This window comes from Sapajus apella, unplaced genomic scaffold (genome assembly GCF_009761245.1).
Source record: "Sapajus apella isolate SASKATOON/1434 unplaced genomic scaffold, GSC_monkey_1.0 scaffold2, whole genome shotgun sequence".
Lineage (NCBI taxonomy): Eukaryota > Metazoa > Chordata > Mammalia > Primates > Cebidae > Sapajus > Sapajus apella.
The window spans coordinates 1996271-2140449 of NW_022436942.1; the positions used below are offsets into that span (position 1 = coordinate 1996271).

The following is a 144179-nucleotide window of genomic DNA, read 5'->3' on the forward strand; positions in this document are numbered from 1 at the left end:
CATTAATGCATTAAATAATAAGAGCAAGACCTATAAGACCTAATTTTGTAGTAATGATACACATAAACAATATTTCGAGATATCTACAACTTAAATGGGGTAGAAAATATGTGTGATTCCTATTGAGGAAAAAGTCACAGATATTGCTAACATTCCTGTGGTTTGCTGCCTACATTCATGATGAAAGAAATGCTAATTTTCAGTTTGGGTTTAGTTAAAAAAAATTATATAAATATATAGTACTCTATATATTATATATATTAAAAACTACATATGTACATATATATATAGTTTTTTCATCAAAGTTCACAGACCCAGGTTAACAACCATTTGCCTAAGTAATAGATCATTTGCAGGAACTTCTAAATTCTTATCGCCAACTATCTGAGACAGAATCAAAGTTCAGGTAATAAACATACACTATAGCCACTGCTAACTTTATTAACCTACAGCTTAATATGAATTTGTATCCCCTTCCTCCACTTAGTCCCTCTTTTTTTTTTTTTTTTCTTGAGACAGAGTCTTGCTCTATTGCCAGGCTGGAGTGCAGTGGCACAATCTCGGCTCACAGCAACCTCCACCTCCTGGGTTCAAGTGATTCTTCCGCCTCAGCCTCCCGAGTAGCTGGGACTACAGGCGCATGCCACCACACCTGGCCAATTTTTGTATTTTTAGTAGAGATGGGGTTTCATCATGGCGAGAATGGTCTCGATCTCTTCACCTTGTGATCCGCCCGCCTCGGCCTCCCAAAGTGCTGGGATTACAGGCGTGAGCCACCGCGCCCGGCCACTTATTCCCTCTTAATCAAGGGTATGCTAAATGTAGATAGACAGGCTAAAATTGTAGGCCAGAAAGGATGAGAAAAATCATGATGAAAACCTTTTCAGCACTCAGTTTGTCTGATTTTTGTTTTTACTATGTGAAATTGTTAGCTCCTTAACCAGAAGAACTCTTTGGTATTACTTTTACTCTCTTAGGCCTACCACACAGTGAGTAAAGAATGAATGCCAAATGGCAGTAGTAAATAATAATAGAAGGAGAGCTATTGATAAAACCCTTCCACTAAGTTAATAAAGCAACTTTTCCATATATGCAATTTTGCAACTGTGGGATATGGCCAAAGCAGTATTTAGAGGGCTAATTTATTGTTTTAAATGCATTTCATGAAAAAGACAAAAATGAAAACAAATGAACCAAGCTTTTAACTCAGAAAACTGGAAAGAGAAAACAAAATAAATTCAAAGGAAGAAGAAGGATATAAAACTTAGAGCAGAAGCCCTCCGTGACCGTTATGTGTACCAAGAAATGTAAATCAAATATATTTTCCTATATATACCTCTTTTTCAAATGGATGTAAATTCTGTTATGATTAATAATTTCAAATATAATTCTAAAGATAAAGACAGAAATTAACGATTAGTTAATTTAGAAATTAATTTTTCTTTTGAAAAGAAGAAAGACTGAAGTTGACAATAACCAAAAACTAATTCTTTGGAAAAGTAAAGGAAATAGGAAAAAGTTTGACAAGATTAATCCAGGGAAAACAAAAAGACACAAACAGTAACAATGATAATGGAGATGCAACTACAGATATGGAGATTTTAAACAGCATAAAAGATTGTGATATGCAGTGTTATGCCAAGAGATTTAAAAAGGAGAGAGGACAGGTGCTTTTTAGTTCTCCTGGAAGTCTGCCCTGATGAAAACCCAGTAATTTTTTTTTTTTTACTATGGAAAAAAATGGAAAGTTTATAAGATTGTTTTAAAAACTGAATAGGCCTTTCCAGTTTGAGACTACGAGTGCTTGACTACTGGCTCCTCTTCTCATAGTCATGACTTTCAAAAGGACTCTAACCCAGATCAGACAACTGAGAGCAGTTGAGTATGTTTGAAAATGAAGACTCTATTCTACAAGCTGCATGGGACTTCCACTGGGCCATTTAATCATGGGGCTTCCACTGGGCCATTTATTCATGCACATGACAATCTATTCAGAGCTATTACCAGACTGTCTTCTGAAAATTACTTTATATACCTGGAAACAGTGACTTCTAATTGATCTCCCCTTTATTTTTTTAACTGATTTGACTAGACTGAAAAAAGGCTGACTCACATTAGAGATTTTTTAGTATAATCTTTCTTGATATGGATTGACATTCTTCAGTTCACATTTGACATAACATCACAATTATATAGAGAATCGCTCTTGAAAAAAATATGTTTCCAAGGATCATTCGCTATTTGTGGTTTTTTTTTTTATGCTAAACCATTACTTGCAACAGTTACCACTATGTTAAAACAGTTGAACTTCCTTTTCAGTTATCTCCTCCCACTAGAGAATGTGAACTTCAGGGCAAACTACTAGAAGTGACTCAAAGTCAATGCACACTTTACATTTCCAAGCCTGTTACCAAACTACCATCAGAGGTTCCACCAATTTTCATGGTACCAGCAGGCAGTAAAAGAAAAGTCCCTTTTCCCCACATGCTTGCTCACACTGGGTTTTGTTTCCATTTTTAATCTAGCCAGCAAAAGCAAGACTAAGACCTTGACAGGAAAGCCACTACAGAGACATGCAATCTATGTTCCTCTTCTTCCTTTCAGCTCTGAGGTTAAGGTTGGGGATAAGACTATGTAGGGAAATAAGTTACAAAACATTGGCTTGTTTAAATATAGAGAATTCTAGTAGAGTCTGAGGCAGGCAAGATCATCCTTGGTGTCAGCTGGTGCTGTGTTGATATTTTGGTTGAATGATTTTATAAGGCTAGAGAGATGGTTTGTGGGGAAGAAGTTATTGGGTGTGCTTCTCATTCATTCTGCTATGCTCTCCAGCCTCCCCAGGAATCAGGTGGTTGCTTTCAGTAGGTTAGCTTCATACATTTTATGCTGATTTGATTTCCTTGAGAAAATAACCCAAATAGGGCTTTCAAGGAATTGATTTTTTTTTTTTCTCTGATTAGACAACACAGGGCCTTAAGAAATTGTTGTTGTTGTTATAGAGACAAGATCTCACCGTATTACCCAGGCTGGAGTACTGTGACTGTTCACAGGTGTGATTATGGCATACTGCAGGCTCAAACTTCTGGGCTTAATTGATCCTCCTCCCTCAGCATCTTGAGTAGCTGAGACTCCAAGTATGTGCCACCATGCCCCGCTAAGATTTACCTTCATATAATAGCAATATAAGGCTGTTACATAACTTTGGGCAGAGGGGTTTTATTTACAAGTATTAAGTTGTATATTGCAAGCTGTCTGGGGCAAAAGTACCTTGGCAAGCAGAAATGAATATCTAGTCTACTTGTGATATGTCCCACCAGGGCTGAATGCTACAAAGGTTATTATATAAATTGGATAAATTTAAATCAGATAAATCAACCATTGTATCCATCAAGTCTCAAAAAGTGGAGCCTCATATTTCTAGCCTCTGGAATTGTGAGGAAATAAGTTTCTGTTGTGTCCACCCAGTATGTGTTACTTTGTTATGGAAGCCCTAGCAGATTAATGTACATTGTATTCCTAAAATAGGAATATATGCTTTGGAAAAGGAAAAATCAGAAAACAAATCCTATTCTTGGAATTTAAAAATACAACTGAAAAAAAATGTAAAATCTTGGAAAATAAGGAAATCTTGCAAAAGTGAAAAATAGGTGAGAAAGTTAAGAAATAAGGATCATTCACCTTAACAGGAGCCGAATTTACTCAACTCATAGGTATTTGAGGGTACAAACCCATGGCAGGGCTTGGCTCTAAAAAAGTCTTATCTAAGCTTCCTTCTATGGAACAGAGTTCCATCAAAGCCAATTTTAAAAGAGCTTATGTAAAAAATAATTATTCTTGCTGTACTTTGTACAAATAATCAGGCCAAGCATAACAAAGCAAATCAGTCCTACTATGATTTGCCTTTAGTAAAAATGGGAAACTGGAGAGAGAAATATTATGTTTCAAGAACTATAGTATACTTGTTATTAAATTCTAGTCTCATCAGTTGTTTTTAAGTTGTTTCTGCAATTTAGGCGAATGCTGCTTACTCCTGTGAACCAACCAGTGATCTCTGACTGCTGCTCAGAAGACAAAAGAGGAATGGGTAATGTAAACATTTGAATCAATATTCTAATTCTGGGCACATTGGAATCAACTAGTGACCCATATCTTCTTGGTTCCAACAGTGCCCAGTTCATGGAAAGCCTTCTAATTTAGTTTAATCGGGATAATTTTACTTATTTTGGTTTACTTTTGTGGAATATATTGATGTTATGCTCTTTGTGTGGGAATGTAGAATAAGCTTACTCAATGTTTTCTTAAACTGAATACTTACTAATTTTCCAGATATTACCTTTTGTCAGAACTCAAGCGTCATGAATGACCCTCACCACACCGATGCTTTCTGACTGAGTTCCACTCTACCTTGAATACCAGAGACCTTAATCGTTATGCAGAAATGTCATTGCCCCTATTCAGCCTGAAGTTACAGATGAATCTTTGTTCTTCTGCAACCCTTAGGATTAACAGTTCTCTTAGAAAAGGGAGGGGGGAGCTGGGTACGGTGGCTCACACCTGTAATCCCAGCACTTTGGGAGGCAGAGGCGGGTGGATCACCTGAGGCCAGGAGTTCAAGACCAGCCTGGCCAACATGGTGAAACCCCGTCTCCACTAAAAATACAAAAATTAGCCAGGTATGGTGGCAGGTACCTGTAATCCCAGCTACTCGAGAGGCTGAGGCGGGAGAATTGCTTGAACCTGGGAGGCAGAGGTTGCAGTAAGCTGAGATTGCGCTACTGCCCTCCAGCCTGGGGTCACGGAGTGAGACTCTGTCAAAAAAAGGAAGGAAGGAAGGAAGGAAGGAAGGAAGGGAGGGGGGGAAGGAGGGAGGGAGGGAGGGAGGGGGAGAGAGAGAGAGAAAGAAAGAAAGAAGAAAGAGAGAGAGAGAAAGAAAGAGAGAAAGAAAGAGAGAAAGAAAGAAAAAGAAAGAAAGAAAGAAAGAAAGAAAGAAAGAAAGAAAGAAAGAAAGAAAGAAAGAAAGAAAGAAAGAGAAAGAAAGAGAGAAAGAAAAAGAAAGAAAGAAGGAAGGAAAGAAAGAAAGAGGGAAAGAAAGAAAAGTGAAAGGGGAGAGGGAGGGAGGGGGAGAGAGAGAGAGAAAGAAAGAAGAAAGAGAGAGAGAGAGAAAGAGAGAGAGAAAGAAAAAGAAAGAAAGAAAGAAAGAGAAAGGAAAGAAAGAAGGAAGGAAAGAAAGAAAGAGGGAAAGAAAGAAAAGTGAAAGGGGAAATGTCAGAGGCATTTGAACCAGAGCAACTCCATCTTGAATAGTGGGTGGGTTCAATGAGGCTGAGACCTACTGGGCTGCATTTTCATATGGGTAAGGCATTCTAAGTCACAGGATGTGATAGGAGATCAGCACAAGATACAGGTCATAAAGACCTTGACGAGAAAACAAGTTGCAGTAAAGAAGACTGCTAAAACTCACCAAAACCAATATGGCCATCTCTGGTCATCCTCACTGTTACATCCCACCAGTGCCATGACAGTTTACAAATGCCATGGAAACCTTAGGAATTTACCCTATATGGTCTAAAAAGGCGAGGCATGAATAATAAACCCCTTATTTAGCATATCATCAAGAAATAACCATAAGAATGGGCAACCAGCAGCCCTTGGGGCTCCTCTGTCTATGGAGTAGCCATTCTTTTATTCCTTTACTTTCCTAATAAACTTGCATTGACTTAAAAAAAAAAAAAAAGAAAAAAGATCATTCCAGAAAGTCCAAAGTGGCTAAAGAGCATTTCACAAAGAAAGAATACCAATATAATAGAAAAGTTAAATTAGAGAACAAACTGTCTTCCAGTTGAAAAAGCCCTTTGATTGCAGAGCAGGATGAGTGAAGTAAGAAAGGCAGAGAGAGAAGGAAAGAAAGGAGGAAAGGAAAGAAAGAAAAATCCTAGATATGTTACTGAGAATGCATAAAGATAACCCTAAAAGCTTCTTGAAAGCAAGTTCAAACACACACACACACACACACACACACACATCACCATCAAAGGAATGAAAGTAAGAGTAGTTGCCAAAATTCAAAGAGAAATGAGTTTCAACCCAGAAGCCTATGGCCAGACTAACTATCAATTAGGTTGAGGCAAAATACAGATGTCAAAAATGTAAGGATTTGGGAATTTTACTCCCAAGGAATCCTTCCTTAGAAAGTCATTTGAATATATTATTCAGCAAAATGGAGAAATGGAAGTCCATGTGTCCTATCAAGGAAAGCAATGAAGGAAAGTGTCAGGAAGGCATCTTTTTGGCAGGTTTAAGAGAGAAAGTCCTTCATTTATTCAGCAAATATTTATTGTGCACTGACAACATGCTAGGTACTCTTCTGGGTACTGAAGCTACAGCAGTGAACACGAGAGACACCATCATGCTTACATTCCAATGAGGGATAGAGAAAAGATATAAACAAATATGTGTGTGAGCTAATTGTAGGTAGTGACAAATGCCATGATGGAAGATAAAGCAGGGAAAGAAGTGTGCTAGTGTGGGTAGAGTCGACAAGGAAAGTTTCTCTGAGGGATGACACTTGGGTTGAGGCCTGAGTGAAATGAGGAACTGGCCATACGGAACTCTGGGAGAAATGTATTTCAGGAGGAGGAAACAGCAAGTACAAGGTCCAGCTGCAGAAATGAGCTTTGTGTGTTTCAAGAGTGAGAAGAAAGTAACCGTTGCAGGAACGGTGGGAGTGAAATAAGAGTGGTAGCAGATGATATCTGAGGAATAAGCAGGGCCCTTGTCTACTGTGTTGGCTGGGATGAGACGTCATTGGAGGGTTTTGAGCAAGAGAATGAAGTGAGCAGGATAATGGAGGAGCATAGGAAAAGGGGGCCTTAATGGGCTGGAAGTATGATTGAAATGATGGAAAATATTAAGGATCAGGGCAAAGGATAAAAGGAAAAAAATGGAAGGTCGTTTGAAACTATAGGGATAAAAGGTTGTACAAGAAAATCAATATAATCTTAGTACATTACATGGCTCTCCACTGAAAACAATAATGTAAGTTAATTTTCACTGACTTTTAACTTTTAAGATCAATCTATAATAAAAGCAAAATAGATTTCATTATGTTTGCATAAAAGGTAAGAAGAAGGATGAGGCACTAACAAAGTAGGGTTGTGGGACATCTATCCATAAGGTTAATGGACAAGAAATAGAGGCTTAATTATTTAAAATTTGAAAAGTAAGCAACCAAAGAGCTAAAAATATTGAGTTAAATATATTGGCAAGAGAGGAGAAAAGTGAGTACAATTTTGGAAGGGAACTAAATTCTCAATGATCATAGCGGGAAGATAAAGACATTATCAGTAGATAATGAAATTATCAGTTAAAGACATTATCAGTAGATAATGTCTGAAGTTCATCAGTCAATCAAAAACGTAAGCATAAGCATATTATTTAGAGAGGTGGAGGTAACCATCAGAATTATAAGTTCTGGACTCTGGAGAGAGGGCCAGAGAAGTAAAGTGAGGGGCAGAGAATTATTAATTGTTGTTATAAACCCTTGAGTCTTTAATGTTTTTTAATAACATATATATTAGTTTGACTTTAAAAACATTTTAGGCCTGGAACAGTGGCTCATACCTGCATTTCCCAACACTTAGGGATGCTGAGGTGGGTGGACCACACGAGGCTGGGAGTTCAAGACCAGTTTGGCCAACATGGTAAAATTCCATCTCTACTAAAAACACACAAAAAAATTAGCCAGGCGTGGTGGTGTGCACCTGTAATCCCAGCTACTTGGGAGGCTGAGGCATGAGAATCACTTGAACCCAGGAGGTGGAGGTTGCAGTGAACTGAGATTGCACCACTGCACTCTAGCCTGGGCAACACAGCTAGACTCTGTCTCAAACCAAAATTTAATTTTATGTATATCAATCAATCTAGATCCACCAGATCTACTATTTGTCTACATAAAGTCAAGATTTTCTTTTATGATCAAGCAATAGGTCCAAGTGAATAAAATGATCTCCTTCTAAAAGATCCACCCTGAAGTGTCCAGACATGAATGTAGGAGGATGAGAGTGAAGAAGCATTAAACAGAGCTAGCAGAATAGCACAGTAGTTAGGAGGATGGCCTCTGGAAGCAGACTCTGAATTTGAATCCCAGTTTTGCCTTTCACTAACTGTGTGACCTTGGGAAAGTTACTTAACCTCTCTGTTCTTTAGTTTCCTTACCTGTAAAATGGGTGTGATAAAAGTACCTACCTCCTATGGCTTTAAGGAGTAAATAAGTTAATCTTTGTAATGTATAGATAAAACAGCGTCAGCAGGGTGCATTGGCTCATACCTGTAATCCCAGCAATCTGGGAGGCCAAGGTGGGAGGATTGCTTGAATCCAGGAGTTCAAGACCAGCCTGGGCAACATGGCAAAACCCTATCTCTACAAAAAATTTGAAAATTAGCTGGGCATGGTGGCATGCAGCTATAGTCCCAGATACTAAGGAGGCTGAGGTAAGAGAATTGCTTGGACCTGGGAGGTGGAGGTTGCAGTCCACCCTGGATGACGGTGAGATCTTATCTCAGAAAAACCAAAAAAACAAACAAAAAAACACCACAAAACAATAGTGTCCACACATCGTTAGCATTAATTTCATATGTCTTTAAATTACAAAGCATGGTATGATTTGAGGACAATAGAAGAGTGTTTCATCCGAATTTCTCTCTCCTACAGGTATGAAAATCCATTATTACAGACTTTGTTAGAAGATTTATAATATTTTAGAATTCTCTATGAATAAAGAGTTCTCTTGAGAGGAATTACATCTTAAATTCTCATTTGCTCCAAACTTATTTGAGTTAATCAAACCCTTTCCAACATTGATCCTTATCTGAACATAAGGCATCCTTGTTAGGCAGCTGAGATAGGGTAGGGCCTGGTTTGCCGGGAGAGTAGAAAGCATCAAAAGGGAGGTGAGAAGATAGTTCCACAGGGAACTAACTAGGAGGACTCTAGGCAAACAACCTCACAGTTTGGCCAAGGACCAGACTTTAACAAATAGTCTTGGCTCCTGTTTCCCCATGGCCTGTCCTATTCCTGTCTGTCTCACACTGACACGTTTAAACCAGGAGAGACCAGGGAGTGTGTTCTGGGTTTGGCACAGGCTCAAGTTATTTATTACCAGACTGAAAAAACAAAACAAAACAAAACATGTTGTTTCTGGATCTGTTGTGGAGTGAAACCCCAAGGACTATGTTTTTCACATTTATTTTCATCAAGACTCACTGGCCACTGCAATAGACTAGAATCCCAAAGGGTGGTCCCTAAACTAGTTCAGTCTTGAGGGTTTGGGAGGGGCTGTTTGTTCAGGCAGGAAACAGCTCACAGAAACTTAACCCGCCTTTGGGAGTGGTTGCCTTGGGAGACCTTTCAATCCCCTCGGAATGGGGCCTCTGGCTGGCTGACCTCCTCTACTCTTTCCACAAGAACAGCGTCTGCATTTGAGTGGAAAGAACATGTGTACAAGTGAGGACTTGCCCCACTTCACGACGAGAATTTCTGATCCATAGACAGTCTTTTTGGAAGCTGATGAAATTTGAAGTGTGGCCTTTTATAGGAAGCTTTTTCAAGCTTTTAGGTTTCACTTTGTGAGCAACATGATATAGCAGTAAACTAGGCTGGACCAAAGAGTCACCATCTGTATTTACATTTAACATACAGGAATCATAACATTTTAAGACTGGAGAAGACTGGACCAGATGATAATCTGGTCCCTCTCCCTTCTTCCTATTTAACATATAAAAATTATAAACGTATAGAAATAATAAAATTTTAATACATACACATTATAAAATTTTAAGGCTGGAGAGGACTTGACCAGATTATCATCTGGTCCCTCTCCCTTCTTCCTATACATGAGGAAGATCTGAAGGAATAAAGTCATGAATAACCTCAGTCACATATTGAGTAACTGAGATTAAACTCAAGTGTACTGACATACAGGAAGTAATTCAGTTCATGTTACTCCATTTGTAACCTGAAAGGCATTTGGGAGAGACTACATGAGACTTGGAGAAAATATAGAGCTCAAGCCTGTAATCCCAGCACTTTGGGAGGCAAAGGCGGGTGCATCACCTGAGGTCAGGAGTTTGAGACCAGCCTGGCCAACATGGTGAAACCCTGTCTCTACTAAAAACACAAAAAATTAGTCTGGCATGGTGGTGGGTGCCTGTAATCCCAGCTACTCAGGAGGCTGAAGCAGGAGAATCACTTGAACCCAGGAGGCAGAGGCTGCAGTTAGCCCAGATAGTGCCATCTCACTCCAGCCTGGGCTACAAAGGCAAAACTCCATCTCAAAAAAAAAAAAAAAAAAAAAGAAAGAAAATATATTTTCTTTGTAAAATTACTACCTATAAAAATATAAAAATAACTTCAAATGCTATAAATGTTTTTTAAGCTTCTAAATGGTTTAACATTTGTTAAAGTCTTTAAAAATTTAAAGCCATGTTTGTCTCATAAACACCTGTAACCTATGACATGCTCACTGAGAAACCTTCCCAGAAACAACTCATGCTGGGAGTTGGTCTAGCCCTGTGAAGTGGAGTGCAACTGACAAGGAAAAGAAGTTCTAGATGTCTCTCTTGAACCCCTATTTCCACCAAAAGGGCCAGGCTTATATGTCTGGGAGTTGCTGATGGCAAAAGAAACTTGAAGGCTTGAGACTGGCAATGGCCAGGCCAGGGCAGTCTACCCCAGCATGTCCATTCTACTGTGGGTCCAAGGCAGGGATTCTAGACCCAAAGTCCCTGGGAGCTGGGGACAGAAAAAAAGGAAGGGAGGGAATAGGAAAGTTTGGGAGCAAGCACGTAGGAACCAGACAGGTAGAACTGTTCTCACCTAGGAATAAGCTCATCACTCTCTGACTATCTCAGCATGGATGGCCTATGATCTAGGCTATAAAGTATATCCATCCTAAAATATGGAAATACTAATATAAGATCAGACCTTGACAAAATAAACACATGGGTACTGCAGAGTGACTGAATGTTTAAAAGGGTAGAAGTAGGGACAAAGTGGAGAATGGAAGATGTCAGAGAAGAAAGCAAACTTTTCTTAATGGGGCAGTATTGAAAATGAGCCATTGCTGCTCAATGGTTTTATCTGCCACTCACTGACTCATCACTTATACCTTTTTTTTTTTTTAAGCCAATACATTTTTAATAGGGTTCATTTTTTAGAGCAGTTTTAGGTTCATAGCAAAATTGAACAGAAAGTACAGTGAGTTCCCAGATGCCCCTTACCTTGCCCCACACACACAGCCTCACCAACTACCAACATCTAGCACCAGAATGACACATTTGTCATAATAGGTGAGCCTACATTCACATGTCATGATCACTAAAAGTCCATAGTTTACACTAAGGTTTACTCTTGGTGCTGTCGATTTGACAGGTTTTGAAAAATATATGATGACATGTGTTCAGTACTATAGTATCATACAAAACAGTTTCACTGCCCTGAAAATACTGTGTATTTTGCCTAGTCATCCCTACCTCCCTGCTAACCCCTGGCAACACTGATTATTTTACTGTTGCCATCATTTTTGTATTTTTCCAGAATGTCATATAGTTGGAACCTCACAGTATGTAGCCTTTCAAATTGGCTTTTTTTTTTCACTCAGTGACATGTATTTAAGGTTTCTCTGTGTATTTTCATGGCTTAATAGCTCATTTCTTAATAGCATTGAATAATACTTTGTTTGGATGTACCACTGTTTACGTATCCATTTATCTACTGAAGGACATCTTTGTTGTTTCCAAGTTTTGGCATTTATAAATAAAGGTGCTGTAATGAGACATGTAGAGGCTTTTGTATGGACATGACTTTTCAGTTTATTTAGGTAAATACCAAGGAAGGCAACTGCTGGTAAGAGTGTATTTGATATTGTAAAACACTGCCACACTGTCTTCCAAAGTGGCCATACCACTTTGCATTACCACTAGCAATGAATGAACATTCCTATTACACTACATCCTCACCAGCATTTGATGTGGTCTGTGTTTGGAATTTTAGCCATTCTAATAGGTATGTAGTATATTTAGTAGTTTGCATTTTTCTAATGGCATATATTGAGCATCTTTTCATATACTTATTTGTCATCTCTGTATGTTCTTTGGTGAGGTCTCTGTTAAGGTTTCTTGCCTATTTTTTAATCAGGTTGTTCATTTTCTAATTGCTGAGTCTTAAGTGTTCTTTGTATATTTTAGATTACAGTCCTTTATCAGATATGCCATTTGTGAATATTTTCTTCAATCTGTGGCTTATCTTCTCATTCTCTTGCATAGCAGAAGTTTTAATTTTAATGAAGTCTAGCTTACCAACTTCTTATTTCATGGATCATGACTTTAGTGTTGTATTTTAAAAGTCATTGCCATAGCCAAGGTCATCTAGATTTTTTACAGTGTTATTATCTAGGTGATTTTAATAGTTTTACCTTTTACATGTAGGTCTATGATCCATTCTGAATTATTTTTTGTGAAGGGTGTAAAGTCTCTGTCTAGATTTAATTATTATTTTTTGGGAGGTATATGGATGTTCCATTGTTCCAGCACAATTTGTTGAAAAGTTTATCATTTTCTCTATTTTATTGCCTTTGCTACTTTGTCAAAGATCAGTTTATTATATTTATGTAAGTTATTTCTGGCTTCTCTATTCTGCTCCATTGATCTATTTTTCTATTTCACCACTATCACACTGCCTTTGTTACTGTATAGTGTTGGTCCTCTGACTTTGTTCTTCTTCTTCAATATCATGTTGGCTATTCTGGATCTTTTGCCCTCCCTATAAACTTTAAAATCAGTTGGTTCATGTTATGTTCACAAAATATATTGCTGGTATTTTGACTTAGAATGCATTACATCTATAGATCAAGTTGGGAAGAACTGACATCTTGACCATATAAGTCTTCCTGTCCATGAACATGGAATATCTTTCCACTTATTTAGATCTTTTAAAATTTCTCTTATCAGAGTTTTATACTTTTCACTATATAGAATTTCTGCATATATTATTAGATTTCTACCAATTTCACTTTGGGGAATGCTGATATAAATGGTATTGTGTGTGTTTTTCTTTTCTTTCTTTTTTTTTTTTTTTAAGACGGAGTTTCACTCATGTTACCCAGGCTGGAGTGCAATGGCATGATCTCGGCTCATCGCAACCTCCGCCTCCTGGGTTCAGGCAATTCTCCTGTCTCAGCCTCCTGAGTAGCTGGGATTACAGGCACACACCACCATGCCCAGCTAATTTTTTGTATTTTTAGTAGAGACGGGGTTTCACCATGTTGACCAGGATGGTCTCGATCTCTTGACCTCGTGATCCACCTGCCTCGGCCTCCCAAAGTGCTGGGATTATTATTTTCAATTTCATTTGTTCATTGGTGGTCTATAAGAAAGCAACTGATTTTTTTTTTTTTTTTTTTTTTTAAAAAACTCGATGTTTTTTTTCTATGAATCTTATATGTTGTTTAAGAGCCCACACAAGAACAGCTTAAGACCATTCAGTGGTTGCTCCTACCCATTCAGTGGCCTGAGCAGTGGGAGCTGCAGACCAGTCTTCTGTGGCAGGCTGGGCACTCCAGTCTTCAGTAGGGAACTGCTGCATGGGCACAGAGGGCGCCTGCATGCCTTCAGACCAGTCGGCAACCTCAGGCTGAGTGGCAGTGAACTCAGGGGCCAGGGCAGTCCATTCGCCCTGAAACTCCTCCTTGGTCACAGCCTTCTCAGCAGCAGCCTGCTCTTCTTTTTCAATCTCTTCAGGATCTCTGTAGAAGTAGAGATCAGGCATGACCTCCCACGGGTGTTCATGGGAAATGGTGCCACACATGCGCAAAACTTCCCGAGCCAGCATCCACCACATCAAACCCACTGAGTGAGCTCCCTTGTTGTTGCATGGGATGGCAATGTCCACATAGCGCAGAGGAGAATCTGTGTTACACAGCGCAGTGGTCGGTAGGTTAACATAAGACGCCTCCGTGAGAGGCTGGTGGTCAGCCCTTGGGTTAGTAACCACAAGCAGCCATGGCTCCCGGAAGGCTGCTTGGATCTGGTTGGTGAAAGTTCCAGGAGTAAAGCGGCCAGCAATTGGAGTGGCTCCAGTGGCAGCAGCAAACTTCAGTACGGCCCTCTGGCCAGTATTCCTGGAGGATATAACACTGACATCAGCAGGGTTTTCAATGGCAACAATGGCACGAGCTGCCAGGAGAAGCTTCTCCCAGGTCCTCTTCAGATTTATGATGTAGATGCCATCACCTTTCCTTTTATAGATATACTGTTCCATCTGGAAGTCAAGGTTGGTGCCACCTAAATGGGTTCCTGCTGCCAGGAACTTAAGGACATTCTCCTCCTTCATTTGCAGGACATCAAGAGCTCCGGACATTGTGAAAGTTTCCCTTTAAGTTACGACAGGAATCCAGAACAACACTGTTTGAAGCCCTCGGCAGGTAGCGCGGAAAAGCTTTATTTTTTTCTTTTTTTTTAAGACAGGGTCTTACTCTGTCACCCAGGCTGGAGCACAGTGGCATGGTAATGGCTCACTGCAGCCTTGACCTCCCAGGATCAAATGATCCTCCCACCTCAGCCTCCCAAGTAGCTGATACTACAGGCACATGCCAAAATGCCCAGCTTATTTTTCTGTTTTTTTTGTAGAGACAGGGTTTCACCATGTTGCCTAGGCTGGTCTCGAACTCCTGGACTTAAGCAGTCCACCACCTCAGCATCCTAAACTGCTGAGATTATAGGTGTGAGCCACTACATGTGGCTACAATAGACTTTTGGATGTTAACCATATCCTGCACTAGCTCCAGGAGTTTTACTTGTTGATTCTTTAAGATTTTCTAAATATATAAATTTTAAAGTTTTGTTACACCAATTTTTTCTTTCAGTTATTGTCACTGAAGCAGCAGAGGTAGGGGAAAGGGATTTATGGACAGAGACAATTTTTCCTCTGGTTCCCCAGGCTGAACTGAACAGAGTTGGAATTCAGATCACAAGATACCTGGAAGGGTGGCCAATGGAAAGGAGAGATAGTGGTGAATAAGATAATTATCCATTTTCCAGATTTTTTTGCCTGATTCTCAGCTATTGTTTCCCACCTTCCTTTCCCCGATGTTTTCTTTTCCCAAGCAGCCGTGGATGGTTGGAGATCTCTCATTCTCAGGGCTCTGGACAATGTCTTCAAAATTTCTAATGCAGAACTGGCTGGTCCTCAAGTTTGTTCTTTTGCAACGCTGGCTACCCATCTGGTTTCCAAAGTCTCTTCAGTTGAGCAATCTGGGGCTGGGGGGTGGGGAGATCTTTGCTGCTTTATCCACCCTTCACGTCCAACCATCCAGTAGGCCTGGGTCAAGTCAAGCAGTCCCTACAATCAATATCCTACAAATGTGTATTCAGCATTGATTTGGTCAGGATATGAAAAAATGTATTTTTTAATCAATAAAAACTCTAAGTAGAAACAGATTTTTAAATAATTCACTTCTAGCCAAAGAACAGGAAATGTTCTTAAAAAAAAGTTGAATGATCAGTTCCCATTTTTCTGAAACTCATCTTCTCTCTTCAGTTTTGTTTATTTGTAATTTTAAGAAAAAGAGCACATTTCAAGAAGTATATGAAAGGGTGAGTTAAACAAATCACTTGTACTCAGGAAACAGTACTAGGCCACCTACTGTTGACTCAGAAGTTTCAGCTGACCAGGTGCACAGGTGCATCTCAAAAATATCCATCTTAGATGCGCTGCTGCTAATAAAGAGTGTTGTTTTCATTTCCTTTGAGAACTGTTAAAAGACAAAATTATAACAAATTTAGTTAAGTGATCTAATTGACTTCATTTGTGATTCATGGATCAGGGTATTATTTAGAAAAATGTAGAAAAGGTGGCTGGGCACCATGGCTCAGCCCGGTAATCCCAACACTATGGGAGGCCGAGGAAGGAGGATCACTTGATCTTGGGAGTTTAAGACCAGCCTGGGTGACACAGAGAAACCCAGTCTCTACCAAAAATCAATCAATAAATAAAATAAAAAATTTAGAAAAGGTGATCTGATGAGCTAAGCAGAGGAGGTGGGCTTTAAAGGCAGAAAAGGGGCAAAAAAGAAAAAGCAGAAATAAAGAACAAAAGGTGAATCAGTCATTTCAAAGTTATATTCCTTATTGGGTTAAAGCAGGAGGGACTTCTTTATCATGCCAGCTAAAACTGGCCTGTTTGGGGGATTTGGCTATGTTGTCTTTCCCTCTTTCTGTCTTTCCCCCTTAGTTTCTTGGAAGGCAAATAACTTAGTCTCTGTTTGGTGACATGAACCTTTAGCATGAGTGACTTCATTTTGGTTTGATCTGTAGAGGCCCAGTCCAAATCAATAGTTTCCTACAAATTTTATATGAAAGAATAGTGTTGCTGGGCACGGTGGCTCATGCTTGTAATCCCACCACTTTTGGAGGCCAAGGCAGGTGGATCATTTGAGATCAGGAGTTTGAGACCAGCCTGGCCAATAAGCTGAAATCCCATCTCTACTAAACATACAAAAATTAGCCAGGCTTGGTGGTGTGTATCTGTAACCCCAGCTACTCAGGAGGCTGCGGCACGAGAACTGCTTCAACCTGGGAGGCAAAGGTTGCAGAGACTGCATCACTGCATTCCAGCCTGGGCAACAGAGCAACACTCTGTCTCCATAAAAAAGAAAAAAACAAAAGGATAGTGTCTACCTCAGTGAGACTGGAACCAATTTTCAGCTCTATAGCTACATAAGGAGTTGATAGAAAAACTGGAGTAATAGACACTGTTTGACAATTCATCTCACTGACGTACGGAATTGATTTGGTTTTGCCAGTGTTATTTAGCATCCTTTTAAAATCACCCCTCCCCGACTCATCTCCTCCTACAGCTGCCCACAGGCCTGGCTCAGAAATCTGTCTCAGAAACTGAGTCCCACCTGGTCTAGTCACATAGTTCATGAACTACTCTGCCTTGGCTCACTTTAAGTTGACAACTTACTCTTGAATAATTTAACTCCTTTCTTGGAACTGACTCCTTGAGACTTCTCTTAATTTTCACTTCTGCGTGTGGGAAGAAAGTAAAGGTATTAGAGATCCACTATGTAACTGGCTACAGGGTACATAGACTTTATTTCCCCCTCCCTGACAGCAAAGGCTTGTACTCAGCCTGATGTCTGGGCATAGTATAACTCTAGCTTGATCTCTATTCATCACAGTCTCCACATTTACTTACTTGAGTATGATGATTTGTTTGAGATGTTTTGCTTTAGTCAGGAGGGATGGAAATACATAAAAATAAAGAGATAGATTAACTCATACTATAATTCTACAATGATTCATTACAGCAATATTAACATTAATTCCATTTAAAACTCCACATTCCACAAGTGTGTTTGGCAATATAGTTCTGGGAGGTAATTTGGAAATATACACAAAACCTTAAGAATAGTTACATTAGTCAAGAGCCTTGATTGTCAAAGACAGAAAGCCAGCTCAGATTAGTTTAAGTAAAAAGGAAAATTTATTAGGTCAAATAATTGGACAGGTTTAGGGGAGCATCTTGCTTCAGTCATGGCTGAGGCCAGGAACTGAAATGATGGCAACAGGTTGAATGCAGAGGCTGACACCTGTAATCCCAGCATTTAGGAAGCCTGAGGCAGGAGGATCGCTTGAGGCCAGGAGTTCCAGATCATCCAGGGCAACATAGTGAGATCTCATCTCCACAAAAATAAAAATAAATTAGCCAGGTGTGGTCATGTGCACCTGTAGTCACAGCCACTGGGGAGTCTGAAGCAGGAGAACGGCTCGAACCTGAGTTTGAGGCTGCAGTGAACCCTGAGGCTGTCACTGCACTCCAGCCTGGGTGACAGAGACTTTGCCTCAAAAAAAGATGTCAATAGGAATCCCCCTTTGTTCTTCATTGTTCAGCTCTGCTTTCTTCCATGTTGGCACAAGAGGGTCCTCATCAATGCCAACCTTAAATGGTTTTGGTGCCATTTAAGAATTTCAGAAGGAAAGAGATATTTTCATCCAAGAGTTATTATCAGACCTGGAAAAATTCCCTCTTATTGGCCCTACTTAGATCATATGCTCACTCCTGGACCAGTCACTGTGTCTGGAGTGGTAGGAGACAGGGCACTCTGACCAGTCAAGCCATGTGATGAAACATTTCACCAATTGAGGGAGAGGCAGATACTAAAAGGCAATGAGAGAGTGAGGTGGGAGGTCAGTTGAAAATGGAAATAAAATATAATGGTATCAAAATATAATGTTCATCCTCTTCTATGAGTATTTGCTCTCAAGAAATAATCAGAAATGTGAGAGAGCTACACAGATATTCCTCACAGAAGTATGAATAATAAAAATCAGCTGAACATGGTGGCTCACACCTATAATCCCAGCATTTCAGGAGGCTGAGGTGGGTAGATCACTTGGGCCCAGGAATTCAGGACCAGCCAGACAACAACAAAAAGATGTATGTGTATGTGTGTGTGTGTCTACACACACACACACACACACATACACATATAGCTTTACACACACAGACATGCACATATAGCTTTTTATACACATTTTATGCATATTATATACATTTTATCTATTTAAAACATAACGTGTAAATGTTATGAAAGAATGAAATAATATACTTTATAATGTTGATTGCTTCTAGTTGTTGAAATTAGGGATGATTTTCATCATTCTGGTACTTTTCCCTATGTTCCACAGTAAATGTATCTTTTTAAAAATTAAAAACATTATTGAAAAGCCTTTAATTCCTCCGTGCCAATTTAAAACTGATCATGCTATTTCTGTCTGTGAGAAAAGGAGCTGAAATGGCGGGTCTAATTACTGGTAAATAGCAATCATCAGTATTTAGAAGAATAAATTATTCACCAGTATTTTAAGATGAGCTGAAACCCAAATGTATTCTCTACTATGTCTTATTTCTATATTTTGAGGTTTTATTTGTATGCACACCACTGACTTTTTCAGAATTAATCAACCAGCCAGCTCCATGAAGAAAGTACAGGCCCAGATATCAGCAGAGGGAGAGAGTCAGGGTATCTTTTCTAAACTTCATAATTACTCTTGACTGTATCTGTAGAAAGCTGAATGCATTTCCCTGATGCTAGAGACAGGGAACTTTTCTCAATAGCATTAGTAACATTCAGATTAGAGGAAACTACTTCAGCAAAATAGAGAACAATCGACATTCTAAATGACCAAACCTAAAGCTCCTAAATTGCTTACTCCACTCATTTCTGTTTTCCTTGGAGAATCCTGTTTTTGAATGAGCCTTTGCACCATCCAAACAGCCTCTGCATTATCCAACATCAGGAGAGAGGATTGAATAATTGGTCTCTCCCCAGTTTACCAACCAAATATCAATGAGGCAAATCTTTATATGCCCAAAGGGAAAAACCTTAATTATGCCAGTGACTTCAGAGATGTACAAAATTTAGGAGGAAGGACAAAAGGTGGCACTTCTGTTCACTTATTTCTACCACTGTCCATCACTGACTTGTGAGCTAGCCCCATTTCTTTTTGGATTACCCAACAAAAGAGGCAACTTGATTCCATGGGAAGGTGGACAACCAGGGTGCTGTTCTGTAATGAAGATGACTTATGTTTCTTGACATCCTTTCACCATGGAACACAACTGCTAATAGAAGCTTGTTCAACAAACAGTCCTTCTTCCTCTGGCAAAACTATTCTTGTCTCCAGAGTAGGAAGCTTAACAAAGGGTGTCAGATACAACAGTGGCCCACCTAAGACCTTTCTTCTTCCTTACTAACAGAACTCCAAGTTTCTGTGGGGCAGCAATGTGCCTAACTTAAAAATTCTATTTCCCAGGCTGGCATTTACAGAAATGCGCTTCTCAGATGTCCTTGCTTGGAGAAAGGACTTGGTACCTACCCACTGTGAGGAGCATGGTTAGCTGATGGTCTCCAGTTATTAACTCCTGACAGCTTTGAAGCTGAGGTCATGCTTTTCTTGGAGCATTTCCCAGCCAACAACTAAGCAAGATGGTGGTATGAAGGCCTGCCTATTTGTACATAACACAGGACTTCCTCAACAGGCAGCCTTTGCTTTGGAGCTGCACTTTGGGCTGGTAGAGTCTTTGTCAGGTCTCTATCAGGGAATGACGGATCCCCTGCCCAATCCTGCTTCCTTCTTCTTTCACAGGTGTTACCCACTATTAAATCTTTTGCACACCTAACTCCATCTCAAGCATCTGCTTCCTGGAAAACACAACTGGTGATACCCAGATTCTCCTGTGGCTTTTGCAGGCAGATGACACCATTTTGGCCAGTGAGATATAAGTGGAAGTTGTTGGATGGGATGCTAGGAAAGTTCTTTCATCGAAACCTTTCTCAGCTGACATATGCTGTTTTGCTCTTTGCCTTATCCCTTCTTTTTTACCTGGAACACAGATGCATTTTGAAGAGTAGAGCAGCCATCTTGTGACAATGAGGTAATAAGCGCAAGGTCTAAGACCACATGCTAGGACAGCAGAGTAGAAACCTGGAAGGAACCCGAGTCCTGGGAGGCACTGTGAAGGGATCATACCAGCCTTGATGCTTACCTCTGGATTTCTTATTTGTGCAACACATAACTCCTTTACTTGTTTAAGCTTTGATAGGTCAAGTTCACAGGGCATTTTCTTATGTTCTGTGAATTAGTTAGGAATGTAAACCTAACTAATTTTCAGGACATAAGAAAATGTTCATAATATGCTGTTAAGTAAATACAGCAGGTTACAGAGCAATGTATAGAGCAGGTTACCAGCTATTTATTAATATTTATGTGTGTGTGTATATATACACACATAATACACACATATACCTTTTATAAATATTTTTAACACATATTATACACATTTTATCTATATAAAGATAAAAGATGTGCTTAAGAGGAGGATGGTGATACCCACCTATGCAGCTGAATGGGCTAAATCAATCTCCTGCAGTGAAGGGATTGGGAGTGACATTCAGTTTACCTGTTTACTCCTTCTCCCATAATGGTTTGACTCATGAGAAATAAAAAAATCAGTATGTGAAAAAAAATGTTGTACAATACAAAAAGCAAATATTTATGAATTGTATAATATACATATTGATTTGTCCAGAAAACTGCAAAGCCCAATACTATATATAATTCAAGCTAAGATGTTCTTTTTCTACTAGAGTAGGAGAATTCCAAATTTCTACTTTGTTGTCATCTGATAGTTCCCAATGAGAAGGTGAGACACTCAACCTTTAAATTACTAAACAAGGAAAACCAGGCAGCTACTCATCCATGGAGTAGGAGAAAGGTTTTGAACTAGAAATTAGAAAATTTAAATTGTAGACAGTGCACTGAAAGCTTTACTCCTAATTCAAAACCAGGCAGCTACCCATGCATGGGGTAGTAGAAAGGGTTTTGAACTAGAAATGAGAAAATTTCCATTGTAGACAGTGTACTGAAAAACTTTATGTGTAAAGAGGGTAATATGACTTGTCTTACTTTCTTCACAGGATGTTGTAAAATCAAATATGATAATTACTGCAAAATGCTACACTAATGTAATTTTTTTTTTTTTTTTTTTGAGATGGAGTCTTGCTCTGTCACCCAGGCTGGAGGGCAGTGGTGTGATCTCAGCTCACTGCCACCCCTGCCTCCCAGGTTCAAGTAATTCTGCAGCCTCAGCCTCCCGAGTAGCTGGGACTACAGATGCGCACCACTGCATCTGGCTAATTTTGTATTTTTATTAGAGATGGGGTTTCACTATGTTGTCCAGGCTGGTCTCAAATTCCTGACCTCAGGTGATCTGCCCACCTTGGCCTCCCAAAGTGCTGGAATTACAGGTGTGAGCCATCACACCTGGCCCACAAATGTAAATTAATAACAACACAACAACCAGGCTTCTACATGCCAGGCATTTTGCTACATACTTTACAGATTTTCAGCTCATTCAATCCTCTCAGCTATCCAATGGGATTATGTGATGTGATTATGAGACCCAGAATACTGGGCCCCAAAATACTCTGAGGTCAGTTCTCCCTGATTTATGCATTTTGGAGGTGGCCATATTCATGTTTAACAAATATGGTTCATTGGTTTTTTCATACATTGATAAATAATAGGAAGTATGTTTAATTATGATGTAGTTAAACACTGAGCCACTTCTATTTCTTGTGATTCTAATTATTATCATTATGATTGTTGAGACAGAGTCTCACTCTGTCAAACAAGCGGGAGTGCAGTGACCTGATCATAGCTCACTGTAACCTCGAACTCCTGGGCTGAAGTGATCCTCCCACCTTGGCCTCCTGAGTAGCTAGGATTACAGGTCTGCACCACCACACCTGGCTGATTTTTTATTTTTTGTAGAGACAGGGTCTCACTATTTTGCTCAGCTGGTCTCAAATTCCTGGAATGAAGCAATCCTTCTGCCTCAGCCTCCCAAAGCACAGGGATTAGAGGTAGTACAAACCATTGTGCCTGGCCCTGCCTGATTATTTTTAAGAAAAGAAAAGGAGACTGTTGGTTGAAGAGAGAAGGCCAGATATGGTGGTTCATGCCTGTAATTCCAACACTTTGGGAGGCCAAGGTGGAAGGATACCTTGAGGCCAGGAGTTCAGCCTGGGCAACATAGTGAGAACTGCCTCTCTACAAGAAAAAAAAAGAGGAAACTTCTTTCCCCTTTTCCTCATGTGTTTGTCTTAGGCCAAAGAAGAAGAAACCTCTACTGCACTTCTGCCCTCTCTTAATTTAGCCCTTCTTTATTTCCTCCTCATAGGAGTGACTGAGATGATTATTTACGGTTGGGGACATTCATTGTACCACTTTCACTGGTGGACTAGACCAATACTGAAGGCTAAAGATCAGTGCTTGTGACTGTTTTGTCCTCTAATGAGAGGAATTCTGAGCCCAGGTCCAAAAACTCTATTTCACTTCCTGGAAGAGGAAGCACATGTGGATGGGGCCTGAAAACCACATTTTAGAAGGAGGCTTATGGCCCTTGCCTTTTTTCTCCTGTTTGGGTAACTAGAACCCGGGTCTGCTCTGAAGGCCCTACGTGTGTCTTCATAGTAGCATTCCTGAAGATGCAGGAACCAAGATCTCTGCCAGAAGGTTTGGCCTTTGAAGCTCTAAGCAGACAGGGCAGCTCCTCTCTGCAGCTGGTCCTCCTGTTCTTCCTCCTTTTCCATGCTCTGGCTAAACCCAGGGGTTTTATGGACCTCAGAGGGGAGGAAGTGCATGCCTATTCATCCATGGGCAGCCAAGGTCAGGCCACTCTGGTCCTCCGTACTGGCAGCCCAGCTCCCGCCTTCAGGCCTTCACTGGCCTAAAGAAGGAGCCTTAGTGGAGACCTGCTCCCTTCTGCCCAGGAATCTGTGTACCTCCCGCTGCCATTCATGGCCCCCACGGTCACAGGACTTTGCTCCAAGATCCCAGCAGGCAACCAAAGCAGAAAGAAGCCAGGCAGCAGGGGCAGGGACTTCTGAGCCTGTAAGAGCAGAGGGTCTTGGGGCCAAACTGAGGCACTTGGGGTTTTTTCCTTTTAATCAATAAGCAACAAATTCCTGTGGAATGTCAAAGACTTATCTTGGTATGTAGAAAATGGAAAGAAATGTGGAAAAAAAAAAAAAGAGGAGAGAACCAAAGAAAAAAAGAAATAAAAGAATCCTAAGAGTTGGAAGAAATCTTGGCATGTACTTTTTCTCTTTTTTTAAGTTAAAAAAAATTGGGTCTCTCCATGTTGCCCAAGCTGGTCTCAAACTCCTGGGCTCACGTCATTCTCCTGCCTTGGCCTCCTAAAGTGATGGGATTACAGGGCCATTGATTTATTTAGCCCCACCTCCTTCCCGGTACTAGAACCCTTTCTTCAAATCCAGTACTCAGAATTATATATCCCAGAGCTTGCTTAGAATTTTAATTTTAAGTTTTTATTTTGAGATAATTATAAATTCACTTGTATTGTGAAAGATTCTGTATATCCTTTATCCAATTTCCCCCAATGATGACATCTTACATAAGTATAGTACAAAATCAAGCCAGAAAATTAATTCTGATATAATCCATCAACTTTATTCAGATTTCATCAGTTTCATAGGTACTCGTGTGTGTGTGTGTGTGTGTGTGTGTGTGTGTGTGTGTGTGTGTATTTTGTTTTTTGCAGTTTTATCACAGGTATATATTTGTATGAGCTCCACCACAGTCAAGACCCAGAAATGTTCCATCACAGTGATCCCTCATGCTTCCTTATTATAGCCACAGATACCTTCCTCCCTGTGCCACCTGCCCTAAACCCTAGCAACTACTAATCTGTTCTCCATATCTATAATTTTCTAATTTTAGTAACGTTATTCCATTAGGTCATCCTTGCATTGCTGTAAAGGAATACCTGAGACTGAGTAATTTGTAAAGAAAAGAGCTTTAACTGGCTCACGGTTCTGCAGGCTGTACAAGCATGGTGCTGGTATCTGCTCAGCTTCTGGGGAGGCCTTGGGGAGCTTTTACTCATGGTGGAAGATGAAGCAGGAGCAGGTACATCACAGGGCCAGGCAGGAGCAAGAAAGAGAGTAGGAGGGTAAATGCCACACACTTTTTGAAAAATCAGATCTCAGGGGAACTCACTCACTATCACAAGGACAACACCAAGACATGAGGGAATCTGTCCCCATGAGCCAAACGCCTCCCACCAGGCCCCACCACAAACACTGGAGATTACATTTCTATATGAGATTGGGGCAACAAGTATCCAAATTGTATCCGTTATATAAATGGATTCATGCAGTATGTAACTTTTTGAGATCTGGCTTGTTTCACTCAACATAATCTGATAACCCATCCAAGTTGTTGCAAGTATTAATGTTTTACTGCTTTTTATGGCTTAATAGTATTCCATGGTACATGTGTATTACAGTTTATTGTGAATAAAGCTGCTATGCACGGAAGGGAAGAATAGGAAGAGATTTGTTAAAGGACACAAAATTACAGCTAGACAGGAGGAATAAGTTCTAATAGAGCTGTAAGATGACTACTTGTAACAAGAATATATTATAGTTTCAGATAGCTAGAAGGACGATGTTACATGTTCCCAACACAAAAAAATGATAAATGTTTGAGATGATGGATATATTTATTACCATGATCTGAGATCATCATAGGTTATATACACTGAAACATCACTATGTACCTCATGAATATATACAATTATTTGCCAATAATATAAAATAAAATATTTTATGAACATGTTTGCAGAGGGTTTTGTGTGAATATATGCCTTCATTTCTCTAGAGTAAATGCTCAGAAATGCAATGAGTCATATGGTAGTGGCATGTTTCAGTTTTTTGGGAACTGCCAGACAGCTTTAGAGAGTGGTTGTACCATTTTACAATCTCATCAGCAATATATGAATGACCCAGTTTCAATATATAGACATTTTATTTTGTTCTATTCAGCTATGGAAGGGATTTTATTTTATTTTAATTTTATTTCTATAGCTTTTGGGGAACTAGTGGTTTGTGGTTATATGGATGAATTGTATAGTGGTGAAGTCTGAGATTTTAGTGCACCTGTCACCTGAGTAGTATACATTGTACCCAATATGTAGTTTTTATGCTGCACTCTCTCCTACCCTCCCACTTCTGAGCCTCCATAGTCCATTATAACACTCTGTTTGCCTTTATGTACCCATAGGTTAGCTTTCATTGCTAAGTGAGAAGATATGGTATTTGGTTTTCTGTTACTGATTTACTTCACTTAGAATAATGGCCTCCAGCTCCATCCAAGTTGCTGAATAGCATTATTTTGTTCTTTGTTATAGCTGAGTAGTATTCCATGGTGTACATATACTCCGTTTTCTTTATCCACTCATTGGTCAATGGGTCCTTAGGATGGGTTCCATATTGTTGCAATAGGAAATTGTGCTGCAATAAACACACAAGGTATCTTTTTGATATAATGACTTCTTTTTGTGGGAGAGATAACCAGTTTTGGGAATGCTGGATATGCTGGTAGATCTCCTTTTAGTTCTTTAAGAAATCTCCATACTGGTTTCCATAGAGGTTTTCCTGATTTATCGTCCCATAAGCAGTGTATAAGCATTCCCTTTTCATTGTATCCTGACCAACAGCTATTATTTTTTGACATTTTAACAATGGCCATTCTAGCTGGGATAAGGTTATGCTATCTCATCGTGGTTTTAATTTGAATTTCCCTGATGATTAGTGATGGTGAGCATTTTTTAAATGTGCTTGTTGGCCATTTGTCTATCTTCTTTTGAGAATTGTCTATTCATGTCATTTGCCCCCTTTTTGATGGGATTACTTTTTTTTTACTAATTTGAGTTCCTTGTAGATTCTGGATATTAGTTTTTGTCAGATGCATAGTTTGCAAATATTTTCTCCTATTCTGTGGGTTGTCTGTTTACTCTGATAATTATTCATATACAGACTTTTAAAACAAACAAAAAGAGTTTTAAAAAATAAACAGTTTGGGTGCAGTGACTCATGCCTATAAGCCCAGCACTTTGGGAGGCCAATGCAGGGCAATTACTTGAGGCCAGGAGTTTGAGGCCAGCCTGGTCAAGGTAGCAAAATCTCATCTCTACAAAGATAAAAATAAAAAACTTAGCCAGGCATGGTGGTGCATGTCCGTAGTCCTAGCTTCTAGGGGCTAGCTTGGAGTACAGTCATGTACCATCATGGAGGGTTGCTTGAGCCCAGGAGGTTGAGGTTACAGTGAGCTATGATTGCACTGCTGTACTCCAGCTTGGGTGAGAGAGCAAGACCCTGTCCCAACAACAATAATAATAATAATAAGTGATGAAACAAAAAAAAATTAATTCAGATTTAGGCTTGCTTGTTGTCAACATCCCTGCCTTCCTCCTACATAATGGAAAAGAGGAGCCAACAATTATATTTCTTAGAATCCTTTTCACCATATAGTTCCAGAGTAGCATCTGCAAATGAGAGGCACCCAAACAAGCAGCAGAAGGTAGGCAACAAGGTGAAGTCATCACTCTCTAGAGGCCACTCTAGGCGGATATGTGGGCTGATTGTAGACCTGAAGTTCCCAGCAGTTTCTGGATGAACTAACCCCTGGGAATCCCCTATTTTGGAACAGTCAGCTGCATGCAGGCTGCGATGACTTGTGGGAGCTTTCCACAGGTTTTTGACTTTATTATTATTCATTTTAAATTATCTTGCTGTGTTATATGTTATGTATTATCTCAAAATGATTGATTCTGACAATGGTTCTGACCTTTTGCTAACGGCACATGAGTGTTTGGGTTAGGATTTGAGTTCAAATATGTAAGATAAAAAACCCAACTAACTAGCTTACATTAGTCATAAATTTGTTTTTTCTCATGTAAGATAAATCAGGGCTGTTGAGTTGTTCTGTGACATCGTCAGTGTTGGCCAGCCTCCTTCCTCTGTTTATAATCCTGTCCATAGTACTGGATTCCACCCTCCAGTTTGTCTCATGATCACTGGACAGCTGCTGCACATTAGCATCCCAGGCAGAAGGAAGGAGGAAGAGAAGAGGATACCTGCGTGCCTGCCATGTGAGTACTTTCCTAGATGCTCTACACAGTGACCTCTTCTGACATATCTTTGACTACCACTGTCTTCAAGGGAGGTTGGTAAATATAATTCTCAAATATGGTGGATAAAATATTGCATGGAACATGCTTATACTAAAAGCATTTATTGTTTATCTGAAATACAAATGTAACTGAGAGCCCTGCATTTTTATTGCTAAGTATAGTATGTGCAACCCTAATATATTTATCTGACCAAATTCATTGCCATACTTGACAACATGGGGGTTCTAACTGGAAGTTGGGCAGGCAATTGGTGGTCTCTGCCATGTTGAGCCTTCAGTCTATTGCTTGGTCTCCCACTTTTTCACCTAAGCCTCCTCTCTCTATCCCTAGAGTAATTAGCCAGTTTTAGTCTTCACTAGGGTTCCCTATCTACTGCCATATCACCTGATTTCTAATATTCAAATGCTTTTTTTTTTTTTTTTTTTTTTTTTTTTTAGCAGCACAGTAAACTCCATTGTGTGTGTGAAGTTTCCCCTGACAGGTGAACTAAGTGGGGGCATTTAGTTCAAACTGAATGTTAAAGACAACTGAATTTTTTTTTCTTTTTCTTTTTTAATAATTGTTCGTATAAATCTTTCTTAAATGTGTTTATAGCTCACATTTATTTATTTATTTATTTTTTGAGACAGTGTTTCATTCTTGTTGCCCAGGCTGGAATGCAATGGCGCAATCTCGGCTCACTGTAACCTCCGTCTCCTGGGTTCAAGCGATTCTTCTACCTCAGGCTTCCCAGTTGCTGGGATTACAGGCATGTGCCACCACGCCTGGCTAGTTTTGTATTTTTAGAAGAGACGGGGCTTCTCCATGTTTGTCAGGCTGGTCTCAAACTCCTGGCCTCAGGTGATTTGCCCACCTCGGCCTCCCAAAGTGCTGGGATTACAGGTGTTAGCCACCTCGCCCAGCCGACAACTGAATTTTAATATAATTTCTCACACTAACTTTATAGCCTAAATCTTCAGTTCCTCTTCCTTATGTAAAATGTCTATCTTACTGCTTTTGTAGCACTTAGCTCTTTGTTTTAATAATTAATTTTAAGGTCACCAGTATCAGAACAAAAATGGCGATGTAATTATATTAAAAGGACAGCAGAGGGGAAATTGGGAAAGGTGTGGGAAGCAAACTGTGTCATCATCCATTGCAGTAAGAAGTTGATACACCATGTTTAACATTGATAAGTAAGTCATAAACAGTTGACTATGCATATTATTTTTAAATGCTCATTTGGATTTTGGTGGAGTGGGGCAGGAAACTATTGCCTCTCAATATGAATAATTTTGTATTATTCAATTTTTTGAAACCCCATGATTGAATTATTTCACTGAAAATGAAAATGTAAAGGAGAAACTACTGACAATGCATGAGACAGCACAGCAGAAAGCAGTTATAATTAATCAGTAATAAGCACCAACAGAGTGGGCCCTAGTAGACAATTAACTACATAAAGGTTGTATTTGGGCTTCAGAACCTTCTCACCTGCAAGGATCAGAAAGCCATTTGCCCTGCTGTAGATTATCAATGAAACTTAAAATGCTACATTTTTTCCTGGATTTTTTTTTTTAATTTGAAAGGAAGTATTAAGGTCCAAAAACAAAACCGTGGGTAGAACTCTGGGTCTCAGTGGTGAGAGATGCTCTGGGGCAAGGCCACAAGCTTTCTAGTGCTCCTGAAATCCTGCTAAGGACATGGTTAGGTAAATTTTACTTGTTGGTAAGGCTGTCACACTAGGAATCATTTACTTCCTCTAGAACGTTGAGTGATATTATTATTATAAGAAATTATTTCTCCAACTTTACTTGACTTTAAAATTTAAAATAGCCCAAAACAGCTTTGAAAAAATAAAGCTCTAATTCATAGTCCTATTTTAAATCAAGCCATCATAATACGATTGTAGCTTTAACGGGGACTGCTTTGAAATAGATCACTTTGTGATAATTATAAGGTATATTACCTCCTCTACTTTCGAAAGAATTGCTACAACTTACAACACCGCACTACAGTATAGGCAGGATGTAATGTGATTTTTAAAGCTCTTCATATGGGAAGATTGGAAGAAATGTTTCATTCCTTTTCAATTTAATATATTTTAAAATTGGAGTAATTTTACTTTTTTCATTCTAAAATAAGACATGTTCATTGTAAAAATTAAAACATACGAAATTACATAAAATATACTGGAGCACAATGTATTTTCCAAAGAAGGTTGCACTGTTCTATATCCTCATCCCACATACTCTTTTTTTTTCTTTTTTGAGACAGAGTCTTGCTCTGTTGCCAGGCTGGAGTGCAGTGGCGCAATCTCGGCCCATTGCAACCTCTGACTCCCTAATTCAAGTGATTCTCCTGACTCAGTCTCCTGAGTAGCTGGAATTACAGGCACGTGCCATCATGCCCAGCTAATTTTTGTATTTTTAATAGAGACGGGGTTTCACCATGTTGGCCAGATGGTCTCCATCTCCTGTCCTCATGATCTGCTCTCCTTGGCCTCCCAAAGTGCTGGGATTACAAGTGTGAGCCACCACGCCTGGCCTGGCCCTTACTCTTCTTTTTTTTGAGACAGAGGCTTGCTCTGTCGCCAGGGGCCAGGCTGTGGTGCAGTGGACTGATCTCATCTCACTGCCACCTCCACCTCCCAGGTTCAAGCAATGCTCCTGCCTCAGCCTCCCGAGTAGCTGGGACTATAGGCACACACTATCACACTCAGCTAATTTTTGTATTTTTTCGTAGAGACGGGGTTTCACCATGTTGGCCAGGATGGTCTCCATCTCTTGACCTCATGATCCACCCACCTCGGCCTCTCAAAGTGCTGGGATTACAGGCATGAGCCACGGCGCCTGGCCAATTCTCTTCTTATGAGATGTTGACACTCCTCCATTGAGAGGTGGGGTCTGGATTCCCACTTTTTGGACCTGGGCAGACCTTTGAAACTGCCTTTGACCAATAGATTGTGACAAAAGTGACTTCCCAGGCTAGATCATAAAAGGCAATATGACTTCTACCTAGTTCTCACACTCTCTGCACTTGTGTCTTTGGAGCCCTAAGTTGTCAAGTAGGAAGTCTACTAAATTGAAACCTCCATGCTGAAGAGATCACATATTAAGAAACACCACAGAGGAGGCCAGGCGTAGTGGCTCACGCCTATAATCTCAACACTTTGGGAGGCTGAGGCAAGCGGATCACTCAAGGCCAGGACTTCAAGACCAGCCTGGCCAACATGGTAAAACCCCGTCTCTACTAAAAATATAAAAATTAGCCAGAGGTGGTGGTACATGCCTGTAGTCCCAGCTACTTGGAAGGCTGGGACTTGCCTGTACATGCCTCCTAGTAGTAGAATCCCAGTTACTCAGGAGGCAGGAGAAACTCTTGAACCCGGGAGGTGGAGGTTGCAGTGAGCAGAGATCGTGCCACTGCACTCCAGCCTGGGCGACACAGAGACACTCTGTCTCAAAAAAAAAAAAAAAAAAAAAGAAAAGATAAACAGAAGGATAAAGAGAGAGTCCCAGGAATAGTCCCAACTATTTAAGCCTTCCCAGCTCAGGCACCAGAAGTGTGAATGAACATGCCTTCGAGATAACCCCAACCCCAGCCACAGTCTTACTGTAATCTCATGGGAACCCCTGATGCAGAACCACCCAGTTAAGCAGTTTCCAAATTCCTGATTTACATAAACAGGGGGAGTTAATAAATCAATAGTGCTACCACATTTTAAGGTGAGTTGTTATGTAGCATTCCATAAGGACAGTCCCTCCTTTCCTCACCCAAGATATAACTACAGTTACTAGTTGGAAGTCTACCTGTAAAGACTTCTTTTTTTTTGAGATGGAGTCTTGCTCTGTCACAGTCTGGAGTGCAGTGGGGTGTGTGTGTGTGTGTGTGTGTGTGTGTGTGTGCGCGTGCATGTGCATGTGCACGCATGTGTGTTTTCTGTATTTTGTATAAACTTATACTATCCTACTATTCTGTAAACTACTTTAATATTTATTGTACTTCCATGCTATTAGATATTCTCTAAAATATTACTTTTATTACTGGAAGGACAGCTATCATTTGAATGTATCATTATTAATGTAAATGAGTCTATTGCTGGATATTTATGTTGTTCTCTATAAAAAATGCTGCAGTTATTACTATATTGGATACACTTGTCCAGTCATTCTTTAGAATATATTTCTAAAAATAAAAATGCTCAACCAAAGGTATTTTGTACAAACTACTAAGTGCATCTGTGTTCCAATTAATGCTTCCATCAAAAGAAAACAAGCATGTGTATTCCCTATCCATTTCTTAACTCTGATCATTTAAAAAATGTTTAATCTTTGCTGATCGCACTGGTTAAAATTATTTTATGTTTTATTCTCATTTACATTTATTTGACGAGTTTACAAGATAGAGCCAACCTGAGTTTTGGTACAGACTGCCCTGAGGAGATTATTGGAAAGGACCTCTCAAAACCACAGGGAGTCCTGCCTAAAGAATCCCAAGCCCTCCTGCCTCCTGGGCCATCATGTGAACTATAGCCTTGCTTAGAGATGACTAGGTTTCGCACACTTCATGCTTTAGCTTTACTAAGTATAAAGATACTTATTTGGGGCAAAGGGACTTGTGAGATATAAGTGACATTGGGAGAACCTCAATGCAGGGCCTTTTTACTCTGGTTACTCTAGGGCATTTTGGTCCATTTGGAATCAAAGTACAAACTGAGGGAGTCCAGTCTCATTATTTGAATTGGTCTTGCTAGACCATATTTCAAGATTATCTCAACTAACAAATGCCAGGGACCTTCTGCAGACTCACAGGAAGGGAATGTTCTTATGGTACTGGTTAAGGAGCTCAGGATTCAGGGAGAGGCAAAGGTGTGGGCCCATAACTCAGTAAGAAATTTTCCTTCTAACTATCCCTGTGCCCAGTTCTTCTTTCTAAAATCCCTCTTCCTTTCTCCAGTTGAACAGACCATATGCCTTCTGGCTTCTTTTTCTTTTTTCCTCTGAGACAGTCTCCTTTGTCACCCAGGCTTGGGTGTGATCTTGGCTCACTGCAACCTCTGCCTTCTGGGTTCAAGTGATTCTCGTGCCTCAGCTACCTGAATAGCTGGGATTACAGGAGCATGCCACCATACCCAGCTAATTTTTGTATTTTCAGTAGAGAAGGGGTTTCTCCATGTTTTGCTGGTCTTGAATTCCTGGCTTCATGTGATCTACCCACCTCGGACTTCCACAGTGCTGGGATTACTGGCATGAGTCACTGCGCCTGGCCCCTTCTGGCTTTTCTAAGTTAGAGGTATCTGTTCCTCACTTAAGGCACTTACTCCTTTTTGCCTCATATTGTGGTTATTTTCTTATTGATTTCCTGCACTATACTGGACTTTAGATTGTGTCTTTTTCACCGTTAGCTCTCGCTGCAATGCACAGGTGCTAGCAGGATCTTTTTATTAAATGTTCCTAACCCCTCTCTTTTAAGTCAGAGATCAGCAAACTATGGGCTTCAAACCAAATGAAGCTATCTGCCTGTTTTTTTAAATAAAGTTTTATTGGGACACAATTATGCTCATAATTTCTGTATTGCCTGTGGCTGCTTTTGATCTAAAACAGCATGGCTGAGTAGTTGGGACAAATCTTATAGCCTGCAAAACTGAAAATATTCACTATCTGGCCCTTTGTAGAAAAGGCTTACCAATCCTTGTTCATTTTTAGTAAGAAATTTGTCCTTGGACTATATCCATTAAACCACTCACTGCCTTTCTTTCTGCCTTATGACATCTGTAAGCATTGTAATTATGAAGTATTTTGAGAAAGATTCATCATAAAATGGAATCTCATGTGGGGAAGTGTCAGGTATCAGTTTAAAGGTGCTGCAGTAAGCTCATGTACAACCAAAGAAGTGTCTAGACCCTTGTCAAAAACAGTTGTCATTGAAAAATGATAACCTGGCATTGCAGATTTGTAGATAATTTCTCAGAGCTTGGTTAATGTGAATCTGCCACATGGAGAGCCAGTTATGTACCACCCCAGCTGGGATTAGTCTCTCCTTTCTTAATGCTCCCAGAATCCTGCATTCTCTGTCACAGCATTCATTTCAATTGGCCTTGTATTAATTTTTTAACAAGTGTGTCTCAAGATAGGGTTATAAACACCCCGTGGTAAGGAACTCTTTTGCTCAATTCTGTTGCTTCCATAGAGTTTTTGCAAACTGGATATCAATGAATGATCACTGAATAAATGTCATTAATGCAAGCATGAAAAATAGATTTATAATAAGAGTGTGAAAACATGGGCAAAATCTCAGCAGAGATTCTTCAAACTGAGCTTCATACATGTACATTTTGAATACTGCTTATTCTGCTTATGTCCCTATTTAACCTGCTCATATATATGTATAGAAAGGAAGTCATCTCAAGAATGCCTACTATACAATAGCACTTTGTTGTTTAAAAACAAAACAAAATAAAACAATTCTCAAGAAAAAGCAAATGCCTTGTTTCTAGAAAAAGAAAATTCCTTGTCTGAGATCAAGTGGTTTTCTCAGGAAATTAACATTATTGTGAACCAGAAAATCCCGCTGGACCCATTTCCTTAACTATTCCCTTTACAGTAAAACTTTAGCAGGTAATAAACCCTATTTAGCAATCCGAGTGACAGATGACCCAACAGACCTGTGGGTTTTACCTATGTGAAATAACCCTTATAATCAGGCCCAGTGGAGTCTAACTAGGAAAGCAAAACATCCCTATGGTACTTGATTTGCCTTTGTAGAAAGTGGAGCTCTTGGTTGCAAAGTGACAGAAACACAGTTTGAATTAGCCTAAAGAAATGGGATAGGGTGTGGGGGTTGCTGGTTCAGAAAAATCCAAGAAGGAGGTGAGTAACCAAATGATGGGGAAAGTTGGAATCCAACTGGGCCTCATGGAACTATGGGAACCAAGAACTGGACGGCTGCCAGAGCTCTCTTCTTCTCCATTTGGAATCTCTGCCTCTTTCTATGTGCTGCTCTCATTGTTGTTCAGTGTAGATCAACTTTCTCTACTAGCAAGGAAACCTAACCATACACAACTTCCTTTTTCTCCCTTTTTTTATCTTACATCTTTACTCTTTGAGAGGTAGAGTCACTCTTCATTTTAATCAGAAAAATCCCAGAGAAAAACTTTGAGTCCCAGTTGAGTCGAATCCAACAGGAGATGTGGTCATATAAGAAAATGACAGCCGTCTAACATAGATGTGGGTATAAAGAAGAGGGAGAAATGGAAGAGGAGTGACAGTTCCTAAGAGAAGGGGCTGGAAGGGTATTGAGTTGACAATTCTGTAGATGTTCTCTTCTTCTTTTTCAGGGTGTGGGCTATCCTATTTACAAACAAATTCTTAAGCTTTTGGAAAGACAAGAAAGAGGGCTAATGAAGAGCCACACAGGTGCCTCTCAGCCAAAGGGATGAAGAGGTAAATGTTCACACTTGTTTGAAGTACAGTCAGTGAATGGCCAAAGGCTTCCCATCAGAAAGGATTGAAAGAAACTCACAGGCACCTAAAATGTGAAACACCTAAAATGAACCTTCCCAGTAAATACTGTGACAGGGCTGGTCTATTTTCCTAAAGCAAAAGGCTAAAACTCTGGGCTGCCTTATGGTTCCTCCAAGTCCTGCCCCAGGACTGCTGCCAGCCCATACAGGAGCTTTGTGCAAATTAGAAAGTCATGCCCTCTTTGATGCCGAGACTCCTGTGTTGAGCACTGAATTTCAGCCTCTGTCTGTCCCTCAGACAGGCATCTTTGTGCAGGGCCCAAGCTGCACAAGCATCTGTGGCAGCCCTAGGCCTACCAAGAAGGAGGTAGGATAGGCAGGCTGCTCCTTCTCCAAAAGCAAGGACTTACAATATCAGTACACATGAGACTTGGTGGTAGGTTGGGCTTGGTGATTAAAGACAGTAGCAGGAACAGCAATAATGGCAGAATTCAAAGGACTCTAGGGATGGGTAACCTACCTCTGGGTACTGGAGCAATAGAGGTTCTGTGGGTGGAGAGACCAGCAGCAAACTCCACCGGCAGAGCACCAGCAGAAGCAGCACAAGTGTCACTGAGGTTCTTAGAATGATACGATGAACAATAGTGACAGTTAAGTCTCCCCAATTAAAAAAATTTTTTTTCTTGCTCAAGAATTTATGTAACAGAATGTCTTGGTAGAGATTAAATTTTTTGTTTCCTTTCATTTAACCTTTGAAACCTAAATATAACTCACTTTTGAAGGGTATGATTGAATAAGGATTTAAGGAAGCTGTCCCTAGAAAAAATGTGAGGATTTAGAAGTTTGTATTCAAACTTGCCGACTAGCCACTCTTAGAAGAGAAGCCACAGCCCCAATTTGTTTAAAGAGGGAAGAATCAGTGTATTTAGGGTGACTGCCCAAAGGAAAGGCAATGGCTCCTTAAACTAGTAACAGGGAGGGAAATGATCAAGATCAAGAGCAGGGTCGGGGTGGGAGGGACCCTAGAATCTGGGCGTCCCCTCTGATTCCAGCTGGAGATCAATGTTCACCCAGGCAGATCTTGAAGCTGTGAGCAGGGGACAGGTCTGCTGCAAGTGGAGATCATGGCAGCACCTAAAGCAATGGCCAGAATGGAGAAGCCCTCATCCCAGCGCTGCAGTCCAGGGAGTAAATGCCTAGGCAGTATGCCACTTTGCTTTTAAATACCCATTTATTTTTGTGCTTCGAAGGAGCCGCCCATGAATATTCTAGTCACTGTGTGAGTCAGTCTTGTTCCCCAAGTGCTGCTGCAATGCTGCAGCCATCCCACCCTCCCCCACTGCTTCCTGGGCCTCCCATATGGGAACCAAGAACTGGACGGCTGCCAGGGCTCTCTTCTTCTCCATTTGGAATCTCTGCCTCTTTCTATGTGCTACTCCCATTCTTGTTTATTGTAGATAATCTTCTCTACCCGAAAGGAAACCTAACCATAACACAACTTCCTTTTTCCTCCTTTTTTATCTTACGGCTTTACTCTTTGAGAGGGACAGTCACACTTTATTTTAATTAGAAAAATCCCAGGGAAAAACTTTGAGTCCCAGTTGAGTCAAACCCAACAGGAGATGTGGTCACATAAGAAAATGACAGCCTCTAACATAGATGTGGGTGTAAAGAGGAGGGAGATACCATATGAGACACTGCTCAATTCCCCTGGCTGCTGTTGAGCTAGGGACTGGGCTGGGGCTCACACTCTGACACTAGGTAGAGGCCCAGGATTGCACAGGGTGGGAGAATGGAAGAGACGTAGGCACTTGAGTATGTGACAAAAAGTGGCATTCACATCCCTGAAGAAAAGGAGGGAGCTTTCAAAAATATTGGGAAGATTGGATAGTAACTAGCAAGAAAATATTAAATGCTTATCTCATTGTACCAAATAAATTAGGCCAAAGATTTACATGTAAACACTTTTAAACACAAAAGTAAAATAATATAGGGGAAAAATAATGATAAATAATGTTGAGTACAATTGAAAACTTCTGTGTAGCAAAAAAAATTAAACACAAAGTTGAAAGACCAATGACAAACTGTGGAAAATATTAACAATACTGTCCAAAGGTAAAGGGCTAATATCCGCACAATAATAAAAGAGCTTATATAAACCAAGAAAAATTAAAAATCTAATAGAGAAAAATGGGTAGAAGTCACAAACAGATAAATCACAAATGGAAATGGTCAACAAACATATGGAAAAATGTTCAATTCACTAATATTCAGAAGGCAAATTAAAAAATAACAAAATGATTTTACCTATCAGACCAGCAAAGACCTCTAAAAATTGATCAAACTCACACATTGATATGCTTCAGAGAAATATACATTTTGTGCTTTTTCTGTGGGTATATAAAATGACACAACTTCTCAAAAGGGCTATCTGACAAAAAGTATCAAAACATAAGATGTACATACTCTTCACTGCAACAGTTCTTGTCAGACTTTACCCCAAAGAGATAATGCAAATTTGAAAAGATGTACTCACACTTTGTTTATACTTTTGAAAAACAGGAAACAACTTTAATGTTCTTCAGTAGGGGTTGGCTAAGTAAATTGTGGTCTAAGCATCCATGGAACACTGTGCAGCCCTTAAAAAGAGTGATACATATATATTAGATTGGTGCAAAAGTAACTGCAGGTTTTCAAAATCCAGTATATTGATGCAGAGAGATGGCTTCAATTATTGATTCTTTGCAGCCCATTTATTCAATCATGTCAACAGCTATCTTTTCTCATCAGCAGAGTTTCTGATCATTCTACCATTATTATTATTATTATTTGAGATGGGTCTCACTCTGTCACTGACTGGTGTGATCTCAGCTCACTGCAGCCTTGACCTCCTGGGCTCAATTTGTCCCACCACCTCATCCCCTCATACTGCCGCACCTAGCTTAATTTTATTTATTTCTTTGTACAGACAAGGTCTCATTATGTTGCCCAGTCTGGTCTCGAACTCCTGGCCTCAAGTGATCCTCCTGCCTTGACCTCCCAAAGTGCTGGGTTTACAGACATGAGCTACTGAGCCCAGCCTCTACCTTTATTAATTATAGAATTTGGCACCTGACATATAGTCTTTCAAACCACTATCATCCAAGGTGACTTAAATATCTGTGAAGACATGTCATCCTATTTCCAGTCCCAGGAAATTTTGAATGCCCCATTTTCAATAAAATACAGTAGTTTGATACTCTATAGTCACACGCTCTCATGGCCACAGTACACACAAACTGCCTCATCTCTAAAATTACTGAATCAGGTAGACCCCTCCCTAATCACATTCTCTTATCCTCTCAACTGGCGTGCCTAACTGTCATAATACATTTGTTCTCTTTTTACTTCAGGCCCTCTAATCCACACCCCCATTCATCTTAGACTTAATGATCCACCATTTCAAACTTTCTCCTGACAGTATCTTAAACACCTTTGCCTCATTATTCTCATTGCATCTGCAGCAAAAGCTCCTATCCTTTGTTTTTGTTTTTCATACCTAGGCTGCCAAGCACTGCTAGATGATCACATCTTGGTAGATAAGTATGATGATAGATTGATATTCACTAATTTCAACTGGGCCCTTTTCTTGGTGCAGTTCCCACAAAGGCAGAGCCTGGGACAAGGATCTGAATGTAAGTGGTTTATCTGGAGATAAACCCAAGTAAAAGAATTAAAAGGAGAAAGAGAAGACAGAGAGAGATGGCGAGGGAAATGGGACAGAGCGGGGGTAACCAACACAGGATATGTTGATGAGCAGATTACTACTGTGGGCTCAGTTCCATTGGAGACCTCCAAGACCCCACCTGTGAGTTGACCCCCATGTTTCTCTTTGTCATTGGTTGAGAACAGCTCTCAGTGGCCTAACTGCCTTTCATTCCAGGCTGCCTTGTGCACAAGTCACAAACTCCCAGCCAGAGAACACCCCCAGGCGACATTGTAGGTGTCTGCAATAGAAAGCTGTTAGCATGTTTGTATCAGAACCATCAGTGCCAAGGGGATTCAGTGGGGCAGCAGCAGCACATGCTGCAGCCCTCAATGTGTTCCAGTCTCTTTGATGTGTTACCCTAGTCACCTTCATCCCCCACCTTACAACAACTATTCCAAAATTCCTCCCATCACTGCAAATCTCTGATGCTCTTGTACCCTCACTCTCGGCAGATGACCTCACCTCCTAGTTCACAAGGAACACTGAAGATCTCAGAATGGAACTTGGCAAGATTCTGCCACCAATTCTAACATCCCACCCACATCCATACCCATCACTTCTCCCTCCACATCTCTGCAATAGAGGATGCATCTCTCCCCTATCTAAGGCCAAACTTCTCTGCCTGTTCTCAGTCCTGTCGCTTCCATCTGCTTGGCCACTGTCATCAGTTGATTGCCTCATCTCCCTCACTAGTCTTCAACGTCTGTCTCTCTGGCCTCCTCTTTCCCATCTTAAAACAAACAACTCTTGCCCAATCCGCATCCCATTCCATCTATTATCCTGTCTCTCCCCTCCTTTTCACACCAGAGTTTATTGAAAGAGTATCTTATATGTGTGGCCTTCAGTCTCTCTCCTCTCATTCATTTCCAGTCAGTCACAAATGACCTCCCTGTGGCAGAAGTCAGAGGATACCAGTCCTTATCCCTTTTGCCCTCTCAGCAGCATTTGACTCTGGAGATTCATTTCTCCCCTGGGCTCCCATTGGAGCAATTCTTTTGGTTTGTCTCCTTTCTTTGGCTCCTCCCATCTCAGTCTCTTTATTTACCTCCTCAAAGATGCTCTTCTCAGCTCTCCAGCCTTTCTTCACCAGTGGCCTTACCCACTTCCACACCATTAATTATCATGCCAAGGCTGATGATTCCCAGATCTACAGAAATAGTCCAGATTTCTCCCCTGACTTGACCTAAATATGCACTTGCTTAATGCACACACTCTGTTCTGTTATTTTAACCAAGTCATCAAACTTCCCTTAACCTATGTTCTTGGAAAAAACATGGAAATGAGAGCAACTACTTCTTACATCCTTTTGTAAATCTCTTCATTTTGAAATAATTGTAGTGTCACAGAAAGTTGCAGAGATAGTACAGAGAGGTCCCCTGTACCCTCACGTAGTTTCCCCTAATGGTTACATTTTATCTAACTATCATACAATATCAAACCCAGGAAACTGGCATTAAAACAATGCATGTAGTTCTATGAGTACAAATCAAACCCAGGACACTGACATTAAAACAATGTATGTTGTTCTCTGACGCGTTATCAACTATAGATTCATGAAACCACCACTGTAATCAGGACACAGAAGTATTCCATCACTACAAAGATCTTCCTTATTTGCTTCTTTTTAAAAATGTTTATTAAAAAAAAAAACATCAGATCCTTGAAAGAAGGGACATACATATTATTTTTCCATGTGTCTCAGTGTCTAACATGGTGCCTTGCTCTTAGAAGGCATTGCTAAGTGTTTGGGAAAACAAGAATGGAATAAAAGAAGGCAAATTCCGTGTGGGTCAAAGACATCAGCCTGGGAGCCAGGACAGACCATGAAACTTCTTAGCTCCACACCAGGAGCCAAGAGCCTGAGGACAGAGGCTTCCTCCCTAGATTTACATCCTGTTGAATGCGATGTTGGCAGACATAGGCTAGAAGTCAGAGTGGTGAGGCTTACCTCACATTCATTCCAACAATCACAGCCCCTGTCTGTAGCAGAGAGGAAGGACTTTCTCAGTCCAGGCCCTTTTTTGGGAATCTCTCACATCACACCATGTGGCCAGTTCCCCATTCCACCTATCTGATGTCTGCCCTGCTCTGCCTGACATCACCAGCACATTCCTGTGCTTTCTGGCAGCACCCAGGAGATCATCCAAACCTCAGCTTTTCTACTCAGCCAGCATGTGGGACATTTGTCTCACGGCTCAAGAAGAGTGTTTGGTCCTAGGGCATGATTGTAAAATTCTGCTTAATAGTAATTGCTCTTAATAGGTCATATTTGCTTGCTCAGAATTATCATAGTCAATAAGTGAACTCTGAAACTCAGGAGAGAGGCAAAACATAGAACAAAACAGCTAAAAAACTACAAAGACAGCTACACATATGTTCAGGTTATAAGCCCCCATATAGAACATGTGTGTGTGTACACCAACAAATTATAATTACTGTTGGAATGAGAAATAAAGGAGTATTTATCCAGCAGTGAGCTGTGTTATTATAATAGGTTTTAATTAGAGCAAAGGTCAAGTTTGTGTTCCCTTAATATCATGGTTAAAGTCTCTGAAATCAGAAAACTTAGCATAGAATCTTTGTGTCAGCAATGAGCAATTTGTGTTGTCTATTCCGTAAGTCTCAAAGAGCAATTATTTGATTTCCAAGCCTGAAACTCATTTATCAGTTGTAGTTTATAAACTTGGTGGAGCAATTTGTGAGCTGACATCAAGCTTACAGCAGGGTGGTTTGGAAACAGTCCACATGGGGATTCATTTCATTTCCTTTTTTTTTTTTTTTCCTTTTTTTAGACAGGGTCAATCTTTATCACCCAGGCTAAAATGTAATGATGCAATAACAACTCACTTCCACCTGGGAGGTCCAAGCTGAAGTGATCCTCCAGCCTCGGCCTCAAGTAACTGGGACTATAGGCATGCAGCACCACACCCAGCTAATTATTTTATTTTATTTTTTATGTTTATATAGACAGGGTCTGTCTATGTTGCCAAGGCTGGTCTCAAACAGTCCTCCCACCTCAACCTCCCAAAGTGTTGGGATTACTGATGTGAGCCACTGTGCCTGACTGGATTCATTTTCAGTGGTGGAAGTGAGAGGCATGGAAATAAGGCAAAACCTGGGCCCCTTGGTCTTAAGAAACTTGGAGATTTGGAAGTACAGTGTGTGTTGTATATTGAGTAGAGGGCCTGACTGATCTCACATCAGAGTCTCTCTGATTTTCAAGCCCTACATTCACAGACAGCACACACAGAATGGATGGGCATGTATGGAAGTTCAGGGATCTTTGTTTTGTTCACTGGCATTTCCTCAGTGCTCAAAATAGTGCATGGTGGGTTTCATGGCTTTTTTTTTTTTTTTTTTTTTTTTTTTACTAATTGTTCAATACGTAACAATGTGTGCAAAAGAGAAAGAACAAATCAATAGGTATTCTGTTGCCAACAAGCCCAGAGTGTCACATTCAGACTCAACCACAAAGCCTGTTAGATCACAGCAAAAAGAAAAAGGAGAGGGGAAAAACCAGGAGCCAGAAGAGTAAGGACTGAGGGTGAACTGAAGGAGCTCTGGAAACTCTCTCTGATCCAGGTCCAGCTTGAGTTTGCTTTAGACAGGTTGGTTCAATCTAACGTGTGGGCCACATCAGTGGGAGTTCCAGTGACGGGCTAGAATCAAAGTCAGGTGGATGGAGAAATGGCCCGACTCAGAAGAGCCCAGCCGGTGGCTGAAGGTATTAGAAAAGGACTTGGTTTTGTAGGGGAGGGACTTGGCAAGAACGAAGAACTTTTGAAAGGGCAAAAGAACTAGAGTGCAGGACTCTGGAACTGATCAAAGCCCAGACTTACTGCATTAACATGGTAGGTACCTGGGGAAGGCTGTATTGGCCAGTTTACACAGATGCCCAGGGCTTCCTAGGTCTTTGCTGGCAAGTCAGATTCTAAGAGTCAGCAGCTGGACAAGGGCTGATAATATAGGCAGGGCCACGCCTACAGGTAAAGGAGACCAGATCAGCTCTCTGACTGCGTGCTTCCACTGCTTGCTTCCATTGTATCCTTAATATGCTTTTGGGCAACACTATTTACCCTTGCAATTACCTCAACAGCTTTTGCTCCTTGCTGGTGTGTGAGGGCAGGCAATGTTTTTATATTGACTACCACTATAGCCCCAGCACAATACTTGGCACATGATGCACATGTGGCATGACTAAAGGAAAGAACTGCAGCCTGTCTATGGAAGAGACTTGCAAAAGCAGAACTGGACTCTGAGACTGAGCAGACTTACATCCCAGCAGTATTTCTCAACTCATCTACCTCTTATTTCCTTGCAAGAGTCTGGACTGGAATTAAGGAGAAGGAAAGCAGACCACAGTCATCATCTGCCCTGTAGAGCAAAGCTCAACAAGACAGCTCTGCTAAGCTGCCCCTGTTGTCCTAATAGCATCAAGTTTTCTGTCTCAATTACATAGTTTAGTCTTAGAATAGTTCCTTTTCATGCCAGCATTTTCTTCTATATTAAAGAAGAGAGCTAATAAGATAGTATGAGGTCCAAGGAGAGGAAAGGTGAGGAGCAGAGCGAGGAATGAGGGAAAGAAAAGGAAGAAAAGTAAAGATCCCATTATCATTTGTGCCAGGACTGGATTTGGGTTGTTAATGTCTCTGCTACTCAGTTACTGCCCCAACCTGCCCATTGCTGACTTCTACTCTCCTACAATGCTGCAGTGTCAACAAACACCTCGGGAGAACCTTCCAGAGACAGAGAGCCCGGCCCAACACACGGTAGAGCAGCAGCCAGCTTTGTTCTGACCTCCTGACTTCCACACCTCACACGTTAAAGTTCAGCTCCACTGCACTTGCTCATCTCCTAGGACTTTTCTCCTTGTAGCATGAGCATCCCAATCAGCGAGACAGAGCTGGAAGGTTTTAAACTCTAGAATGCCTCTGTAGCCAAAGCTAATGAACAACAGAAAGAAGGGTGGATGGTAGAAGAGAAAGACTCTGTGTGTGTATATGTGTATTTTTAAACTAAATTTAAAAACATTGCAAATAGAATTTCCACAGGACAAAATCCTATCCAACAGGATATTTTAAATGGTTCTAAGAAATACCAAAGAACACAGACTTTGCAGAAAAACCAATGGATGACAATATAGCTTCTAAAAGAACTTGCTGTTTGAAAAAAAAGAAAGAAAGCTAAAACTGGCCCACATCCACAAAGCAAATAGCTGTGAGGGATGATGGGAACAAAGTGGAATGTGGAATTCTTTGATCCATATTTTTGTAGTAAATAAAAATAAGTGCAATCCTAGGAGGGTAGGGGGAAAAAATCAAAGAAACCAAATGGCTTAGAACTAGCAGAAGTAATTTCCAGAAAAAGAGGCTCTAGGCATATATGGGAAGGGGTAGAATATCAGTATCTCATTCAGATGTACTGATCTCTTAGACATGAGGGGATTTTGACTTTTTCTTGAAACACCTTCATCCAGTGAAGTTAGTGCTCACTGGAGCCCAGATGGGAAGCAAGAAGTTAGAGCTTCTAGAAAGTCCAGTCACAGACACAGGTGGCCTTTCAGTCAAGCCAAAGGATGTGTTAACCAGCTTACTCTTCAAGGAGGTAGAATGCCAGTTAGAGGCTAGACACAGAGCAGGGAGATAGGGTATCATTGGATTGGAATCCATTTTAAGAATTTCTATAAATACAGTATTTATCCTCATGGCATGTTTTATTGGTTTAGAGTCATGCTTTCTTTTTGAATGACAACATAATCCAATACAGAAATATCTAACCATCATGCAAAGAAGGTATGAACATACATTCCATTCATGACACATGGTATGAATGCAAAATACAGTTTACCAGGGGGAACCTTACAAACACAAAAGTAGCAGAGCTCATGCAATCCTGCAAGTTATCTTTCCCAAGAAAAGCATGCTTAGGCTGGTACTAGACAGATATATTCACAAAAGTACCTATTCCACAATGCTCGACACACATATAGAGAAAGGTGATCATGTACCAATGGAAGCTTGCAGATCAAGCTGGTCGTAAGGGAAGCTATTCCTCAACTCTAAAAGAAAGATAATTGCACTTACCAGCTGGGCACGGTGGCTCATGCCTGTAATCCCAGCACTCTGGGAGGCTGAGGTAGGTGGACCATCTGAGGTCAGGAGTTTGAGACCAGCCTGGACAACATGATGAAACCCTAACTGTACTAAAAATACAAAAATTATCCAGGCATGGTGGTAGGCGCCTGTAGTCCCAGCTACTCAGGAGCCTGAGGCAGGAGAATGCCTTGAACCCAGGAGGTGGAGGCTGCAGTGAGCCAAGATTGTGCCACCGAAGTCAAGGCTGGGTGACAGAGTGAACCTCTGTCTTAAAATAATAATAATAATTGTACTTATCTCATAAAGCTACTAGAGAGATTAAGATAATTGATACTTATAAAAGATGTAGAACACTACCTAGCACATAGAAAGCAATTTTCCAATTAAAAAATATGTATCCAGTACAAACTATGAATCAAGTGCTGTTTTAAGGGCTAAAAAAATGCAATGGTGAACATGGAGCTTCCATCTAGTGGGAGTGAAGATAATAAACAGCACAGTGTATAACATGATGTTCTAAAGAAAATAAAGTGATGAGAATGCTTTCTGTACATAGGGTGGTAAGGAAAGGCCTCTATGAGGAGACGACACTTGGCAAAGACCAGAATGGAGTAAGGATACAAACCTGTGCCTATCTAGGGGGAAAAGTATTCTAGGCAAAGGAAACAGCATGGGCCAAGGTCTTGAGGCAGGAGCATGCACAGGTTATTACTGGAATAAGAAGAAGGCCAGGTTGGGTGCAGTGTCTCACACCTGTAATCCCAGCACTTTGGGAGGCTGAGGCAAGTGGATTGCTTGAGGACAGGAGTTCAAGACAAGCCTGGCCAACATAGCAAAATCCCATCTCTACTAAAAAAAAAAAAAAAAATACAAAAATTATGTTGGGCATGGTGGTGCACACCTGTAGTCTTAACTGCTTGTGAAGCTGAGGCGGGAGAATGCTTGAACCCTGGAGGCAGTTGCAGTGAGCCGAGATCGCGCCACTGCATTCCACCCTGGGTGACAGAGTGAGACTCTGTCTCAAAAAAAAAAAGAAAGAAAAAAAGAAAGAAGGCCATTATGGCTCAAGAGCTGTGAGAAAGCAAAACATTGTGGGAAATGAAATCAGAGAAGTAGGCAGGGGCCAGATCTTGCAGGGACTTGTAGACCATGATAAGGACTATGGATTTTGTTTAAGAGTAGTGGTAAGACATGGGAGAGGGTTAAATGGTGAAGTGATATTATCTGATTCATGTTGTAGAGAGACTGTAAGAGAAAGAAAGCAGAAGGAGTTGTTAGGTAGCAATACTCCAGATGTGAGATGATGGTGCCTTAGGCTGGGTGGTGTCAGTATTTGTCCTGAGCGACAGCTGGCAAGCATGGTGATGTTATTTATCGAGATGAGGATCATCCAGGAAGGAATCGTTGGGTTGGGGGTATTCAAAAGTTTGGCCTGGGACATGTTAATTCTGAAACAGAAATTAGACATCCAAACCCAGTAGGCAGCAGTAATGAGATTTACAGCAGTGGACCATTCATAAAAATAATGCCTGCAGCAAGCATTTGCCAAGACGGGTTTGAGAGCTGTATGGGGAGAATTGCAGGACACTGGCAAGGACTTACGGGTCAATGGCAAGTACTATGGATGTCAAGGCATTGGTTCCCTTCAGAAGGACTGAAGGAGAAAGGAAGGCGCATGGCTCAGAGGCCCTTCTGGGATGGTGTGAACTGCAGTAGTGGTGAGGTAACATCAGCTGCATTTGGGCAGCTGGGGGAAATGGGTTTCTCAGCTGGCTCCAAGTAGCTCCAGTGTCTCATTTGGGATTTTGCTCTGTTTATAGCTCCTGAGGTTGAGGGTGGGGGGATGAGGCAAAGATTAATCACTTACTATTTCTAAGCCTCCTGCTTTTATCTCTTAAGGAAGACAGACTATTCTTAGTAATAAGAGCTAATCATTACTGAATATTTTTCTATATATTCCATATTGTACTAATGACTTCATAAGCACTGCATCATTTTATCTTTACAATATGCTGGGAGACAGAAGTCAGCTTGTAGATGAAGGAACAGATTTAGAGAGGACAAATAACTTTCCCTGGGTCACATGGTTTGCATTTATTTATTTATTTATATTTTTAGATGGAGTCTCGCTCTGTCACCCAGGCTGGACTGTAGTGGCACTATCTCAGCTCACTGCAACCTCTGTCTCCCAGGTCCAAGCGATTCTCCTGCCTCAGCCTCCTGAGTAGCTGGAACTACAGGTGTGCCACAATGCCTGGCTCACTTTTGTATTTTTAGTGGAGACAGGATTTCGCCATTTTGGCCAGGCTTGTCTCAAACTCCTGATTTCAGGTGATCTGCTGCCTCAGCCTCCCAAAGTGCTGGGATTACAGGCTTGAGCCACCATGTCCAGCCACATAGCTTTTAAGTGGTTAAGAGACAGGAACTAGAATTGAAATCTAGATAGTCTGTCTGCTACAATGTTCTGCTTCCAGCTCTCATGTCCTATTCCTCTACAATAAAAATCACACCTCATATATATAGTAACATACTTTAGAGCACTCTGCAGAAGCTCTGGCATGCTTAATTTAGGTGCCTTAAGGCAACAGTGGCTGGCCAACATCAAATGACTTGGTAAACTAAATGGTGGCTCCCAGCTTTACCATGGATATTCAGATGTCCATGTCCTAAACTCTGTAACCTGTCATTATTACATCTATGGCAAAAAGGATTTTGCAAATGTGGTTAAGTTGGGGATCTGGAGATGGGGAAATTGTCCTGGGTTAGCCAAGTGGGCCCAATGTAATCACTAGGGTTCTTCTAAGAGGGAAGATGATGTGAAGATGGAAGTAGAAAGAGATAGAAATTTGAAGATGATGCTACAAAAAATGATGCTTTTGAAGATGGAGGAAAGGACCATGAGCCAAAAAGTGCAAGGAAAACAGCTCTAGAAGCTGGAAAAGGCAAGGAAACATATTCCCCTAGAGTCATAAGGAAGCACTCTGCCAACACGTTGACTTCACCCAGTGAAACCAATTTTAGACTCCTGGCTTTTGGAATTACAAAAGAATAAATTTCTGTGACTTCAAGTTGCCAAGTTTGTGATAATTTCTTACAGCATCAATAAGAAACTTTTAATAATATGAATGGAGTGGGGTGTTAGGCATGGAAGCTACTGGATGAGGATGTCGGGGAGAGCTAGAACTAGTGCAGTGGTGAAAGCTCCTGGACATATTCAAGGATAGGATGGTCTGAGAAAAGGCTAAGAAGTAGCCTCAAGCTGTGGAGCTGAGGATGGCTGCAATTTCTAACACATCCCACAGAAGGCTGGGCTTCTGGAAAGGTCAGGACCACTATTTAAAGGATTGTTCAGTTGAAGGAAACTCTGCTGGTCTTACCAGCTTTCTTCAAGGTGCAGGACTGACACATATCCACTTGGTGAGATGGGGACCCAGGTGCTTTGGTGGTCAAGGAGTGGCACCTTGGCTCAGCACACAGCACAGTGTTTTACACATAATGGGGCCCCCTTAAGGTTTGTCCCTTGTTTTCTCCTGGACAGTGTGACTCAGAAGTAGGAAACACATACACATATTCACCCCTATACATACACATCTCAGAAATGAGACATTTTCTCATTCTAGATTTCTAAATAAGTCCTAAAAATAAAGCCCTGAAAAAAATTTCTGCCCAAACTTATAGGATTAAAGAGAATAATCAGATGTAGGAAGCGCCTTTTCTCTAAGGAAATTTGTGCCATTTATCACAGATACTGAGCACTCCACCCAAAGCAGTGAGAAATGTCAACATCAGCAAGAAGTAGTTACCACTGTACCTGATTTATCATGGCCTCTGGGGTAAAACTGCAAACATATGCTATGCTAATTAGTTTTAATCAGCCATTGTGTAAGAAATTGAAATATCAATACTCTATCATTTTTAAATAGGACAGTCTGAATTCCTAATGTTGGCCCCTGGAAAGACTACTTGCCAACACACTGGAGTATTTCTTGGTTTGCTCCCAAGGAAGGCATTATTCACAGAAAGACATTCTAGCATTTCAGAGCTCTGAAGCCCTTAGTTTAAAATACTCTTGGTTTTTGAGTCAGAACTTAATGGTTTTGGGCCTACAGTGAGCAAGATTTATGAATCAGACTCCAGATACAATGCCACTTCTATTATTAACTTTTTTTTTCTGATTATAAATACAGTGCAAGAGCCCGTGGCCTGCAGTGCCACAAGGTCTACCTCAAATGCCAAGGTTCTCATAGTGGCAGTCACACAAGAATTTCCTTTACAGTGTCCAGTTCATACTTCTACTCCAGCTGTGGTTGGTTGACAGAGGCAGTGATGTGAGGCTGCTGCTACAGTAGCAAGGAGTTTCCAGCCCCAACCAAGATTAAAGGTGCAGGCAGGCAACCCCAGCATCAACTGGTATAACTCATTTCATCAAGCTATGAAAAGGAAGTCCATCTGGGAGAGCGGTAGACTAGCAAAATGTATTTATCCCTCACCTGATGAACTCCTACTTACGTTTCAAGGCTCAATTCAGATGTCTTATGGAGACACCATGAGATTGCATGACAAAGCTTAGCAGAGTTAAGGGAAGGGCTTCTTCTACACCTTGACTTAGAACAGAGATTGTTCTGGAACAACACAGACAGGAACACAGTAGCACCTGACGGGATAAAAAAAATTACAGTGTATGTCATGGCAGAAAATATAGGAATGCAAGCTTTGTGCAGTGGCAGTATCATAGCCAATGAGGTCTATCTGAGGCGTGATTATTGCTAATTGAAAACTTTTCCCAATACCCTGCTGTGACAACTTGCAATATAGTCAGCATTGGCAATTTTTGGCAGTCTTCATGGAGACTGAATTAAAAAAAAGAAAATGTAGGAATGCAGGAACATGTACAATACAAAAATCCAAATCGCCCATAATAGAACCACATGGATATAGAACTATTAGCAACTTACTGTATTTTAAAAGGTATTTTATTTCCAGACAATTTTAAATCATTAATAAATTATGGTAAATCCATATAATACAGCCAGTAAAATAGATTTTTCAAAAATATTTAATGACATAGGAGACTGTGATATAATAAAAATTCATGTCGTATTTTTTCCGTATGATTTGAATTTTGTAAAAGAAAACATATACACATCTACATACATACATTTAAAACTCCCGAGGATTGATTAATAAACAAATGAATTATAAATGAAAAATAATTGCAAATTCCTTGTCACTCTCTAAGTCATCCAAGCCCATTTCTGAGTTGGAGTCTATTTCTTTTCCTTCTTGAATCTGGTTAGGCCTGAGGCTGATTTGACTGACAGAAAACAGAATAAATGATTCTGTGATAATTCTGGGCCTAGCTTTTAAGAGGACTGGAAATTTCTAATTCTTCCCTCTTGGAACTCAGCTGCTAAGCTATGAAGAGACCCAGGCAGCTATGGAGGAGCCATGTCGAGGATGATCATCCCCTTTGGCAAACAGCTGTAGTCGGCACTGGCCAGTATTCCTGCCAGCTTGCCAGGCATATGAATGAACCATCTTCAAAGTGGATCCTCCCTCCTCCAGGGAGGAATATACAAATGGTGTATTTCTGTTGGCTAAAATCAGAGGTCTTTATGACTTTTCCTCCTTTGTTCATCATATTGCTTTCTTTCACTTAGCTTCTTCATACTTCAATATTCCCTTCTTCAATTTTTGATAATTTGCCTGGGCGATTAGATGATTTCTCATTAGAAAATGCTGTGGGAAAATATACATATGTACACATATTTTATGTACGTAGTTTCCCAGTTTTCAGCGGCACAATAACTATTTTTAACTAGGAAGACATAGTTTTTTCAAAGACTTGTCCAAAAACATACCAGGTTGCCGTTTGGTGCAATAAGCAGGTATTTATTAGGGAGAAGTATAAAGGCATGTGAGAGGCCATGTGCCTCTTACTACTCTATCTGGTTCAGGTCAGGTGGAGGTTGACTGTGTTTTCTAACTCAATGAATGGACTTTTTAATAAAAGATAATCTAGCCAGGTACAGTGGCTCACACCTGTAATCCCAGCACTTGAGAGACCAAGCCAGAAGTTTGAGACCAGCCTGGGTCACATAGCAAAACTTCGTCTTTACAAAAAATGTTTAAAAATAGCTGGGCATGGTGGTGTGTGCCTATAGTCCCAGTTATTTGGGAGGCTGAGGCAGGAAAATTGCTTGAGGCCAGGAGTTCAAGCTGTAGTGAGCTATGAGAGAGCCACTGTAGTTCAGCCTATGCAACAGAGCAAGACCCTGACTCTTAAAAAAAAAAAAAAAGATTATCTGCCTAATGTATTCAGCCATACCAAAGCAAGGGATGCCAACCATGTTATTTCTGTTTTTTAGAATCATTCCAAGATATAGAGCTCTAAGAGAGGATATTCCATACTGTAAGGCCTTAGTAGCATAAAACATTCCCCTGGTCCAAAATTGCTTTTAAAATTCTGCCCCCCTCGCCCAAAAAAAATACTGGACAATAATACATTCAATATCACATGAGGTATAAATATGAATAATTCATTTTAATTATTTGCACATATTTAGCACATCATTACACAATGTTCACGTGCCTGCTATTTTAGCAACAATAAGACTTTGAACTAAGTATGCTTTTGCCTTAAATCCAAGATAGCTAAATTTGGACATATATCTGTAGGACTACTCACTCCTAAGAGGAAGGAGATTCTTCAGAACCAGCTCTATTCATGTGTTTGTAGTAAGCCATCTCGGAGTTGTTTTTATTCACAACACTTGTGACACCGAACATGGGGTTTTCACTCACATCACTCCATTCTCTAACTCTTTGAACACAAACTAGATGTTCTACAATTCAATTCAATTCTGACACTGTCTACCTAGAGTGAGTGCAGACCCCACAGGTTAAGGACTTGGTCCCAAAAGACTGCTCCCACTTCAGATACCAATTGCCAGTTTGGGCCACCCATACTCCTGAGCAACTGGTTATAAAGTAGGGGGATTCCTACAACCCTCTCCTCAGGTTCACAGAACTCAAGACAGTCATCTACTTACTATTTCCAGTTTCTTACAACAGATAGAATTTAGGAGCAGCCAAATGGAAGAGATGCATAGGGCAATGTATGGTAGGGGGGATGGGGGAGGAGTTTCTAAGCCCTCTTTTGGTCCCCACCTTCCTCCCAGCACTTCGAAGTGTTGACCAACCCAGAAGCTCTCCAAGCCTGATTGTTTAGGGTTTTTTTTTTTTTTTTAAATATATAGAGGCTTCATTACATGGGCATGATTGATTAAATCATTGGTGATTAGTGACTGAACTCCATCTGTAGCCCCTTTCCCCTCACTGGAGGTTGGGGGTAGTGGGGAGGCTGAAAATTCCAGTCTTCTTATCACATGATTGGCTCCTCTGGCAACCAGCCCCTATCTTGAAGCCATCTAGGGGCCCACCAGGAACCAGTGTATTAGCATAAATTTAGATATGGTTGAAAGGGACTTGTAATGAATAACGAAAAATGCTTTAATCACCCCTATTGCTCAGGAAATTCTGGGAATTTTGGAAGCTATGCCAAGGACTGGGAACTGGCGGAGCATGGCGGCTCACACCTGTAATCCTAGCACTTTGGGAGTCCCCCTGTCTTGAACCAGGAGCTCAAGACCAGCCTGGGTAAGATGGCAAAATCCCATTTCTACAAAAAAATAGAAAAATTAGCCAGACATAGTGTTCCATGGCTGTGGTCCCCATTACTCAGGAGGCTGAGTTGGGAGGATCACCTGAGCCTGGGGAAGTTGAAGCTGTGAGCCGTAATGGCACCAACCGCATTCTGCATTCCAGCCTGGAGGACACCTGTCTCCAAAAAAAAAAAAAGAACTGGGAATGATATTTCTTTTTACCACACCATCTTTCTGAGTTTTCCTTCTATAGCTCATTAACATAAACAAACACTCCCCACCCTCATAACTGTTTCTTCCTTCTAGGAGAGATCCAAAACTTATTTCTTTGGTGTAGATCTCCACTTTAAGTTGGGGATTCACATGATTGTGCCCTTGGCAATATTAACTGATTCGTTCATTCAGAGTCAGTAAATTCTTTTTGAAGCATTGTCTTAGGTACCGTTCTGAATTCTTCAGGTTTGGGTGTGAACCAAAGAGATAAAGTCTGTTCTCATCAAGCTTAAATTTAGTGGGGGCAATTCAGTCAATGAAAAAATGAGTAAACAAAACAATTTCAGGTACTGCTATGAAGAAAATATAACCCAGTGATGTGCTAGAGATTGTCTGGGAGACTACTTTAGATTCCGTGCCAAGGGAAGGCTCTCTAAGCAGGGGGTCTCCAAAGCTAAGCCACCCTTCCCATCACAGCCTGGTCTAACAAGGAGGGGCTGAGAAAAACAAGCAGTACTTCTCTGTGTAATATGCAAAAAATTTTTTTCAATGCTTGTGGGAATGGGAAATAATTGTAGGGAGATTCTTTTGCTGTGAGCTGATTTTTTTCTTAGAAAGAATCACTATAGTTCAAGATTCCAGAAAATTTTGATCTTATACAAACCCATCGCCAGCTGTTCTTAAATTCTGAATTTTCTTTCAGACATTTTTTCTGTTGTGTAATGCTTCTATCTTCTTTCCTTTTTTACCTTTTCCTTTGATATCCCATTAGAAATACAAAGTCATTTACTATTGAGTCTGGTCAACCACATGCATTTTGAAATATTTACTTCCAAATGAAAGATGAATAATTTACATCTAAAAAGAGCTTTTAGCACTGAGTGTCTTGGTCATCACATATCACAGTTATGTGATATGCCATATATGTGATATGTCATATATCACATAACTGATATGACTTGGTTCACTTTTTTTTTTTTTTTGACAGTCCTTGCTCTGTCTCCCAGGCTGGAGTGTGGTGGTGAGATCTCAGCTCACTGCAACTTTTACCTCCCAAGTTCAAGCGATTCTCCTGCCTCGGCCTCCTGAGTAGCTGGGATAACAATTGCGTGCCACCATATCCGGCTAACTTTTTTTGTATTTTTAGTAGAGACAGGGTTTCACCATGTTGGCTAGGCTGGTTTTGAACTCCTGATCTCAAGTGCTCTGCCCACATTGGCCTCCCAAAGTATTGGGTTATGGTTGTGAGCCACTGCACCCAGACATCTTTTGCATTAATGGGTGCCATGGTATTCTGAAGATAGGACAGAGTGGTGAAAGACCATGGGCTTTGGGGTCAGGTCTAGCTTTGGGTCCCTACTCTTCCACTTGCTGTCTGAGTGACTGTGGTCAAATTACTTAATCTTTTCTGGCTGGAAATCATAGCTACATTTTAGGGCTATAGCACCAAAGATATTCAATGAAAATTGTCTGACAAACACTAGGCACTTAATTCACAAAGTTATTACTATTATTCTAGTCATGCTTGGTAATCTATATAAGCTCTTGGATTCTATATATGGTTGCATCTGACATTTCCACTTTTGCCTTTCAAAATCTGCTGTGAATGTACTTGTAAATATAAACCTTGTGTCTTCCAAATGGAAAGGGGAAAAACTCAATTAAGATTACATTGCATAAAAGTAAGTGTGCTGGAATTAGAGCTATGTGATATTAAACAGATTAATTTCCATGGGCTGTTGATGCAGTTATAAGCCTAAAATAATTTGGCAGAGCTAATCCAGACTAGCAAAAACAGACTTCTGAACTGGCACATAGCACAAAAGGTAGTTCTCCTTATGCCCAAATTTAGATGTTGACTCATGCAGGCTGGGTTAAACATCTGAGGAACAAAGTGATATCACCCAAGGAGGCAGGATGACATCATTCTCCAAATGTTTCTCGTCTGTCTGGTTTTGGGGATTAGACCTTTTTAGTTCCTATTCATCATAATTTCCATTGGTTGCTTTTAAATACTACCCTCCTTGAGAGATGCAACATCAACTCCTGCCTATCTTTAAATTTCCTGTGTATTGTATTATTTTTCCTTGTCTGACATGGTATTTTGTTTCTACCTTACTCATTCTATTGAAAGTGGTCTCAAAGGAGCACTAAAAATGGTCTAGTTGCTCAACCCAATATCTTTCTTTTTTGTTTTTCTCTGGATCTGTATATGGTGGTTGACACTGTTGATGGATTCCTTTTCCTTGTCACTCTCTTTCTTTGCTTTCCTATGCTTGTATGAGGATTCCCTTAATTTCAAAAGTCAGTTCTTAGGAGGCTCCTTCATATGTTTCTCTTCCACAAGCCACCACGAGATGTTCTCCAGAGTTACAATTCAAGCCCTTTTCCCCGTTCACACACTCTCCCTGCCAGCACGTCACTCTGTGTCCCCACTCTTACGCACCTTACCCCACACTCAACCTGTTCAGGTCACTGAATCTGCCCCAACTAAGAACCTTCAATTTTCTCCATTATTTTCACAATAAAGCCCAGGCAATCTTAGAAGACCATTAAATGCTTTATAATTGGGTCTTAGCAAATCTTTTGAGCTTTATCCTGACTACTAAGGTTCTCTGCCCTTGCTCATGCTGTTTCTTTATCTCTCTCCATTCTGCTTCTTCAAAAATCTTGGAAATCCTCCAAGATCAAATTCAAATGTCACTTCTGCAAACTCTTCCTTAGCACCTTCCTCCCTTCTCTCCTGTGGAATTAGTGCCTTTATCATATTTCCCATATCATTTTTTTCTGTACGACTAGTGTAGCACTTCCCATGTTTTATTACTGTCTGTTCTGAACTTGTTTGTTCCCTTAAATAGGGACTTCTTGAGAGAAACGACATTACCTTCTGTGTCTTATTATTGTTTATACTACTCAGCACAGTACCTTGCAGATAACTGTGTCCTTGAGAAATGTTTCTTGATTTGAATTGAACCTATTTTTCAAAGATCAGTATTCTAATCAGGTGCAGTTGCGTTGCTACTTAAAACACAAGAGAGACATTGAGAGAGAGAGAGAGAGAGAGAATCTCTGTCATCAGCTCATTGTATCTTAGCTGTATTTAGGCCTTCATACCAAAGCTGTTTTCTACTCTCTATACATAATTAAACTGTGGACAAAATAAAGGTGTTCCATGCTATGTATAACCAACTCCCTGGTCAGCTAAATTTCAATGCAGAATCATCAGAAAGAATCAGAATGTCTAACCTACTGTATAGGAATAAAGGGTCTATTTAATTAAGTTGGACAAGCTCTTCTATGACACCAGGGTATTATCTAGTACATTTCTTCTCCTAGGAGATTAAATAGGGCCTGGATACATGTTATAATAAATGCATACAAGCTCTAATTTTGTTCAGCAAAATAAATGGTTACTTAAAACTAAGCCTGGATAGACTCAATTGTATCATGTAACTAAGCCAGACAGAAAAAGCCTTATTCTAGTGGTTGTGAAATGCACTGTTTTTCTACTTTCAGCCACTCTATTCAGCCAAGATCTACTTCACCAATGATCTCTATATAGGAATATCTAGTGGTTTTTTTTTTTTTTTTTTTTTTTTTTTTAACGCAGAACATCATAAAGGCAACAGAAAAAATATCTATTGTGAATGATGAAATCTCTACTGCTTAATAAGGGCACATACAATTTATAATATACATTTCTATTAAAATAATTGATAGCATACATTGAGCAATAGCATGTATATGTTAAGCACTGGTTCAATACCTTACATGGATTATCTAATTTCCCCACAATAATCCTATGAGGTTGGAACTATTATTATCCCCATTTTATACATGAGGCAAGTGAAGGTCAAGTAACTCCCTAGTGTCACAGAGCTACTAAGCTGTGAGCTGTGAGTCAAAGTCTGACAATCCATAAGCAATGTGGCTAAGGAAATGTGGCCAGGCAGGTCTTACTCTTAGCTTATGCATTTTTTCCAGCCCAGTCTTAAGATCCTTAAATCCTTAAGGACTGAGGCTTTGTCAGTTATATCTACAGAAGACTTTTATCTCTTTTTGAAGTGTAAAAGGAAAAGAGAAAAGGAGATACGCAAAGCAAGTCAAATTATATGAATTCACAGTTTTCTGCTCAAACCTTGGTTGATAGCTACATGTGGCTATGTGGAAGCTGTGCTCAAAGTTCTGTAGGTCCTTTGCAGAGTGTCTGGCTTCATCTTAGAAGAAACAAGTCTCCTTTTTCTGGATCTCCCCTCTGCCTTCCCAGCGGAGCTTTACAACATGGAGCCCAGGGGGCTCAAGTACAGAATTGTCAAGCATTGCCATGCAATTATTGTATTCACACAGACATTTTTCTTTTGTAAGCTGACATTTCTCTTTTTTCCAGTGTTACCAGAAGAATGCCTCCATATTGTTTTTGAAGACAATGAGCCAAAAGATTAATTATTATTAGCCTATCCTACTCTTAGCAGAAGTCTTGAAAACAGTGCTGTGCCTTTCTACTGCCAAGATAGGCTACTTGTAAATATTTCTTTACAGCTTCCAGTTATTATTGTGGCATGATCAGTCTGCTCCTGAGAAAGGTGGCTTCCCACATTGTGTCTCCAAAAAAAGAATGTTACTGTCTCTCAAATTACTTAGAGGCTATTGTTTAAAAGAGAATTGCAATAACTATTAAATGCAAAAATCAATGCCTTTTATTAGCAAATTGCATTAAAAATCTTAGATGGATTATTAACAATCATTAATAATGATGGTATGGCAAAATGCAAAACATTTGACACACATTATGTTGCTGAGGGTGTGGGAAAACAGATATATATTACTTGTAGGAGTATCAATCAATTGGTAAAACTTTTCATAGATAGCAATTTAGCAATAGCTATTGACATTGCAAATGCATTTATAGATGATTCATAACTGATTCATTGTTGCATTATTTTGTAACAGGAAAAGACTGCAGTCTAAATATCCATCAATAAGGTACCTAAATGCAAACCTAAAAAGGATTGAGAAAGCTCTATGGGTAATACAGAATAGTATCTAAACTCTGTGTCAGAGGCTGTGTGTGGGTGGATGTGTGTGGGTGTTTATATACAGTGCTGTGCTGGTAAATATTCAACAACCAGCCCCATAAGTGTAGTTTCATAAATGTTGGTAGACAAAAGAGATGAAAGTGAAACAGGTAGACATATTTCAGAGCTTCACTGGCACATCAGTGATATGCAACCTCTTTGCTGAATCAAATATTAATTTAAAATACTGGAAGGATATCTCCTCAATTTTTTGTTCCATTATTCACAATGATAAACTTTGAAGTTTAATTTGTATTATTAATATTTTTATCATTTTCATAAGTCTAGATAATCTACAAAACAAAGAATTAAGTTTTGATTTGTATCATTTGCTGATTTCTGTGGCAGAAATGGCCATTTTCAAGATACCAACGTGTCATCATGGAATACAGAGTTTCCATGTATTCTGGAGAGACACACATACCTCTATGTACATCATTATATAGTATTTCTACCATATGTATACAGTAGATGCAAATAATCTCAAGAGCACAAATAGTGAAATGTAGTGAAATAATTTGGAAGAGATTAATTTTTAGTGGTTATTAGTTTTGTATAACTTATTTAACTTATTAAAGTAATAAAGCAAATTAATTTTTTTAAAATAGTGGCTGTGTTTAATTAGCAGCTGATGAAATTCTTATAAACAATTGACTCTCCCAAGTTGGTATAAGCCAGAGCCAGCATACTACTGTGTGTATAATTAATTTAAATTCAAATTAACAAATTCTGCATTTATTTATTAAAGAAACAAATATTCATTCAGCATCTACAATGCAGAATGGTTGCTGCCCTGTTGGAACAGGGTCCCAGCAGAAAACAGAAAGCATACTGAATGCTTTCAGTTTCCTTAAGAAACAGAAGGAAAATTCAATGAGGGGACTATTTATAAAGGAGTAAACAAGGTTAAGGAAACACAAAGAGAGACTGACACACATCTGTCAATATATGAGAAGATATTCAGATATTAAATTGTACACTTTAAGTGGGTAAGTTGTATGACATGTGAATTATATCTCCATCAAGCGGCTTTAATAAGAGAGAAAGAGAGGCTGAGTCTCCCAGGGACTAACTAGCAATGGCAGGGAGCCATTATTCATATGGCCTATGGGGCAAAAGGAGGAACGGTGTTATCAGAAACCTGTGAGAGATGAAAACCCAGAGGAAGGGCTAACTAGCAAGAGCTGTGTTTAAAGAGAGACTTAGTGCCCCAATTGTAGCTCTAAAGCAGAGAGAATTGGAGGAAAAAATCCAGAGGAAGGGCTAACCAGCAAGAGCTGTGTTTAAAGAGACTTAGTGCCCCAAATTATAGCTCTAAAGCAGAGAGAATAGCCCAAAAATTCTCCTCTCCTGCTCTTCAATCTCCTATTGATGTCTCGCATTGGCTAAACTCAACTATAAGTGTGAGGGCAAGGGAACTTGAGAGATCCATTTATAAATGTCAACTCCCTAGGGCATAGAACAGATCCATAAGGGTCTGAATCTGAGGGCAAACAAAGGAGAGTCAGCACACGCGCGCGCGCGCGCGCACACACACACACACACACACACAGAGATAGATTTTTTGCCAATGTAGTATAGATATAGAATATTTCTAGAAGAAACACAAGAAAATTGTTAACACTGGTTGGCTTCAGGGAAGGAAGAAGCTAGAATAACATAGGCTTTTCACTCTATAACATTTTGTGACTTTTGAATTTTGAACCAGGTAAATACATTACCTATTTCAAAAAATACATAGCATCTAAATTTCAAAAGTGAAAATAACCAAACCCCAAGTGATTTTGTGGCAGTCATTAAGGCTGTTCACAAATACACCAATTCTTCTCTCCTGAACACAGAGTAGGATTATAGTTCTCCAATCCTGTTGAAGTTAGGTGTTGGCCAATATCTTATTTGACAAATGAAATATGAGCAGAACTAACACATGTCCCATTCAGGCAGAAGCCTTGAAAGTCAATAGATTTATTTCCATTTTCCCATTTTCTTGCCTCAGTAAACGTGGAAGCATCTATCTAGATGGAGTTCCTGTTAACCACAGTCTATGACTTACAAGGAGCATACACCCACCCTTCAACCACTTCACTACAATGAACATGTAGCATGAGTGAGAAATAACTATTGTTGCTTTAAATTACTGAGCTTATGGGATTGTTTGCTACTACAGTATACACTAGCTTATCCTCACTGATACAGGATTGAATAGATGACTCCTGACATTATTTCCAAATATAAAATATAAGATTTTTAAGAATATTTATATTTAGCCTCTTGTATTAAAAACAACTCACATATTTCCACCCACAGAAACATTATTGATTGTAATGATAGTACAAATATTAACTTACAAATATTAATACCAAGTCTAAATTTAGCAACTTGTACCAGCACTTCAAAAATACGCAACTTTGGCTGGGCACAGTGGCTCATGCCTGTAATCCCAGCATTTTGGGAGGCTGAGATAGGCAGATCACCGAGGTCATGAGACCAGCCTGGCCAACATTGTGAAACTCCCTCTCTACTAAAAATACAAAAATTAGTCAGGCTTGGTCGTGCACACCTGTAATTCCAGCTACTCAGGAGGTTGAAGCAGGAGAATTGCTTGAACCTGGGAGGTGGAGGTTACAGTGAGCCAAGATTGCACCACTGCACTCCAGCCTGGGTGACAGAGCGAGACTCTGTTTCAAAACAAAACAAAACACACCTTTTGACCAATGAATTCTACTCCTAAAAATCAATTCTAATGAAATAGACAACAATAATGATGAAATTTTATTGAAAGATTGTTATATACCAGGTCCTATTCTAAGTGCTTTGTATAAATTAATTTCAAATGTTTATAGCAATCCTTTGATACACAACCTATTATTATTACCTATTCATATTATACTTTTACACAATAAGACTGAGGCTTAGAGACGTTAAGAAACATAAAAATTCTATAACTATCAGGTAGAGTATCTGGAATTTTCATCTATCAGCTTGACTCCAGAGCCCATGCTTTCAACCACTATGATATAATTTTCTGCTACTTCTTAAATAGGTGTATGTTAATTGTAGCATTGCTTTAGAATAACAAAAGTGCAAGAGTGGTTGAAGCAATTGTGGTAGCACTATGTGATAGAATACTATACATGTGCAGTCATTTTTTAAAAATCACAAAGAGGCACATGAAAAGATACTGTGCTGGGAAGGGTGTGGCGAAAAGGGCACCTTTGTACTCTGTTGGTGGAATTGTAAATTAGTACAGCCATTCTGGAAAACAATATGGAGGTTCCTTGAAAACTGAAAACCATATGATCCAGCAATTCCTCCTCTAGGTCTGTATCCAAAGGAACTGAAATCAGTATGCAGAAAAGATGTGCACACTTCCATGTTCACTGAAGTGCTGAAGTAAAGTAAAATATAGAGATAAATCATTAATTAAAAACATTTTCTTTGGGAAGCAAGAATTGTAGTTCAGGACATACATATAGATTGAGTGGTCTTCCTTGAGTATGTCTGAGGAATAAAAAGAAGGTTGGAGGTTTTTTAAAAAGAAGAAATGTTACTTATTGGTTTTTCTGTTTGTTTGTCTTCTGAGACAGGATCTGACTCTGTCACCCAGGCTGGAGTGTAGTGGTGTCATCATGACTCACTGCAGCCTTGAATTCCCCAGGCTCAGGTGATCTTTCCACCACAGCCTCCCAAGTAGCTGGGATTACAGGTACATACAACCACACCTGGCTATTTTTTTTGTAGAGATGGGGTTTTGCCACATTGCCCAGGCTGGTCTCCAACTCCTGAGCTCAAGCAATCCACCAGCATTGGCCTCCCAACGTGCTGGTATTACAGGCTGAACCACTGCACCTGGCCCCTACTTAATCGTTTTGAAAGAACATTCACTGGCACTAGTAAGGTTCTGAAGAGCTGGTGAGCTCTGACTGGTGAGTGATGGTAGTGGGTAAAACTAAGAGTAGCAGCAGGTTGTTTGAGTAGGCATTAGGTAAAACTGGTTTCAAGTTACAGCAGGCAGTTTCAGCAGCCAGGTTTGCAGAGAATTACATTCTTGGAGCAATGTTATGTGCCCTGAGTACCTTTCCCCCAGCCTCTTGACTGTGTTTTAGCTGGGTATGACAAAAGTGACCTATTAAATAATTTTCATAATCAACTTTCACAGCAACATTATTAACAATAGTCATGGTGGAGGTGGCTGGCAAGATGGCCAAGGAGGAACAGCTCTGGTCTATACCTCCTAGTGAGATCAACGCAGAAGGGGGGTGATTTCTGCATTTACAACTGAGGTACCTAGTTCATCTCATTGGGATTGGTTAGACAGTGGGTGCAGCCCATGGAGGGCAAGCAGGGTAGGGTGTTGCCTTACCCAGGAAGCACAAAGGGTCAGGGAACTCCCTCCCTTGCCCAAGGGAAGCTGTGAGGGACCGTGCAGTGAGGAACGACGCATTCTGGCACAGACACTATGCTTTTTCCATGGTCTTTGCAACTCGCAGGCCAAGACATTCCCTTGGGTGCCTATACCATTAGGACCCTGAGTTTCAAGCACAAAACTGTGAGGCTGTTTGGGCAGACACCAAGCTAGCTGCAGTTTTTTTTTTTTTTTTTCATACCCCAGGGACACCTGGAATGCCATGAGACATAGCCGTTCACTCTCCTGGAAAGGGGGCTGAAACCAGGGAGCCAAGTGGTCTAGTCAGTGGATCCCATGCTGACTGAGCCCAGCAAGCTAAGATTCACTGGCTTGAAATTCTTGCTGGCAGCACAGCAGTCTGAAGTTTACCTGGGATGCTTGAGCTTGGTGGGGGAAGAGGTATCAGCCATTGCCAAGGCTTGAGTAGGCGGTTTTCCCCTAACAGTGTAAATAAAGCCACCAGGAAGTTTGAACTGGGTGGAGCCCACTGCAGCTCAGCAAAGCCACTGTAGCCAGATTGCCTCTCTAGATTCCTCCTCTCTGTGCAGGGCATCTGTGAAAGAAGGCAGCAGCCCCAGTCAGGGGCTTATAGAAAAAACTTCCATCTCCCTGGGACAGAGCACCTGAGGGAAAGGGCAGCTGTGGGCACGGCTTCAGCAGACTTAAATGTTCGTGCCTCCTCGCTCTGAAGAGAGCAATGGATCTCCTAGCACAGTGCTCAAGCTCTGCTAAGGAAAAGACTGCCTCCTCAAGTGTGTCCCTGACCCCTGTGCCTCCTGACTGGGAGACACCTCATATAGGAGAGCTCCGGCTGGCATCTGGCAGATGCAGCTCTGAGACAAAGCTTGTAGAGGAAGGAACAGAATGGAATTTTTGCTGTTCTGCAGCTTCCACTGGTGGTACTCAGGCAAACAGGGTCTGAAGTGGACCCCTAGCAAACTTCAGCAGCCCTGAAAGAGGAGGGCCTGACTGTTGGAAGGAAAACTAACAAACAGGAATAGTATCAATATCAACAAAAACTCCATACGAAGGTCACCAACATCAAAGACCAAAGGCAGATAAATCCACGAAGATGAGAAAAAAACCAGTGCAAAAATGCTGAAAATTCCAAAAACCAGAATGATGCTTCTCCTCCAAAGAATCACAACTTCTTGCCAGCAAGGGAACAAAACAGGATGGATAATGAATTTGACAAATTGACAGAAGTAGGCTTCAGAAGGTGGGTAATAACAAAATCCTCTGAGCTAAAGGAGCATGTTCTGACCCACTGCAAAGAAGCTAAAAAACTTGAAAAAAGGTTAGAGGAATTGCTATCTAGAATAACCAGTTTAGAAAAGAACATAAATGACATGATGGAGCTGCAAAACACAGCACGAGAACTTCATGAAGCATACACAAGTATCAATAGCTGAATCGATCAAGTGGAAGAAAGAATATCAGAAATTGAAGATCAACTTAATGAAATAAAGCATGAAGACAAGATTAGAGAAAAAAGAATGAAAAGGAATGAACAAAGCCTCCAAGAAATACGGGACTATGTGAAAAGATCAAATGTATGTTTTGATTGTCCCTAAAAGTGACAGGGAGAGTGGAACCAAGTTAGAAAGCACACTTCAGGATATTATCCAAGAGAACTTCCCCAACCTAACAAGGCAGGCTAACATTCAAATCCAGGAAATACAGAGAACACCACTAAGATACTCCTTGAGAAGAGCAACTCCAAGACACATAATCATCAGATTCACCAAGGTTGAAATGAAGGAAAAAATGTTAAGGCAGCCAGAGAGAAAGGTTGGGTTACCCACAAAGGGAAACCCATCAGACTTACAGCAGACCTCTCAGCAGAAACCCTACAAGCTAGAAGAGAGTGGGGGCCAATATTCAATATTCTTAAACAAAATCATTTTCAACCCAGAATTTGATATCCAGTCAAACAGTTTCATAAGTGAAGGAGAAATACAATCCTTTCCAAACAAGCAAACACTGAAAGACTTTGTCACCACCAGGCGTGCCTTACAAGAGCTCCTGAAGGAAGCAATAAATATGGAAACAGCAGTGCCAGGCACCTCAAAAATATACCTAATTGTAAAGACCATTGACATTATGAAGAAACTACATCAACTAACAGGCAAAACAACCAAGTATCATCATAATGACAGGAACAAATTCACATAACAGTATTAGCCTTAACCCTTAATGGGCTAAATGTCCCAATTAAAAGACACAGACTGGCAAATTGGATAAAGAGTCAAGACCCATCGGTGTGCTGTATTCAAGACACCATTCTCACATGCAAAGACACGCATAGGCTCAAAATAAAGGAATGAAGGAAGAGTTACCAAGCAAATGGAAAGAAAAAAAAAATTGCATTCCTAGTCTCTGATAAAAGAGACTTTAAACCAGTGAAGATCAAAAAAGACAAAAAAGAGCATTACATAATGGCAAAGGGTTCAATGCAACAAGAAGGGCTAACTATCCTTAATATATATGCACCTAATACATGAGCACCCAGATTCATACAACAAGTTCTTAGGCCTACAAAGAGACTTAGACTCCCACAATAATAGTCAGAGACTTTAACACCCCACTGTCAATATTAGGCAGATCAATGAGACAGAAAATTAACAAGGGTATTCAGGACTTGAACTCAGCTCTGGACCAAGTGGACCTAATAGACAGCTACGGAACTCTCCACCCAAATCAGTAGAATATATATTCTTCTCAGCACCACATAGCATTTATTCTAAAATTGACCACATAATTGGAAGTAAAGTACTCCTCTGCAAATGCAAAATAACAGAAATCATAACAAAAAGTCTTTCAGGCCACAGTGAAATCAAATTAGAACTCAGGATAAAGAAACTCACTAAAACTGCACAACTGCATGGAAACTGAACAGCCTGCTCCTAAATGACTACTAGGTAAATAACAAAATTAAGGCAGAAATAAATAAGTCATTTGAAACAATGAGAACAAAGACGCAATGTACCAGAATCTCTGGGACACAGCTAAAGCTGTGTTCAGAGGGAAATTTATAGCACTAAATACCCAAAAGAGAAAGCAGGCAAAGATCTAAAATTGACACCCTAACTTCACAATTAAAAAAACTAGAGAAGCAAGAGCAAGCAAATTCAAAAGCTAGCAGAAGAGAAAAAATAGCTAAAATCAGAGCAGAACTGACGGAGATTCAAAAAAATCATTGAATCCAGGAGCTGGTTTTTTGAAAAGATCAACAAAATAGATGGATTGCTAGCCAAACTAATAAAGAAAAAAAGAGAGAAGAATTAAATAGACAGAATAAAAAATGATAAAGGGGATATCATCAACAATCCCACAGAAATACAAACTACTATCAGAGAATATTATAAACACCTCTATGCAAATAAACTAGAAAATCTAGAAGAAATGGATAAATTCTTGGACACATACACCCTCCCAAGACTAAACCAGGAAGAAGTAGAATCCCTGAATAGACCAATAACAAGTTCTGAAATTGAGGCAGTAATTAATAGCCTAAAAAAGCCCAGGACCAGACAGATTCACAGCTGAATTCTACCAGAGGTACCAAGAGGAGCTGGTAACATTCCTTCTAAAACTATTCAAAACAAGATAAAAAGAGGGACTCCTTCCCAACTCATTTTATGAGGCCAGCATCATCCTGATAGAAAACCTCACAGAGACACAGCAAAAAAGAAAATTTCAGGCCAATATTCCTGATAAACATTAGTGCAAAAATCCTCAATAAAATACTGGCAAACTGAATCTAGCAGCACATCAAAAAACTTATTCACTATGATCAAGTTAGCTTCTTCCCTGGGATGCAAGGCTGGTTCAACATATGCAAATCAATAAATATAATCTGTCACAAAAACAGAACCAATGAGAAAAATCACATGATTATCTCAACATATGCAGAAAAGGCCTTTGATAAAATTCAACCCCACTTCATACTAAAAACTCTCAATAAAATAGGTATTGATGGAACCTATCTCAAAATAATAAGAGCTATTTATGACAAACTCACAGCCAATATCATACCAAATGGGCAAAAGCTGAAAGCATTCCCTTTGAAAACTGGCACAAGACAAGAATGCCCTCTCTCACCATCCTACTCAACATAGTATTGGAAGTTCTGGCTAGGGCAATCAGGCAAAAGAAATAATGGAAGGGTATTAAAATAGGAAGAAAGTCAAATTGGCTCTGTTTGCAGATGACATGATTGTATATTAGAAAACCTCATCGTCTCAGCCCCAAATCTCCTTAAGCTGATAAGCAACTTCAGCAAAGTTTCAGGATACAAAATCAATGTGCAAAAATCACGAGCATTCCTATATACACCAATAATAGAGAGCCAAATCTTGAGTGAACTCCCATTCACAATATCTACAAAGAGAATAAAATACCTAGGAATACAACTTACAAGGGACATGAAGACCTCTTCAAGAAGAACTACAAACCACTGCTCAAGGAAATAAGAGAGGACAAACAAATGAAAAAACATTCCATGCTCATGGATAGGAAGAATCAATATCGTGTAAATGGCCATACTGCCCAAAGTAATTTATAGATTCAATGCTATCCCAATCAAGCCAGCATTGCCTTTCTACACAGAATTAGAAAAAACTAACTTAAATTTCATATGGAACCCAACAAGAGCCTGCATAGCCAAGACAATTCTCATCAAAAAGAACAAAGCTGGAGGCATCGCACTATCTGACTTCAAACTATACTACAAGGCGACAGTAACCAAAACAGCATGGTATTGGCACCAAAACAGATATATAGACCAATGGAATAGAACAGAGGCCTCAGAAATAACACCACACATCTATAACCATCTGATCTTTGACAAACCTGACAAAAATAAGCAATGGGGAAAGGATTCTCTATTTAATAAATGTTGTTGAGAAAGCTGGCTAGCCATATGCAGAAAACTGAAATTGAACCCCTTCCTTACAATCTTTTACAAAAATTAACTTGATATGGATTAAAGACTTAAACATAAGGCCTAAAACCATAAAAACCCTAGAAGAAAACCTAGATAATACCATTTAGGACATAGGCATGGGCAAAGACTTCATGACTAAAATGCTAAAAGCAATCGTTGCCATTGCTTTTGTTGCAAAAGCCAAAATTGACAAATAGCATCTAATTAAACTAAAGAGCTTCTGCACAGTCAAAGAAACTATCATCAGAGTGAACAGCCAACCTATCAAATGGGAGAAAATTTTTGCAATCTATCTGTCTGACAAAGGGCTAATATCCAGAATCTACAAGGAACTTAAACAAATTTACAAGAAAAAAGACCAAACAACTCCATCAAAAAGTGGGCAAAGGATATGAACAGACGCTTCTCAAAAGAAGACATTTATGTGGCCAACAAATATATGACAAAAACTCACCATCTCTAGTCATTAGAGAAATGCAAATCAAAACCACATTGAGATACCATCTCACACCAGTTAGAATGGCAATCATTAAAAAGTCAGAAAACAACAGATGCTGGAGAGGATGTGGAGAAATAGGAACACTTTTACACTGTTGGTGGGAGTGTAAATTAGTTCAACCATTGTGGAAGACAGTGTGGCGATTCCTCAAGGATCTAGAATCAGAAATACCATTTGACCCAGCAATCCCATTACTGGGTATACACCCGAGAGATTATAAACTATTCTACTGTAAAGACTCATGCACACATATGTTTATTGCAGCACTATTCGCAATAGCAAAGACTTGGGACCAACTCAAATGCCCATCAATGATAGACTGGAGAAAGAAAATGTGGCACGTATACACCATGGAATATTATGCAGCCATAAAAAAGGATGAGCTCATGTCCTTGGCAGGGACATGGTTGAAGCTGGAAACCATCATCTCAGCAAACTAACACAGAAATAGAAAACCAAACACCATATGTTCTCACTCATAAGTGGGTGTTGAACAGTGAGAACACATGAACACAGGCAGGGGTACAACACACATCGTGGCCTGTCAGGGGCTGGGGGGATAAGGGAGGGAGAGCATTAGGAAAAATACCTAATGTAGATGATGGGTTGATGGGTGCAGCAAACTCCATGGCATGTGTATACCTATATAACAAATCTACACATTCTACACATGTATCCCAGAACTTAAAATATAATAAAAAACAAAGAAAAAAGAAAACCAATAGCCACAACATGGAAACATCCATCAACAGATGAGTGAGTTTTAAAATGTGGTATATATACACAATAGAATACTGTCCAGCCTTAAAAAAAATAGGAAATTCTGTCATTTGCAACAACATGGATGAACTAGAGGATATTATGCTAAGTAAAATAAGCCAGGCACAGAAAGACAAATGCCATATGATCTCAGTCATTTGTGAAGTCTAAAAAAAATCAAACTCATAGAAGTAGAGAGTAAGGCCAGGTATGGTGGCTCACACCTGTAATCCCAACATTTTGGGAGGCCGAGGCAGGCAGATCACTTGAGGCTGGAAGTTCAAGACCAGCTCGGCTAACGTGGTGAAACCCTGTCCCTACTAAAAACACAAAAATTAACTGGGCAGAGTGGCGCATATCTGTACTGTCAGCTACTTGGGAGGCTAAGGCACAAGAATTGCTTGAACCCAGGAGACAGAGGTTGCAGTGAGCTGTGACTGCACCACTGCACTCTAGTCTGGACAACAGAGTGAGACTCCATCTTAAAAAAAAAAAAAAAAGAAGAAGAAGTAGAGTAAAAAGGTGGTTACTACAGTCCAATGGGGGTGTAGGTGGTAGGAAAGGGGAGAGGTTGGTCAAGTGCTACGAAGTTTCAGTTAGGAGTAATAAGTTCTAGTGATCCATTATTGCATAGCCTGGAACCATTGTTAGTAATACTTTATTATATATTTCAAAACAGCTAAAAAACAGGATTTTTAATATTCTCACCATGAAAGAAAAATGTTTACAATACAAAACATACTTTTTCTTAAAGGAAAAAGTATTTTACTTGATGGGGATAGCATTTAATCTATAAATTACTTTGGGAAGTATGGCCATTTTCACAATATTGATTCTTCCTAACCATGAATATGGGATGTTTTTCCATCTGTTTGTGTCCTCTCTTATTTCCTTGAGCAGTGGTTTGTAATTCTCCTTGAAGAGCTCTTTTACATCCTTTGTTAGTTGTATTCCTAGGTATTTCATTCTCTTTGTAGCAATTGTAAATGGGAGTTCACTCATGATTTGGCTCTCTGTTTGTCTGTTGTTGGTGTATAGGAATGCTTGTGATTTCTGCATATTGATTTTGTATCCTGAGACTTTGCCAAAGCTGCTTACCAGCTTAAGGAGGTTTTGGGCTGAGACAATGGGAACTTCTAAATATACGATCGTGTCGTCCGCAAATAGGGACAATTTGACTTCTTCTTTTCCTTATTGAATGCCTTTTATTTCTTTTTCTTGCCTAATTGCTCTGGCTAGAACTTCCAATACTATATTGAATAGGAGTGGTGAGAGAGGGCATCCTTGTCTAGTGCTAGTTTTTAAAGGGAATACTTCTAGTTTCTGTCCATTCAGTATGATAATGGCTGTGGGTTTGTCATAAATAGCTTTTATTATTTTGAGATATGTTCCATTGATACCTAGTTTATTGAGAGTTTTTAGTATAAAGGGATGGTGAATTTTGTAGAACTACAAAAAACCACTTTAAAGTTCATTTAGAACCAAAAGAGAGCCCGCATAGCCAAGACAATCCTAACCAAAAAGAACAAAGCTGGAGGCATCATGCTACCTGACTTCAAACTATACTACAAGGCTACAGTAATCAAAACAGCATGGTAACGGTACCAAAACAAAGATATAGAACAATGGAACAGAACAGAGGCCTCAGAAGCAATGCCATACATCTACAACCATCTGATCTTTGACAAACTGGACAAAAACAAGCAACAGGGAAAGGATTCCCTATTTAATAAATGGTGTTGGGAAAACTGGCTAGCCATATGCAGGAAGCTGAAACTGGGCACCTTCCTTACACCTTATAGAAAAATTAACTCTAGATGGATTAAAGATTTAAACATAAGAAGTAACACCATAAAAACCCCAGGAGAAAACCTAGGCAACACCATTCAAGACGTAGACACAGGCAAGGACTTCATGACTAAAACACGAAAAGTGATGGCAACAAAAGCCAAAATAGACAAATGGGATCTAATTAAACTTAAGAGCTTCTGCATAGCAAAAGAAACAATCAGTAGAGTAAATCAGCAACCAACAAAATGGGAAAAAATTTTTGCAATCTACCCATCTGACAAAGGGCTAATATCCAGAATCTACAATGAACTAAAGCAGATTTACAAGAAAAAAAATAAACAAACCCATCCAAAAGTGGGCAAAGTATATGAACAGACACTTTTCAAAAGAAGGCATTTATGCCGACAACAAACATGAAAAGTGCTTATCATCATTGGTCATTAGAGAAATGCAAATCAAAACAACATTGAGATACCATCTCATGCCAGTTAGAATGGCGATCATTAAAATATCTGGAGACAAAAGATGCTGGAGAGGATGTGGAGAAATAGGAACACTTTTACACTGTTGGTAGGAGTGTAAATTAGTTCAACCATTATGGAAGATAGTGTGGTGATTCCTCAAGGATCTAGAAACAGAAATTCCACTTGACCCAGCAATCCCATTAGTGGGTATATATCCAACGGATTATAAATCGTTCCATTATAAAGACACATGCACATGTATGTTTGTTCCAGTGCTATTTACGACAACAAAGTCCTGGAACCTACCTAAATGTCCATCAATGATAGACTGGACAAGGAAAATGTGGAACATATACACCATGGAATACATGCAGTCATAAAAAAAGACAAGTTCGTGTCCTTTGTAGAGACATGGATGAATGTAGGAGCCATCATTCTCAGCAAATTGACACAAGAAGAGAAAATCAAACACCGCATGTTTTCACTCATAGGCAGGTGATGAACAATGAGAACACTTGGGCACAGAGAAGGGAACAACACTCACTGGGCTAGTTGGGGGAGGGTGGAGGGAAGGGGAGGAGAGGTACAGTGGGGAGCGGGGAGGGTGGGGAGGGATAAAACCTGGAGAAATTCCTGATGTAGGTGAAGTGGGGGTGGGAAGGAGACAGCACACCACCATGGCATGTATGTACCTATGCAACAATCCTGCAGGATGCAGGATGTGCACATGTACCCCAGAGCCCAAAGTACAATAATTAAAAAAAAACAAAAAAAACAAAAAAAACCTTTACTTCCTATTTTTCAAAAAGTAGCTGCATAAACAGTCTAGAAAGTTATGTCTAGATAGTGGGATTTCACATGAATCTTTCTTCGAAGTGCCTACATGTGTTTTCTGATTTGCTACAACAACATGTATAAATTCTATATGTAAAAGCGCCACACCAAGCTCACAGAGTAGATCCTCAAACTAGATTTCACAACAACTGCTTTATTTGGTAAGTAATCTCAAGGAACAGGAGGGGTGATGTGGAAGAGTGACACTGGGCTAGGAGGAAAGCCAAATCAAGGATGGGTTATAAAGCTGACCACCACCCATGGGAAACTGAGGTCTTCTCTCTAGAAATTATTACAAACAGCCATATAAAATGAATCTCATCATTGTCTTCCTGAGGGAGATAAGATGGAAGGATTTATCCACGGCTTCCTTCCCCATTAGTCAAGGGTGTTCAGTTCCTCTGATCTCCAGGTTTGCACATTTGACAGAAGGGCTAAGAAGGTTGCTGCAGGTGTCCCACTGACTACAGCAGAGAAGCCTCAGGGCAGAAAACAACAGCCTGACAGAGCAGCTGGAGTGAGCTGCTGGAACATAACTGAAGTGAAAAGGGGGAGGTGAGAGGGTGAGCATACATGCACCTTATATAATACAATGTTGTGTAACATTAGAGATGGAAATATCTAGTTTTTCAAGTTGTGACTCTCTTGTTAATTAGAATGTTTTAAGGCCCATGAGTAAGAGCAATTGTTACAGAAAAGGCCAAATGGAAGCCCCTGAAACTGCCAAACCTGCATCCAGCCAAAACAGTATCACAGCTCCAAAGGACGTAGAAGAGGTTAGAGCCACCCTCAAAGATTTAAAGGATGCAAGGGTAGTGATTCCCATTGAGTTACCATTCTGGCATCCACAAAAACCATATGGTAAATGACTGTGTACTCCTTTAGTTTAACAAAGGGGTAGTCCCAATTGCAGTAGTCCCTATTGCACTGGGTGTGATATCTTTACTAGAGATGATTAATGCAGCCTCAAGTATGTAGTATGCCATCATTGATCTGGTAAAAATAGTCTTTTCATACCAATCAAAAACGATGATCAATGTAGCTTGCATTAGCAGGAAATGACAATTGTATATATTCACATGGTTGCCCCAGGACTATGTTAGTTCTCTTATTTTCTGTCATAGTGTTCTGTTCTATCTGGTCATTTCACAAAAATTACATTGGTCTATTTTGAGGATACATGATAATGAGCAAGATGTGGCATGTACTGTAGATGCCTTAATAGACATGTATAATCCAGAGGGCGTGACATTAACCCTATGAAGATACAGAGGTCTGCCAGACTAGGACAGGACATGTACTCACGGCCCCTCCAAAGTAAAAAGTAGCTTGCTGCATCTTTCACTGCCTACTTGTAAGAAAGAAGCATACCACTTGTTAGGCTCCTTTGGTTTCCACACTGGTGGAATGCGGCTCCTGGCAGGCTTCTGGGCCTCTATAGGCTGAGTACCTCATCACGGGATACCAAGTGGCCATGTGGCCAGAACAGCTCATCATGAGCCAGATGATCTCAAAGCCCCAAGTTATAAGCATAGGTTGGCTCAGCAGGAATCTACTGTAAGAGAGAAGCAGTACACTGGAGAGTGTGCTTGAGCAGGTACACAAGGCACAGATAAGCTGCAGGAAAGCTGGCCAGGCCGCCCCCACCGAACCCCCTGCTGTGGCACTGACTGACATCTCTTCCTTGGCTCTCACTCATGACCTCATGTGGTTTTTCTATGACTAGCTAACAGAGGAGAGAAACTCAAGCTTGATTCACAGTGATCAGCTTGGTGAAGTTGATAGGGATTCATGAGTGACCTTGAAAGACCATGGTGTAGGCAAAGATAGCAGTGAGGCAAATCCTCTCAATGGAAAAGCCACTTTAAAAAAATATTAAATTGCCTTTGTATATATTTATGTATTAACATTCTTATGTATATTAGCTTTACTTGCAAATTTATATAGGGCTTACAGATATTTTTATTGAGTATTGTTTAAATGATCTGGATTTAAATCACACCATGAGTTTAAAAAATAGGCATTTTGATGTTATTATTAACAATGTTGGCTGGGTATAGTGGCTCATGCCTGCAGTCCCGGCACTGTGGGAGGCCAGGAAGTTGGGAGGATCTCTTGAGCCCAGGGGTTTGAGACCAGCCTAGGCAACATAGCAAAACCTAGTCTGTACAAAAGAATTTTAAAAATTAGCTGATATGATGGTGCACGCCTGTAGTCCCAGCTACTTGGGTGGCTGAGGTGGGAGGATTGCTTGAGCTAGGGAGGCTGAGGCTGCAGTGAGCTGTGATCGTACCACTGTACTCTAGCCTGGGCAACAGAGTGAGATCCTGTCTCAAAAAACAAACAAAAACAAAGTTATAGGAGAAAATAGAAGGAAAAGACTTCTAAGACTATATTGAAATCACGCATAAGAAATAATAGGCTCTTAGGGAATTCTATTATTATTGTCTCAGCAAGGGGAGATTTGGTAAGCCTTGGCAAAACATCAAGAAGGCAGATCGAAATAGGAGAAAGACAACAGCATTTCAAAAACAAACAAATGCAGTTTTTGAAGCAGGAGCGGTCTCAAGAAACAGACCTCTCGAACACCAAACTGGGAAGGAAGAGGTGTTTATTATTATAGCCCAGGAGCAAGGCTTTATATTTTGTCTAAACGACCAAGCTAAGCTCCCCTAACAAAGAGAAGTTCTGCCTTTACATAGGCTTAGACTCTAGATGTTACACATGAAAGAATCTTAGGTTTACAGCCTTAGAAATTACAAGTGAGGCTGGGCACGGTGGCTCACGCCTGTAATCCCAGCACTTTGGGAGGCCGAGGCGGGTGGATCACGAGGTCAAGAGATCGAGACCATCCTGGTCAACATGGTGAAACCCCGTCTCTACTAAAACTACAAAAAGTTAGCTGGGCATGGTGGCACGTGCCTGTAATCCCAGCTACTCAGGAGGCTGAGGCAGGAGAATTGCCTGAACCCAGGAGGCAGAGGTTGCAGTGAGCCGAGATTGCACCATTGCACTCCAGCCTGGGTAAGAAGAGTGAAACTCCGTCCCCCACCCCGCAAAAAAAAAAAGAAATTACAAGTGAAATGGTCTTGGGTTTACAGTTTTAGGAATTACATGTGAAAGGGTCCTGGTCTCTGGATGGAGGAGTGGGGTGGGGGTTTGATCTTGTTTAAGTAAAAGCAGTGTCTTCTGGAGAGATTCCCCCACGCCACACCTGCTATCTTATAGGAAGGTGATTTAGGAGGCGTCAGTTGGCCAGTCTTTTCTTCTATTGAAATGCAGTGTGGAAGTCAAGGGGGAGGTGATCCTAGATGCCTGGGTCTCCTTCCTCACTCAGAGTCAAGTTCTGCCACTTCCTGTGAGTATGACTTTGGTAAAGTTATTTAACCTCTCTGGATCTCAGTTTCCTCCTTTGTAAAATCAAAATGATGATACCTTAACTAGGTTCTTGACAGGCATGCCAAGTACAGTTGTACAGCCTATGAACAAAGGAAGCTAGTGGAAGAGGTGAGAAGGGACTAGCATTCCTCCTGGGCTCAGATTACTGAGCAGCATTTACCTTGCAGAAGTTTTGTTTCTAGTTTGCACAAGGCCCCTGTAGGTTACCTCAGGACTGGATGTTCTAAGGATTTAAGAGACAACCCATTTGTAAAGCACTTAGTAAGCAGCAATCAATGGTAGCTGCTATTGTATTCTGTCACTTACTGAAAACCTACACTGCAAACAGAAGTCAGGACCCAGCCGTGTGTGATAGATATGGCCACAACGGGAAGGGCAGGTCTCTGACAGTCTGCTTCCCCAGGGATTCTAAAGGACATAAGGGCAGGGACCTGTCTTACTCACCTCTGATGTTCCAGGCAGTTAGCAGACAATAAACTTTTGTTTAATGATTGAGTAAATAGAAGGATCCTCTTCCTTCTTGTTTTTGAAAAAGTAACAATAATAAAAGCATCTTTGAAAATATTTGCTTGGATGCGTTTTTGAGCGCCTTATTCTCCTATGTTAGTTTTCAGTTCGCCAGTTCTCAGACTGAGTTTTCTGCCCGTTTTGAGCACACTTAGAGGGTAAATTTAGGTCTCCGTTCAGAGTATGTCACTTCATTGTCTTATATTTAGAAAGAGAATTCTCAAATAATGAAACCAAACAATAACAACTCAATAGATTTTCCAAGCTTTTTTTTTTTTTTTTTTGTCGTGTTTGCCATGTAATCAAACTTTCAGTCCCACAGAAGTGGAACTAAACCACCCATTATGTTATATTGATCAAATTTAAGTCTGATTTCTTTACAGTCTTTCTGCTGACCCTTGTTGTCTCTTCCTTTCATTTAAATTATTGAATGAGTCTGGCACTCTAAATTATGCTTACTGAACTCTGTGATAGCCCAGAACAGCAAGTAGGACTGGGAGAAATTGTCTGCCGAGATAAGTGGTAGAAGAGGTGGCTCAAGCCTGTAATCCCAGCACTTTGGGAGGCCGAGGTGGGTGGATCACGAGGTCAAGAGATCAAGACCATCCTGGTCAACATGGTGAAACCCCGTCTGTACTAAAAATACAAAAAATTAGCTGGGCATGGTGGCGCGTGCCTGTAATCCCAGCTACTCAGGAGGCTGAGGCAGGAGAATTGCCTGAGCCCAGGAGGCGGAGGTTGAGGTGAGCTGAGATCGCGCCATTGCACTCCAGCCTGGGTAACAAGAGCGAAATTCCGTCTCAAAAAAAAAAAAAAAAAAGAAGAAGAGCCTTCTCCTGCTTCCACCCAGACTCCTCCTCATCTTCCAGTGTGCAGTGGAGACTCAAACCACACCGTGACCCCGTTAGCAGTATAGGGAGATTCCAGAATGGTCTTCAGTGACAGAGGGGATGCATCTGAGGTATCATGGAAACCGTCTTTCCCCTAAACAAAACGTGTAGTGGAATCTGGCAATATAATCTTTTCAGTTTAACAAATATAATTTTTCTATAGTTGCCTCTGAGTTAAGCAACTAGCTCTAAAATATGATATGATGCAACAAAATATAATATGCCTTGCTAATGTGGGTCATTTATTCTGTTTGTGTCCTACCCCTGTTCCATTGCTGGGTTGAATTCCTCACTTTCTCCTAGTTCACCAGTGACTGGGCTCATTAACTTGTCAGAATTAAACTTAATGTGTTGTGCTGCTAGCTTCTTTTTCTTTAACAAAAACTGTTTTTTTAAATTTTAACTTTGATTTTAGATTCATGGGGTTCATGTGCAGGCCTGTTACATTGGTATATTACATGATGCTGAGGTTTGGCGTATGATTGACCCCTTCACCCTGGTAGTGAGGATAGCACCCAGTAGGTAGTTTTCCAGCCATTGCCCCTCTCCCTTCCTCCCCATTCTTGGAGTCCCCAGTGTCTGTTGTTATGTTTGTATCCATGTGTACCCAAGATTAAGCTCTCACTTGTAAGTAAGAACATGCAGTATTTGTTTTTCTATTCCTGCATTAATTCTCTTAGAATAATGGCCTCCAGCTGCATCCTTGCTGCTGCAAAGGACATGATTTTGTTCTTTTTGTGGATATTCCACAGTGTATTAGTACCACATTTTCTTTATCCAATCCACCATGGATGGGCCCCTAGGTTGATTTCATGTCTGCTATTGTGAATAGGGCTGTGATGGACATACAAGTGCATGTGTCTTTTTGGTAGAACTATTTATTTTCCTTTGGATATATAACCACTAATTATATTATTGGGTTGAATGGTAGCTCTGTTTTAACGTCTTTGGGAAATCTCCAAACTGCTTTCCACAGTGGCTGAACTAATTTATTAATACATTCCTACCAGCAATGTGCAAGTGTTCTTTCTTCTCTGAAGCTTTGTCAGCATCCATTACTTTTTACTTTCGTGAGATGGTATTTATTGTGGTTTTGATTTCTCTAATAATTAGTGATGTTGAGCATTTTTAAATGTTTGTTGGCTAACTGTATGTCGACTTTTGAGAAGTGTCTGTTCATGTCCTTTGCTCATTTTTTAATTAAGTTATTTGTTTTTTTGCTTGTTGCTATGTTTAAGTTCCTTATCGATTCTGGATATTAGACCTTTGTTGGATGCATAGTTTGTGAAAATTTTCTCCTATTTCTGTAGGGTGTCTGTTTACTCTGTTTATAGTTTCTCTTGTTGGGCAGAAGCTCCTTAGTTTAATTAGGTCCCACTTGTCAATTTTTGGTTTTGTAATTGCTTTTGAGGTCTTAGCCATAAATTCTTTGCTAAGGCTGATATCCAGAATGGTATTTCCTAGATTTTTTCCTAGGATTTTTATAGTTTGAAGTCTTAAATTTAAATATTTGATCAGTCTTGAGTTAATTTTTATATATGATGACAGGTAGGGATCTAGTTTTATTTTTCTGCATATGACTAGCCAGTTAGCCTAGCATCATTTATTGAAAAGGGAGTCCTTTCCCCATTGCCTATTTTTGTCAGCTTTGTCAAAGATCAAATGGTTATAGGTGTATGATTTTGTTTCTGGGTTGTCTATTCTGTTCATTGGTCTGTGTGTCTGTTTTTGTACCAGTGCCATGCTGTTTTGATTACTGTAGCCTTATAGAATAATTTGAAGTCAGGTAATGTGATGCCTCTGGCTTTGTTCTTTTTGCGTAGGATTGCTTTGGCCATTCAGGGTCTTTTTTGGTTCCATGTGAATTTTAGGATAGTTTTTTCTAATTCTTTGAAAAAATGACATTGGTAGTTTGATAGGAATAGTGTTAAATCTATAGATTGATTTGGGCTATATAGCCATTTTAACAATACTAATTCTTACAATTCATGAGCATGGAATGTTTGTCCATTTGTTTGTGTCATCTCTGATTTCCTCGGCAGTATTTTGTAGTTCTCCTTATCATAGAGATCTTTCACCTCCTTAGTTAAAGCTGTATGTCTAGGTATTTTTTTTAGCTATTGTAAATGGGATTGCATTTTTTATTTGGCTTGAATGTTATTAGTGTATAAAAATGCTACTGATTTCTGTACATTGATTTTGTATCCGGAAACTTTACTGAAGTTCTTTATCCATTCCAGGATCCTTTTGGCAGAGTCTTCAGGGTTTTTTAGGTACAGAATCATATTGTCAGGGAAGTGAGATAGTTTGACTTCTTTTCCTATTTGTATGCCTTTTATTTCTTTCTCTTGCTTGATTGCTCTGGCTAGGACTTCCAGTACTATATTGAATAGGAGTGGTGAGAGTGGGCATTTTTGTCTTGTTCCAGTTCTTAAGAGGAATGCTTCTGGCTTTTGCCACTCAGAATGATGTTGGCTGTAGGTCTGTCATGGATGGCTCTATTGTGCTGCTTGTTTTAAACAGTATTGAGAATACCAGTCCCTGTAACTGTAACAGGAAAATTTCCCACAGAAGGGCAGCCTTGGTGAGCATAAGAAGGGGCCTTTGTTCTTCCTCAGAACAACTAATCCCTCTTGTAAACAGGCCTGCCATCCAACTCCAGAGACTTCTAAAGAGTTCTGTCCTTGGAGCTTTCTTTAGTTCCTCTGAGCATGTTTCATTGTAACAGTGGGCCAGGTCTTCCGCTGGTTTTAACTGCCTGTTTTGAGGCTGCTTTCAGGACAGCTGCTTTTAAGTTAATCTTTATATTCACTGACTTTGATGGAAAACAAACAGTATTATGCTGTTGCTTCTGTATGAACACAGGATTTCTTAGGATTAACTCTATTCAAGCCCAAGGAGCAAACTTCTGGGCAAATATTTAAGTGAGTACATCACTATAAATGCAGTTTATAATTTTTTTCTCATTAAATGTATTATATTCACTTTACAGGATTTCTCTACAGGAATATGTTGGAAAAAAGTTTAAAATTACATTCTGCACAATCATTATATTTTGGAATGCTATATTAGAAAATCAGAAAATATTTGAAGAGCGGGATACCAATCCTCAGATATGATTTTCCATTTTTTATTCTAATAAAATAATGCCAGGTGTTCTATTCCTGATCTATGGTGAAGTTCTAGGTTCCTTTAATTTCAAAATCCTTCCCAATGCCTATCAGGTTATCTTTCTGGGATATTCCCCAGGCTTCCCAATTAACTTCACAAATCCCACTTCATAGATTACCCAAAATAACAGAAAGAGGCCTTATAAGGGAATGGTTAAGAGCATGATCCTGATGCGGTATTAGCTGTACCCCTTACTACCCCTTACTATGACAATGAGCAAGTTGCTTAAACACTGTGTGCCTAATTTTCCCATTGTAACATGTAACATAAATGTTGCTAAATTAAATTTTACCTAAGTCTAATCCTGTCTTGCTTTTTCTCTCCAAAATCAGAAGTATTTATATCCCATAAATTTAGTGGAAAAAATTTGTTAATCATTTTTAATGCCTTTTATATAAATAACATATGTAATAAGTATCTTCAGGCTGGATGTGGTGACCCACACCTGTAATCCCAACACTTTGAGAGGCTGAGATGGGCAATCACTTGAGGCCAGGAGTTTGAGACCAGTCTGGCCAACATGGTGAAAACCTGTGTCTACTAAAAATATAAAAGTTAGCTGGACATGGTGTGTACCTGTAGTCCCAGGTACACACCTGTAGTCCCAGTCCTCCTACTAGGGAGGCTGAGGCAGGAGAATCACTTGAACCCGAGATATGGAGGTTGCAGTGAGCCAAGATCATGCCACTTCACTCCAGCCTGGGTGACAGAACGAGATACCATCTTCAAAATAAATAAATAAATAAAATAATAGTAAGTATCTTCATTATAGATTATAAACAATCTAGACGTCCAAAAATAAACAAATTGTTAAAATATCAAGATATTTAATTTTAAAAAGTAAAATATAAATTTATTTTCAGTATGTGTTTAAATGGAAAAGCAGGTTACATAAAATAATGTACATTATGATTCAGTTTTTAATGAAACAATATGTATTATAGAAGATGGCAAAAGAAAAGTCTAAACAGATAGATACCAGAATGCTCCCATTTGGGTGATGAAGTGATGAGAGATTTTATTTTATTTTATTATTCTTTTTTCAAAAACTCTAAATCTTATAAATTGTCTCAAAAAACATTTGTGATTTTTTTTATACTTTTTTTTCCCATTTATTTATTTCATTGCATTTTAGGTTTTGGGGTGCATGTGAAGAACATGCAAAATTGTTGCATAGGTACACATGTGGCAGTGTGATTTGCTGCCTTCCTCCCCATCACCTACATCTGGCATTTCTCCCCTTGCTATTTCTCCCCAGCTCCCCACCCCCCACTGTCCCTCTCCTATTTCCCCCCAACTGACCCCAGTGTGTAGTGCTCCCCTCCCTGTGTCCATGTGTTTTCATTGTTCAACACCCACCTATGAGTGAGAACATGCGGTGTTTGATCTTCTGCTCTTCTGTCAGTTTGCTGAGAATGATGGTTTCCAGGTTCATCCATGTCCCTACAAAGGACCCTAACTCATCGTTTTTGATGGCTGCATAATATTCCATGATGTATATGTGCCACATTTTCCCTATCCAGTCTATCGTCGATGGACATTTGGGTTGGTTCCAGGTCTTTGCTATTGTAAACAGTGCTGCAATGAACATTCGTGTGCACGTGTCCTTATAGTAGAACGATGTGTAATCCTTTGGATATATACCCAGTAATGGGATTGCTGGGTCAAATGGAGTTTCTATTTCTAGGTCCTTGAGGAATCACCACACTGTCTTCCACAATGGTTGAACTAATTTACACTCCCACCAACAGTGCAAAAGTGTTTCTATTTCTCCACATCCTCTCCAGCATCTGTTGTCTCCAGATTTTTTAATGATCGCCATTCTAACTGGCGTGAGATGGTATCTCAATGTTGTTTTGATTTGCATTTCTCTGATGACCAGTGATGATAAGCTTTTTTTCATATGTTTGTTGGCCTCATGTATGTCTTCTTTTGTAAAGTATCTGTTCATATCCTTTGCCCACTTTTGATTTTTAAATAAAAAGAAATTGAGAATTTTAATAAAAGTATAGATTTATGATTGTGGAAACTTATTTTCTCTCCATGGAAATCTCTAAGGAAACTGAAGAAATATATTGAATTCCTCTAATTTAATATAATCACAATTTTCATGAACCTCAAAGTTATCAAGGAAGAGCTATTTTAACCCATTGCCTTAGATATCATAAGATATAAAAGATATTTTAAGCAATTTTGCATTTATCAGCTTATATATTTTAATCATTTGTTCTCATTTTTATCTTACATTAGCTGTGGATAAGTAGTTTAATGTTGGTTTGTATTATATAACCTGACTCTTAAAACAACTCATTACATTAAATTTGAGAACTGAGGTTGATATTCTACAGATAAAATAATTTTTAATTATGCTTTTTCAATCTAGCAAGTAACAGAAATAAAAAGTTTCAAGGGATTATTTGTGAGGTCAAATAAATATCTATTTAAATTTGATAAATTTTCCAGAAGCTAGAGAGAAAAGTTATATAATAATACCATCTCACCATTACTGTTATTAGGAAGATTTTATTAGGTCACTTCTGATTTTTGCCCTTCTTCAAGTGTGACTTTGTTTATCCTCAAACAGAGTTGTTGGTTTCTTCTAATCTCATGTCAGGCTTAAGTAAAATCTTTGCATTTTCCTCCTTCTTTTTGCTTTTTGTTTTTTTTAACTATGTTGAAGATTATCCTTCCTCTCTCATACTAAGAATTATAAACCTAAAAGCCAAAATACAGTATACCAGGAAACCAATAATTTGATAGATTTAAAATGTACAGATTTGAGGGATGTCAATTGATTTTTGTTCCCCCACAGAACTGAAAAACCCATTTCGGCCTCTTGTTGAATCAACTGTTAACCCTCTAACTCACACATTTTTTTAAGTATTAGAAATACCTGTTTTAACCTTGCTAAGTCTGTGCAATCATCTTCTCTAGCTATCTTGCTTCTTTTGTCCCTAAGAGAAATTCCCACTGGATTATTAAAAACTTTCTGCCTTGCTTTCCTTAAATCTATTCTCAGAGTTAGAAAAAAGGTTCTGAGAAGAAGATGACCCAGTTTTCTAGAGTGAATAAAACTTTTTTTCGCCACAGTGGAAATTTTACAGTATTTTTTTCAAAGTTGTGAGATGGTGGGGAAAGGGCGTATTTTTCTTCTTATTAGAAGTATTGAATAAAAGACAAATAACATGTCAAAAATCTTACTTAGAAAATCTACCAGCCAAAAATCTGTAAAGACAGCCCAGAAAACAAGGAGGTTTAAAAAAAAAAAAAGTGAGGCAAACCTCTTTCTCTTGTAATCTAGCTTCTCTATACATTGAAAGACTCAATGTGGCTTTCTATTTCAAATCTTACACCATAAAGACATTTGATTAACCAGTGATACTTGGTTAATAAAATATTTTACTCAAGAAAACAGCCCTCTTATACCATATAAAAAGGGAAAAATATTCAAATACAATTCAGAATAGAACGTACTAAACTCTTTTACTCTATGTAAGGAAATTACCAGATTTTTTTTTTCTGGAAGATTGGTAGTTTTTCATACTACTTCTCATATGCTGTTCTCCTTATATTTATTGCTTTTTTATCTTCTGCTAAATCCACAAAAAAAATTTTAAAGACGTTCTCTTACAGTACCTAAAAAGTTAACTAAATTTTTTCTACTGTCTCCATCCAGGAATCCATTCCAATTTTATTTACATTTAAATTTCTTAATTCATCCATTTATTTATTGATTCACAAATACTTATGGCGTGCCTACAATGTTTCAGTGACTGGGTTAGGCTCTAGGGATACCATGCACGGTGAGCATGAATAGGCACAGCTCATACTCTTATCGAGCTGATAGGCTAATGAGTTATTCAGGTATGAATCAAATGATCACACTAGTGGAGGCAGAATTATGAACTGAAGTTCAAGCTCTAAAAAAAAAAAAAAAAAAAAAAAAAACATTGTCCCAATGAGTGGACCCTTACTTAGAGTAGGAGACAGAGAGAACTTCCCTGGGAAACAAAACAAGGCATCAAGAACCAAAATGAGGCTGAGCTTAAGATTTAATCTCCTTTCATAAGAACATTGCGGGAAGCCAACCAGACTATTAATTCTAAAGGTGAGCAGCGCAAAATTTCATCTGAACCCATTTTCTAACCAAAAATGTTTCTTCTTATCTCATAGGAAATACTTAGTACATCTAATCGAAGCATTATACAGAGTAGGTTTTTGTTTCCTGGCTGTTCCCATATATTTAAGTAAGAAAAAGAGTGAAAAAAAACTCGCCATTTTTTCACCATTTTGTTTCTCTGTCAAATAAATTATGTTTCTGAAATATTTTCTATATTGAAAAAAAGATGTTTCATGGATTCTTATTTGCAAATCCATCCCACAATATTGCTATTACATATTGCTATTCTAGTTTATTCTTTTTTACCCTCTTTGGAAATCTGTAACTATATATCACATTACTACTCACTTGTGTTTCATTAAATGGAACACATTAGATAATTTTATTTCTACTTGTTGCTTTATTACTGTTTTAAATTATTGTGAAGAAGATACTTTTATTTTAATTTATTTTTTGAGACATGGTCTCACTTTGTCACCCACGCTGGAGTGCAGTGGTGTGATCTCAGCTCACTACAGCCTCCACCTCCCAGGCTCAGGTGATCTTCCTACCTCACCTTCCGGAGTCGCTGGGTCCACAGGCACACACCATCATGCCCGGCTAATTTTTTTGTAGAGACAGAATCTTGCCCTGTTGCCATGTTGCTCAGGTTGGTCTTGAACCCCTAAGCTCAAGCAATCTGTCCGACGTGGCCTCCCAGGGTGTTGGGATTACAGATGTGAGCCACATGCGCAGCCAGGCAATATTTTTATATCAGACTTTCCCTAAAACTCCAAATATATTTGATACCTTTTTATCTGGTTGCATTTATCTGTTGTTTTTGTTTATTTTTAATTTATTTTGAAACAGGCTGTCACTCTGTAGCTAAGGTTGGAGTGCAGTGGCGCAAATCATAGCTCACTGCAGCCTTGAACTTCTGGGCTCAAGCAATCCTCTCACCTCAGCCTCCTGAATAGCTGGAACTACAGGTGCCCCCCCCATGCCCAGCTAATTTTTAAATTTTTTGTATAAATGGGGTCTTGTTTTGTCCCTAAGGCTGGTCTTGAACTCTTGGTCTCAATCAATCCTCCAGCCTTGGCCTCCCAAAGTGCTGAAATTATACGTGTTAACCACTGTGCCCAGCCTGCTTTTTATTTTTTTTTAATTTTTTCTTATTACAAAACAAATATATGTACTATAGAGAAAATAAGATTTTCAGCAGTAAAATACAATAAAAACGTAACAATCCTGAACCAGAGAAAACCACCATTAATATTTTGTTGTATACCTACATATAACTATATTTTTATATAATTCACTGTGTTTTCTCAGGATTTTCATGAGGCAGTTGAGTAAGCAAAAAATGACAGAACTTTTTTCTTGACTATAATTAATGATCTATTTCTGGATTTTTTTTTTTTTTTTTTTTTTGAGACAGAGTCTTGCTCTGTGGCCCAGGCTGGAGTGCAGTGGCACACAACCTTGGCTCACTGAAACCTCCGCCTCCCAGGTTCAAGCATTTCTTCTGCCTCAGCCTCCCCAGGAGCTGGGATTACAGACGTATGCCACCACACCTGGCTAATTTTTATATTTTTAGTAGAGATGAGATTTTGCCATGTTTGCCAGGCTAGTCTTGAACTCCTGATCTCAAGTGATCTGCTGGCCTCGGCCTCCCAAAGTGCTGGGATTACAGGCATGAGCCACTGCCTCTGGCCTATTTCTGGATTATTATTTGATCTAAATTTTTGTCAAATATCAAATTCTGTAAACCTTGAGTAGCTATTGTGTGGCTATAACAAAAATGGCATGATTCCTTTCTAAAACTATCACATAAATAATATTGCTACCAGGTTAAAAAAAAAGAGATTTATCTCATTTCAGTTATTTTAATCTCATTTTTAATCTTTCTTTTAAATTCTACTAGCCTTTTCCCTTATCTCATAAATTTCATATTTTTGCTATCAACACGGCATTTCAGTCTGTAGAGATCATTAGGAATCTCATTTTAGTTAACCCTCCTATTTTTGTGTCATCAACAAATTTGAAAATAATCTCTTCAAAGCCTTCATTTAGATGATTAGTGAAAATGTTGAACATTTTGTAGAATATGTTAAGGCTGCCGAAGGGACAAAGACCAAGAGCAAAGGGGCCCCTTAACACAACTCTAGTGAAGACAACAGAAGGAAAAAGAAGAAAGATGCCAATGGAAGCAGTAAAGACTTATTCTGGTTGTGTAGTTGTAAGTCCAGCATATGAGAAAGGAGTTCAAGAACTGAACTTACACTGCATATAAAAAATGGCACCCACGGTGACAATCAGTGGAAGAATGCAGAGACTAATTCAAACAAATTCATACAAATATTTGACGGTACCTAAGGGGGACTACATACAGAATGGCAAAAAGTTGCATGTAAGTTTGTCTAGAATATTACAATAAAGATACATGCTTTTCAGCTGGGCTTGGTAGCTCATGCCTGCAAGTCCAGAACTTTAAGAGGTTGAGGTAGGCAGGTGGCTTGAGCCCAGGAATTTGAGACCAGCCTGGACAACATAGTGAGACATCGTCTTTACAAAAAATTAAAAAATTAGCTGGGCATGGTGGTACATAGCTGAGGTCCCAGCTATTCGGGAGGCTGAGGTGGGTGGATGGCTTGAGCCCAGGAGGTCAAGGGTACAGTGCGCTATGATTGCACCACTGCACTTCAGCCTGGGTGACAGAGTGAGACCCTGGATTTAAAAAAAAAAAAAAAAAGATACATGCTCTTCAGAGCCATTTAGAAGATGGAAGGAAGACTATGGCTGATGCTTGCATCAATGTATGTGCTAGCCTATATGACACCTCTGTGAGAATCTGAAAAAGATGCCTCTTCTTCCTGGCTGACATAGCCCCACACAAGGACTTAGCGCTTGACAAGGAGAGCACAGGTTGAACAGCAGCCCTCACCCATGCCTTAGCTAGGTGCCCCCATGCACTAATCAATGAGATTTGCTAGGACTCTCCACACCCCATTTCAGCTTTGCTAGCTGGTTCTTTGTTAAGCTCTGATGATAGAGGGAGACTGAATGGTGGGAGGGGGAAGAATGGACAAACTTCATCTCCTGAGCCTCCTGTTTGCTTGTGGTCCTTGCCATTGGCACCCTATTAACTCTGCTTCACCATAGCAGCAGTTAGATCCAGTTTTCAGTTTCCCTGCCACCTGCAGAACTAGCTGCAATGCACCCTGCCTCCCCACCAAGAGACACCAGCTCAAACCCCTCCTCAGAGACGAATCCCAGCTGCAAGAGACACTGCCTCTACACTCAGAGACAACAGCACCAACTGAGTAGCACCTTTCTCCTCAGATGTCTGAGTTTCAGCTCCACACCACTGCCCCTCTAAGTTTCTACATTTTCAGAATTCCAGCCTCTTTCTTTTGTTCCCTCAGATCTAGAGGGATTAAGAGTTCCCTGCAGTTGCTACCTCTGTAGTATCCTAGATTTCTCTTTTTACCTTTTTAGTTACCAGGTTGACAATTTTATAATTGGTTAACAATTTTTTTTTTTTCTTTAGACAGAGTCCCACTCTGTCACCCAGACTGGAGTGCATGGAATGCAGTGGCTCGATCTCAACTCATTGCAACCTCCACCCACCCCATCCTGGATTCAAGTACCTGGCCCATTGACAATTCTTTATATTAAATTATATTTGTTGGTCGGGTGCAGTGGCTCATGTTTGTAATCCCAGCACTTTGGGAGGTTGAGGTGGGTGGATCACTTGGGGTCAGGAGTTCCAGAGCAGCCTGGCCAACATGGTGAAACCCCATCTCTACTAAAAATACAAAAATTAGCGGGCACAGTGGTGGGCACCTGTAGTCCCAACTACTCAGGAGGCTGAGGCAGGAGAATTGCTTGAACCCAAGAGGCAGAGGTTGTAGTGAGCCGAGATCATGCCATTGCACTCCAGCCTGGGCTATGAAGCAAGTGAGACTCCAACTTAAAAAATAAATAAATAAAAGTAAAAAATATATTTATTCACGTAACTCTACATAGTTCCTATCTCTTGACTGAACCCTGAGTAGTACAAAGGAGAAGATATATTTGAGCAATAAACCATCATAATCTACATACTTTTTTTTCAGGCATTGCTTGAACTGTTCTAACAAATGCTCTACAAGAGGAAACAACTTTCCATCAGACTCAAGTTGGGGATTCTTGCCAGAATTAAGGCTGTCACATACTGAAGGACTAGCTGGCTTAGTTGGCAGTCCCTACTTATGGACTTCTGATAGGAGAATGATAAACCCAGCCTACCTCTTTCCAAAGGGAATGTATTAATCAGAAATAGTTTATTCTGCAGTAACCACCAGTCCTCTGACTGGTCATTACTTATTTATTGCTGATGGCTTACAGCAATAAATGTTTCTCTCTCCGAGGTTTTATAGCAACTGAGGATCCACTGAAGCTTTGTTCCATGGCTCTTCTCCAAATAGCTTTTTCATTTCATTGGGGACCTAAGCTGAAGGTATTGCCCCTACCCTTGTCTCACGACAGAGGGAAAGGAAGGGAGAGTGGAATTGCGCAATGGCTCACAACGCTTCTGCTTGGAGATGGTGTAAGTCACCTTCTCTTGCCTTCCATTGGTTAAAGCAAACCATATAGCCAAACCTGCTATCAGTGGGGCATTTTGGGTTAAGAGTTAACAAAACCTTTTCTCTGCTGCATATGAATTTGACCTTTTGTTAACATTCTAGCTCTGTTCCCCTGGAACCAGATTACAGTGCTATGTTAACGGTGTTACTCAGCAACATTGCTTATAAATGATCTCTGATTGGAAATTGCATCTGGACTGGAAGGAGCTATAAATGTACTACAAATACCTGATGGAAGCTATAGCTTCTAGCATCCTGGAATGTGCTGACTGTTTTAGGTGGGCATGTGTGGTGATGCCAGAAATGACACCTCTGAAGTTTGTTACAGGCGATATTGGCTCCTGTAGGGAATGAGATGCTAAGTTGGGGTGGTTCCTGCACTTGCCTCATATGGATTGCACCTTCTTGCATTTGAGCTGTCTCTGGGCAGCTGCATAATTTGGAGGAATACCTGACACCACCTATAGTTAACTGTCCTGTCTCATGTTTTGTTTTGTCTTTTCTTTTCTTTCTTTCCTTTTTTTTTTTTTTTTTTCTTGAGACAGAGTCTTGCTCTGTCACCAAGGTTGGAGTGCAGTGGTGAGATCTCAGCTCACTGCAACCTCCACCTCCCAGGTTCAAACAATCCTCCCACCTCAGCTTCCTGAAAGCTGGGATTACAGGCACCTGACACCATGTGCAGCTCATTTTTGTATTTTTAGTAGAGACAGGGTTTCATAACATTGGCGAAGCTGGTCTCGAACTCCTGACCTCAAGTGATCTGCCCTCCTCGACCTCTCAAAGTACCGGGATTACAAGCGTGAGCCACCATGCCTAGCCCTGTCCCATGCTTTTCTGAGTGAATCTCATGCAAAAGTGGTCTATGGTAGTTTTGTGAGTTTGAATGTTGACTTGAACCTAATAATAGATTTGATGCCATTGTGAGCACCATAGGCAGAAATTCACATTCTCCCACAAGACAGCAATATACTGCATGCTCTTCTAACTAAAAGATGAACAGATAATTAGAAACAATAATAACATCTACAAAGGGGGATTCTTCTAGGGGACCTTGGTACTTTTCAGTGGACAACAGATTCATAGAAAATTACTGATCAATAGAGGAAAAATGCAAAGAGAAACAGGTTTGTGGCTCAGAGAAACCTCAGTTAGAAACCTGGCTCTGCAGCTTCCTGCCTGCAACATGGGTGAGTTGCTTTATCCCTCTGAGCATCAGAATTCTCATCTATAAACTTTCTATTTTTAAGGCCTTTTTACTAAAAGAAAAATCTCAACTGGAACTCAGTTGAACAAAAACAAAAAAAAAAAACAAAACAAAACAAAAACAAAAGAACAAACCAAACCAAAAAAAAAAAAAAAATCAAAAAGGGCAAGAAATGAGCTGCAATCTAATGAACTTGGGTCTCCAGGACTCTTTCTTTGCCCCATCTGCAATTTTTTCAGCTTCCTGGCTTCATTCAATCCTACTCCAGAGGCAGGATTTCTCTGTCGGACCGAGATGTTGCCAGCTCTGGCTCACATTCTTACTATGAGTATATATGACCCTTTCTTATTAATGATTTCATTTTAAAATGTAACCAAATGCTCTCTTATCATCTGTCTTCATTGAATTGCACTTCCTTATTATTATTTTTATTTTTTTGAAACAGAGTCTTGCTCTGTTGCCGGGCACCAGGCTGGAGTGCAGTGGCGCAATCTTGGCTCACTGCAACCTCCACCTCCCAGGTTCAAGCAATTCTCCTGCCTCAGCCTCCCGAGTAGCTGGGACTACAGGTGCGTGCCACCATGCCCAGCTAATTTTTGTATTTTTAGTAGAGACAGTGTTTCACCATGTTGGCCAGGATGGTCTCGATCTCTTGACCTCGTGATCCACCCGCCTTGGCCTCCCAAAGTGCTAGGATTACAGGCGTGAGCCACTGTGCCCAGCCTGCACATCCTTATTTTAAAGGCTCATTGTTCTGTCATTTTCAGATTGAAGACAATCCTTGCTAGAGAAGTTGGGAAGAAAGAGTAAACTGGTCACCGTAAAGTTCTGCTGCCAGTTAATCATCTAGTCCATCAGTTCTGCCTTCATCCAGCATTACAGCATCTATTCCCGGATATTAGCCTATCCTTCACATGTTCTTGCTCAGAATACAGCTAGTATCTCATAGTGCCACAGTCATCATTCATAATTACAAAGAAAGGTTAAATTTAACCGAGTTTTGTCAGATGTTATGCACATTATATTTCTGAATATAATTTTTAAAAGCATTTCATTTAGGCTATTTTCTATCATGTATCACTTACTTTATTAGAAATTATGGTCCATATAATACTCAGAACAAACCTTTTCAGTTATGAAAAAAAAATTTACACAAATTCATGCATTTTCCAAAAACAGAATTAGCAAATTTTTGCTTTCTAAAAGGTGGAGGACTCAATCCCTGGTATAAATTTTTTACCAATTTTCCAAAGATACAGAGCCATCTTTCCCCTCTCAAAAGGGCAGGAACAGTTTCTAAGTCCCTTACTTTATCTAATTTCAGTTTTGAGGGCAACAATCCTGGGACAGTGATGGTTCTTTTTAACTCTTTTAGCATTCCCTTGCATTGAAATTGAGACAAGTCCATTCTTGTGATGAGAATTTACAGTCTAGTAATCTTAAACACCGAATAAAGTACAGAATCCCCCTTTTCCAGCGCTGAAGAGGAAGTTAATGGATTCCCAGTCACAGTAAATAATCTTAGAGAATTCCCTGTGGTTCTGGGCCTGGCTGAATTCTGCTATTCTTTCTTTGAGGCTAAAACTACACATTAACTATCATCAGTTTCTTTTATAGATTTTGGAGGACTTTAGCAAAATAATATGACAAATATGAAATATATCTTCTTACCTCTATCAACAATTTCAATCCCTTCTCCTTTCATCTTGCAAACCAATTTTTCTTGTAGTCTTTTTACTTCAGATTCCTTTTCTTCTAGTTGTTCTTTTGAAGTTGCCAATTCATCCTACAAGTTACAAATTCATTTAAAATTAGTAGATCATGACTAAAAGAGAACATTAAAATAGCATATTAGCTCTTTAAATCAGTAATCAGATTTATGAATAAAACAAATCTACACGAATTGAGATGTGGCCAGGCGTGGTGGCTCACGCTTGTAATCCCAGCATTTTGGAGGCCAAGGCGGGTTGATCACTTGAGGTCAGGAGCTCGAGACCAGCCTGGCCAACATGATGAAATCCCATCTCTACCAAAAATGTCAACTGCTGTACCTTCAAGAAAGTCCCTAAAGAGGAAAGCGATCTCTACTGTGGATACGAAACAGAATTCTTTCATAGGCCAATGTTTACAATTATTTTACTAGGCTTGGGTCTCAGGTAGCCTAAGAGAGTTAAATTTAATTTATATATTTTTTTCATTTTACCCGTTAATTATTTTTCACTAATTGTTTCATGTGTTTCTGAAAACAACATTAGGGATCCCACTTTCCCTTCAAACAGCTTCAGGTGATTTTTAATCAACAGGCGATACACAGCTGCTTTTCATATTAATAATTGCTTTTCATACTGCATCAGACCCACCTTAATTTTCATGCTAGAAAGTTTGGCCATTAAAGACTGGTAGAGAGATGGAGGAGTGAAAGAAAACTACAGACAGAAAAAGACAAGCTAAATAATCAAGAAAATAGTGTCAGTTTATAAAGGCGGTTAGATACAACTCAGAGAAAGGACAGCCTATATTTTGTCAGATGAGTTAAGCCTTGTTTTTAAATTCACATCAGTAGTGTTTAAATTCAAGAAGGATTCTAGCTTGGGTGGAGTTTCATTTTATTATTATTATTATTATACTTTAAGTTCTGGGATACATATGCAGGACGTTCAGGTTTGTTACATAGGTATACATTTGCTATGATGGTTTGCTGTACCCATAAACCCATCATCTAAATTAGGTATTTCTCCTAATGCTATCTCTCTCCTACCGCACCACCCCCCCGGCAGACTCTGGTGTGTGATGTTCCCTTCCCTGTGTCCATATGTTCTCATCATTCAACTCCAACTTATGAGTGAGAATATGTGGTGTTTGGTTTTCTGTTCCTGTGTTAGTTTGCTGACAATGACAGCTTTCCAGCTTCATCCATGTCCTTGCAAAGGACATGGACTCATCCTTTTTTATGACTGCATAGTATTCCATGGTGTATATATGCTACATTTTCTTTATCCACTCTATAGTTGATGAGCATTTGGGTTGGTTCCAAGTCTTTGCTATTGTGAACAGTGCTGCAATAAACATACATGTGCATGAGTCTTTATAGTAGAATGATTTCTAATCCTTTGGGTATATACCCAGTAATGGGATTGCTGGGTTAAATGGTATTTCTGGTTCTACATTCTTGAGGAGCTGCCATACTGTCTTCCACAATGGTTGAACTAATTTACACTCCTGCCAACAGTGTAAAAGCTTTCCTATTTCTCCACATCCTCTCCAGCATCTTTTGTTTCCTGACTTTTTAATGATCGCCATTCTAACTGGTATGAAATGGTATCAAATTGTGGCTTTGGTTTGCATTTCTCTAACTACCAGTGATGATGAGCTTTTTTTCATATGTTTGTTGGCTGCATAAATGTCTTATTTTGAGAAGTGTCTGTTCATAATCTTCACCCAATTTTTGATGGGGTTGTTTTTTTCTTGTAACTCTGTTTACATTCTTTGTAGAGATATTAGCCCTCCGTCAGATGGATAGATTGCAAAAAGTTTCTCCCATTCTGTAGGTTGGCTGTTCGCTCTGATGATAGTTTCTTTTGCTGTGCAGAAGCTCTTTAGCTTAATTAGATCCCATTTGTCAATTTTGGCTTTTGTTGCCATTGCTTTTGGTGTTGTAGTCATGAAGTCTTTGCCCCTGCCTATGTCCTGAATGGTATTGACTAGGTTTCCTTCTACATTTTTATGGTTTTAGGTCTTATGTTTAAGTCTTTAACACATCTTGAGTTAATTTTTGTATAAGGTGTAAGGAAGGGGTCCAGTTTCAGTTTCCTGCATATGGCTAGCCAGTTTTCTCAACATCATTTATTAAATTGGAAACCCTTTCTCCATTGCTTGTTTTTGTCAGGTTTGTCAAAGATCAGATGGTTGTAGATGTGTGGTGTTATTTCTGAGGCCTCTGTTCTGTTCCACTGGTCTCTATATCTGTTTTGATACCAGTCCTATGCTGTTTCAGTTACTATAGACTTGTAGTATAGCTTGAAGTCAGGTAGCATGATGCCTCCCACTTTGTTCTTTTTGCTTAGGATTGCCTTGGCTATAGGATCTTTCTTGGTTCAATATGAAATTTAAAGTGGTTTTCTTTTCTAATTCTGTGAAGAAAGTCAGTGGTAGTTTGATGAGGATAGCATTAAATCTAGAAAGGACAGTATGGCCATTTTCACTTATATTGACTCTTCCTATCCATGAGCATGGAATGTTTTCTCATTTGTTTGTGTCCTGTCTTATTTCCTTGAGCAGTGGTTTGTAGTTCTCCTTGAAGAGGTCCTTTATATCCCTTGTAAGTTGTATTCTTAGGTATTTTATTCTCTTTGTAGCAGTTGTGAATGGGAGTTCACTCATAATTTGGCTCTCTATTTGTCTATTATTGGTGTATATAGGAATGTTTGTGATTTTTGCACATAGATTTTGTATCCTGAGACTTTGCTGAAGTTTATCAGCTTAAGGAGATTTGGGGATGAGACAATGGGGTTTTCCAAATATACAATCATGTCATTTGCAAACAGAGACAATTTGACTTTTTCCCTTCCTATTTGAATACCCTTTATTTCTTTCTCTTGCCTGACTTCCTTGGCCAGAATTTCCAATACTATGTCAAGTAGGAGTAGTGAGAGAAGGCATCCTTGTCTTATGTCAGTTTTCAAAGGGAGCGCTTCCAGCTTTTGCCCATTCAGTACGATATTGGTTGTGGGTTTGTCATAAATAGCTCTTATTATTTTGAGATACATTCCATCAATACCTAGTTTATTGAGAGTTTTTAGCATGAAGGGGTGTTGAATTTTATCAAAGGCCTTTTCTGCATCTGTTGAGATAATCATTTGGTTTTTGTCATTGGTTCTGTTTATGTGATGGATTACATTTATTGATTTGCATATGTTGAACCAGGCTTGCATCCCAGAAATGAAACCGATTTGATCATGATGGATAAGCTATTTGATGGGCTGCTGGATTTGGTTTGCCAGTATTTTACTGAGGATTTTTGTATCGATGTTGATCAGGGATATGGCCTGAAATTTTCTTTTTCTATTATGTCTCTGCCAAGTTTTGGTATCAGGATGATGCTGGCCTCACAAAATGAGTTAGGAAGGAGTCTTTCTTTTTCTATTGTTTGGAATAGTTTCAGAAGAAATGATACCAGCTCCTCTTTGTACCTCTGGTAGAATTAGGCTGTGTATCTGTCTGTTGCTGGGCTTTTTGGTGGGTAGGCTATTAATTACTGCCTCAATTTCATAACTTGTTATTGGTCTAGTCAGGGATTTGTCTTCTTCCTGGTTTAGTCTTGAGAGGGTGTATGTGTCCAGGAATTTATCCATGATTTTCTAGATTTTCTAGTTTATTTGCATAGAGGTGTTTATAGTATTCTCTGATGGTAGTTTTTATTTCTCTGGGATCAGTGGTGATATCTCCTTTATAATTTCTTATTGTGTTTATTTGATTCTTCTTTCTTTTCTTCTTTATTAGTCTGGCTATTGGTCTATCTATTTTGTTAATCTTTTCAAAAAACCAGCTCCTGGATTCATGGATTTTTTTGAAGGGTTTTTCGTGTCTCTATCTTCTTCAATTCTGCTCTGATCTTAGTTATTTCTTGCTTTCTGCTAGCTTTTGAATTTGTTTACCTTGCTTCTCTAGTTCTTTTAGTTGTGGTTTACGGTGTTGATTTAGATCTTTCCTCCTTTCTCTTTTGAGCATTTAGTGCTATAAGCTTTCTTCTAAACACAGCTTTGGCTGTGTCCCAGAGATTCTGGTACATTGTGTCTTTGTTCTCATTGGTTTCAAATAACTTATGTGTTTCTGCCTTCATTTCATTATTTACCCAGTAGTCATTCAGATTTAAGTGAGCTGCTTAATCCTGAGTTCTAATTTGACTGCACTGTGGTCTTAGAGACTGTTTATTATGATTTCTGTTCTTTTGCATTTGCTGAGGAGTATTTTACTTCCAATATGTGGTCAATTATAGAGTAAGTGCCATGTAGTGCCAAGAATATATATTCTGTCCATTTGGGGTGGAGAGTTCTGTAGATGTCTATTAGGTCTGCTTGGTCCAGAGCTGAGTTCAATCCTGAATATTCTTGTTAATTTTCTGTCTCGTTGATCTGTCTAATGTTGACAGTGGGGTGTTAAAAGTCCCTGATTATTATTGTGTAGGAGTCTAAGTCTCTTGGTAGGTCTAAGAACTTGTATGAATCCAGGTGTTCCTGTATTGATATGCAACAAGAAGTGCTAACTAAACTAAATATATACACGAGTATATATTGATATACTTGTGAATCAACATGTGATATATTTATGTAGCATTTACCATTATGTAATGCCCTTCTTTGTGTTTTTTGATCTTCACTGGTTTAAAGTCTGTTTTATCAGAGACTAGGATTGCAACCCCTGTTTTTTTTTTTCTTTTCTTTCCATTTGCTTGTTAAATATTCCTCCATCCCTTTATTTTGAGCCTATGTGTGTCTTTGCATGTGAGATGGGTCTCTTGAATACAGCACACCAGCATGCCAATGGCTCCTAACTCTTCATCCAATTTGCCAGTCTGTGTGTTTTAATTGAGGCATTTAGGCCATTTACATTTAAGGTTAATATTGTTATGTGTGAATCTGACCCTGTCATTATAATGCTAGCTGGTTATTTTTCCCATTAGTTTCTGCAGTTTCTTCATAGTATCGATGATCTTTACAATTTGGTATGTTTTTGCAGTGGCTGGTACTGGTCGTTTTCTTCATATTTAGTGATTCCTTCAGGAGTTCTTGTAAGGCAGCCTGGTTGTGACAAAAATCTCTCAGCATTTGCTTGTTTGTAAAGGATTTTATTCCTCCTTCACTTATGAAGGTTAGTTTGGCTAGATATCAAATTCTGGGTTAAAAATTCTTTTCTTTAGGAATGTTGAATATTGGCCTCCACTCTCTTCTGACTTGTAGGGTTTCTGTAGAGAGAACCACGGTTGCTTTGATGGGCTTATCTTTGTGGGTAAACTGACGTTTCTCTCTGGCTGCCCTTAACATTTTTCCTTCATTTCAACCTTGGTAAATCTGAATGGTATGTGTCTTGGGGTTGCTCTTCTCGTGCAGTTCTCTGTATTTCCTGTATTTGAACGTGGGCCTGCCTTACTAGGTTGGGGAAGTTCTCCTGGATTATATCCTGAAGTGTGTTTTCCACTTGGTTTCATCACTTTCAGGTACACCAATCAAACAGAGGTTGGTCTCTTTTCACATAGTCCCACATTTCTTGGATGATTTGTTCATTTCTTTTCATTCTTCTTTTCTCTAATCTTGCCTTCATGCTTTATTTCATTAAGTTTATCTTCAAACACTGATATCCTTTCTTCCGCATGATCAATTCACCTTTCTTCTGCTTTAGCGATTCATACTTGCGTATGCTTCACAAAGTTCTCGTAGGGTGTTTTTCAGTTCCATCAGGTCATTTATGTTCTTCTCTAAACTGGTTATTCTAGTTAGCAATTCCCCTAACCTTTTTTCAAGGTTCTTAGCTTCCTGGCATTGGGTTAGAACATGCTCCTTTAGCTCAGAGGAGTTTGTTATTACCCACGTTCTGAAGCCTACTTCTGTCAATTTGCCAAACTCATTCTCCATCCAATTTTGTTCCCTTGCTGGTGAGGAGTTGTGATGCTTTGGAGGAGAAGAGCACTCTGGTTTTTGGAATTTTTGGCACTTTTGTGCTGTTTTTTTCCCCGTCTTTGTGGATTTATCCACCTTTGGTCTTTGATGTTTGTGAGCTTCAGATGGAGTTTCTGTGTGGACATCTTTTTTATTGATGTTGATATTATTCCTTTTCTTTGTTAGTTTTCCTTTTAACAGTCAGGCCCCTCTGCTGCAGGTCTGCTGGTGTTTGCTGGCGATCTACTCCAGACCCTGTTTGCCTGTATCAGCAGTGGAGGCTGCAGAACAGCAAAGATTGCTGCCTGTTCCTGAGTACCACCAGCAAAAGCTGCAGAACAGCAAAAATTCCTTCCTGTTCTTTCCTCTGGAAGCTTTGTCTCAGAGGGGTACCTGCCAAATGTCAGCAGGAGCTCTCCTGTATGAGGTGTCTGTCGACCCCTGCTGGGAGGTGTCTCCCAGTCAGGAGGCATGGGGGTCAGGGACCCACTTGAAGAGGCAGTCTGTCCCTCAGCAGAGCTCGAGCACTGTGCTGGGAGATCCACTGCTCTCTTCAGAGCTGGCAGGCAGGAACATTTAAGTCTGCTAAAGCTGTGCCCATAGTCACTCCTTCCCCCAGGTGCTCAGTCACAGGGAGATGGGAGTTTGATCTATAAGCCCATCTCCGGGGCTGCTGCCTTTCTTTTAGAGATGCCCTGCCCGGAAAGGAGGAATCTACAGAGGCAGTCTGGCTACAGTGGCTTTGATGAGCTGCAGTGGGCTCTGACCAGTACAAACAAACCTCTGGGCAGCTTTATTTAAACTGTGTGTGAAGACCATCTATTCAAGTCTCAGTAATGGCAGACACTCCTTCCCCCACCAAGCTTGAGCATCCCAGGTTAACTTCAGACTGCTGTGCTGGCAGCGAGAAATTCAAGCCAGTGGATCTTAGCTTGCTGGGCTCTGTGGGGGTGGGATCTGCTTAGCTAGACCACTTGGCTTCCTGGCTTCAGCCCCCCATTTCAGGGGAGTGAATGGTTGTGTCTCACTGGCATTGCAGGTGCCACTGGGGTACGAAAAAAAACTCCTGCAGCTAGCTTGTTGTCTGCCCAAATGGCTGCCCAGTTTTGTGCTTGAAACCCAGGTCCCTGGTGGTGTAGGCACTGGAGGGAGTATCCTGGTCTGTGGATAGCAAAGACTGTGGCAAGAGCGTAGTATCTGGGCCAGAATGCACCATTCCTCACAGCACAGTCCCTCCTGGATCCCCTTGTCTAGGAGAAGGAGTTCCCTGACCCCTTGCACTTCCCAGGTGAGGCAACACCCCACTCTGCTTCTGCTTGCCCTCTGTGGGCTGCACCCACTGTTTAACCGGTCTCAATGAAATGAGCAGGTACCTCAGTTGGAAATGCAGAAATCACCTGCTTTCTGAGTTGATCTCGCTGGTAGCTGTAGACCGGAGCTGTTCCTATTCAGCCATCTTGCCTGGAAGTCCCCATTTAATTTTAAAATAACTTCTTTATTGTATACTAAGTAGAAAACATCTTATTTATATTATTGGTCATAGATGAATAGTGGAGTCATTTGTTTGAAAATTTTAACCTGTGAGAAAAACTTACTTTGGTTGATTCAAGCTTTTTTTCATACTGAAGTCTTTCACTGCCCATTTCATTAACTTTCAACCTCAAATCATTGACCTCCTGAATCAGCCCATTTCTAGGAAGAAACAAGAAACTACATCAGGAAAGTGGCAACACAGTTACCTATATCTATAAAGGAGCAGCTTGGAAATCCTAAGAAGTCACCAGTGCCTAGGGTTAACACTGCATGAATCAGATGAGACAAATGGAAATAAATGTACCTCCTTAAGAACCAAAGCATGTTTCCATTTAAAACATTCCTTTAAATACCTAATGCCTCTGCCCTAAGGTGATGGGCTTATGAAAATAAAAGGTGACTGTAATTCTGATTAAGAAAGGTAGCTTGATAACTATTATTTGTCAGATATTTCTATCCTAAAAATGACTCTATGGATGCTATTTCATAAAGTGCTATTTCTATTTCATAAAACTCTATTTCATGTTTTAAATATATGACATTCTTCAGTAAAGCCATTTATCATTTCAATCTTCTCAGTGATGCATGGGTATTTACTTTTTAAAAAATGTGTAATTTCTTCCTTTGTCCATAAAAATGTGGATTTCTGATCAACCCAATATGGGAGAATGAAATTAAAATTAAATCCATTAAGCCAATGAATCCTTAAGATTCATGAAATATCCAGGAAAATATTTTATTTTTATTAAGTGAATGATAACAGGAACACGAGAATATTCAAATCAGTTTTAATTTTGAGAACTATTTTAATTATTTTCATATATAACATCACAAAGTTTATCAACTATTCTCTAATCTCTGGGTATGTGCATACATTTTAGCAATAGTGTTGAATTTTTATTAGAAGATTATCAGAGATTGAGTTTACTGTAAGTTTAATGACAATTCTCAACTGGAAAGTGGATGAGGGCCTTGCAGTTTACCTACTTTTATAATTAGAAAATAAAAGAGAAACCAATCCTAATGTTTATATGGCACAACAGAATTTTACACCCTTTCAACTGCCATTTTTTATTTTATTTTAGTGCTACTTTTTAAAGAACCAATTTGCTCATAAAACTTGTCCAAGTATTCTGAGAAATATGGTATATTTTTTACCAGATCCTGGAGAGTAGGAAAGGAAATTAGAGTGTTACACAGCATTAACTCCTTCAAAAGAAGAAATAATTGAAAAAAATGGAATTATAAACTGGGATAATTTATCTGTTTTAACAAAAACTACTCAACTATATTTCATGGCAATACTTTAAACATGGTTTACATTTCCAATCTGAAATCATACCTTTCCCTGACAATATAAGCTGGAAAATCTGGAAATAGCTTTCTAATTAAGACTTTAAAAAACAGAATACAAATTATTTCAATCAATTTCTTACCAGAAGTTCAGTCCTTTTGAAAAAGAAAATCCCTACTCCCTTTCTGTTTTTCCTTTCAGAGAACTCCTCAGGGCTTCCACAGAAACTCAATCTCTGGCATCTATTCTCTTACCAGAAGGGGACGCTGTTGAATGATGCTAACCATATCCCATTAGCAATTCCAGGGACAAGCAAGTCCTGAATCTTCCAAAGTTTAAGAACTTTTACCTTCGGTCCTTTGGAAATGCCTATACTTTTTCCATGCCAATATTTTCTTGGAAATTAATATACAAATAATCTAAAATTCTAAGAGAAAGTTAAATATTATGGATTCATGAAACATCCGGGAAAATATTTTTATTAAGAGAACAATAACAGGAACATAAGAATATTCAAGTTAGTTTAATAGTGAAGATTGAAGATTATTTTAATTATTTTCATATGTAACATCACCAAGTTTACCACATATTCTCTAATCTCTGGGTACATGCATACATTTTAGCAATAGCACTACTTTTTTTTTTTTTTTTTTTTTTTTTTTTTTTTTTTGAGACGGAGTTTCGCTCTTGTTACCCAGGCTGGAGTGCAATGGCGCGATCTCGGCTCACCGCAACCTCCGCCTCCTGGGTTCAGGCAATTCTCCTGCCTCAGCCTCCTGAGTAGCTGGGACTACAGGCACGCGGCACCATGCCCAGCTAATTTTTTGTAGTTTTAGTAGAGACAGGGTTTCACCATGTTGACCAGGATGGTCTCGATCTCTTGACCTCGTGATCCACCCGCCTCGGCCTCCCAAAGTGCTGGGATTACAGGCTTGAGCCACCGTGCCCGGCCAGCACTACATTTTTATTAGAAGATTGTCAGGAATTGAGTGTACTAGAAGTTTGATGACAAGATCACTTTGTTTGTGATTGAGAGAGCATGAGTGAAATATGAAAAAGTAGGGAAAAGAGTTTGATAAAAAAGGCAGCCAAACTCAAGGGATGTAAATATTGCCCTAGGGTCTTACAAAAATAAATAACACATCTACTGCAGTTTAGTGCCAACACTTGGTTAGCAACTCATACCCAGATTAAGTTAACAATAGATGAAGATTTCCCCTTGACTTTGCAGACACAATGTAGAAGACTACCTACCTCTATCCACATCTACTGTAAATTCTTCCCTGCAGCAGAGCCAGTGCCACTGTCATGTGTCCATCTGTTGACAGACTTTTACTATTACCCTACACAGCGACTATGGGGTTATGACCTGACAAAAAGAGGGGAAAGAGGAAAACATCAACAGATTTTTACAGAAAGCACAAAAGCAACAATTTTAAATTGGTGCCTTTCTAAGTCTTAAGTTCCTCAACTTCGATCAAATGAGAAACATGCTCATATAGGTGACTGACAAAGAGTTTTAAGATTAAAACACGGCTGGGCATGGTGACTTATGCCTATAATCCCAGAGCTTTGGGAGGCCAAAATGAGATGATTGCTTGAGGCCAGAAGTTCCAGACTAGCCTGGGTAACACAGTAAGATCCCACCTCTACAAAAAAAAAAAAACCTAAAACATGAATCAAATGAAAGAAAGATTTTTTTTTGCTACTGAGGAAGCAAGACATATCCAAATCGTTCCATTATAATTGAATATTTGACAAAAAATTTAATTTTGAAACAGCAATGGAGTAAACCTTCTTATTTCCAGATCTATAAAGGGCTTTCCTATAGTGGATAATGTATGTGATGCCTGGTACCATGCTGGCAAATAGTCAGCATGAAATACATGTTTGAAACACAGAAGAGAAAAATAAGTAAACCATTTTCTCTCCTCTCTCCTTGTGCCCATTTTCTAAACCAGGGTGACACCTTCCCATACTCCAACCAAGGAAACAAAATACAAAGAAAAAAGGAGGGGAGAGAGAAGGAATTTCTGCAACTCTTTATACTTCATTTCAAATGAATATATTTCAAATGGATATGCTCTCTCCCTCCACCAAAAAAGACAATAGAGAGGTTAAGAACTTGCCAAATATCACAAAACACACAAACTAGAAGGCCTGAATTAATAAAATAGAACAAAAAACAAAGCCTGTTTAGCCACTAAAATGGATACTTCAAGTTATAGAATGTACCCTGAGTTTCATAGAAGTGTAGTGAGTCTTCTTTAATTGGAATGATTTACATATGGAAGAGACCAAAAGTAGAAGGCCAAATTAAATGACCTCAAAAAGACTCTGTGGTTTTGTGATTATATAATGTAAACATGTTTTCTATACAGATTTTAAAAATCCAATTACATAGTAAAAAATCAGTATGCCTAAATAATAACTACTAGTTAAACCATAAATTTAAGCCCATTATTTACAAAATTAAGAAAACCAGTATGGATGGACAGATGCTCCAAATATCCTAAAATCAAAGATATTTCTAAAGGTTAATAAAAGAATTAATATTTCATATCAAAAGTCTAAAAATAAAAGTAGCCATTAGTATTTAATGATAAAAAGTCAATGTAATCAAAGATTATTCTTAAAATGAGGCAAGATGAGGGCATGTAGTAATTAACTGCCTTCCTTGCACACCTAGGGAATTTCAACTTTGCCCTAGGAATGTACGTGCATGAGAGACAGGAGAGGAGAAGGGAGGACAGACTGTATCACTCAACTCTGTGTCTCTGAACTTATCTTCATAGTCCAATCTGTCTTCTATAGACATCAGCTTCAGCTTCAAGTTAGATCTTTCAGCCATCAGATCCAAGTTCTGAGTTTCTAAGGATGTCCTACTCAGAAGTTCCTACTGAAATTTAAAAGATACACTCAAAAATTCTTTTATTATAAAGAGCCACATGTGAATTTACCTCATTTATGATCTCAAAGCAGCACCTATCAAGCAGAGGATGTACTAAAGAATAATTACAGAATATATATACTATTTAAAAATTATTCACTTGAGGCAGGGAGCAGTAGCTCATGCCTGTAACCCCAGCACTTTGGCAGGCCAAGGTGGGCAGATCACTTGAAGTCGGGAGTTCGAGACCAGTGTAGACAGTATGGTCAAACCCTGTCTCAACTAAAAATACAAAAATTAGCCTGTGTAGTGGCAGGCACCTGTAGTCCCAGCTACTCGAGAGGCTAAGGCAGGAGAATTGCTTTAACCCAAGAGGCATAGATTACAGTGAGCGGAGATCGTGCCACTGCACTTCAGCCTGGGCAACGGAGCGAGGCTTTGTCTCAAAAATAAGATAAAATAAAAAATCATTCACTTTAGTTACCCTCCTTTGAGCAGAAATGAACACATGTCAGTTTACTGAGTGAGTCATGTGTTACATAGATACACGTGCATAAACCATATATGTCCTTTTTTAAAAAATTTTATTTATTTCTTTTATTGCATTTTAGGTTTTGGGGTACATGTAAAGAACATGCAAGATTGTTGCATAGGTACACACGTGGCAGTGTGATTTGCTGCCTTCCTCCCCATCACCTATATCTGGCATTTCTCCCCATGCTATCTCTCTCCAACTCCCTACCCCTCACTGTCCCTCCCCTATTTCCCCAGAGCAGACCCCAGTGTGTAGTGCTCCCCTCCCTGTGTCCATGTGTTCTCATTGTTCAACACCCGCCTATGAGTGAGAACATGCGGTGTTTGATCTTCTGCTCTTCTGTCAGTTTGCTGAGAATGATGGTTTCCAGGTTCATCCATGTCCCTACAAAGGACACAAACTCATCGTTTTTGATGGCTGCATAATATTCCATGGTGTATATGTGCCACATTTTCCCTGTCAAGTCTATCATCGGTGGGCATTTGGGTTGGTTCCAGGTCTTTGCTATTGTAAACAGTGCTGCAATGAACATTCATGTGCACGGGTCCTTATAGTAGAACGATTTATAATCCTTTGGATATATACCCAGTAATGGGATTGCTGGGTCAAATGGAATTTCTATTTCTAGGTCCTTGAGGAATCGCCACACTGTCTTTCACAATGGCTGAACTAATTTACACTCCCACCAACCATGTAAAAGTGTTCCTATTTCTCCACATCCTCTCCAGCATCTGTTGTCTCCAGATTTTTTAATGATCGCCATTCTAACTGGCATGAGATGGTATCTCAATGTTGTTTTGATTTGCATTTCTCTGATGACCAGTGATGATAAGCATTTTTTCATATGTTTGTTGGCCTCACATATGTCTTCTTTTGTAAAGTATCTGTTCATATCCTTTGCCCACTTTTGAATGGGCTTGTTTGTTTTTTTCTTGTAGATCTGTTTTAGTTCTTTGTAAATTCTGGATATCAGCCCTTTGTCAGATGGGTAAACTGCAAAAATTTTTCCCATTCTGTTGGTTGCCGATTCACTCTAATGACTGTTTCTTTTGCCGTGCAGAAGCTGTGGAGTTTGATTAGGTCCCATTTGTCTATTTTGACTTTTGTTGCCAATGCTTTTGGTGTTTTGTTCATGAAGTCCTTGCCTATGCCTATGTGCTGAATGGTTTTGCCTAAATTTTCTTCTAGGGTTTTTATGATGTTAGGTCTTATGTTTAAGTCTTTAATCCATCTGGAGTTAATTTTAGTGTAAGGTGTCAGTAAGGGGTCCAGTTTCTGCTTTCTGCACATGGCTAGCCAGTTTTCCTAACACCATTTATTAAACAGGGAATCCTTTCCCCATTGCTTGTTTTTGTCAGGTTTGTCAAAGATCAGATGGTTGTAGATATTTTGTGTTGCCTCCAAGGCCTCTGTTCTGTTCCATTGGTCTATATCTCTGTTTTGGTACGAGTACCATGCTGTTTTGATTACTGTAGCCTTGTAGTATAGTTTGAAGTCCGGTAGTGTGATGCCTCCTGCTTTGTTCTTTTTGCTTAAAATTGACTTGGCTATGTGGGCTCTCTTTTGGTTCCATATGTAGTTTAAGGTGGTTTTATCCAGTTCTGTGAAGAAAGTCATTGGTAGCTTGATCGGGATAGTGTTGAATCTGTAAATTACTTTGGGCAGTATGGCCATTTTCACGATATTGATTCTTCCTAACCATGAACATGGAATGTTTCTCCATCTGTTTGTGTCCTCTCTTATTTTGTTGAGCAGTGGCTTGTAATTCTCCTTGAAGAGGTCCTTTACGTTACTTGTTAGTTGTATTCCTAGGTATTTTATTCTCTTTGTGGCAATTGTGAATGGCAGTTCGTTCTTGATTTGGCTCTCTTTAAGTCTGTTATTGCTGTATAGGAATGCCTGTGATTTTTGCACATTGATTTTGTATCCTGAGACTTTGCTGAACTTGCTTATCAGTTTCAGGAGATTTTGGGCTGAGACAATGGGGTCTTCTAGATATACAATCATGTCGTCTGCAAATAGAGACAATTTGACTTCCTCCTTTCCTATTTGAATACCCTTTATTTCTTTATCTTGCCTGATTGCTCTGGCTAGAACTTCCAGTACTATATTGAATAGGAGTGGTGAGAGAGGGCATCCTTGTCTAGTGCCAGATTTCAAAGGGAGTGCTTCCAGTTTTTTCCCATTCAGCATGATATTGGCTGTTGGTTTGTCGTAAATAGCTTTTATTATTTTGAGATACATTCCGTCAATACCTAGCTTATTGAGGGTTTTTAGCATAAAGGGCTGTTGAATTTTGACAACGACCTTCTCTGCATCAATTGAAGTAATCATGTGGTTTTTGTCTTTGGTTCTGTTTATGTGGTGAATTACATTTATAGACTTGTGTATGTTGAACCAGCCTTGCATCCCCGGGATGAAGCCTACTTGATCATGGTGGATAAGCTTTTTGATGTGCTATTGCATTCGGCTTGCCAGTATTTTATTGAAGATTTTTGTGTTTATGTTCATTATGGATATTGGCCTGCAGTTTTCTTTTCTTGTTGAGTCTCTGCCGGGTTTTGGTATCAGGATAATGTTGGTCTCATAAAATGATTTGGGAAGGAGTCCCTCTTTTTGGATTGTTTGGAATAGTTTCAGAAGAAATGGTACAAGCTCCTCTTTGTATGTCTGGTAGAATTTAGCTGTGAATCTGTCTGGACCTGTGCTTTTTTTTTGGGTAGTAGGCTCTTATTTGCTGCCTCAACTTCAGACCTTGTTATGGGTCTCTTTAGGGTTTTGGCTTCTTCCTGGTTTAGGCTTGGGAGGAGGCGAGTGTCCAGGAATTTATCCATTTCTTCCAGGATTATTAGTTTATGTGCATAGAGTTGTTTGTAATAATCTCTGATGATGGTTTGAATTTCTGTGGAATCTGTGGTGATATCTCCTTTATCGTTTTTTATTGCATCAATTTGGTTATTCCCCCTTTTCTTTTTTATTAATCTGGCTAGTGATCTATTTTGTTGATCTTTTCAAAAAACCAGCTTCTGGATTTATTGATTTTTTGAAGGGTTTTTTGTGTCTCTATCTCCTTCAGTTCTGCTCTGATCTTAGCTATTTCTTGTCTTCTGCTAGGTTTTGAGTTTTTTTTGATCTTGCTCCTCTAGCTCTTTCTATTTTGATGATAGGGTGTAAATTTTAGATCTCTCCTTGCTTCTCATGTGGGCACTTATTGCTATATATTTTCCTCTAGAGACTGCTTTATATGCGTCCCAGAGATTCTGGTATGTTGTGTCTCCATTCTCATTGGTTTCGAAGAACATCTTTATTTCTGTCTTCATTTCATTGTTTATCCAGTCAACATTCAAGAGCAAGTTGTTCAGTTTCCATGAAGCTGTGCGGTTCTGAGTTTGTTTTTGAATTCTGAGTTCTAACTTGATTGCACTGTGGTCTGAGAGACTGTTACGATTTCCGTTCTTTTACATTTGATCAGGAGTGATTTACTCCCAATGATTTGGTCAATTTTAGAGTAGGTGTGATGTGGTGCTGAGAAGAATGTATATTCTGTGGATTTGGGGTGGAGAGTTCTGTAAATGTCTATTAGGTTTGCTTGGTCCAGGTCTGAGTTCAAGTCCTGGATATCCTTGTTAATTTACTGTCTGGTTGATCTGTCTAATGTTGACAATGGGGTGTTAAAGTCTCCCACTATTATTGTGTGGGAGTCTAAGTCTCTTTGTAAGTCATTAAGAATTTGCCTTATGTATCTGGGTGCTCCTGTATTGGATGCGTATATATTTAGGATCGGTAGCTCTTCTTGTTGCATTGATCCTTTTACCATTATGTAATGTCCTTCTTTGTCTCTTTTGATCTTTGTTGCTTTAAAGTCTAATTTATCAGAGATGAGAATTGCAACTCCTGCTTTTTTTTGCTCTCCATTTGCTTGGTAAATCTTCCTCCATCCCTTTATTTTGAGCCTTTGTGTATCCTTGCATGTGAGATGGGTTTCCTGGATACAGCACACCGATGGGTTTTGGCTTTTTATCCAATTTGCCAGTCTGTGTCTTTTGATTGGGGCATTTAGTCCATTTACATTTAGGGTTAATATTGTTATGTGTCAGTTTGATACTGCCATTTTGGTTCTAACTGGCTGTTTTGCCCATTAGTTGATGCAGATTCTTCATTGTGTTGATTCTCTTTATCATTTGGCATGTTTTTGGAGTGGCTGGTACTGGTTGTTCCCTTCTATGTATAGAGCCTCTTTCAGGAGCTCTTGTAAAGCAGGCCTGGTGGTGATGAAATCTCTGAGTACTTGCTTGATCGCAAAGGATTTTATTTTTCCTTCACTTATGAAGCTTAGTTTAGCTGGATAGGAGATTCTGGGTTGAAAGTTCTTTTCTTTAAGGATGTTGAATATTGGCCCCCACTCTCTTCTGGCTTGTAGGGTTTCTGCTGAGAGATCTGCTGTGAGTCTGATGGGCTTCCCTTTGTGGGTAACCCGACCTTTCTCTCTGGCTGCCCTTAGTATTTTCTCCTTCATTTAAACCCTGGTGAATCTTACGATTATATGCCTTGGGGTTGCTCTTCATGAGGAATATCTTTGTGGTGTTCTCTATATTTCCTGGACTTGAATATTGGCCTGCTTTGCTAGGTTGGGGAAGTTTTCCTGGATAATATCCTGAAGAGTATTTTCCAGCTTGGATTCATTCTCTTCGTTGCATTTGGGTACGCCTATCAAACGTAGATTAGGTCTTTTCACATAGTCCCACATTTCTTGGAGACTTTGTTCATTCCTTTTTACCCTTTTTTCTCCAGTCTTGCCTTCCCATTTTATTTCATTGAGTTAATCTTCGACCTCTGATATCCTTTCTTCTGCTTGGTCAATCCGGCTGTTGAAACTTGTGCATGCTTTGCGAAGTTCTCGTGTTGTGTTTTTCAGCTCCATCAATTCACTTATATTCCTTTCTAAGTTGTCCATTCTCATTAGCATTTTGTCAAATCTTTTTTCAAGGTTCTTAGTTTCTTTGCATTGGGTTACAACATGTTCTTTTAGTTCACAGAAGTTTCTTACTACCCACCTTCTAAAGTTTGATTCTGTCATTTCATCACACTCATTCTCCATCCAACCTTGTTGCCTTGCTGGTCAGGATTGTGATCCCTTGTAGGAGGAGAGGTGTTCTCGTTTTCGGTGTTTTCATCATTTTTGTGCTGGTTTCTTCCCATCTTTATGGATTTATCTACCTGTCCTCTTTGTAGTTGCTGACTTTCAGATTGGGTCTTTGAGTGGATGTTCTGTTTGTTGATAATGAAGTTATTTCTGTTTCTTAGTTTTCCTTCTAACAGTCTGGCCCCTCTGCTGTAGGACTGCTGAGGTCCATTCTAGGCCCTGCTTGCCTGGGGATCGCCTGCAGCAGCTGCAGAACAGTAAGGGTTGCTACCAGTTTCTTCTTCTGCTATCTTTGTCCCAGAGGGATACCCACCAAATGTCAGTCTGATCTCTCCTTTATGAGGTAACTCTTTGGATATACAGGTGTCAGGGAGGTGCTTGAGGAGACAGTCTGTCCTTTATAGGAGCTCATGTGCTGAGCTGTGAGCTCCGTTATTCATTCAGAGCTGCTGGGCAGGTATGTTTATGTCTGCTGCAACAGAACTCATAAATTGCTTTTTGTTCCCAGGTGTTTCTATCCCAGGTAGTTAGGGCTTTATTTATGAGTTTCCGTTGTGCTGCTGCCTTTTTTTTTTTTTCAGGGCTGCCCTGCCCAGAAAGGAGGCAGCCTAGTCACTGTCTGCCTGCAGAGGCTTTGCTGAGCTGCTGTGGGCTCTCCCCAGCTGCCATGTAAACTTCCCTGCAGTCTTGTTTATATGGGTGTAGTTAGAACTGCCTTGGCAATGGTGACCCGCCTCTGTATTCGTGGACTCTCTCTGTAATGGCAGGTTGCCTTGGCAATGGCAGGCTGCCTCAGCAATGGCAGACTACCTCTGTAGTGGTGGAGTGCCTCGGTAATGGTGGACGCCCCTCTCCCACAGAGCTGGACCATCCCGGGTTCAGCTGCTCTTGCTGTGAAACTCTCAATCCAGAGAGTTTCTGATTGCTGTTCTTTTGTGGGGGTGGGACCAGCCGAGCCTGATCACCTGGCTCCCTGCCTCAGAGCCTTTTTTTTTCTTTTTTAGTCGAACAGTCGACTCTATCCCAGGTGTTCCAGTCACCTGTTGAAAGGTCGCGGGGATCTGTGTGATTTCCCATGCAGCAACTCACTGCGCCGGCTTAAAGAGCAGCACTGAGATTCGTGGCGCTTTTTTTGCCCAGGAATCTCCTGGCCTGGCTCCCTGTTAAGTCCCCTCTTTAATCAGATGAATGGGCGACTTCCCGGGGCTCCAATTGCCAGCCAAAAGGAAGCCCGGACCAGTGTATTTTGTGTGGAGAACCGCCGGCTGGGGCGCCGACAAAGCAGCCGCATGGGGCAAAGCAGCCGCGCCAACCAAAAGAACCTCGCCGGCCAAAACAGCCACGCTGGTGACCCATGGGGCTCCTCCACCTGGGAATCTCCTGGTCTGTGGGCAATCAAAATGCGGCGTCTACTCACCCTCTGTGCTTTCGCTGGGAGCTGCAACTCCGAGCTGTTCCTAAACGGCCATCTTGGATCTTCCCATATATGTTCTTTAGTTTGAGGGTTACATTGATGATGATGATACTGTTTGCTATATGCCAGGCACCCACTGTGACATATACTGTTTCAATCCTCACAAAAATCTTATAAGACAGAAATTCTTATTATCCTTAATCAAAATATGAGGAAACTTAGTAACACAGAGGTTAGGAACTTGCCTAATATCATAGAGGAGGCGGAAAAAGGCACAGCAGGAATGGAAACCTGCGAGGTTTTGCTACAGTTCATACTCCATCCACAGCCTTACGAAGCATCTCCTATATGTTACAGATAGTACTTATCTTTTTTCTTTTCTAATTTTGTGGATATATAGCAGGTATATATATTTATGGGGCACATAGGATGTTTTGATATAGACATGCAATGTGTAATAATCACATGATCATGGAAAACAGGATTTCCATCTTCTCAAGCATTTATCCTTTATGTTACAAACAATCCAGTTATACTCTTTTTTTCAAATGTACAACTAGATTATTATTGACTATAGTCAACCTGACATGTTACTAAATACTAGGCCTTATTCATTCAAAGTATTATTTTATACCCCTTCACCATCGTCCACCTCTCCCTTGATCCCTGGCTACCCTACCGAGCCTCTGGTAACCATCCCTCTACTCTGTATCTCCATGGGTTCAGTTGTTTTACTTTTAGATCCCACAAATAAGTGAGAACATGAGATGTTTGTTTTTCTGTGCTTGGCTTATTTTGCACATAATGATCTCCAGTTCCATTCATGTTGTTGCAAATGACTGAATCTCATTCTTTTTTATGGCTGAAAAGTACTTCATTGTGTGTAAGTACCACATTGTTTTCTTTATCCATTCCTTTTTTTTTTTTTTTTTTTAGAGACAGTGCTTCACTCTTGTTGCCCAGGCTGGCGTGCAGTGGTGTGATCTTGGATCACTGCAACCTCCACCTCCCGGGATCAAGTGATTCTCCTGCCTCAGCCTCCTGAGTAGCTTAGATTACAGGCGCACACCAACATGACCAGCTAATTTTTATATTTTTAGTAGAAAAGGGGTTTCACCATCCTGGCCAGGCTGGTCTCAAACTCCTGACCTCTGGTGATCCACCTGCCTTGGACTCCCAAAGTGCAGGGATTACAGGCATGAGCCACTGCACCCATCCTAACCAGTCATTTGTTGATGGACATTTAGGTTGCTTCCAAATCTAGGGACTGCTGACAGAGCTGCAGCAAACATGAGAGCACAGATATTTCTTTAATATACTGATTTCCTTTCTTTTGGGCATATATCCAGCAGTGGCATGGCTGGATCATATGGTAGCTCTATTTTTAGTTTTCTGAGGAGCCTCCAAACTGTTGTCCATTGTGGTTGTATGAATTTACATTCCCACCAACAGTGTACCAGTGTTCCCTTTTCTCCACATCCTTGCTAGCATTTGTTATTGCTTGTCTTTCAGATAAAAGCCATTTTAGCTCGGTGAGATAGTATCTTCTTATAGTTTTGATTTGCATTTCTCTGATGATCAATGACGTTAAGCATCTTTTCATATGTCTGTTTGCCATTTGTATGTCTTCTTTTGAGGAATGTCTATTCAAATATTTTGCTCATTTTAAAATCAGAGTCTTAGATTTTGTTACTATTATCTTTTTTCTTAATTATAAACCATGTGCTTATGGGTGAGAGTTAGGAAATCATTAGAATGCAAAAAAAAGAAAATTAAAATAAGTCACCATCCTATTTTGTTCCAGACTCTAATTACGTAAACACTTTATATTGTATATATGTGTTTTGAGACTCTGCTACTCTCAATTTTTGTTTAAAATGTGCTAGTCTAAGTAAATCAAGAAACTTACTGCTGCATCAGGTCAAACACAACATAGAAACGCTACATCTCAAATAGTTCAGCAGGGAAATCCCATCTTGGTTCTGGCCTCTGCACATACCTGCTGCAGCATCTCTTTGGTGGCATTCAACTTCTCTCTGTGCTCTTCAAGACAAACCTCCAAATCTCTAATTTCTACCTGGTCTGTTAACACATTTACCTTTATTTAGAGTAAAATACTGCAATAAGTGAAAAAGAATTTGGGTCCCACTGTATATGTTATTTCTCTAAATGGAACAAAAAAAAGAATGATCCTACCACTCATACGATTGTAAAGAAAAAAAATCTGAGAAATACCAAGAAGACAGTGGTCCTTTGCATGCCTATTTATATGTTGCTTTTTGATTTAAGGAGTCTTACACAATTTTGGAGAAAATTTGTGTAGATTAGGAATGTACAGTACTTTTTGGTTAAAGCCAGTTCAACATTTATGAGAGTGTGCGCACAAATGATCATTTTCGTGGGCAGGGTGGAGATAGTATTTGAAGAGAGGAACTGAAGTTAATGTTTGAAATAGAAATTATCAAGAACTATTCAAATTTGATACTTCAAGAAGAAGAAGGAAAAGAACCCAGGGAATTCAAGTTCCATGAGCTCTTTCAAGATGACACTGATGTGTTCAAAGCCGGGGCAACTCAATAGACTCAAAGTTCCATGAGGAGCTGTTGGGTTAGTCCTTCAACTCTAGTGCTTATAGCAGATCTTTGAGTTTTTCCTCAATAATCATCATCCCATAAATATAATTGAATTCATTTTGCTGAGTATACAAAAAAAAATATTTGTCAAACATTTAAAACATTATGAAGAAGCAAACTCAAATTTAGCCCACAAGGAGGATTCTATGCACTGTTGTGTTTTGTCTCAGCCATGGTATCATTTTTAAAATAGAAAAATTACATATATCCAGATTTCAGATTCAGAAATATAAACTTACATATATGCAGATTTTATGCTATATTTATATATCTAAATTTCTGATATATATAAAAATATACTTAAAAATCAGATCCAGTCAAGCGTGGTGCTGGACACCTGTAATCCCAGCTACTTAGGAGACTGAGGTAGAAGGATTGCTGGAGCCTAGGAATTCAAGACCAACCTGGGCAATATAACAAGACCCTGCCTCCAAAAAATATATATAGACAGTCAGATCAGATGATACTGTGCCTGTATTCAGATTGGCCCTGGAAGAACTGAGATTGATTAATGGCAGCGCCCTCTAAACTGGGTGTACATATCATCATTTTGTCCCAGTTCTCACCACTCTCTATTATGTACACATGGCTTACCATGCTTATTTCTATTAGCAGTCTGGTTGCTATTATAACTGGTTTCTATAAGCAGTCAGGCTGCAAGCAATCTGAATTTGCCACTCCAATTTAAAACAGTCTTTGTAAGTATGCTGCAAGGAAAGAACAATATTTTTAAATCACTTGCCTTAAGAATGAGGGATTCTTTATCATTTTCTAAACATGGCAGCCTTTGTTGATACACATCTCCATTCCCAGGTAGGTGTCCATTTGTCTGAAAAAGGAAATAATACAGGTAAGGCTGATCTTCTCTAAGAATGATATATTGTGGATAAATGAACATCACAAGTGTTCTTAGTCCAAGATGCCTGAATTGAATCTGGGACAGCTGTCACTGTCAAACAGAAAATACAAGAATGCAATTTGGTTCATGTATCACAAAAGAGGTAAGACAGGCATGTTAAGCATATAGGCATGATTTTGCCAAACTAAACATTTCTTAACAAGCAGAAAATATTGACTCACAAGGAACAGGGGAAACTGGTATTCTTCACTGAGAGCAGACACACGCCCCAGAGCAGGCAAAGCTTTGTGAGTGGGTAGGCGGCACCCTTGGCTGTCAAAGTCTGTATCTCTTCCTCCAAAAGCTTAAACACTCAGGCCACAATGACTTCCCTTGGTAGTGCTGACTAGGCTTACTTATCTGCATTTTAACACTCTGTGTCCTGATCTTACTAACTTCCTGTGAATTTACTTGTTCATATAATGTTACCTTCTATTCCAGGGCAGAGCCTATAAATCATTTTGTAACCTCCCCAGCATTTGACTCAGTGTTCTGCATATGTTGATGCTTACTATTTCTTCCCCTCCCTCCTGCCCCTACCCTTTTTTAAAAAAATCATATTTGGGTATATTTATGCATGGTATAAATGCCAAAGGAAGCATAGATTGAGAAACAACATACGGATTTTTTTTCCTCAGCTGTCTTATATGCAAGTCATGAAAAACATCATTTTGAAATATATGTAGTAGTATAAGTGGTGTCTCTCATAATTTCAACTAACCATAAAATATGTAATCCCAATAGAATTCCCTGATTCTTCATTCAAATACAATAGAAATAAAACCCAATTAAAATACAAAAGTGTTAGATGGGGCCACTCAGGGTTCAATTGAAAAGGAAAATAATATCTTCTGATTTAGAACCAGAAAAAATACAAACTGTATAATTTTACTGCCCAATGCACATCTGATGTGACATCTACTGCTTTTCCAGAATTAACTGATACCATTGTTCTATCTTTCCAATAAATGCAGATTCCAGTATCAATTCTTAGAATAACAAACGTCATGTGCTGCAAAAGGGAAGAAAAACAACAGAGCTTGAGTGAAAAGGAAAATTTCAGAATGTTTTTTCTAAAAACTTTAGCGTACTAGATACATTTTCCAAAAAGCCACAAGATTTAGAGGCTAATTTTGTAAGGGTGCAACACATATTTAGAGTGGATTAAAATTTTAAAATCAGCTGCTTCACCACATACTTCCACAATTACCACAGCATAATTCTGTCTATGTTGTTAACTGAAGTGCCCAGCACTAAATTACAAGTATTTTGAAGAGTGTGATGGAGTGGCCTGGACAACTTCCACCCCTGGGGACTAACATGAAAATGAAATGTACATAACTTCTCGAGGGCAGTTTTTTGGAAAAGAGCCAGGGTGCAAAATGCAGGTTCTCAATCTTAAGAAAGTGCCAAGACAGACCCTATACAGCTTTAAATTCCTCATTTTGATTATGGACATTAACAGGCATCTGTTTTTAAAATCCCATACAAGTAATAACATTTTAGAAACAGATACATTTCAGTAAGTAGGAAGAAAACCCCCTGCTGTTTAGAGAGGACAAAAAGCAAAACTGGCCAAGTGTGGTGGTGCATGCCTATAATTCCAGCACGTTGGGAGGCTGAGGACTGCTTGAGCCCAGAAGTTTGAGACCAGCATAGGCAACATGGTGAGACCCTGTCTCTTAAACAAACAAACAAACAAACAGCCAAGCATGGTGGTATGTGCCTAGAACTCAGATAATTGTGATCACATATGGGATACAATCTTAAGATGTACTTTGTTTGCCAAGGCCTGAGAAAATATTTCCTGGAGGCTCACATGAAAAGCAAAGCTGGTCAGAAAGCAGCAAGGATCAGAGGGTGGTAGGACAGGAACTGCATCGTGTGGCCAGGAAACAGGGACTCATGGAGAACAGCCAGCAGCCCTGAGGAGAGAGCCCTGAGGAGAGGGCTTAGAAGAGAGAACTCTTCTAAGTTATGAGTATTTTTATTTTTACAGCAACTTTAAAAAATATAAATTTGGGATTAATATTTTCTAACGTTTGATGTAAAAATAAGAGGGAATATATTATGATGATTTAACTGGTCAGAAGCCAATCTAAAACACCTCATTTTCCTTGTTTACACTTTACCTTTCTCATGGGTGATGATGCCTGCTTTGGAGTTATTACCATTAGTATTCACTATTAGTATTTCACTCACTGTTGAAAATCGTATTTTTGTAATTTCTGCTGACTTTAAGACGACCTCATAATTAAAACTGACAAATAGTCAGACACCTTTGGGATTTCACTACCTGATCCCCTGCTGACATGGATCAAGGTCATGATCCTCAGTTTAAAAAAACATTATAAGAATGTTCTAGGGCAACTCATGAAGTTAGACCCAAAGAAAACAACTACTTGCTTGACTCAAGAAATTAGATATATTTTTCCATTTGCATTTTTAAATCTAGAGCTTCAAAAAGCAAGTAATTCTCCGTTATTAATATCTGTGTTAACACATTATAGTATTTCACAATCAAAACAGAAAATTCAGCCTTAATTTAACAAGTATGTCATAGTCTACAGTTTTTTTTTAAGCACAGGAGACACACTTCTGAATTTTAAAAGGTTTTTCATTTCCAGAAGCCTACAGCTATGCCAGTAAATTCATTTTTTTAATTATTATTATACTTTAAGTTCTGGGATACATGTGCAGATCCTGCAGGTTTGTTACATAAGTATACCTGTGTCATGGTGGTTTGCTGCATCCATCCACCTGTCATCTACATTAGGTGGTTCTCCTACTGTTATCCCTCCCCAATCCCCCAACCCCTGCTATTCCTCCCTTACCAGCCCCCCATGCTCCCAGCAGGCCCCAGTGTGTGATGTTCCCCTCCCTCTGTCCATGTATTCTCATTGTTCAACACCCACTTAGGAGTGAGAACAAGAACATGCGGTGTTTGGTTTTCTGTTCTTGTGTCAGTTTGCTGAGAATGATGGTTTCCAGCTTCATCCATGTCCCTTCATCCAAGGACATGAACCCACCCTTTTATGGCTGAATAGTATTCCATGGTGTATCTGTGCCACATTTTGTTTATACAGGCTATCATTGATAGGCATTTGGGTTGGTTCCAAGTCTTTGCTATTGTAAACAGTACTGCAGTAAACATACATGTGCATGTGTCTTTATAATTTAATGTTTTATAATCCCTTGGGTATATATCCAGTAATGGTATTGCTGGATCAAAAGGTATTTCTAGTTCTGTATCCTTGAGGAATCACCACACTGTCTTCCACAATGGTTGAGCTAATTTACACTCCCACCGACAATGTAAAAGCATTCCTATTTCTCCACATCCTCTTTAGTATCTGTTGTCTCCTGATTTTTTTTTTTTTTTTTGAGACGGAGTTTCGCTCTTGTTACCCAGGCTGGAGTGCAATGGCGCGATCTCGGCTCACCGCAACCTCCGCCTCCTGGGTTCAGGCAATTCTCCTGCCTCAGCCTCCTGAGTAGCTGGGATTACAGGCACGCACCACCATGCCCAGCTAATTTTTTGTATTTTTAGTAGAGACGGGGTTTCAACATGTTGACCAGGATGGTCTCGATCTCTTGACCTCGTGATCCACCCGCCTCGGCCTCCCAAAGTGCTGGGATTACAGGCTTGAGCCACCACGCCCGGCCTAGGAGATCTTAAGAACATGTGCCCAAGGTGGTCAGGCCACAACTTGCTTTTGTACATTTTAGGAAGACATCAGGCATCAATCGATACATGTAAGATTGATGTGTTGATGTGTCTACATTGGTTCAGTCTGGAAAGGTGGCACAAGTGGGGCGGTTAGCTCCAGATCATAGGTAGAGTCAGCGAATTTCTGACTGGCAATTGGTTGAAAGAGTTGTTATTATATAAATACTTAGAATCAATAAAAAGGAATGTCTGGGTTAAGATGAGGGGTTGTGGAGACTCAGGTTTTATCATGCAAATGAAGCATCCAGGTAGAATGCTTCAGAAAATAGTTTGTAAATTTTTCTTATCAGACTTAAAAAGAGTCTGTTTTAACGGTAATTCCAAAAAGGAGGAGGGAAAAATGAGTCATGTCTGGCTCCTCCTTCCCATTATGGCCTGAACTAGTTTTTCGGGTTAACTTTGGAGTGCCCTTGGCTAAGAGGAGAGGTCCATTAAGGTGGCTGGAATTTAATTTTGGCTTACACTTACCATGGTGATCATGAAATAAATAATAAATAACTGTTTATACCCATCAAAACAAAAATATTCCTTAGTCACTACCAAACATGCTTTGGAGTACTGCATAGGAAAGAATGGAATATTAATGAACTTGTTTGACTCTGACTCTTTCACGTCTTACAATATCAACTTAGATTTTGTTTTCATTTCAATAAGAGTTCTGAAAATCGATAACTTTCAGGAGAGAAATATGAGGGAGGCAGAGAAGCAGGTGACAGTAAATGTGTTTACTCTCTGGAGAGAGTACTTTTGTCAATTCAGATATTGGAATTCATGTGTAATACCCTGGGCTTCTTTTCTTCAGAGAGGTCAAATGCCAGAACCATCAGGTCACTAGATGGAAGCTGGAAGGTATGGGCTCCTTTCTTGGCTATGCAGCTCCTTGGGAGTTTCTGTTTTGCTCTAGGGTTTTCTCCAACAGAAAGCCAGGCATGGCAACCAGGAAGAGTCTAACTGCAGCTTATGAAGAGGTTTTGATCTTCAGCACTGAAATTATTTAGATCCAAGAGAACCTCTCAAGCCACCTAATTTCTTCTAGAGAGATGGGGCCCCAGGCCTTCCTCTGCTCAGGTACAATCAATAGCTCATGCTATTCTACCCCACTACAGGCTTAAAGAGCTATAAATTATGATGATGATAATGATGGTGATTGATAATGTATATTAACTAACCAACCCTAAATTCTGTTTTCTGAAAGGATAAGCTGTTTTATTAACAGGTTAGTCATATTTTAGAATACACTTGAGGAGAGAAAAAATTTGACTCATTTAATAAAAAGAGAGAAAATCTTCCATTATACCTGATTTCTTAGGATGCGGGGGGGGAAATATGGGTTGTATTTCAGGGTTCAGAAGCCTAAGAGGGTATATACCAGTCACATTAGCACATGATGTGATGGGGGAACAGGGAGGGAGGTGAGTTTTGAAGTACAGATGGAGCCAGATACCATGGCTCACACCTGTAATCCCAGCACTTTCAGGGGCTGAGGCAGGAGGATTGCTTAAGCCCAGGAGTTCAAGACAAGCCAGGGGAACACAGTGAGACCTTGTCTCTACTAAAACAAACAAAAAATTAGCTGAGTGTGGTGGCACACATCTTAGTCCCAGTTACTCAGGAGGCTGAGGTGGGAGTCTGGGAAGTTAAGGCTGCAGTGAACTGTGACTGCACCACTGCACTTCAGCCTGGGTGGCAGAGTAAGATCCTGTCTCAAAAAAAAAAAAAAAAAAAAAGTACACATGGAGCATACAAGTATGACTGATGCCAGTGGGCTGCGGAGAGAGGGGCTTGGCAGATGCCTTGACCTCCTAGAAACTGGGAAAGGCCCAGAGTAGAAAAGGAAGAAAGTAGAAAAGGTGCTTCAGGAACCAGCACCTCTGACAGAATCCCTGGACAACATCAGAATGGCCTGCCAGAAAAGTCAGCTGCAAACTCTCGGAATAAACATTCAATCCAAAGCGCTGGAGAGCTGTGAATATCAAAACTGCACAACTAAACAAACAAAGCTTATGTGGAAAATGAGGGATATGCAAGAATGGTGTAGCTAAAGCAAGGTGTCAAACACAAGGTGTAGTGTGAAAACATGCTTCAGATCAACAAATTACATTTAAAACCCTCAGAACTAGAATGTTAGACATGTTGCAGGTCATGGGCTTGAGAAGGAAAGGAGTGGTCTCCTTGTTCAAGGTGCTGCTGTCATATGTACTTTCATTTACCTAACACTTTTTGGCTTAATGACTTGTAAAACAAATGAGAGAGAGAGCACGCAAAAGAGAGAGTGAGAGAGAGAGCAAGAGAGAGAGTCAGAGAAATTATAAGCACAATGTTTACTGCAGAACCAGTACCATGGCACTCTGTTGGGTCTGGAACAAAGGAACAAAATTCAACTACTTTATGGAAATTGGTTCAGTTTATAGACAATTACAAAATAAGTATAGCTAAAAAACACAAAATAAATACAGCTTGACTTCTGAGGCTAATGTTGGTGAGGTTCAACTACGATTGACGTGATGGGTTTAATTATGTTCTTCTCAAATTTACATGTTGAAATCCTAAGCCCCAAGACCTCAGCATGTGACCTAATTTGTGACCTGATTTGGATATAGGGTCTTCATAATTAATTTAAACAAGATTATTCCAATGGGCCCTGATCCAGTATGACTGGAATCCTTATAAAAAGGGGAAATTTGGGTACAGAGAAATGTATTAAGGAATAATGATGTGAAGACAAAAGAAGACAGCCATCTACAAGCCAAGGAGAGAAGCCTGGAACAGATCCTTCCCTCCTCGCCCTCAGAAGGACCCAACCTTGCCAATACTTTCAGTACCCAGAACTTTTCAAAGTGCAGGTGGCCTGAAAAACCCAGCTAAAGTGCTGTATAGGCAACAATCTGCTGGCCACAATATATTCTTTTCAGTGACAACATTCAACCAACTGCCTTTCATGCCCCAGTAATGAAATTCAATTAGATACAGCATATTTGGCAATTCCAGTATCATAGCAAACATTTACAGAGTGATTACTTGCTCCCAGATTTAAGTTCTGTTACTGAGAGATCTGGCAATGACCTCCAGAGAGTGTCCACTAGAGTTTGAAATTACAAAGGAATTGTGCATATGTGGTTATTTTTCATACTTTCCTATATTACCCACCTTGCCCCTAGTAAAATGTAGGTACTTCCACAAACATAAAAAAAAAAAATAACTGAACTAATATTTAACGTGGAGTTAAAAACAAGAAACAAAACTGTCTCTAAGTCAAAGACAAAAGTATAAGTAATTAGCAAAACCATAGCAAAATTTAGTCAGTGTTTGATTGTTCAGGGAGAGGTTCATGTTAGGATCCTGGCAGAGACGCACAGATATATAATATACACATCAAAGGAAGCCAATGATTGATGAATAGTTTTATACCAACAATGAAACTGCTTTTAAAAGTGTTCAATTTTAATTTTTATAGAATAATTCATGCTCAGCAAGAATTAAGTCTCCTCCCATGTTTTCTGCTGCCAGGACTCAAATACTTCAAGCCACTTCCACAAGAGCAAACATGTCAGATGAAAAAGTATTGTGCCTCTCCAACGAGTCCTTCCTCCACACAGTAAAACACCATAGTCTGGGCATTAAGTGCTCAGTGCCAAACTTACATGCCAGCAGCTAGAGACATTCTAGGTTGTAAACCACATCTGGTCTTCAACTCTGAAAAACAGCTACAGAGCTAGCAGTGTAGATACAATGAAGCTGGCTTGGAAAGCTAAATATACAGTGTCACCCTAGCCATGCAAAGAACAAATTTTACAGCCTTGTGGTAAAAGCTTTTCATATTAATTATTATTACAAAATCACTACTGGGCTACCAGGGAGTTCCAGAAGTTGCATAGTTGTTCAGCTTCTAAATAAGACAAGCCTATTTAGACCTGTTTTAATTTGGAAGCAAACCGACTGACAGCTCCAGAGATGGTCACCATTCCTGCTTTGCAGGTCATGTCCTTCACAGAGTGCCTCACTCTGGATGTGTGGAGGCTGAAATCCAATCCATGCAGCTCGGGGGCTGCATTCCCCTGAGGGGCGCCATTTTCTAATTTGTACAGGCTCTCTAAGGACAAGAAGTGGTCATTTCCCAAGACCTCATTTTCAAACAGTAATAGAATGGGGCCATTTGTCAGTGTTAATCTTAATAAAAATGTCATCTGCGAGTGTCACTTTCACCCTCTTCTCTGTGGATACTCGGGGATATTCATCTAGGATTATCTCAGTAAAGACCAGTGACTTTAAACATCTTTAGCTCAGGAAGTGAAACAGTCAGTGGACTGAAGTGTAGAGAACAAAAGGGGAAATGGCTGCAAACGAGGATGAAAATATGGGGGAGGCCATGTCATGCAGGGCCCATGGGGCCATTTTGAGAATGTAAGGATTATCCTAAAAACACTGGGATGCCATCGAAGGGTCTTAAGCTCATGGGTGACCTGATATGATTTGTGTTTCTAAAAAAAAAATCACTCTGCCTCCAGATAATGACCAGAATGGAGCCCGAGAAGATGTGGGAAGAGCCGGTGAAGAGTTGGTAGACTGCACAAGGTGGAGGTAGTGAAGGCAACAGAAGTAGACAGATGTAACACGCTTTAGGAGACGGGACTGATGGGACTTGGTGAGTGACTGGATGCAGGAATGAAAGTGTGCGAGAGAAGGAATGATGTCCAGGATGAGGCCTGCCTGCGGTACTGAAAAGATGGGCAGCTGAGGATGCCATTTCTAAAGAACACTGGAGGAGGAGCAAGTTTAGGGGTTAATGTCATGAGTACAGTTTTAGAGTTGAGGCTTTCATAAAGTAGAGGATTAAAAGGCCTTCATGATAAAATATTATATTCCATACCTATGGTTTTCTAAAAGTAAATCTGAGGTATGCAGTTCTGATCAGAGTTTTAGAAGTAATTGGCTACATGCTGAATCTAAGATTTGTAGTTCTCAGACAGGAACAGCAGCAGCTGCGGCCAGGCAGCCCAGTTTTGGGAAGGCTCTTGGTGTACCGCAGCCTGCAGACACCCAGCCCACACCCTCCCCGTACCAAGATACCCAGAAGGAAGTTCAGCTCAGCTGAAGGGTCAGTGAAGGGAGACCCCAAGAAGAGATCTGCAAGGTGGTCAGCTAAACCTGCTCCTACAAAGTAAAACAAAGCCCAAAAAGGCAGAGGAAAGGATAAATCTTCAGACAAAAAAAAAAAAAAAAATGCGAATGAAAGGGGAAAAGAAGCAAAGGAAAAACAGGCTGAAGTGACTGACCAAGAAACTAAAGATGTATCTACAGAAAGGGAAACGATAAAAACAAGGAGAGTCCAGCCTCGGATGAAGCCACAGAGAAAGACAGCAAGTCTGACTAATACCATATACTATGTTTTATCAGTGGTCCCTGTCTCCCTTCTTGCACAATCCAGAGGAATATTTTTACGCACTATTTTGTAAATGCAAGTTTTTTAGTAGTTCTAGAAATATTTTTAAGGAGAGAATTCTACCTCATCACATTTTTTTAAGGGTAAATGCTTTTAAGAGGTGGAAACATTCACTGATAGTTTATTTCCTTGTATACAACCAGACAATAGTGTGGGACATTTAATTATGGCAGGCTTTGACTGTCTTGGGTGTCAGCTTAACATTTTATAGATGGGGGATTGGTTTCCATATCCTATAACACACAGCACAGTAAATGGCAATATGGATTCACAGGCCTGCATTTAACATCTCCAACACTTGTGACTACTTCTATTCTCATGTTGGTTTTTAGTAAATTGTTTCTAAAAAAGATTACTCTTTGGTCATGGCTTTCCCTGTCAGAGCAGTGTGCGGTGTGTAGCATCTTTGGTCACGGTAGTCCTGTTTTCCTAATAAATTTATTATGCTGTGAAAGACTGAATATGTGAGTATGCAGTGTATATGTTATTAAATTGTGAATTAGTATGACGTGTGTAACAGCTTATCAACATTTGAAGATACTAATACTTGATATCCTCTTAAGGAAAATTTAATTCCACATTTTAAGCTGGAGAGTCATTGGTATAACTTTTAAAAAGAAATGCAATGAATTTAAAAAGAATTATAATGGACTTTTACAGTTTCAGTACATAATCGTGTACAAATTGGAACGTCATGCAGTGATGCTCAACACAACCAATAAAATCTTAATTAGGAAAGAAAAAACCTGATTTATAGTTCTCAAATTATTCTCCACAGCCACATTCCTGTCCCCACCCCCAGGGTATTTTTGGTTAGACCAGTTGTTCTGATAGTAAAAAAGTCACAGAAGGAAAAAAAGGGGGGGAGGAACATAGCCCCATAGCCCACATGTAGGAGTTCAAGGTGACACCTGATAATCATTACCTTCCCCATTCTTGCAATTTGCACCCATCATCATCATCTATGGATTTTTGGTAAATTAAGAGTAGTGGGTCTCAAAGTGTGGCCCCCAGACCAGCATAACTTGAGAACTTGTCAGAGAAATGCAAATCTCAGACTCTACCCCACACCTACTGAATCAGGAACTCTGAGTATGGGACCCAGAAATCTGTATTTTCACAAGTCCTTCAGGTGGTTCTAATGCACACTCAAGTTTAAGAACCTCCAACAATGCTCAAATGCATTTCTTTCACATCTGCCTCTTAATTGTCATAATCAGTTTCCCTCCAAAGTGCTTCAACATTGCAGTTGACATCTAAGTGCAGCTGCTTCCCCCAGTAATGCCATTCTCCCTTTTGGAGCTCATGCTATTTCCCACGAGGTGGACATGCAGTTTTGTTTCCATTAATCTGAATCAACTGTTGGTGGCACTGTCCCCTGCCTCTAGCTCCTTCCCATGTGTACTGGCTGCACCACTCCCAGCATACTGCCTTGTAAGTTACATTAGCGTGTTCATGACAAAGAAATTGCCTTTTGTTTGAATTTATCACAGTGCCTACTCTGTACAGAAAACTTAATAAAAGTTTAACGCGTTGTTCCAGATTAGAGTTTCTCAGGGTGGAGTCTGCTGGCATAAGTCCTTTGTAGGGACATGGATGAATCTGGAAACCATAAGTCTCAGCAAACTGACACAAGAACAGAAAATCAAACACTGCATGTTCTCACTCAGAGGCAGGTGATGAACAATGAGAACATATGGACACAGGGAGGGGAGCATTACACACTGGGGTCTGTTGGGGGAGCCAACGGAGGGACAGTGAGGGATGGGGAGGTCAGGGAGGGATAACATGGGGAGAAATGCCAGATGTAGGTGATGGGGGGATAGAGGCAGCAAACCACATTGCCATGTGTGTACCTATGCAACAATCCTGCATAATCTGCACATGTACCCCAATACCTAAAGTACAATAAAAAAAAAAACATTAAAAAAAAAAAAAAGAATCATGTGGAATGTATGCTCAGAGTGCAGATTCTCGGCCCCATTCCTTGTATATTAAACCAGAAATTCCTAAAAATGGGGCACAGGGATTTGCATTTTCAATGCACATTGAAATCTGATTTTCATTGCTATATATATAAAATTCATCATGATAGCAAGTATAGATGGATTAACTGCTTCTTGGATTAGCAGAGTACCAAGCTAAACTCTAAACTAAGGTTAAACAAACTGAGAAGAGTTTACCTTGTGCCTGATCTGTGGCCTACTTGTTAAATGTACGCTGTGGGTTATAAAGCACTCAAACAACTACATCACATTTTGTGCTCTCGGATTTATTACTTTGTGGATATTGTGATTTAATTTTCTCATCAGTTGGGTCTTCCCCAGCCCAAACTTATGGAATTGATTTTTCAACCCCAACAAATTTGATTTTCTTATTTTCAGCCCAGATATCTGGACTTCAAAATAATTTCGAAAATATCCTTTGGCCTATTTCTCTTAGACTTATTCATTTGTAAATTGTCAAAGTTTATGAAAGCTTCAGCAAAACTTAAACATGGACTTTCTGGTGGAAAAAAGAAAACATTAAAATAGCTATCAAATAGCAAACAATATTATTTGTAAATACTAACACACGGTTGTACAGCTAAAAATATTTCCTAGCTTTAGTGATGAAAGTTAAACTTACTCCCTGACAAACTCCTCTTACCTCCTGCATGAGCCCCACCCTCCCCACCCCAAAAATGCCTGCAGACAGATCCACGGTCAAAATAGTTACTGCAAAACACATTATACAACAGAAGCAGAAGGATGTCAAGAGACAGTGATTTTTAATACTGCTGCAAGAGAAATAGCCATAAAACAAAAGAGAAAATGACAAGCTCTTTCTTAAAATAGCACTGTCTTTTTCAGAACAATTTGGGCTTATCTTTATCTTGAAAAACATAGGCAAATCCTTTTTTTTATTAAATTGCAATGTCTAGTTAAATTTTCACTAGACCTTTCTAAATTTTCACTAGACCTTTCTAAACTAAGCTGTGTAATGGAAACACATATACACCCACACCCCCTTGAAGTCTATGAAAATTACTAGCCTTAGGCGATTCTAATGTATGCTCTTAACTTTTATTTTGGAATCTGACAATGGAATTGCCAAATTCCATTTCTGAAATTTATTTCAAGACAAAAACTTTTAATACATGGATGGAACATACATTGGTCATAATGGCTATCAGGAATTTTTTTTTAATTGATATAATGTACGCATAGTAAAAGTGGCCCTTTTAAGACAAATAATTGATAGGCTTTGACAAATGTATACAGCCATGAAACCAACATCAAAACTGGGTTGAAATATGTAGTCCACAGACCTGCCACACATGGCTCTTAAAATGTGGCCAGCACAAAATCAAATGTGTCATAAGTGTAAAATGAAAAAAATAATAATAATTTTATATTTATTTTAGAGTAAAATTATATTTTATAGACTAAGTTAAATAAAATACCAAAAAATTACTTTTACCTATTCCTATGTCTCTTTCTTTTTTAGAAATTTATAGAAAATTAAAATTAGTGGTTCCCACTTGTGGCTCAAATTACATTTTTATTGGACAGTGCTGATGGGGATTATTTCTGTTCCCCACAGTGCTCCCCTTACCCCTTAGCAGCCTATACCATTTCCCTAACCCCAGGGGCTCCTGCCAACCACTGAACTACTTTCTACCCCTAAAGTTTTGCTCTTGATAGGTTTCAAAAAATATTTCCCCCTTGTCTTATAGCTTCTAATTTTCCCATTTTGTATTATTTTTTATAATTTTTAAAGTTGTTTTTCACATTACAAGATTTTTCAAAGCCTTGACTATAGTTTTCATTAACCAATGTATTTTCATTAACCACTTCCCGAGTTGGTAGGCCACCATAAATGCATTTTGGGTAATAATATGGTTTGGTTCTGTGTCCCCATCCAAATCTCATCTTGTAGCTCCCATAATTTCCATGTGTTATGGGAGGGACCCAGTGGGAGATGACTGAATCATGGAGGTGGGCCTTTCCCATGCTGTTCTTGTGATAGTGAATGGGTCTCATGAGATCTAATGGTCTTGAAAATTAGAGTTTCCCTGCACAAGCTCTCTCTTTGCTTGATTCCATCCATGTAAGATGTGACTTGCTCCTCCTTGCCTTCCATCAGGACTGTGAGGCCTCCCCAGCCATGTGAAACTGTAAGTCCCATTAAACCTCTTTCTTTTGTAAATTCCCAGTCTCGAGTGTGTCTTTATCAGCAGCATGAAAACGGGCTAATACAGGTAAAGAGCTCACTTCCTAGAGGAGAGGTGCACAAGTGGTTCCTAATTGAATTGAGACCATTGTGTGCACATACAACAGCATCTATTCACAGATGCTGTGGGAGATCCATGAGGTGGGAAGCCTTCCATAGCTTAATTTTATTTAGCTTCAGGGAAGTGCAGAGAAAACTTCATTTATGCTAAGAATAAGAGGAACAGAAATATAAAGCACTAAATCAGCAAAATCATTTATAGGTGGGAGGAGCAGGGCACGAGGTTTTGGCCCGCAGACAGGTCTACTAATGGGAACTCTGGGATGACTTAGGAGAATGACCAGAGAGATGCCAAGAGACATCCAACCCCCATCTCACTCCAGCCCCCAATCCAGGCTAACCTGTTGCCGTTCTGCTTATCCTCAATTCTCTAATTAAATTAAAGTATTAATTATAACAGGCATTCACATTTCCAGCTATTTACATTCATTCTTCACTCACTCTTCAGATACTGTAGGGTATCTTTCTGATTTTCCAGAATTTAAGAAAAACACTGTAGGCTACCTCCTAATCTCCATTTTCTCCAATTGGGATAGTCTGGAGCTGAACGCCAGTCAGTCTGCCTCTGAACCCTTGGGGTCCCACTTAAATAATCAACCCTGAGCATTTCTACCTCTTACTTCCACCCCCACCCCGGCTTTCCTTTATAGTCCCCTAGAGAACTAGAACAAAGGTCTTCACATTTTGAGCATCTGACTTTTAATCTTTTAAGGATAAGTAGTTAATTGCCAACTCTGCTCTTGATCTGTGCTTTCTGGTTTCCTCTGATATAATTAACAGCACCCAGGGAGTCTATGTCTCTCCTCCTTCCCTGCAAACATATTTTGTGCAAAATTCTTCCCACCAAGGGGATTGCCTACCCAATTTAGAATGGTGCCAAAAGGAGAACTGTTGGCCCTGAATTTCCAAATTAGATGACACTCATTTCACCAAACCTCTGCTTAACCCAAAAGGATCCCTTCTGGGCATTTCCACCTCAACTAGAGATGCACTAGAAATGGTCTCTAGAAATGGTCTCTAGTGTGGCTCTCATGCAATTGAAACATTGTGAAAGGATGCTAATTCTGGTGGTTCCCTAACCATCACAGCCAGAATCCAGGAGAATTTTGTTGGTCAGGCACCATGTTGGCAGATGCTGACAATTCCTGGAATGACTTTGGATCCACCTTGCTCTGGTGGAGGCTCCAGTCCATTGAGGAGACAGTCAGATAATCACATAAATACAAGCAGAATTATTGCATGCACACATGATTTTGATACAGAATCAGAGTTGGAAAGTAATCTATGTCAGACATTTTAGAATAAAATACAAACATTTTCCCAAGAAGGGTATTGCCAAGGAAAGACAGAGGAAGGAGTTTGTCTCCTCAATTATGCAATAAAAACAAACCATTTATGGAACATCCCACATATATAATCATTTCGAAAACTCTTCAAGGACAACATTATCATCTCTATTTTACAGATGAAAAAGAACCAGGTAAAAATGAACCTGCTGCTGCTAGAAATGGCAGGATGCAGGGCGTGGAACCTGATAGGCACTCAGCTGGTATGCACACAGTTGCTGAATTAACAAAAATTTGAGAAGTACAGAAAATATTCCAACAGAGAGCTAGGAGAGGACTTAGGTTGCCTGTATTTGGTATGGCATGAAGTACTATCAGGCTTGGCTTAAAGTATGCAGGAGCCTTGACATTATAAAATACAATAGGAAATGCTGTATGCTTATTTGTTTGGTAATTGTAGAAATAATTCACATTTCTTTAGCAACTGGTTCCATCATGCAATAGCCTAGTCACAAGATATTGGAGAATTCAACAGAAACAAAAATGAGGTTAATACCTGCAATATCTACTAGAAAGAGTTGTTGTAAAAACTACATGAGGCCATCTATACACAGACAGTCATATTGTCTGCAGTTTTTCAAAATATTTCAGCATGGATATTTTTGTGACACAAGGGTGATAATTGTTTTTGACCTATACCCTGGGGTAGTTAGCATTTGAATGACCAATCAAAAGCTCATGTAAACAGAAAACCAAGTCACCCATGTTTATCTCTGATGAATACCAGAGGGTTGTTACTCAGAATAATTGATGCTGCAAATGATTTTTCAGTGATAAAATGGTGTGCACGACGGGCTCTTAGTATTGTACAGACTTCCTTCCCCACTCTTACATAACCTGAAAATAAGAATCCATCTAGCCCAGTTGTCTAAACCTTTCAAAAGGGTGCGCTCAGACCATGAAGTTCTGGGGATCTGATGTACAGCATGGTGACTACAGTTAATATTCTATTATATTCTTAAAATCTGCTAAGATGGATTTCACACACATACACATACACACACACAGTGAGGTAACAGATGTGTTAATAAACTTCATGGTGGTAATCATTTCACAATATATGCTGCGTGAAATCATCACATTGTACACCTTAAATATATACAATTTGTATGTGTCAATTATACCTCAGTAAAGCTGGGTGAGGAAGAGGAAATGGTGTCCTCAGCTGAAGACTCTCCCCAGTCCTGTTTTTAGATGCTCTGGAGGAAATTTCGTCACCTGATGCTGACAAGAAAATTAGTCCAATCCTGATGCTAGAATATTGTCCCATCTGCTTCTAATGAAACGTACTTCTGTTCAGTGTTCTCCAGTTCCACCAAAAGACACAGGGACCGTCTAAAGCAGCTCTGTTCAATGGGACTTTCTGAGATGACACAAATGTTTAGATGACACTAATAAGGTAGCAGTACAGGTGGTCACTGGCCACTTGAAATGTGGCTAATGTGACCGAAGAACCAATTTTTGTTTAATTCCATTTAAATTTAGTAGCCACATGTAGCTAGTGGCCACCCTGTTGGACACCAGTTTCTGAGCTTACAGAACAAGGTTGTGTCATGTTTTGGTGCCTGCTGGCCATTAACTGTTTATATGTGTGGCAGAATTCAGTCTGCAAGTTGTGTTCAAGGCCATGCTAGATGGTAGAGTTGTGGGAAAGGGAACCTGTAGCTCCCTTCTATTAGCACTGTGGACCATGTCAACTCACGATGCACAAACAAATCAGCTGAAGTGAGTTCTCAAAAGTGGCAGCACAGCTGCAGGGACTCCGGAGGCGAATCTACGTCCTCAGAATTACACAACTTAATATTAAAATGAAAATATACAACTCAGAGGCTGTCATAAAATTAAATTACCAACCATGAGAAAGCACCAAGCAGAGTATGTAGCCCTTGGCAGAGATATGATACTTTTCAACCTTGAACACACCAAAACTGTCTATTTTCACCACCTGCCCCCTACTTTAATTAAACACACAAGCTTTGATAAAGTTGTATCTATTTGGGAAGGAACATATAACAGAGCGTAGGAAATAACACCCATCCTCTCCCCAATCCCAAAAATAAACATTATAAATATTTCAACTAAGAATTTGGTTTGGAAGAAGGAAGTCCTTGTCACAATAATTCTTATAAAACAAAATAAGTGATAGAAATAAGGCAACTTCCTTGTTTCTGAAGACCATCACTTGTAGCCCATTTATGCTGGTTCCTTTTTCCCCCTAATTGTTTTCACTGGTAAAATATATACAAAATTTACCATTTTGAGGAGTAGAGATGGAAAGGGAAGACGTTTGTCAACAGGTATAAAGTTTCAGTGAGATAAGAGGAATAAGACTGGTGTCCTATTGCATAACAAGGTGATAACAGTTAATAATAACGTACTGTATACTTACAAATAGCTAAAAGAGATGCTTTTCAATGTTCCCACCACAAAAATGATAAATATTTCAAGTGATGGCTATGCCATCAGGATTAGCTTGATATGACCATTCCACAATTTATATGTAACCAGATATGATATTGCACCCCATAAACACATATATTAAAAACAACTTTAATAAAAAAAAAAAGAAAAAATACCATTTTGTTTTAAGTGTACAGTTCAGTAGTATTAAGTACGAAGTATATACTACTCTATAATACTATTAATTCAAATTTCCATAAGTTTCTGTCCTCAAAGGTAACAGAATATACTAATATGTAAAACAGCATTTAAACATGTACAAGATTAATATCAAATTCAGAATAGTGCTCATGAGGGAGCAGGGAAAGAAGGTGTTCAGGAAAGAAATATAAGGGGGCTTAAGTTTTGTCTATGTTTACTTTTTAAAGATATAATGAAATAAATATGGCAAAATGGTAAGACTTGACCAAACTGATATTTAAGTACATAGGCATTTGTCATATCATTTTTGATACTTTCATGTATTTGTCTAACTTTTTTTTTTTTTTTTGAGATGGAGTTTCACTCTTGTAGCCCAGGCTGGAGGGCAGTGGCACAACCTCTACCTCCCGGATCAAAGCGATTCTCCTGCCTCAGCCTCCCAAGTAGCTGGGACTACAGGCACATACCACTACACCTGGCCAATTTCTTGAAATTTAGTAGAGATGAGGTTTCACCATGTTGGCCAGGTTGGTTTTAAAGTCCTGACCTCAGGTGACCCATCCACCTTGGCCTCCCAAAGTGCTAGGATTATAGGCATGAACCACCACGTCCAACCCTTCTTTAAACTTTTTATTTTGACCTAATTTTAGACTTACAGGGAAGCTGCAAACATAGTACAGGGTATCCATATACCTCTTGGCTTACACCCCTAATGTTAACATCTTACACAGCCATAGCAGAATGATCAGACCAGGTATTAACTTTGGTACAACATGATTAGCTAAAACAAAGATGATATTGGAATTTCCCATTTTTCCACTAGTGTCCTTTTTTCATTCTACAGTTCTCTCTAGAATCACACATTGCATTTACTGGTTCCTTCTCCTTAGTCTCTTGCAGTCTGTGACAGCACTTCAGTCTTTCCTTGCCTTTCTTGACCTGACACTTGTCAGTTACTTTGTCATATGTCCCACAGTTGGAGTTTTGTCAGATTATTTCTCATGATTAGGTTGAGATTATACATTGTTGGCAAGAACACCATGGAAATGATGCTGTGCCCTCAGTGCATCCCATCACAGGTTCAGGACGTCTCTTTCTTGTACACTTAAAATATTTCATAATTTTGATAAATGAAAAATAAATAAGTAGCTGTATTAGCCTGGGTTCTGTAGAGATACAGATCCAATAGGAGATGGATAAATGGATGGATGAAAGGAAGGAAAGAAGGAGAAAGAAGAAAGAAAAAGGAAGGAAGGAAGGCAGAAGGGAGGGAGAGAAAAAGAAATAGAAAAGAAAAAGATTTTAAGGAATTGGCTGATGCAGTTATGTGGGCTGAGAAGCCCCAAGATTTGCTAACTGCAAGCTGGAGACCCAGAAAAGCCAATGACATAGTTACAGTCTGAGTCTGAAGGCTTCAGAAGCAGGAGAGCTGATAGTGTAAGTGCCAGTCTGATTCCAGGAGCAAGGAAGGACTGTGCAAAATCTCCTTCACTCAGTGTTTTGTTTTACTCAGGCCTCAATGGATAGGATGATGTTCACCCACACCGGGAAGGGCAACCTGCTTTACTGGGTCTACTTATTCAAATACCAGTCCATACAGAAACACCATCGTGGACACCCCCAGAATAATGTTGAACAAATATCCGAGCACCACATGGTCTAGCCAAGATGGTACATAAAATTAAGCATCATAACAGCTTAACTTCTAAATTAGAAACTTCCTACTCTGTATATTTAGGTTCAAAATCCCATCAAGTCAAATGGATCTTAGGAAGTGTTCCAATTCTTAGTTATTATTGGCTTCAGGCCTAAGACATTATAAATCCACAACATACTATCATTTCCAAAACTTCAAGAAGCTTTATTATAGTTGATCTTGCTTCAAGAAAAAAGGTAGTTTATACTACTTAGATAATGTAATAATTGTAATCCAAGAGAAGTTAGACCTGCAAGTCAAATTAAGGGCCTAAGAAAGAAATTAACATTTGAGCTGTATTGTTAATGAGGACCCCTAAGTCCCCTGATCTTCTTTTGGAGGTGAAGTTACCATTTAGAATTGACTACATTTCTCAGCATGGCATCCTAAGAATAACGTGTGTCATTGCTATTTCTATGATGCTTTAGAAAGGAAAACCTAAATGATTATATGGTTTTCTAGGGCAAGAAAAGTGTGTTTCAGGTACTTTCACTACCTGAGTTGTATATTTTAAAAGTTGTATACACATACAGAGAGAGAGAGAGAGACAGAGAGAGAGAGAGAGAGAGAGAGAGAGAGAGAGATTATAGAGAATATATCTGATATGGTTTGGCTATGTCCCCACTCAAGTCTCAAATTGTAGCTCCCAAAATTCCCTGGTGACGTGGGAGGGACCTAAATAATATTTCAAGTTTTCTCTGAGGTTGCCTCCCTTTGAAGCTTTTCTGTCCTCGGGATCACTCTAAACTTTGGTGGTTTAGGCTGGGAAATCATTTCTTCCTTAAATGTTTATATTGAGTTCAAAGTGCTCCATTTCCATAAGTAATGACAACACAGAGTTTCTCCCCCAGCTCCGCTCCAGCTGCATGGAGAGAAAGCTACTTATGAATTCTTTTCTAGGCCCCCAGAGTTCTGAAAGACAGTCTCTGAGTTTTTATGAAAAGCCAGAGCAAAGACTCCAGATCCCATTATGCCAAAGAGAAAGCTGAATGCTTATTTTAAATCTCATTTTGGCATGCCCCAAATGTGGACACCATTGTTAGGCCAGTCCTGTACACCATATGTATCTCTTGCAAGTCTCTTAGAACATGCTGTTCCCCTCAAGGAATCTTCCAAAGAAGCAGAACATGGGATTATTTTGGCCTGAATCAACTCCCCCAGGAATCTTCCAGGGAGGAGGTGGGTGGTCAGCCTCCTGAGACAAGAGTGTGTAGAGGTTAGGACATGGGCTCTGAAGCCAGACTTCCTATGTTCGAATCCGGGTTCTTGGGTTTATTATCGGGAATGTGAGAGAGTTATACAACCATTCATGCCTTGGTTCTTCCTTCTATTGAATGGGGCATATGACGATACTTAACTGATTGAGTTGTTGTGGGGATTAAACAAATGACACATATCAAGTGCTTAATACAAGACCCAGCATATAAGAAGTGTTAAATAAGTGCTAGGGAAAATTAGCTAGGCATGGTGGTGTACACCTGTAGTCCTAGCTACTTAGGAGGCTGAGGAAGTTTCCTTGAGGCCAGGAGTCTGAGGCTGCAGTGCTATAATGGCATCACTGAACTCCAGCCTGGGCAACAGAGTGGGACCCTGTCCCTAAAAATAAAAAATAATAAAACAAATAAAGTAAATGCTTCGGAACATGTTGCTTCTGACTTAAACAGCTTCCAGGATTAACCCAGGTCCACAATCACCCAGGGGAGTTGTGGGCAGTCTGTGAGCACTTGCCAGGCTGCACCTGTTGGGTAGTAGAAGCTGCTTCTTTCCAACTCCAAGTCTGCCTATTTCTTCTATCATGTCATCAGAATTCCTTAAACAATCTTACTTAACAGAGCCTACAAATTTAAGCCATTTCTACAGTGAAAACCCTGAGAGTGAGTCATGGCAAACTTTAGCTGTAATCTTGTTAAATGGAAAAGGAGACAGACAAATATTTGGAAACAATCTTAAGAAAGTGATAGATTCTAATGCTTTGAGGTTCTTTTAGGTCAAATAAGTGTTTCCTGGCTTTCTGCTCTCCATTTGTAAGTGTGTGTGTGTGTGTGTGTGTGTGTGTGTGTGTGTGTGTGTGTGTATTTATACACATGCCCCCTTATTTAGAGCTCTAAATCTCCTAAGGATGGGAACCTTCTTAGACAGCCACCTGACAAGAGAAGTAACCTCCATGCATTCATCCTTCTACCCTCAAGAGGGTTGCTCTTCAGTCTGGAATGATATGGGCATAGAATATTTTGGAAGCAAAGGGACAGATTCTGTGGATTTATATCCCCCTTTTTCCTTTTCTCTTTCCATATTCCTAGTTCACACTCAGTTCTTTGTGTTGCCAAGGTAACCAACAGTCTCAGAGCACAGAGTTCTGACAGTTGGACTTTTAGCCACTGAGACTCAGGATATGAAGGATTTCTGATGTCTCCCCTGTTTGCCTCAGGAGTTAGCAGCACTTCTTCCATGTGGGCAGCCACCAGGGCAGTGTATGACAGTTGTGTCTGTGTGTGTGTGTGTGTGTGTGTGTGTGTGTGTTTGTGTGTGTCTGTTTGTGTATGTACACACATGTGTTCTTCAGTCCTACTAACTCTGGGGCTTCACAGAAAAAGCTGTACTAAAAAGTGTCATCAGACAGTGGGAAGATGGGCATCTAAATAGCAAAACCTTTCTGGAAAGTAATTTGGTATCAATTTAGCACAGGATTGTGATATATTTGTGATGTTTGGTCCATTAATCCTACATATAGAAAAATAAGAGACACAGTCAAAGATTTACGGAAAAGCAGTTTTACTACAGATTTATTTGGTAAAAACAATAACTCCCACCTAATGATCATTAATAAGAAGTGGTTACAAATTGCAGAGTAACAAACATATATATATGTTTGTTTTAGGCTCTGCTATAAAATAATCTCAGTTTCAACAGACATGACAGCCACATTCACATATATGTATATGTGGATATATTATGTAAGTATACAGATATATATGTACATTTATGTAAATAGAAAAGATAAGAAAGTCCATCAAAATGTTTTGATAGTTATCATTACCTTTAGAAGGTGGGGCTATAGCATATTTGTTTGTATCTTCATATGTTTCTATATTTTTCCAATTGTATATGATAATCATCTTTTCATGATACAAGATCTTACAAGTGTAGTAGGACAAATGATGAGAGGTGGACATGCTTAGGAGAAAGGATTATAACACAATGAAACAAGTTTTGAAAGGCAGAGGGCTGCCTCTTTTGCCCTTCACTGAGAGATTGTAAAAACAGGATAAGAATTCTATCTAAAAGGGGTAGTTCTGAATAGAAAAGGGAATGGGGACGGGCATGGTGGCTCATGCCTGTAATCCCAGCACTTCGGGAGGGCAAGGTGGATGGATTACCTGAGGTCAGGAATTTGAGACCAGCCTGGGCAACATGCTAAAACCCCAACTCTACTAAAAATACAAAAATTAGCTATGTGTGATAGCAGGCACCTGTGATCCCAGCTATTCGGGAGGCTGAGACAGGAGAATCACTTGAACCTGGGAGGCGGAGGTTGCAGTGAGCTGAGATGGCACCACTGCACTCCAGCCTGGGTGACAGAGTGAGACTCTGTCTCAACAAAAAAAGAGAAAAAAGGATGGATACTGTTTTTGCTTAAGTACCATGATTCTCTTCTCCCCACTCCCACTTATTTTTTCTTTTTTTCTCTTTTGAATCTACTCAAGTTGAGAGAGATTTGTGCCTTTGAACTCCATGGCATATTCATCCTCTAACAGCGACACAGAGGACTGCAGCTCCAAATCCATTTCCAACCTGAGCCTCTCTGTGGGCTATTTCCCCTGTGAGGACACAACCTCCTGTGAGGACACAACCTCCTGTGAAGATGCGCCTTCCAAGGGTCCTTCCATCCACTTCCTCCCTCCCATCCAAGGGACATGGGGCACTGAAATGATACGGAGACCCATGAAAAGACAAGACCAAATTGAGGACAAACCAGAGCAGTTTTGCAAACTAAGCATCCTCCTGGCCTGGGATGTGGACGTCGGCTCTGACAACACAGACTCAATAGCTAATAGCCTTCTAAATGGCGACAACCTGTGGATAGACAAGTTCCCAAAAGAAACGACAAAACTGTCTGTCAGCAAACTGGATAATCTTGTGCAAGAGTTTCAGACATTTCTAGAAAATCTGAAAGATGATGAAGATGATGACGCTGTGTTTCCTGAACCTACTCAGAAAGATTTCCAACTGTCCAGAGGCTCCCCTCTGGAAATGGCTCAGGTCAGTAATCAAGAACACGATGCTTGTCAAGACCTGCCCAAGTGCAAACCACCAGAAAATAAAGATGTTATGCAGTCTCCACAGACTCCTCTAAGGCTTAAGGAACATGAGCTGGCTGAGGTGAGCACAGAGATGCCTCACAGGACAGGGGAAAGGCCTGGGTTGAACCACAGAATCTTGCAATCACTGGGAGGCAGGTTCCAGGGGGTCTGAGTGATACCAGTGGGAGACAGATAACAAGCAAAAGAGTCAGGGTGAAGATGTAGGGAAAAGACTGAGGAACGCTGAGAGAGGGTAGCAAGCAAGGAGAAGGGCTAACAACTATATCTCCCTTCCTGCCAAAAACGTGTATCTTCAGTATTAATGATATTAATGGGCATTGAAACTTTGCATTGACATTGGTCTATTATTTTTTTTTTTGAGATAGTCTCGCTCTGTTGCCCAGGCTGGAGCGCAATGGCGCAATTTTGGCTCCCTGCAACCTTTGCCTCCCGGGTTCAAGCGATTCTCCTGTCTCAGCTTCCTGAGTAGCTGGGATTACAGGCATCCGCCACCACATCCAGCTAATTTTTGTACTTTTAGTAGAGATGGGGTTTCACCATGGTGGCCACACTGGTCTCAAACTCCTGACCTCAAGTGATCCACATGCCTCAGTCTCCCAAATTGTTAGGATTACAGACGTGAGCCGCCGTGCTTGGACTACTTGGTATATTTTTGCTAAATGAATGTGAATTCCATAAATGAATAAATGTTGACTTGGCTGTTGTCATGGCTACGTCTACCCAACACATCCTTCATTTTCTTGGCAGATGATAAGTGAGGCAACTGCCAGCCAAAGGACAAGCACTCCAGAGATCTCCTCAATCCTGCCAGAGCGGCCGGAGAAGGACGACACTCCTTCCCACACATGGACCCCGTGCTGTCTTGGGTGGGCCTTCAGCTGGCTGAGGCAGCGTGTCCTCTCCTCTGTGCTGAGGAGGGAGCGCCCTGTAAAGGCCACCAACTGTCCCTATCGGCCAGCACTAAGGAAAAGATGCTTTCACAGAGGCAAGAGAATTCAACCTCAAGAAACCCTTGAATTAGAACATCCCATGTAGACAGATTTTTAAACTTTTTGGAAAGTTTAAAATAATCTATAATAAGGATTCCATTAATAATCCCCATCAGTTTATTTTTTCCTCAATAAACAAAATAAATGTTCTTGTTACTCATGTCTTCCTCTTCCAGCACACCATCTTGACTCACACTGAAAGCATATGGTGCCAGGCACAGTGGCTTTGTGCTCTGGGAGTGCTCTGGGAGGCCAGGGTGGGTGAATCACCTGAGGACAGGAGTTCTAGATCAGCCCAGCCAACATGGTGAAACTCCTTCTATACTAAAACTACAAAAATTAGCCCAGGATGGTGGTGGGCTAATATAATCCCAGCTACTTGGGAGGCTGAGGCAGAAGACTCACTTGAACCTGAAGGGCGAGGTTGCAGTGAGCCGAGAATGCACCACTGCACTCCAGCCTGGGCAAAAGAGTAAAACTGTCTCAAAAAAAAAAAAAATTAAACAGAAATTTAAAAAAAAAAGGAAATAAAAGAAAGCGTATGTGTTGTCTAGAAGACAAATGTATTCTCAGGAAATTTTAAGTAGTATTATGCTTCCTAAATGGAAGTATTCTTTTTCTCTCCTCTCACCCATTATTACTGTATTTTACCCTAGTTTACCTATTTTATGGATTTTAACCTATTCTATCATTAACCAAAATCCCCAATTTCAGTAGGCAGCAGTGTGACCCATCAGATTCCCATGGTGGCAGGACGATTTGGGTTGAACTTGCAGCGCTTGAGCGAGTGGCAGTGGGTATTGAGTCACTGAGGAAATTAGTTTCAATTTCAGGAGATGGGACAGCACTTCTGATATTCCCTGGCAACCTCTTGGGTTCCAGCATGTGTCGCCTTGACTGTAGTAGTGGCCCACTTAGGAGCAATGTGAGGACTCTGAACACCACTTAACCATTCTAAGTCTAGCTGTCCTCATTCAAAAGATGTGGAAGACAGTAATACATACCTCACAGGGTTAGTGTGAGAGTTTATCAGATAACACAAGTTTATGATATAACTGTTGCTGCAAGTACTTTCTTCTGAGGAACTCTCCAGATAACTTGCGAGGGATATCCAAGAGTGAGAGTTAATTAAGGGTCAATTCTCACTGAAATATTTCCAACACAGAGAAGTATTTACCAAAAGTTCAGGATTTTTAGCAAATCTTAACCAAATCCTCTCCCAATCCATCCCATTGTGCCCTCTGAAATTCCTTTGCAATTTTGATCAAACCTTCCACTAAATGTCAACTTCTTTGAGGAAGGCTGTCCTCAGCCTTCTTGACCTGATTCTCATCCCCCGAGCATCATTACCATTCTCCTCCTTCTTTCGCTGGCACTACCAACCTGTGTGACCTTCAGAATTTATGTCACAAAGCATATGACTCTTTAGTTTCAAATTTCTTCCTTTCCTCAATTTCAATTCCCTTATCCATCTCCTTCCTCTCTTCTTCCTTTCTTCTACAAATATTTAGCAAATAGGAGTGACAGATACTTTTCTAGCTCACAAACAAACAAACAAAAAATCTCTCAATCTTTAGGTTCACATGACTTATTTAACAGATAAAGCCAGGTAAACATATGACTATACAGGGTATGAGTGATAATACCCTGCAGTGAGTAAACACTGAGTTCTAATGAAAGACTAACCCATTCAGCATGGGGAGGTTGGTTGTAAAAGGTTTCCTATGTGAGGTTCTTTGAGTTACAAATGAGGTTATTTAAGGTGGAGGACTTTAGCTGACTTTAACTGGTGTGTAGTGGAGGTAGGAGATCTTGGCTGGTTAATAATGCATGTGAAAGACAGTGTGGTGAACATGGCCCAGGAAAGACAACACAGTGGGAGGAAGGAGATCAAAAATCAGGCCCTTTTAGGAATATGTGCTCAAGATCACACCCTGAGAACTCTCACTTTGTCTGCTTCCCTGAGAACACCTGCCCAACCCACAACACACTTCAACACATTCCTCCACCTTTGCCTGATCTTTGACTTCACGAAAATTTGGAGTACTATCACCACACCTGTTCCCTGACTTCTATCCACTTCCCTCTAGATCCAACCATACACCTCCTTCCCCAACTTGGCATGTCTACCACATCTGGTAACGTCTTCCATGCCTTGCCCTTCTCTTCTCCCAGATATTTCAAAAATCGATACTCACAAAGTTCCCCAAGAGGATATTCTTGTTCCTCACTCCAGTCAACACACAAAACCACAGGGATTTCTCTCTCTATTCCCTGACTGTCCGGGAGACTCATCCTTAAAGATCCTGCTATAGGGTTACTATCGGGTAATACTGATGCCTCAGGTAAAGGATCATGACCCTCCTTTAGCTGTCCCCTAGTCCCTGCCCTGCCACCTTCTTGCCAAGACCTGTACTTTTCAGCCCTCTTTATATATCTATTTCACCTGTAGACTGTGAGCTTTAAGGACAAGCACCAGGTTTTAGTTCCTTTTTATTGCAAATCCTAACAAAGTTGGCTGGGCACAGTGGCTCACACCTGTAATCCCAGCACTTTGGGAGGCTGATGTGGGTGGATCATTTGAGGTAAGGAGTTTGAGACCAGACTGGCCAACATGGTGAAACCCTGTCTCTACTAAAAATACAAAAATTGGCCAGGTGTGGTGGCAGGTGCCTATAATACCAACTACTCAGGAGGCTGAGGCAGGAGGATCATTTGAACCCAGGAGGCAGAGGTTGCAGTGAGCTGAGATACCACCACTGCACTCCAGCCTGGGTGATGGAGCAAGGCTTTGTCTCAAAAAAACAAAAAACAAAACAAAAAATCCTAACACAGTGTTTAGTACGGGGTAATCTAGTTCTCTGACTCTATACAATTCTTTAAATGTTTTAAATATATCCTATCTATATAATTTTTAAAAAGTGAAACACAACAGCTTAAAGAGTTGCTATTCTTTAAGTCAAAAGTGACTTGTCAGTAGGGTCAAGAATAGGAATGGAAAGGGAGGGAGACAAGAAGAGAATGTGGCCATCAAGTAGAAGTCAAGTGCGATGATAACCTATTGATTGAGAAATGTATTAAGACCAGAGGAATTTATAAACTAAATTGAAAATTTCATTCAACAAATATGCATGGAGCCTTACTGTTGCTTTAGACTAGACACTATCATAGGCCTGAAAGAAAGATGAGCTCTTACCCTTAAGAGACTTGCAACCAGTTTTGTTATTTTAATTCTTACTCTAGTAATTAAGCTCTAGGACAAACTCAACCAAAATACTTTTTAAAAGACTGTCTACACTAAGTAAAATATGCTGTTCTTTAGTTTCATCAGTGTTTTACAAACCTGCTTGGCAGGTATGAACTTGTCCCTAAAATTTAAGCAATATGCTTTCCAAGCCTTTAATAAAGTAAGCTTTCCGTACACTCTGAGGTTAACTGTCATGCTATATATTAAAATGCAAGACAAAGTATTTTAAAATAGGAAATATCTCAATATCTCTTCATTATAGTGCCAAATATGTTATCAGTCAGGCAAGGTGGCACATGCCTATAATCTCAGCACATTGGGAGGTCGAGGCTCAAGGATCACTTGAGCCCAGGAGAATGAGAGTAGTAAATTCACAGCTCCAGAGGATACATGGGTCCAAATGTAACTGGCCACAAGAATGGTGTCTAAAATCCTCTTATAAAACAAACAAAACAAATGAAGCAAATTGTAAATGATTTCCTAGAGAGTACTGAAGTCCTTTCCCCAATAATAAAGAACAATTTTGTTGACTTAAAATGAATAGTTAATTGCTTCAAAAATATGTCTCCCATTATAAATTGCAAGTGGGAGAACTTACACAGCATGCAGAACAACCTCCAATTTCAAGATGGATGAGTGGGTTTTATATTGCATTGCCTGGAGTCAATCTTTCCCTGCTACTTACTAATACCTCAACAAATGGAACAACACCCTGCTTTCAGGAGCAAAATAAAATCTTCATCAGATGACAGTCACTGAGTCAGCCAGTCATGAGCAGAATGAGTAAAAAGACTCAGGACAAATTCCCCCAAAGGATTATTAGCCTAGATCAAGAAGTAACAAGACAAAACAATTTCCATTTTATCCCACCTTTCAAAGGAATTCCACGGTTTTAATGCCCATTTGATTTCAACATAATATGCTTTATAAGAAACGACTTCCATGACATTTTCAAATGATATGGTAGATATCATCGTTTTTCAGATTGTGGCATTCAAAGAAAATTCATCTCATTACTACTGAATTCTCTCAGTACCAAAGAAAATCAGAATGGCAATTTATTTAGTTTCCCCTCATCTGCATCTATAAAGATTATTATAAGCACAAATCTCTAAAATAAAGAGCTCTCACTCTAGGGTAGAGGTTTTACCGCATACCCAGTCACAAAAGAAAAGAAAACTCTTCAAGCATCTTCATAGTTAGTGTGTGTTTGGATAGTTGTTTTCAAGTTTCACTTTCATCCATCCTTCTGCCATGCATCTGTCTTTGGGGCCTAGATTTTCCCCAAGCAGGAAATGGGCATTGAAAGGACATTTTTTCTTCAGTAAAATGACTTTAGAAATCAAGTTAGTACCATATTGCAACAAGCAACTTAATAATTGATTCATATAATGATTAAAAAAATGGATGCTAAAACAATTGGGTGAATCACTGTCAGGGGAAAAAACATGCACATGGTCTCTAAGATTACCCCACAAACCCTTTTTAGTTATCAAGAGGATTAGGCACCTTTACAATGAAGAGATCTGGTCAACACCGTCTTAGCCAAGTGATTAAACTTATGCTAGCTAACATCACACACCTTCCGAGGAGAAGCAATGTACACTATGTTTAATTTGAATCTAATTATGAGGACACAAACAGTCAGATGAGTCTAGACTATAAGACATTTTACCAGGCAGCTGTCTTTGACTTTTAAAACATGTTAACATCATGAAACACAAAATAAGAAAACACAAAAAAGACAGGGAAACAAGATGGTTCATAAAAGAGACAAAAGAAACATGATAACCAATTGCTATTTGTGATTTTTTTTTTTTTTTGAGACAAGAGTTTCGCTCTTGTTGCCCAGGCTGAAGTGCAATAGTGTGATCTCAGCTCACTGCAACCTGCGCCTCCTGAGTTCAAAAGATTCTCCTGCCTCAGCCTCCCAAGTAGCTAGGATTACAGGCATGCATCACCACACACAGCTAATTTTTTATTTTTAGTAGAGACATGGTTTCTCTATGTTGGTCGGCTGGTCTCAAATTCTTGACCTCAGGTGATCCTGCCTCAGCCTCCCAAAGTGCTGGGATTACACATGTGAGCCATTTTTGATAGAATCTTTGATCAAAATAAAAACAAACAAACAAAAATGGCTAAAAAAAAACCACTGTTTTGTTCTGAATGTGGACTGTACATTAGATAATAGGATTGAATATTTGCTGGGTATAATGAGAAAATATGGCTATGTAGGAGATTGTCCTGGGTTCTTAGGAAATTTAGGCTGAAATATTTAAGGGTGAGGTGTCATGATATCTGCAACATACTTTCAAATAGTCCAGGAAAAAAGAGAGAGATAAAATGAGAAAGCAATAGGGAAAATATAAAGAAAATCTCTAGTAGGCAGGTAATACAGATCTCTACTAAAGTATTATATTTGCTATACTTGTATGATAGTAATAGCTTACAATATATATATTTAAAATATCAAAACATTTACTCTAAAAAAATCTTAGATAATAATTTGATTTTTCAAGTGATATAAACTGGGTAATTCTTTAATCTGGACTCATTCATTCATCCCGACACCTGCCTTTGGGTTCATAGCTGGCTGCAAATAATTTTCAGTCTCATGGATGGGTAAATATTCATCCTTCAAGTTCTAACTATAAAAAGGCAAATTGGTTCAGTTAAAAGCAGACTAGCATCTAGATACTTTTCCAGAACATGTAAAATTTCAGGAGTTTATCTAGCTTATGCTGAGATTAAAAAGGATAATTTTTGCCAAATGGAGAGGGAGGTTCTCTGCCCTTTGAAATGTGTGCAAGTTTCAAAGCCTCAATATCTCATGTCTACCTCAAAACATTGTACATTTCTGTTTTTCACAAATCAAGAACAGCCTGACACTTCTAATGCTAATAATTTCTTCAAACTGTTTTGATATTTTCTTTTATTTTGAGCAGTGACAGATTGTTCTGCTTCTTCCAACCTAACAAGAACAGGCATAGTCACCATATAACATATTGTGCACTCTGCGGGACTTCTGAGAGTGAAAGAGGTTGCTCTATATAGTCTTTTGTTGTTGTTGTTGAGACAG

The 144179-nt window shown here is 39.7% G+C and overlaps 3 protein-coding genes and 1 non-coding gene across 4 annotated transcripts; 2 read left to right on the top strand and 2 right to left on the bottom strand.

Annotated features, from left to right (window-relative positions):
• Positions 1-13464: 13464 nt before the first annotated feature.
• Positions 13465-14502, bottom strand: LOC116555391 (40S ribosomal protein SA-like). The gene has a single exon (XM_032283900.1). The coding sequence runs from the start codon at positions 14411-14413 to the stop codon at positions 13526-13528; it is 888 nt and encodes a 295-aa protein (XP_032139791.1). The 5' UTR covers positions 14414-14502; the 3' UTR covers positions 13465-13525.
• An 18292-nt stretch (positions 14503-32794) lies between these two features.
• On the bottom strand, positions 32795-99840 carry LOC116555400 (liprin-beta-1-like). The gene is made up of 4 exons (XM_032283908.1): positions 98710-99840; positions 91134-91248; positions 49419-49563; positions 32795-37705 (listed from the first exon to the last, which is right to left on the bottom strand). Exons 1-4 carry the CDS (start codon positions 98755-98757, stop codon positions 37678-37680), a joined length of 336 nt encoding a protein of 111 aa, XP_032139799.1. The 5' UTR covers positions 98758-99840; the 3' UTR covers positions 32795-37677.
• LOC116528276 lies at positions 49619-49759 on the top strand. Its single transcript, XR_004258962.1, has one exon. It is a non-coding gene; the product is annotated as a U4 spliceosomal RNA (small nuclear RNA).
• Positions 99841-136076: 36236 nt separating the features above from the next.
• Positions 136077-138009, top strand: LOC116555420 (uncharacterized protein C12orf71-like). Its single transcript, XM_032283928.1, has 2 exons — positions 136077-136802; positions 137612-138009. Exons 1-2 carry the CDS (start codon positions 136275-136277, stop codon positions 137897-137899), a joined length of 816 nt encoding a protein of 271 aa, XP_032139819.1. The 5' UTR covers positions 136077-136274; the 3' UTR covers positions 137900-138009.
• The last annotated feature ends 6170 nt before the right edge of the window (positions 138010-144179 follow it).

Bases quoted from the DNA above. Each gene is read 5' to 3' on its own strand.
- LOC116555420 (XM_032283928.1), top strand. From the start codon at position 136,275: ATGGCATATTCATCCTCTAACAGCGACACAGAGGACTGCAGCTCCAAA. The intron at 136,803-137,611 runs GTCAGTAATCAA...TTTTCTTGGCAG, and splicing joins CCCCTCTGGAAATGGCTCAG to ATGATAAGTGAGGCAACTGC.
- LOC116555400 (XM_032283908.1), bottom strand. From the start codon at position 98,757: ATGGGCAGTGAAAGACTTCAGTATGAAAAAAAGCTTGAATCAACCAAA. The intron at 91,249-98,709 runs GTAAGTTTTTCT...TGTAACTTGTAG, and splicing joins AAAAGCTTGAATCAACCAAA to GATGAATTGGCAACTTCAAA. The intron at 49,564-91,133 runs GTAAGAAGATAT...TTATCCCGTCAG, and splicing joins GATTGAAATTGTTGATAGAG to GTGCTACTGTGTTCCTGTCT.
- LOC116555391 (XM_032283900.1), bottom strand. From the start codon at position 14,413: ATGTCCGGAGCTCTTGATGTCCTGCAAATGAAGGAGGAGAATGTCCTT.